The 144,179-nt window shown below is 43.5% G+C and overlaps 4 protein-coding genes and 1 long non-coding RNA gene across 5 annotated transcripts; 2 read left to right on the forward strand and 3 right to left on the reverse strand.

Annotated features, from left to right (window-relative positions):
• Window positions 1-17,214: 17,214 nt before the first annotated feature.
• Window positions 17,215-104,887, forward strand: LOC147616472 (uncharacterized). Its single transcript, XM_086777540.1, has 8 exons — window positions 17,215-17,582; window positions 54,972-55,201; window positions 101,776-101,920; window positions 102,002-102,681; window positions 102,912-103,219; window positions 103,340-103,417; window positions 103,528-104,024; window positions 104,173-104,887. The coding sequence occupies exons 2-8, from the start codon at window positions 55,068-55,070 to the stop codon at window positions 104,545-104,547; spliced, it is 2,217 nt and encodes a 738-aa protein (XP_086633666.1). The 5' UTR covers window positions 17,215-17,582; window positions 54,972-55,067; the 3' UTR covers window positions 104,548-104,887.
• Window positions 63,493-65,817, forward strand: LOC147616473 (uncharacterized). Its single transcript, XM_086777542.1, has one exon. The coding sequence runs from the start codon at window positions 63,509-63,511 to the stop codon at window positions 65,669-65,671; it is 2,163 nt and encodes a 720-aa protein (XP_086633668.1). The 5' UTR covers window positions 63,493-63,508; the 3' UTR covers window positions 65,672-65,817.
• On the reverse strand, window positions 81,914-82,879 carry LOC147616474 (uncharacterized). The gene is made up of 2 exons (XM_086777089.1): window positions 82,272-82,879; window positions 81,914-82,237 (listed from the first exon to the last, which is right to left on the reverse strand). Exon 1 carries the CDS (start codon window positions 82,839-82,841, stop codon window positions 82,422-82,424), a length of 420 nt encoding a protein of 139 aa, XP_086633215.1. The 5' UTR covers window positions 82,842-82,879; the 3' UTR covers window positions 81,914-82,237; window positions 82,272-82,421.
• On the reverse strand, window positions 87,631-88,596 carry LOC147616475 (uncharacterized). Its single transcript, XM_086777090.1, has 2 exons — window positions 87,989-88,596; window positions 87,631-87,954 (listed from the first exon to the last, which is right to left on the reverse strand). The coding sequence occupies exon 1, from the start codon at window positions 88,556-88,558 to the stop codon at window positions 88,139-88,141; it is 420 nt and encodes a 139-aa protein (XP_086633216.1). The 5' UTR covers window positions 88,559-88,596; the 3' UTR covers window positions 87,631-87,954; window positions 87,989-88,138.
• Window positions 104,888-106,578: 1,691 nt separating the features above from the next.
• On the reverse strand, window positions 106,579-107,045 carry LOC147616476 (uncharacterized). Its single transcript, XR_015262501.1, has 2 exons — window positions 106,906-107,045; window positions 106,579-106,798 (listed from the first exon to the last, which is right to left on the reverse strand). It is a non-coding gene; the product is annotated as an uncharacterized LOC147616476 (long non-coding RNA).
• Between the last annotated feature and the right edge of the window lie 37,134 nt (window positions 107,046-144,179).

The following is a 144,179-nucleotide window of genomic DNA, read 5'->3' on the forward strand; positions in this document are numbered from 1 at the left end:
ATTCACCAAATGGAGTAGTTGGTTCCAATTAGGTGATGGCGAGGGTGGGAATTCCTTGGGGAGTTTTGAGGTTGGTGACGAGGGAGTACCTTTCCTGCGACTTGTTCAAGCACGTGCTATGTAAAAGGTAAGGGATAGTGATCCTGTATAGTGGTGGCATTGACCTTTTTGAGGTCCACGCACACTCATTGTTACATTCCCGTAACGCCGCTCTTGTGGTAATGCCCGTAGCGGCGTTACGGGAATGCCACAAGAGGGGACGGCCTCTGGCTCACCACCCAGCCATAGAGGAAGAATGAGGATTGCCCCTCATCCCCCAGGCTATATAGTGTGTGGCCTGCCGTCCACACTAGCCTGGCCGCCCATGACTCCGCATGGGCGTCCTCTCCCACTGAACCCCGGACATGGCCATCCGGTCTGCCGTCGGTCACAGGCATTACAGCCTACGTGACACTCATACCTTCCTATTCTTTTTGGGTACTATCACTATGGGTGATACCCATTCTGTGTGCTCAATTTCATATAGATGAATCTGGCGCGTCAATTAGTCGATCGATTTCTTCTCCGACCATCTTGGAGTACTTTGGATTAATAGGGTAAGCTCTTTGCTTGACCAGTCTTGCTTTATTGACCATAGGAATGGTGTGTTTGACTACTTCGGGAGGTACACCCTTCATATCCATGGTGAAGCAATCATGGAATTCAGTTAGTAGAGTGATGAGTTTGGTCTCTTCCTCGGTCTTGCTTTGCGCCAGCGCCGCTAACTTCTTGTTGCCTACTCTACGTGCAAAGCAGCAAAGCTTTTTGGGGTTCGGGTTGGGGGTCAATGGGTTCTATTGGCTTGGGGGTGGTTGTGTGGACTAGGAGGGAGTTATTTGTGAACTCTTTTTGCTAGATTTGGTTGAAGTGTTCATGTGCTTCAACCGCCCCTACATATTTAAGCTAATGGGTCTCTAAATTGGTAGGGAAGATATAACGTTCTTGGCCAAGGAATCCATCGGGTTTGCGAGTTCTATGTGAGCATGTTCCCTGTGATGGTTTCGCATTATCTACCTTTTCAAGTTCATGAGTGGTGACATTAGGAAATTATGCAGTGCTAAGCATGTAGAGAGATGTAATCTCCTGCCCATTGGCAGTTCGTGAGAACCTAGTTCCCGTGTGGCTTGGAAGTATGTCCAAGGTAGCAAGGATATGCATCCAATTTTCAAAGTCTTCTAGATCCGAAAGAGGTGCACATTTCTCACTATCCTTTTCCTTATCTATTATTTTATGGCACGTTTAACATAGGTGGACTGCTGTGGATCAGGTAGTTATTACTAAGTCCTCTGCGAAGGGTCAACCGCTCATGGGATGAACCTTCCACGTGTAGGTTGATCTTAACTGTTTGATCTTTCCTCCGAATATAGATGTGGTCAGTATCCCAGTCATGGATCATTTTTGTTTCCCTCATGAAGAGTCATCCTAGGATGCAAGCGTATAAAATTGGATGACAGCTGAAGTACATCACCACAAAGGTGTGGCGAAAGGTGGTTCCAAGGATCTTTATTTTTAAATCCTTCAAAAGACAATGGGTCTAGCGGTGGCTCCATTAGCGAGTTTTACCAATAATATCGTGTCATCCATGCGTGGTGCTGCCCATTTTTCCCAACATTTCTCGGTGACAATGCTCACTCCTTCCCCCCCATCCAGGATTGTAGTGACCTAGAGGTCCTTGAAGGTTATTGGCAATGCAACATTGAGTTCATCGCCTTCAAAATATTGTCTGAGTTTATTGACTCAAACTCCAGTGTTCTTGGGGAGTTCCATGAGTTCATCTTCCTCAGTCTCATTAGAGCTATCTAGCTCCACGAATTCTTGCATGCCTACATCGAGGCGTCCCTCTATCCAATCTTTTAAATCCTTCCATAAGCTTGGGCTACCTTGAAGCAAGGTGCCAATGGGGATCTAGATCTGAGAAGAGAGGAAGAGAGACCCACAATGTCTCTAGGAGCAGAGGGTGTTCCTTGTGAAAGGTCACCTTGGCTTGTCCTCAAGATCTTATTCGTATAGGGTATTTGGATTGGGAACTCTGTGTTTGTTCTTCTGTGATGGTCATCCCCCAGGTTTTTGAGATATTCAGCTACCCGATTTCCCTGATGTGGGGGGTAGCTGTCGGTAATGGGTGTTGTTGCTTGTGTTGGCCTATTAGGGGGTGACTGCTCTGGGATCTCTCTATTGTATACCTTAGCCTCTTTAGTAGGTTGCATGTTGGAGACTGAGGGGCATGGCTCTAGGTAGGATGTTGGAGGCTCATCTTCTATCTGAGCTTAGCAGTCCCTAACCAATTCTTGGGCTACCAAGAGCCGTTCCTTTTCCTCCATTGGATTAGGGTATTCAGGTATCTTTTTAGGGAGCTAGTTAGTGTCAATTGGTTTCCTGGAATGGGTAGCTAAAGGTAGCAAATGTTCCTCTTCTAATGAAGAGGTTGATGCATGGGTGGTTGTGCCATCTTCCAAACCACTTTTAATTACTGCCCAGCTATCATCTTTGTTGATTTTCGTGGTTTTCTTTATGGAGCATCTAGTCACTCACGCTTGTTTCGGGACATTCTTTGAAGATAAAACCCTTGTGTGTCCCTGGTTTTATGAGGTCGATGCCTCAGCTGTGCAGCGTGAGCTATGGCCCTCTATATGTTCTACAATCTGGTCACTGCGTTGAGAGGGATCGTATGGATAAATCTGTCTCTTACGCTCAGCAAGTTAATGCTGGTGCTGGGATTAGCTTCACGAGCTTTTCTTGTTGTCCTTGCTCTTAGCGGACAATCCTTATACATGTGGTCTAACCCACACCCAACGCATAAAGGGGTTAATGCAGAAGTGCCTACATAGGTACTTGTCATTCTTTTTTTATTGGACACTCAGCTACTCAATGAGGTCCTACGCAATGGTAACATTGCATGGGTGGTCGTTTAGCCATAGTATTCATGTCCTAGCCCCGTGGAATTGGGCAGCTAACTATACATGGAACATTTGGTTGCCCTCCATCACATAATGGATTAAAATCTGGGAGGGTAGATTGCTTGACTCCAAAGGCTCGTAAGTGGGACCTTTAGCAACTTCCCCCTCATCCCCTTCTTCAAAAAATTTCATCAGGGTTAGCTGACGAGGCAACGAGGGTTGAGGTGGGAGTACTGGGGGTGGTAAGGGCATCTATGGTACCCTAAGGATTCCTCTTTGGGCCACTATCTAGCTTGGTTGAGGTACATTGTGAAGCACATGTGCTGGCAAGGCCAATGGTTGCCTTGGGTTTACTAGAAGGGCTTGAGGTAGGGCTTGGGCTTGAGCAGCCCTCTGTTGATAGTAGTTTGAGATCTCATGATTGCCCCATCTTTGGTAGTATGTGCAATAGAGAGTGGGACACTCCATGCTAGTATGATTAGCTCAACAAATCGAGAACCACACTATCTCCCTCTTAAGGTAGCTGGGGTTGACCACCGACCTTGGCGGTTCCAATGTTGGGTCATCTGCTGCATTAATGCAGCATCTTCGCGACCTGTTATCCCGAGGTGAACTCCTTGCTTTTTCCCTCAGATGTGGTGCTGGTGGTTTTGATGAGGCTTCAGATGTACCCTCGTGGAGTTCTTGGGAATGCATTCCCTTGAAGTTAGCCTCGAAGTCCATCGCACTCCTACAACATTGCTCAGAGGAGGTATGGGCCAAAGCATACAAAGAATTGTGTAGGGGAACATCATCTAGGCCTTTAAGAAATCTCCCAATTAGCCTTTCATTAGAGAACTTGTCTCTAGCACTACAACAGGAGTGGAGATATCTTACCCTGTTGTAACTATTCAACATGACTCCATCTAGTTCCTTGATGAGAATATCCAACCTTGAAGGCCTATTTCAAGGCTTCAAAGGTAGCCTTATCTTCTATTTCCAAAGACATAAACCATTGGCCGGCTTTGCCATCTAGGGTGAGGCCAAAGGCACTCACCTTGACTCAATCATCCACGTGGCTGAAGGCTTCACAAATTTGATTAAATATCTCTAAGTGTGGTATGGGGTCTCCAATCCCATCAAACTTAGTGATTAGTTTAGAGATGTTAGTAGCGGGTTTGTTCTGCTCTTGTCTGGGTCCTTGTACTGGGTGGTTGAGCTAGTGATGTTGGCAACTACCCCCTCCCTATTTCCATGGCTATCATTAATATTTCAAGGGTTATCCCTGCCATGGCTAAAGTAGGTGCTGATTGGAGAACTATAGGTGGAGGAGCTAGGCCAGGTGGATAGTAGACCATAAGGGGTCCTTGTCTCATGGGAGGATTGGGTTGTGCCTCATACGACCTGATATGGTACACTAGATATTCTCTCCAAGGTGGGTAGTGTTGGTATATTGGTGCCCCAGGCTAATATGACGGGGCCAGGTAGGCCCTTTCTCTTTGTTGATAGGATGTCTTAGGTCCTTAGAGAGCATGTTCTGGTCCGGGGTTTAGTATTGTTCTTTAGGCTCGATATGAATTGGTCACCCCTGAGGTGCGCATGGCCCTCCAGAATATTGGATGAGTTTGGGTTTGATTACTTTCACTTTGCCTTATTTCTGCTCTAGGATCTAGAGGCGGTGTCGCCTCTCTTTTCTTATTGGTTTTCCATACCTCTCTCTTTGGGATGTGGCTCATCTTGAATGTACGTTTCCCATGATAAAATTCCAGAGCCTTGAAGCAAGGCTTCTTTGTGCATGGGTAGGGGAGGTAGGGTCTTGCGCTAGGACATTTGGTCTATCCATACACTGAGCCTCTAGTCCTCCTTTATCTAGGTCAAAAGTAACTTGTCCTATGTTGAGATGATCTTCACTCTCACTAGTGTTGTTACAGACTAGCACCGTTTGGCTCCAAGCTGTGTTGACCGATGGTTCTGACCTTATGAGTGAGGGAGTGTTAGGAGAGTTTATATTGTCAAATAGAGGGTTTCTTTACACCAATTTTCCCAATCAGGAGCATGAATGTGTGGAATAGTAGTGTTGGACCCCCCTGTGAACAGTCACTTTTGTGTGTGTGTGTGTGTGTGTGCGTGCGTGTGTGCGTGCGTGCGTGTGTGTGTGTGTGTGTCAGAATGGTATGACTGTAGGCTTTCAAGATGGTACAAGTGTATGCTTTGTTGAGGACACGAGTGTATGCTTTAGAAAGAACGGTTGTGGCAGAGATGACACAAGCATATGCTTCCCATAAGACACAGATGTGGCTATAGGAACAGACGTGCACTTGTGAAAGATGAAGGAACGAGCATATGCTCTAGAAGATACGGGCGTGGCAAAGTTAACACAGGCATGGTAGAGCAGATGGCATGGGCATACGCTTGCTGTGGTAGGGAAGATGAAATGGGTGTGGCAAAACAAAGCGTACAGGCATGGTAAAATTGCCCAAAGAAGGAACGGGAGTGCGCTTCAGATGGTATGGGCATACGCTTCAGATGGTATGGCCGTACGCTTCAAGTTTACCGAGATTTTTAATGGTGCATGTGCTGACAACCACCTACAAAGATTCCCTAGCAGTGCAATTGTACCCCTTATTTAATGCACTTTATGATCAGTTAATGTAGATTATTCCCTTTTAAATGCCCTCTGCCAAATTAAATGCTACATATATCAAAATATTACACTAGAGAAAGGAACGGCATGGCAAAGTTGCATGGCCATGGCATTGAGAAGGGTACAGGTGTACGCTTCTCAGAAACCCTTCTAGAGTGAAAATTTCACCTACTCTCCCCCTTATATTTTAGCAAATTCAGGTGTTTCCCAAATGTTTTTTTGAGTTATTGTTTTTATGGGAGGCTTAAGCTAGTCTCTAGCTACCTAATGATACCTAGAATGCCTAAGGAAACCTAATTAATTGACATTAATTAGATGATTAAACTATTTATGCAAACTTAACAAATGTTGAACAAAAATCAGAAATCACATGAATCTCAAGAGCAAAATCAAGAATCTACTTGTGTCTCCTGCATCCAATGAAGACTTTGACGCTCCAATGCTCCATTGATCTTATAGCTCCGTAAACAAAATCAACAAACAAGCAAAAAGCTTATACAACATGCAACAATCGGTGGATTTGCACTCCAACTTAGCCATGTGAAGACTCTAGCAAATGAAGTGTATGGAGAACCCTAAGCTAAATGCTTATCCTCGACAGCGAACGCCAAAGATGTTAACCTAAACATACTACCTTATACGAGAGAGAGAGAGAGAGAGAGAGAGAGAGAGAGAGAGAGAGAGAGAGAGAGAGGAGAAGAAGAAGAAGAAGAAGAAGAAACCATGCAAGGGTTGATTTAGAGAATAGCATTTAGCAAACCCTAATGAGGGTTAACTTGCCTATGTAAGGACGCTAGAGGCTTACTCCACCACCACTTGTGTCACCCAAGTGGAGATTCACAAGCTAGGTGAAGAGCAAAGAAGAAGGTAGCTATGGAAAGCTCTACCGCCACTCAATGCCAATGTGCATACAAGAGGGATCTTGATAGAAAGACGAGAGAAGGCAGAGGAGAAGAGAAGCTAAATTAACACCATCCCCTCCATGCATACACAACAATCAAGTCAGCGATCATTCCCAACACTAGCATGCAACCATAAGCGAGACAAAGAGAGAGAGAGAGAGAAAGAGAGAGCAAGACTCAATTGAGACAAGTGGGATTGTCCCATTTCATATTCCATAAAATGACTTATATACATGAGTTCACTTTTTACAATGGCCAGCTGCCCATTTACAATTAGGGGCCCAAAATTGGCTTTTTAGCTCTATGTACATCTAGCTCATTCCTACAACCGGCATTACACAAGCTATAAGCTTGGTCATCCCATAAATCTTTTATCAACAAGTGCTTTGCACAATTACAACAGGATAAGTTATAATAAGTGTGACCACGCTTGAAAAATGATGTTAACCAGAGTGGTTAACAATTATATAGGTAAAGCATCATCCTTCTTGTATCGAATAAGAAGTGATTTTATCTTAATAAGAATTCAATTAAGAAAGGGTTTTCTAATATTTTTGTCTCATAAAGAGATCTTGAATAAGGATGTGAGTAAAGCCCTATAAAAAGCCCAACCTAAACCCTTTTTAAGAGATGAAGAGAAGCTCAATGAGTGGTAGAGGATTGGATTGAATCCATGAATGAGTATTTTGATATAACAAGATTCAATGATAGAAGCAAGTATACCCTTGGCTGTCTGAAAATCACAAGAAATGCCCAAGTTAGTTGGAAAAATCACTGTTAGATCAACCACCACTGGAACCAGGATCCATTATCCTAAGATCCATGAAAGGGTACCTTCACCAAAACTCTTGACCTCTAGGATTTCAGGAGAACAAAATGAATGATTTTTTACATTTATCCCAAGAAGGGAAACCCTGCAAGGATAGCACAAAGCTTTTGCTAAACTCCCCCAGTTTACTTATGTTCTCCATGGATTCTTTCCAAAAGCTAAATCCGCCCTTAAATAGCCTAGTTAGAAATGTGAAACAATCTTCCATCTCCAAATCCATGGTTATGCAAGAAAAATTTACAAAGTTGTTTCGATATAGAAGATACTCAAAAGGACACCACCCTCCCAATAAAAGATCCCTTATCTCACTTCCAGTACATCAATGGCTAAAATGGATTGTGAATCGAAGTAAGGACAAAGTCACGAATTGGGGACAATAAACTAGAGAAGAGGATTTTTTCTCAAGCATCCATCACAGAATGTTCCCCTTTAACTCTTAAATAATGCCTTTGTTGGTATTTTTTAGAAAACAAGTATTTTAAATGCCAACGATTCATGCATTGTATAAAGGGAAGATTTAATAAACCAAACTATGCACTTGCCATATAAATGGCTTTCATAGGATACAAAAACTATCGATCAAACCTTATATCCTTTGATTAGACAAGAATACACACATTGAAAGAATGATCCCAAAATGCTATGAAAAAAAGGGAAAAAATTGAAACTTTGGAAGCTCATAACCTTGAATATTCAAATAATGAAGTGGATGTCCAAGTTGTGATTATTTTATCGTACATTGAGAACACACCAAACTGAACATTGGCAATAAGGGAAAACCATCACCGACACAAAGAAACTGGGGAGAAGAAGTAAAGCTTTCAGTAACCACTAAGATTCTAGCAAGCTAAGCTTAACATAATGTTGATTCCTCCCTTCTTCTAGAAAACTATTAAGTGAAGGACCACTTATTATGGCTCCCAAAAGCACTCTCCCCACATTGAGTGGGTAAAGCACTCACCTCCTTTTATTATGGCTCCAAATTGTGTGGGTAGAGCTAGGTTTGCTTGTAGGTACCATTCGGGAAAGTCCAAAATCACATCGGGAAATTCCAAGAGCTTCCACTTGGTTGGCCCAAACCCCATTTTGGACCTAATCAACTCACCATGCCAATTCATGCAAACCAAGCCCTAATTTGGCACTACCCACACAATGACCATGCACTTACTCAATCTAAGGATTAAATATCTTGCATAAGGAACATTCACGCACAACCCATGGCTGAAGGAGCCACATCAGCATCAGCAACCCTATGCAGGGATCGTAGAAAGTGGCCTCTGAATCTCTCAGATCCATTCACTGAAATGTCACTCACCATTAGGACAATTCGTGCTCCCTAGATCCCGACATGCTTTGCGTCATCTGAGGAACCCTCATTCACACTCAAGTCAAAAGCCTCCTCAGAAACATCTTCAGGTACCGACAAAGTGTCATGACATGTTCCACTTACTTGAAGTAGCCCCTTACCTCAATGAGATTGGCCTCACAACCTTTCGCAACCAATCACCATGGGGCCTAGATCTCCCTCTCACACTGCACTACATTCAGCCCTAGCATAATACACACAATTCACGGGAGCTCGAGATGCCGGATGGATCACATCATCGGATCCCTCTCACCGAGAATCTTGTAATAAATTTTCGGCCAACTGATAAATTGGACCAAAGCCTTCACCATAGTGAACTCCAAATCTCTTGCAATAATAACTTACTGGACAAGGTACATTATATCCTTTGTCATGCCATTGGTAAATAGCCTCCACCCTATATGTGCCTCGCCGAGTCCATTCTCGGTTTATGCTACAGCATCTCACCAAAAACCAACAAGCCCTAGCTTCCTCTAAAGAAACATAAAAAATAAGAATCTTGCAACCCATCCATTTCTTTCCTAAGGCTATCCATTGAGGAACCCTCAACCACCCATATGCCATTGGCACCAGCCCAAACCGTAACCTCCACCTTCCCCCTTCCCCAATCCACTCAAGGAGATGAAGCTCCCCTTAACTCTACAAGTGAGAGAGCATAACATAACCTAGCCTCAAGCTAACATCAAGAGACCATAGCCTAAGCCTCAAGATAACATAGCCTTGGCCTCCCTTGAGTGTGCCCCATGCCCCTATTATATAGGAGGGCCCTCAAGTGACTCTTGACTCTCCATTTCCCATGTGTGACCCTTGGATGCCGGACCCTAACCTTAACCCTTAAGGTTAGTCCTAACCCATGCTCTACTAGAGCTTGCTCCCATGCTCCCATGCTCACAAGCCTAATGTGGGTTAGCCTCCTAGTATATGCACACATAACGTGCATATAACATACTTCCCCTCTCTCAAAACATTGCACTCTTGCAATGAAAAGAAGGAGAACTGCGCTGAACAATCTCAACCGACTCCCAAGTCGAATCCTTTATTTCCCTATCTTTTCATCTGTTGGCTTTCCGTGTTCTGGGAAAACCATTGGGATTCCAAAATTTTTTGACTGTTTGTATTCTAAATGCGTTCGGGGTAAATTAAAAATTTCAAAAAATTCATGAAAATTAGTGGAAAATTAGACAAAGGTTATTTTAAATTTTTGAAAAATGTGGGGTTGGTGTTTGGCATGTGGTGTGTCCATTCCGGCGCCCGTCCCCCCGAGAATGCGGAAAGCCAAAAGGTTTCAAGAAGAAATCTTTCAGAAAAATTTCAGAGAATTTTTATCTCAAATTTCATATTTTTGGCTTTTTCCCAAGCTTTTTTGGAAAGCTTTCAAAAGCTTTTGAATAAAAAAACCCCCCTTTTTTAAAAAAAACAAAATATTTAATTAAAGCTTTAAAGGTTAAGCTTTATTAAAAAAAATTATGGGGGGGTTCGAATTTCACCGGGCGGCTGCAGCGTAGCCCCCCCTGGCCTGCGCGAATTACAGTGAGAGTGAGAGGAGGTTGATTCTCCTCTCCATCTTCTCCACTCCATTCTCTCTCCACTCTCTCCTTCTCTGTTAGAGAGGAGGTTGATTAACTTTTTAATTAATCATAATTAAAAGTTAATTATGATTAAAAATTAATCAAATTATGCCAACTAAAAAGCGTTCGCACGAGCGAGAGAAAAATAGAAGAGAAATTCAGATTTGAGAGGCGAAGAGGGTCCCACGCACATGGGAGAGCATTTCATGCATCAACATGCTGCCCCTACTGTATTTCAGCAGAAAATCGATAGAAAAATGGATAGAATATCCGCGACGAAAAACTCACAAAAATGCAACATGTGTCTTCTTCATTGTTGTGAGAGAGTGTGTGTGTGAAGCGCTCAAGCTCTCTCTCCTCTCCCCAATGTGTTCATGGTACTAGGGCCTTTTTCATGCAAAGGAGCTAAGTGGCAAGCAAAGGAAGCAGTACACAGGTAAAAGCATCATCATCTCTTCCGCTTCTTATTTTGATATGACACCCCTTGGGTAGCTCTAAGAGCCACATGTCTGACAGAGACTATGATAAAGCATATATAGGATGCCAATACTCTAGCAATTGCATGGCAAAACATGGTAAAGATGATGTTCTAGACAAATAAAAAAGACAAGGAAGTTGTAGCTAAAACAAGATAGTGGAGAAGAAGAACATGTCCATCAATAAGTATGCATTAAAGATCAAGGGTATTGTTGAAACTCTTAGATATATTAATGTCTAAGTGGAAGATGATGACTAGGTAAAGGGGTAAAGGGTAGAGGTTACAGTCAAGGCCAAGGTGGTGGCCATTTTGGAAATCAGAATTAAGTCAAGAAGTCCAATGATTCGCAATAGCAGTAATTAACACACACAGGTGGAAGAGGCCAATATGAAGACAAGGGGAGGCACAGAGGCCAAGGTAATTAGCAAAGATAACAATTGGGATCGAGTTCAAAGGATTTCTTTTAGTGTGGCAAACTAGGTCACTTTGCAACAAAATGTTACAAGAAGCAGAGTGACATAAAAGGTGGAAAGTTATAGTAAAACAATTATACATCTTCAAGCAAGAAGGTTGAAGATATATGTGAGCATTTGTTTATTATGCAGTACATGTTGAATTCAATGAATGTATCCACAAACCGTGATGATGTATGGTATGTGGATTCAGGAGCCTCTAACCATATGACCTATCATGGTGAGTAGTTTATAGATGTTAGATTTCTAGAAAAACTATGTTATGTAGAGACGAGGGATGACATGACTCATCCTATTACTCACATTAGAATGTGCCATTGGTTGTGCATGATGGCAAGATGAGATGCTTGGTTGATATACTTCATATGCCTAACATAACAAAGATTTTGGTTCTATTTGAAGCAAATTATTAAGCAAGGTTTGTGAGTATGCTTTAACCCTAAGGGTTTCTATGTTGAGGACTTTAACAACAAATGTCGTTTGGTTGCAAAGGGCAAAGAGTGGCCAGAATGTTTACTTTGGATATAAGCATTCCCGAGGTGAAAGCTGCTATGTTTACACAAGGTATAGGTGCTGTGGCCCATATAGATATATGGCACAAGCATATTGGTCATGTGAATGAGCGCAACAACTGACATCTATACAGAATTTAGAAATTGTTGTAGGTTTGCTAAAGTTTAAGGTGGATGAAATGCATAAAGTATGAGCAAACAAAGAATGCATTTCCATATGATATGAATGTAAGTAAGAGGGCACTTGATGTGGTGCACCCATATGTATGGGGGCCAACAAAGATGGTATCAATGGGAGGATGTTGTTACTATATATCTTTCATCAATGACCACACAAGAAATGTGTGGGTCTATTTCATGAAAGAGAAATATGAAGTGTTTACTCACTTTCAAAATTTTAGAATTTTGGCTGAAAAGCAAACAAGTTTGCAAGTTAAGTGTCTAAGGTTAGATGGAGGGGGCGAGTACTTCTCTAATGAGCTCAGTGAGTACTTAAGAAAGCATCGAATTTAGAGGCAATTTACGTGTAGGTATACTCCATAAGCAAAATGATGTTGCTGAGAGGAAGAATAGGCACATCGCAGAGGTTGAGTGTGTAAGGGAAGATGCAAGGGGAGAGTACTTCTCCAATGAGTTCAGTGTGAGTACTTGAGAAAGCATGGACTTTAGAGGCGATTCACATACAAGTACACTATGCAACCAAATGATTTTATTGCTGAGAGGAAGAATATACACATTGTATAGGTTTCTCGAGCATTGATGGCTAAGAGGAGTATGCCTCCCACCACTATTGGGCTGAAGCGATTGCCAACAACAATTTACATTATGAACAAGACTCCACATTGGTAGTGTATGGTGTGACTCCATAGGAGAAGTATATTAGCAAAAATCCAAATTTATCATACTTGAAAGTGTTTAAATACATTGCATATGTACACATTCCTTATGAACTACGTAATAAGTTAAATCCAAAGGCTAAAACATGTGTGTTCATTGGTTAGTCCCTTGAGCAAAAGGAGTACATATGTTATAGCCCTATCATAGTGAGATGAGGGTGAGCAGTGATGTTGTCTTTAATGAGATGAGCAGTTGGTATGTTGTTGTAAAAGACTCGATTGGTACTGATGCATAAGAGCAGGTGGTTGCACAGAATACAAATCAGCTAATCATAGTTATTGAGTGGACCGAGAGAGTCCTCTAGTAGAGGTTCTATTTGATAGACCATGGAGTGGCACGCTATGTTAGAAAATCAGTCATGTAGGTTTAGCAAGTGCACACATAAAGGTAAAGAGAAGGTTAATGAGTCAATTGGTATGCACGACATTTAAGCACGACATTCATATGCTGATGGAGAGTCTAGTGGCTCAAAGCAGAGCCTTAATGAGAAGTTTGGGATTCCAGCTATCAGGACACCTGGTACGAGAAAGGCTAAGGCAACCGCAAGGACAGATCTAGGACCACGTAGGTCAAATAGGGTTAAAAACCCTATTCAGAGATTGACGTATGATGGTTATGTAGCTCACCATTATGCATATATGGCAAAGGCTATGCAGGAGGTTGACCCCTATTATTTTGAGGATGCTGTTGGGCATATACACTGGCAAAAAGCCATGGATGAAGGAATGGTTGCATTGGATACAAATAAGATAAAAGAATTGATGCATTTTCTTGAGGATAAAAAGGCTATTAGATGTAAGTGGGTCTACAAAGTGAAGCACAACTTAAATGGAAGCATTAGCAAGACCAAGGCAAGATTGGTTGTTGCCAAAGGGTTATGCTCATACCTACGACATTGATTATGAGGAGACATTTAGCCCCATTGCCAAGATGGCAATTGTGAGAGCTGTTATTATAGTGGCTGCATCAAAAGTTTGAGTTTTGTATCAGATGGATGTAAAGAATGCATTCTTGCATAGTGAGTTGCAAGAAGAAGTATATTTAGACTAGCCACCTGGTTATAAGAATTTGAGTCACCCAAACTATGTGTCCAGGCTACGTAAGGCATTATATGGCTTGAAGTAGCCATCGAGAGCATATCATGATCAGATTGTATAGTATCTTATCACAATTGGGTTTCATACGGTAGTTACCGATCATTCACTTTATGTGCGAAAGAGTGATAAGGGGATTGTGGTCATCACCATATATGTGGACAACTTGATTGTTGGGGGTGACAATGAAGAGGATGTTGAGAATGTAAAGGGTCTCCTCAAGAAGAAGTTTTACATAAAGTATTTGGACGAGCTGAGATACTTTCTTGGCATTGAGGTCATCAGGATGCCTAAAAGCATATGGCTATCACAACGACAATATGCATTGGACATGTTGTCCAAATATAGTATGGGTTTGGCTGTAAGCCCATTTCTGTACCGTTGGATCAGAATGGCGAGCTGAGTACAAACATAAGTGAAATTATAAAGAATGCCACTATGTACATGAAGATAGTGGATAACTTGATCACCGTGATAATCACCAGGTTTGACATGAACTACATAGTTGGGTTGGAGAATGCCACTATGTACAGGAAGATAGTGGGCAACTTGATCTACATGATAATCACCAAGTTAGACATGAACTGTATAGTTTGGTTGGAGAGCCAATTTATTTAGGTTCCTTGAAAGTTACATTTGGATGGTGTGAGGCACACACTATGGTACGTGAGGTCCACAGTGGATTATGGCCACTTCTATTAGAGTTGCAGTTATATGGATACACTAATGCTGATTGGACTAGTAGCACTTGGACATAAGATCTACTAGCGGGAGTCGCACTTGGATAGCGTGAAACACACACTATGCTATGTGAGGTCCACAATGGATTATGGCCTCTTCTATGAGGTTGGTATACACTTACAGGTGTATGGATACAGTAATGTTGATGATTGGGCTCGTAGCATATGGGATGGAAGATCTATTAGTGGGTTTATGTTTTTATGAGGGAGTGGTGTTGTTACATGGAGCAAGAAGCAGCCCCAACAATACCTTGTCGAGTATAGAGGTAAGAGTACAGGGGTGCTGAGGGATGGTAGCATGTAAGGTAGCTTGGTCACATAAGCTACTTGGAGATTTGGGGGGACTGCATGTGGACATGCAAGTTATCAACTATCGTTTGACAACCTTAGTAGCGTACATCTAGCTAGGAACCCAATGTTTCATGTGTAGAATAATAGAGGTCCATGGTCACTTCATCAGAGAGAAGGTCTTGTGGGGCGGGAGATGTTGATCTCGTGTACATCAACACATAGGAGAAGGTAGCTGATATTTTCACCAAGGCCTTGGGAGCAGAGAAGCTTCATAAATTTTGCACTATGCTTAGAGCCTTAGAGATGGAACTGAACTTGAGGAGGAGTGTTGAGAAGTCGAGCTCAACACGAGTTGATATTCATGACGTGCCTGGGTGATCGTTCCACCTTTACACCACTAGCATGTTCGATAGCTAACATGATGGATCTTTTCCAGTGATTCTACAACTGCACTACCCATACTAGTCCAACTAAGTTATGGCACATTTATCTTGCTAGTTCACCTACTTTTAGTGTTTTCACATTATGGACCGCTTATACATAGTACTCTAGTTATGTTGGTTTTCACTTATCTTTTGTAAACCTCTTTTGAGAGCAACAAGTAAGAAGATTTCAGCCTTCCATCTAGGTGTGTCTTCTCCATTGTTGTGAGAGTGTGTTTGTGGTTGCAAGTGCTTAAGATCTCTCTCCTCCCCCAATCTTCAAAAATTTCGAGTGCCACATCCTCTGGTAACAACAAGAGATCATGAGCAGGATGAATATATCCAAGAAGAGCACCAAAAACTTAGCCACTCCCAATAATTGCTATTTAAGCCCCCCCCAGATAAGAACACCTAGCTCAAAGCTAAGCTTAAGAGAGCAAAATATGAAATCCATCGGCTTTAGAATGAGGGTGTGACCACCAAAGCTACCTAAGAGGAGCTAGTTCAATGAAAATCTTGGCTCTAATAACTTAAAGCACCTTTTAGCCCCAAATCACAAGACTTCTATCGCTATATAAGTAGAGGACACTTTTAACACAATTAGTAGATAGACTTACATAGACTCTTTGACTTCGTCAAATTCCTTGACATAGCTTGAGCATGTTTTAGCTCCAAATCACAAGACATTTATCACTATAAAAGTAGAGGACACTTCTAACACAATTAGTTGATAGACTTACATACACTCTTTGACTTGTTGACTTGGCCAAATTCCTTGACATAACTTGAGCCTCTAAAGAACTTAGCAATGTTGATTAGGAATAGTCAAGTGGAACACCAAATTGGAAGGCTAACTCCATCAATTACGAGAAGGTTCCTTTTCACTCTTGTCAAGGATCCCAAACATGTTGACTAGCAAGTCCATGTACAATTGTGTTAGGCTACAGGCCTTGGAAGACACAAAGTTGCACCTAAAAATGTGTCTTGGCTAATGTGAGTTGAAAAAAGGAAACAAGAAAAACATAGAGAAAGTAAAGGTTATATGGAAGTAGGTGAGGCTTATGTGTAAAAATCTCCTTATCCATAATTTATTTAATGACTTTGTGTTTGTATGCCAATTTCTATGCATACTTATGGACTTTACTTCATTTTGCACCCTATTGTATTAAGTCCACAATCTTCTTCTTCTTTATTTTGTTTCAAGTTTATTTCTCTATTATGTATCCAATTATGTTTTTGCACGTTTTCATGTTTTGTAAGCTGGGAGCTTGCAAAGAAGAAGCTATCCATTATGGTTATGCAACGAAGAAAGGCTAAAAGTGATATATTACATAGATGTGTGGCTTGGATAAAATTTTTAAACATACTGTAAGTTTGGTTCCAAAAGGGTGTAGTTGTTGTGTGGCTTGGATAAAAAATGCATGGTAGAAACCAAGTGGAAAAAGTTATGTTGTATATTGACCATCCTTATGTGTGGGGTGCTCTAGTAGCATGAAAGGACCATGCAACTTGGACACTCTTATTACATATTACACAAATTGAAGCTCTTCTATTGTCAAGCCGCATCTCATGCTCTAGTGGGATTAAATGACAATGAAGAGAATTAACTCTCTAGTAGTGTGCAAAGAGGTGTTGCATGATAAAAAATTCGCACTCTCATCCCAATCTCCTTTGTGTACATATTACTCTCTCTTCTACGGGCATGCCAATCTCATTCATATACATCGAGGCTTTGGACATCAATGGTTCACATGCTATAGAGTAGCTCTCGAGCAAGGGGGTGTGCACGTGCAACAGGGAGGGATGGGATTTTGTTAATGGGAGAATGTGCATACGCATAGATAAAAGCACTTAAGTTACATGGAGGGTGGTTCACAAGGCTACAATTGTGAATCCTCCCTAGCGTGTGAACGTGTACTTAGCAAGGGGGGAGAGAGAGATTCGTTTTATTTGTTTGGAGGTGGGTTCCAACTTTCAAAGAGGGGTGGGGACACAAGTCTCAGCAATTTGGGCCGCCGGACACAAGTGAACTGTATATGGGAATAATGGGTAGCCCTCTTTGCCGCTTCCTCATTAAGTTTCCTCGCTCTGCATTTGGTGAGAGCGTTTCCTCTCCTTTTCTCATCTGCCTCGCCTCCCAAAAAAAAAGAAAAAAAGAAAAACAACAAATCAACGCAACAGGCCAAGTGAGCGTCTGCGAATCGCCGATACTCGCCTTCTTCAACAGAACTGACTCTGTTTCTTGTTCGACTCAAGCTCGGTTGAAGCTGATCGTACCCTAACATTCCACAGGAGGAGATTGCTCCCTCCATCAAAGCTTCGCTTCACTTCTCAGGCAGAAAGAACAGGGAGCATCTTTTACACAGAACCTACTGGCATGATGCGTTGAGCCATGGCGAACTTGCCACCCTTTAGGGTTTCTGCCCTCCTCCGCCAGTCTCTGTTCACCGGGTATGGCCTTCTTTCTCTCACTCCGCTTTCATGTATTTTAGGCATTTTCTTGCTGAGTATTGGAGGTTCTCTGTTGCAAATTTTGCCTGCCTCTTGCCTTTTGATGTGTATTTTAGGCCTTGGCATGCCTCTTTTAGCGAGAAAAAGATTTAACAATCCTTTGTATCAGGATAGGTTGCTGGCCTCCTGCCTCTTGACCATGTAGTTTAGGATGTGCCTTTGTTACGATGCTTCCTTAAGTATTAAAGAATACAAACACAGAGCATTCAATTGAGAGGACAAAGAAATCTGGTGCAGGATTTCTGTCATATCAAAGCTCACATAAACCTAAACACTCCAACATGAAATCACTTTAAACCTGTGCATTAGCAGTCGGCCATGGTCATGCAGAAGGTTATACCAATTGATCATTCTGCTTGGTTACATGTGGGATGAATGTGGCAGGTTGCAATGTGTGCATTATTATTCTACCGATTGTTGCGATGTATGCAATCTTTATTTAGTTGATTCTTGTGATGCTGCAAGGGTTTTCCTCATTTGCTTCTGCCTCAAGAGGCTTCAATAAACAGGAGGAGATATCCAAGTTGCACCAAGAGGCTATGCTTTGTGCAGGCTGGAAAACTTCCCAACTAATGCTGATTTGTCATCATTTTATGCCTAGTGGCTGGCTGGAAGTCAGAACTATTAGGTGGCAGGGATGAGTGATTGACATTTCTCATTCATACTAGAGACATGCAGTCTGCAGTGCTACAATGCCCATAGGATAAGGCGATAGTGTTAGGCTCTACAGACTACGATATAGAAGAGAGGTCTAATCTCAAAGCAAATATACAGTCTACTTGAAGCAAGCATGTAGCACACTTTTGTTATCATATCAAGTACCTTATGTGAGTGCCTCTGTTCTTGTAGATGAGTCTCTCACTCTGGGTCAGGTAGTACAAGCAGGTGCTAGTTCCTTTCTGCACTAGCACTGATCAGCAGCTCTTAAGTTTGTTGTGTGCATGAGGGTAGTGAATCTTTTAACACACTTGTTAGAGGTCACGAGCTAAAACATTCGTGAACATTTGTGAAGTCGTAATGGTCAGCTTAGAAATATTGATGTACAAGGATGCTTACAACTTTTGACAGTTTAACACTCTAGGAGATGTTCAAGCAGGAGTAGTTGTAGACACTGTCTAGCTTGTGTACTGAAGCACCTTGGCTGAACTGCCCAGCCTGGAAACTAGGTAAAAGGTAGAGCAAAGGAGCCATGATTGCTGAATTTTCCGGATTGTGCTGCAAAATGTATGTTGAGAGAGGAGAGCTGGAGTATCGGAGCATGCATGGAAAATGCCCCAGAACTGCCTTTATAATATGGCTGGCAGGCTGCATGGTCTTATAATAGTTTGTAGCAAGCTCTAACCACTTGAGAAAAGGTTCCACCCCCTAAGCGGGAATGGAAAACCTCTATACATGCGCAGAGATGATGAATAATGATCATGTAAATGTGCAATGGATGTCAACCATGAAGGGATGTCGTGGTTGACATGTGTCATGTGCATCCTCTACATTTTTCGGACGCACTGCCACAAGCTCTCTGTGGTTAGCAGGGTGAGTTCTGTAATGTTGTGTGCATTCTCTACTGGGCCGCTCCATGCCATATGTCTAGCATGGTGAGGGCTGTAGGCTACTAGGCATTAAGCTACCAGATCTATCCGAAAGAGGGCAGGGGAAAACTTTAAATAGGCAGACAACTTGCTGCATAACCTATCGTAAGTATATTGGCATTCGGTTGCGTTTGCCTCTTGCTTTGCCATTTGGTCCATGGAGAATTTGCATTATGGAGACGGGAGTTTTTTTACATGCCGTTTCAAGATTCTGTTGCTCCTTTCTCTTCGATATTTTCTTCTTCTCCCATCTCTTCTACCCCTGAGACATTATGATCTGAACTATGCTGTTCTTTACCATGTTGCAAGCACGCAACAGCAATGGGAGGCCTTATTTCAGGAGTAACATTCTCGTCTTGAGGAAGAGGCTCCTCAAAATTTTTAAGGAATGGTGGCTATTTTAAGTATCATGAGATGGAATTAAAAAAACCTGACCTTACATTTATCAGTCAGTTCCAGCCAGTTCACACTGTTGAGGTGAGCAGAAAACTTGTTTTTAATGCTCAGGCGGATGAAGTAGTAGTCAGGTAGATGAAGGGAGGGAGGTCAGACCATGGTTTCGTGGAGATGGTTAAGCTAGAATGTCTGATGAAAGAGGGCTTGTGCTTTGAATGCCATGATATGGGAATTCAAAGCATGCATCTGATGACACATCTCATGACTACCACTCACTTTCAGCTAGGTGATCAGAGGAGTTGTCAACACTTTCCAGAGGTGTAGGTAGGGCGATGTTGGATGGATGAGATGAAGGCAGGTGGTCTGTGCCATAAGCAGGCTACAAATTGTGGCCGGTTTGGGCTGTCCCAAGGACATATCTCATGTGCAGGTTGGGTTGGCCATGCGACATGGATGGACAAAGTGTGGCCTAGGAGGTAGCTTGTGGGTTGTGGCTAGCGGCGGCACCTTGCAACGTATCTAGTAAATCATCTGCACTGGGAAGCAGATACTTATTCTTTATCGTAACTTTGTTCAAACTTTTTATAATTCACGAACATCTGCCAACTCCTGTCTTTCAGGGAGATTTACTTTTGCAAATCTATCCCATCTTGAGATGTTCCAACAATTGCCAGGGAATCTCATATTCTTCTAACTGGCTTACCCTGGAAGGTGCAATACTCACAAGTTGAGGCCTTGGAATCAAGTCAATCTTATGATCTACCGACCGACTGGATGGAAGACCATGAGGCAATTCCGCAGGGAAAACATCAACGAAATCTGCTGGCATGTGCACACACATGGACATTGCGGATCCCTGATTAGCAACAGATAAACAATAGGATTTGGGCAGTAGCAGCCTCTAACAGACACCGGAAGGCAGCTTTGTGGGCCAGGATCAGGTCGGCCAGGCATTGCAGGAGGTTTACCTTAGGTCGGCAGTTTTTATGGGTTTTTGTGTCTTTTGAGCTGGCCGACAGCAGTTGGCCAGATAGCATGGCTGCCAAGGGCCTATAAAAAGGCACAACATTGTTCATTATTAGTCATCTGACTCCTCACTTCAGGGCAGGTCAATAGATAGGACTTTTGGGGTTGCTAAAGGCAATCTGAATATTGTACCTTTTTGTACTGTAGAAATTGTAACATGCGGAAGCTTAAACACAGGATTATTCTTTAGATAATGAATATTCAGCATCTTGGTTCCTGACAATTGCACAATGTAGCGGAAGTAAGAGTGCGAGAGAGAGAGAGAGAGAGAGAGAGAGAGAGAGAGAGAGAGAGAGAATCACAATAAAGACGTACACCCGATCGGGTCCCAAATACCCTCTGTATGGCCCCCACCAAGGATGGTGTATCTGCCTTATTGAATGATGAGAAAAAGACTCAAATCTATACGCACAACCTGGCTGTAAATCTGCAGCGTGAGATACTTGACTCTTGACCTTCAAGTTCACCTTTTCTTGGGGATTCCCTTGGCTGTCTTGGCCCTTGAATACCTTCAGCACTTTGTGAATAATGAGATGAATAAAGCCTTGGGCTAATCCATGCTTATATGCTAATCCGTGATGCTAGTCGGTTTGCTCTAGGAGGGGTCGGCATGCAGGGATAATTCCCACAACTTGTTTACCACACCATATATAATGGGCGCCTTTCACATGTTGGCTGCCCTTGCTCTGCTGGTGCTGGCCATGCTGTGGAGGCTGGCTGACTGGCTTAAAAGGCCTTTTGGGGCTGGCCGTGGCGTCCCAAGAGTGGGATGCATGTGACATTCCCTTCTGCTTAACTTGATGGAAGCCACAAAGCCTCCAAATAGCCTGTCAATAATGCTGGGTTATCTTCAAAGAAGTGCTTGTCAAGCCACACTGCTTCATGTGTCCCTCGGTCTTGAAACTTCGTGAGGAATGTCTGAACATGGCATTTTGTCCTGCCCTTAAAAGGGGATTTATCTGGATTATTTTGGATTTATTAGATTTTATCCATTTTTTGTGTCTTGCTGCTGGCCGACTGCCCTTTCACTGGCTGACCAGCAGCCCCCTTGACTATATATAGCATTTGCCTCACCATTCAGCACATGTACCACTTCATAGACATATCCAATAACACATCATCTATCTGGTGGTGGTGCTGCTGCCACACCAGCACATCTTCGTTGACAGCATATCTACAGCGTTTTTCCTTCAGCAGCATACCTTGGGACAGCAGCCCATTCTTTGCTACATATCATCAGCGTTTTATCTTCAGATCATGGGACAGCAGCCCTCTCTGCTACACTTAAGCACATCAGTGTTTTATCTTCAGGTTACACTTCGGGACAGGAGCCCACTCTCTGCTACACAGTACAACACCTCAACGTTTTATCATCAGTACATATCTTGGGACAGCAGCCCACTCTCTGCTATAGCACACCATCGTATTTCTTCTACTGTTTACCATGGGACAACAGCCCTCTCTGCTCACCATCTCACCTCATCGGGACGGTAGTCCTCTCTGCTTATCTTCACCATCGACACCACTTGGGATGACAACCCTCTCTGCTGCTCACCATCACTCAGGTATTGTAGCACCCTTGTCACCAGAGCTCGCACCACCACCACTTGGGATGGCATCCTTCTCTGCTCCTCACCACCCCTCAGGTATCGCAGCACCCTTGTCACCAAAGCTTGCACCACTCAGGATTGCAGCCCTCTCTGCTCTTCATCACCACGCAGGTACCGCAACACTCTTGTCACTAGAGTCTGCATCCCTTCGGCTGCTCACCACCACCTCGGAGTGCCTCTGCATCCATCGACGTGAGCCTTCGAGACCGACCACCTCACGGAGTGCCTTTGCCTCACATCGACGTCACCGACCATGCTTTAGCCCCGACATCGACTTTGCTTTTGCACTGCTCTTGTACATATGTTCACTCACCATTATATATAGACTCACTCACTTATTTCATGCTGTGTTGTTTTGCTCTGATCTCTCGTACATCTGGTCTTTTCGTCCTTTTGCCTTCACATGCTATCAAAGCTATTGTGAGCAAAGGGATTGAAGACTTGGAGAGCACACAGCATGGATCGTCTATCCGCACTCTTGGAGGACCAATATTTCTCACGAGAAGTTGATTCTCCAAACTCTGATTTGGACCACATAGGGAATGGGACTTCGTACTTAGAGGAGAGCCCCGTTCATGATCTCACATTGGGAGATGATCAATCTATTTACATCAACTCACCTGCACTACCTTTGTTGTCACGATCGCCCTCTGTGACTTTTTCCCCCTTTGCTTCCACAGGGCAATACATTCCTTCTGCCAGTGTGTGTGGGACCTTGGCATCCTCCATCTTCTCTCATGGTCCCCTTTTTGGCCTGGGGGGGGGGGTGTTTGAAAATGGCATTTTGTCCAGCCCTAAAAAGGGGATTTATCTGGATTATTTTGGATTTATTGGATTTTATCCATTTTTTTGTGTCTTGCTGCTGGCCGATTGCCCTTTCATTGGCTAACCAGCAGCCCCCTTGACTATATATAGCATTTGCCTCACCATTCATCACTTGTACCACTTCATAGACATATCTGGTACCACATCATCTATCTGGTGTTGTTGCTACTGCTGGCGCCTACCCTACATCAGCACATCTTCGTTGACAACATATTTGCGGCGTTTTTCCTTCAGCAGGATACCTTGGGACAACAACCCATTCTCTAATACATATCATCAACGTTTTATCTTTAGCTCATGGAACAACAACCCTCTCTGCTACACTTCAACACATCAGTGTTTTATCTTCAGTTTTTTATTCGGGACAGTAGCCCACCCTTTGCTACATAGTACAACACCTCAATGTTTTATCATCAGTATATATCTTGGGACAGCAACTCACTCTCTGCTACAGCACACCATCGTATTTCTTCTACTGTTTACCATGGGACAATAGCCCTCTCTGCTCACCATCTCACCTCATCGGGATGGTGTCATGTGCACGCTAGGGGCAGGCAGATTGGCGAGCTAGAGTGTGATATGTTGTGGGCGGACATGTGCTTTTTAGTCCACTATTGATAGCATGTGCTTTTTGGGCGTTCCTTTCCTATTTATTGGGGGGAGGGGTATAAAATACTCGAATAATATACTTCAATATTGAGAAAGAGGGGGAGGGGGGCAGCCCGTTTGCGACCCTAGTGGTGGTGTACTATGCAGTGCTTCTCTTTTGCAGATTGTCTTGAGCAATGATGTATCTTTCAGTGATTATGTTTATTGTGGCTAGTTCATTTTAGTGTTCATGAGCGTATTGTTCATGAGACGGTGTCCAAGAACGTTCACACTTAGTTGGTGTAGTTTCAAACACCACATGACCATGCCATTTCTTGATATGCGATGGTTGGCTTTTCTACAAAGGTCGACTTTACATGTTGAAACAATTGTAGGCAACTCTTCTCCACAATGTCCATGATGCCATTACTGGTGGTCATAGGGGCATAAACTCGACTTTATTAGCCAAGAATGAGGCAAGACGTGTTCACTCATATGCAACAATGTTTAGTTTGTGAAAAAGTGAAAGCTCCTCGTGGGAAGAAGATAGGGTTGTTACAGCCTTTAGCCATTCCCGAAAGACCTTTTCAGGACATTTCGATGGATTTTGTGGCGAACTTGCCTTACAATTCGGATAAGCGTAATACGCAATGTTTGACAATTGTTGATTGTTTTAGCAAATTTGTTATGCTTATTCCTTGTAGGGCTAACATGATTGCTAAAGATGTTGCTATGTTGTTTATCGGGCATTAGTACCCCATAGGTGGCATACCCAAAACTATTGTGTCAAATCGATATGCCAAGTTTACCAGTCATTTCTTAAGGACATTATTTGATAACTTTGGGACTAAGTTGAATTTTTCTAGTGCATTCCGCTCACCAAATGAAGATTTACAATTGATTGGCATTCGACGTGCTAAAAGTGTTATGTTCACGACCAGTAAGGTAAGTAGGAACAATTTTTGCCTTTCCTTCAAGTTGTGTTGAATGAGTCGTTTTCTTAGGTATTGGCAGGACTCCATACAAGGCCGCATTTGGAAGACAGTTCTAATCTTTTCTGACCAAGACATCATCCTCGGTGCCTGAAGCTAACATGTTGACGAACTCTTACCAAGAGATTTTGGAGTCTCTGAAAGATAAATTGGCTAAAGCACAAGAGGCCTACACTCGACAGGCCAAGAGTGTAGGCCAACAAGAACAAAAGAGATGTGATCTTCTCATAAGAAGATTGGATATATCTCAGGATAATGAAGCAAAGGTTGAAACAGGTGGGCAAGCGTTGCCCAAAGTTGCCATTTCGAAGCTTTGGATCCTTTTCCATTCTAAAGAAGACCAATGAGGTTTCCATGAAGCTGAAGCTGCCTCTCAATTGGGCCAAGGTCAAAAGGAATAGATGTACGAGAGATCAGAGCAAAACAACACAGCATGAAATAGGTGAGTGAGTCTATATATAATGGTGAGTGAACATATGTACAAGAGCCCTCTGATGTGAGATGACTCTGAGTAGAAGAAGACCAGTGCAGAAGCAAAGACAATGTCAGAGCTAAAGCACGGTCGGTGACGAAGGCTCGCGTCGATGTGAGGCAAAGGCACTCCGTGAGGTGGTCGGTCTCGAAGGCTGGCGTCGGTGGATGTAGAGGCACTCTAAGGTGGTAGTGAGCAGCGGAAGGGATGCAGACTCTGGTGACAAGGGTGCTGCGGTACCTGAGTGGTGATGAAGAGCAGAGAGGGATGCTGTCCCGAGTGGTGGTGGTGCAAGCTCTCGTGACAAGGGTGCTGCAATACCTGAGTGATGGTGAGGAGCCGAGAGGGCTACCGTCCCGAGTGGTGTCGATGGTGAAGATAAGCAAAGAGGACTGCCGTCTGTCAAAACCCACAATCTCTTCGAGAGGGGAACCTGCAATACAGCCATGAAATGCAAGACAAAGCAAAAAACCCTAACCCTAGAAAGCAAATCAGAAGAAACATATTTGGGTGCAGGCATACTTGCCACCCAACCATGACAGCCATGAGCAAGGTTCACAATCTTGGCCGTCCCCACTGAGCCACGAGCTAGAGTGTCATGCCCTCGCGAGTGTCCTGCCATCGTGCTCCTCTGGTGTCTCGTACCACCAGGGCTTGTCTCCCCCAAGGACAATGACCGACTGCACGGTGGAGCTCTCCGCTCCACGCGCTTTGCACTCCTGTGCTCCATCTGTCGGCGTGTGCCCAATTGGTACCCCTCCCCCCATTGGATACAAAGTTCCAAGGGCTTGCTAGCCAGCTAATCCATGCAATGCATAATAAGAAGACATATTACCCAAACAAGTATTTGCCGGTGAAGTTTGTCGAAGCCGGACTCATCGAAGGAGTCAATACAACCAGCTCCGACCCCTTGTACACTTGGAGTCGTGTGAACACGAAAGTGTTGTTCCTAGACCACGCACGAACATGCGCTCTCGTACTAGAGCGTGGCTCGCACAACTTGCAGAGGAACGGGCTTGGTCCTCCCAAGTGTAGGCACACAAACTGGTGCTAACACTCTACAAGTACATGAACAGGTAATTGTAGAAGATGTGGTACACAACTTGGTACTCAATGTAGAAGAAGGTACGCAAACAGTACTCACCAATGAGACCGGTACAGTCAGCAGGTACAGTTCGGGTTTCATCAGGTACAACAGTGAGTACAGTTATGATTTCAGCAAGCACAGGTGGTACAGTTCTGATTTCAGCTAGTACAGCTGGTACAGTTAAGATTTCATCAAGTACGGTGGCTGGTACAGCAGGTGCAGCAGGTACTGCAGGTACAGAAGGTACAGTAGGTGCTGCAGGTACAGTAAGTTCTGCAGGTACTGCAGGTACAACAGGTTCTGCAGGTGCAGCAGGTACTGAAGGTACTGCAGGGAGCAGTCGACCAGCAGAAAACGGGAAGAGCACAAGGGAGAGATGGGCGCCAGCTTCTAGGAGAAGAAAAAGTGGAAAGAGGTGGAGAAGAATGGGGGAGAGGAGGTGGAGGGGTCCAAGCCCCTTGTGTCATGTGGCACAGCCCACCATAATTAATGGGGGGCACCTCTTTTAAGTGTCCACACAATTATGAGGCCATGTGTGGGTGCCCATAGTTTGGGTTGGCCACACTTTTATCCTTGGGCCCCAGGCACTAGGCCAGTGGCCGATGCCCAACTTTAATAAGTGTGAACTACTAAGGCTATAAAGCCTTTACAATAATAAACAAGTGTTAAATGAATACTTACCACTTGTTCACATGCCACAAACCATGTCAGAATATAGGGCATTCACACGGCTCACGGGTGGGCGTCCCTTGCCTATGAACTGGACATGTTATAGCAGGCATTCACACGAAAACAAGTCACGCGAAAACAGTTTCAAGCAGGTAGAGATGCATGCATATGCATTATGCAATTGAAATATCTCCCGTTCCTGGAACCTATAAATAGCAGTTCTTCCCGAGCATAGAATTGGCTCAGTGGGAAGCCTAAACTGGGATCCTTGACAGTGGGTTCCATGTCCTGGCCACACTACAGGTGACATGAGGCTTGGCCTTCCGTAGGTGACGTGAGTCGTGGCCTCAATACGGGCGACACGAAGCTCCCCGGCCTCCTGTACCTTGGTACGAAAATAGAGGAAGACCACTTGGGCGGCCAAATGGTGACAACGTCCAATGCTTGTTCCCATTCAGTACCGAATTCCACAAAATTTGTGTACTTGTGCTTCATTTCATCTAGTCTTGTACCAACAAATTCCATCCGTGTGGATTGGACATGGGACGGTTCCTTTCTTGCTCAAGGCATCGGCCACTGGGTGGCCTTGCCCGGAAGATACTCCATCATTCCACCAAATTGTTGGAAAATTTGGCTCCAGTTGTGTCGACGGTCACTCCAATTTGCACTTGGCATTGTCTGAAGCCAACACAAAGCTTGGTGATCTGTGCGAACCTCAAAGTCGTGCTGCCTGATGCCTGACAAATACCCACAAACAACCTAATGTCATATGCTATTTCTGGAATCTCCCAATTAAGGATTTCCACCACCTTTGCCGGGTCTAATCGGATGCCTTTTGCACTAATTATATATCCAAGGTAGTGAACCTCGTATAAATAAAATTTTGATTTCTTCTCGTTGACATAAAGCTCGTTGCTTTCAAGCAATTTCATCACTTTTTTGATGTCAATGTCATGTTGCTCTTCTAGAGCTAAAAAAATCAGTATGTCGTCCAAAAGATGAAGACACACTTTCCTATCAAGTCCATGAAAACCCGCATCATCATGTGGTTAAACGTAGCTGGGGCGTTTTTGACCACGAACTTGTTATGCCCGTTCAGTTCGAAATGTAGTTTTGGGGATGTCCCCGTTCACAATTCTTACTTGATGGTATCCATTTTTGAAAACACCTTTGCTCTATTCAGTCTCTCTAAGACATAATCAATCTGAGGCATAGGGAACTTGCTCTTTATTGTCAGCTTATTGAGCGCTCGATAATCTATGCAAAGCCGAGGGGATCCATTCTTCTTTTTCATGAAAAGAATCGGGGCTGCGAATGGAGACATACTAGTGCGTTTGAAACCAAATTGGAGCAGCTCGGAGTTGACGATCCATTCCGTCTCCATGGCCTTGCTCAGGCAATATGGAAACTTACTAGGGATTCGGAACTTGGGAGGAGCTCAATTTTATGGTCCTCCGGTCTAGATGGGGAAAGTTTGGGAGGCAAGTTGTCTCGAAGAAAGATCTTCTGGAACTGGTTATGTAGGGCTTTGTACTTCTCAGAAGCACTCGTCATTGTCTGGGTTGTTTGAATATAGATCACTGCACATGCATGCCTTTCCGGGCTCGTTATGCTTGTGCTAAATCCCTCGACTTTCTTATCTACTGAGATCAACAAAAAACAGGCTCGCCGAGCAACTTGTTCCGTGACCATGTCCTCTGTACTGCCGTTGTCAAAGAAGACGACGACTCTATGGCTCCCTATGTAGCCAAAAGTCGTGAGCAATTCGTTTCGTTCATACTTCGGGTCACGGTTGCCCTTCTGCTATGTTCGAGCTCTCGACTGACAGTGGTGCTAACCGAAGGTGTGGGGGTTGGAGGACTAGCTACAACCTAGGGGGGTCGGTGTGGGAGGCTGCCTCACTATGGGAGCTGTTGAGGCCGGTGTGGTAGTCTGAGTAGGCCTTAGAAGTGTGTCCTTTTGTACGACAAAAGAAACACTGCCCCTCCTCCTTATATTGTTCCTACTCTTGAGGATTGATCTTATCACTTGTCTTACTGGCCAGAGCCTTCTGGTCTGGAGTAAGGCGAGGTCCATTGTTCGAGTTCTTGTGTTACATGCGGAAGCTCTGGGAGTCTTCTTTCAGTCCTAAACACCATCTGGGAACATGCTGATGCGAAAACGCATGCAGAAGAGAGAGAGAGAGAGAGAGAGAGAGAGAGAGAGATACCTGAGAATTCAGTATAACATATAGTACAAAAAGATACAACAGTCTTGCTGTCATGTGCAGGTTTGCCCATGGACATATCCTGACGCTAGTCCAGAAGGGGCAGCCAAAAAAAGGTAAGAAACCAGAATTTAGGAGCATGCTGTTGTTTTGGCTAGTGTGGGCTTGGAGAAGAACAAGGATCCTGTCGGCTGTATCAGAAGATCTGTCGGCTGCAGGAGGGGCACAGGCCGTGAACTGAAGTTGCATTAAATGCCTAGTCGGCTGGCCGATCAGCAGTCGGCCAGCACTCCTTTTGTCCAAGGGCCTATAAATAGGCGCATGTGCTCATTGATAGATTCATTCACTCCACTAGGGAGTGGGTCCAGCATTAGGACTATTTTGGGGTGTTTCCACCTTTTCATGAAGGCAGCCCATGGCTGTAGATTTAGGGGTACCTTTTTGTACCATATGAATATACTGAATTTCCAGCTCTCTCTCTCTCTCTCTCTCTCTCTCTCTACTCTCCCTTCAGTTTGCGTTTTTGCATCAGCATGTTCTAAGTGGTGTTTAGGGCTGAAAGAAGACTCTCAGAGCTTCCGCGTGTTACATTGGTATTAGAGCATTAGGCTCAGCAAGGCTAAACGCTGATTCAGTCCCATATGATGGTGTACAGGTCCAAGGTACAGGAAAGTGCACAGATACGAAGCCCAAGGCCAGGAACACAAGATCGGGAAGAGCTCCTAGGAGGTTTGTTGGTGGTGTTCCACAAAGCCAGAGGGGACGCCAATCTCTAGAGAGGAGTGAGGTGGTGAGTTGTCCAGTGTAGGTGGCAGGCAGGTGCTTTGTGGAGCAAGCTAGAGTGGACACATGGCTGGTTACTCCCTTTGTACAAAGGGGATAAGGTCTAGGTGGTGGTCACTCCCTTTGTACAAAGGGGATAAGGTCTAGGTGGTGGACATTGGGTTATGTCCACCTAGGGACATCAGGGTGTGAACACCGGGCTGGTCATAATTTATAAGTGAGTTTTAGTCGTCCAAAACTTAATGAAGTGTGTACACACTCACTTATAAATTAGTGCTAACTCTGAAACCGGCCTGTGGTAGAAACCAAAGTGCGGTGGACTAGCAGTCACCCTTCCACTTGTAGTCCAAATAAATAACAAAATTAACTGGAGCTAGAATGCCCCAAAACTGAAATGAAATAGACACCTGCTGGCCCCAAAGCTTGGCGCCCCTTTCGGTATTTCTTTATTCAAATTCAATGAGATGTAAAACTGAGTACAACAAAGCCAGCCAGGAGAATAAACCTGTATGTCCAATCTGGCAGCCCTCAAGACCTCTTAGCACAGAGGATTCACACACACAGATCTGTGTCCCACAAAAGCAACACACTGTGCTTCCCTCTGATCAACCAAGACAATTCAGCAAGGCAGCCTTGAGCATACATCTGGCATATTCCATGAACATGGTTTCACAACTTAGTACAAACATACATCCACTGTCCAGTCTCTGTTTCCACCCTTTCAAATTGCCAGGGGCCAGATGACCCACAACTCTGCAGCAGACATAAGCGAGTGGAAAGAAAGAAAGATGGACAAGTTCAGAGCTTACCAATTCAATGCGTGGTTTTGCACCCGTGGGATTGATCGTACCAGTCTGTACTTGCCAAAGAGTGTCTGTACTTTCCTCCCTGCAACCACCTGAGTGATTCACCAACTATGCTCTGATAAAGCACCGCCTGCAGTTGGAAATGCGCCGCCTGCTACTGTTCAGTACTGAACAGAACTGTACCTGTCCATACAGGTCAGCAATACTCCACTGTACCAGCCCGTACAGCATTGTACGTACAACTGCTGCTTGCGTTAGAAGAATTTGCAGCAACTGTACCCGTCTGTGTCAGATAGCTGCTATTGTACTGTCCTGCACAGTACCCACCTGCACCAGATGGCAGTGACCGTACTGTTCTGTAGAGTACCCGCCTGCAGCCCCTATTCCGTACAGGTCAGCACCTGCCAGCAGCCGCCTGAATCTGCAAAACTGCCTGCCGTCTGCACTCTGGTCGCCAGTGTTGGGGTAAAGGCATTATGCCCACCCTTATAGTGTGTACAAGCCCATAAGTTATAGTACATAGTACACTTAGTACTTTTAATGTACTAAGTGCACTATGTGTACTAGTGCAATATACATGTGTGATAGGGGAGTCACACACTCATGCTATTGATGAGTTGACTTATCCCCACAACTCTCTCTCTCTCTCTCTCTCTCCCTTGCTTCTCTGTGTATGTCTCCCACATGACCTAACCCTAATTCTCCCATCAACTGGTATCAGAGCAGGTTATTTTTTCTAGGGTTTGTCGCTGCAGAGAACAGGCGTGTGCTGCTGTACGGATCTGCGTGCTGCATCAGAATTTGTCTCTGGTCGCCTTTGTGCAGTGCTGGTTACTAGTCAACTGTGTGACCAGTCGCAGGCAGGTGGGTTGAGAGAGCAGCAGCAGCTGTGCCATAGCCCAAGCCAGAGGTACCATTGCGGGTACCATAGTTGCCCTCAGTTCTCCCAGGCGAAGGTGGAGAAGATAGCGTAGAGCTATCAGGCGAAGACGGCTACAGGCGTTTGACGGCGTAAAACAATCAAGCGCGTAGGCAACTGAGCCAGAAATGCCCAGCCATTCAGGCGCCTATAGCCGGCAGGCGTTGAACGTGGGGGTCAGCCAGGTGCAACCACGCTGCCCAGCAGCTGGCGTCAGGATCTCTTTTGCCCAGCAGCACAACCACGCTGCCCTGCAGGCGCAGCCAGCACCCAGCCTCAGCCGTACACACGACACTGCTTAGATGTCCTTTCTGGCTGCCATTGCTTGCAAAGTCACCTGTGTAAAGCCGCCTCTCTTGAGCCCGATGCACAGCAGCTCTTATGCTCACACCTTGGGCATCTATTGAGCAGTAGCCAGCTATGTCATTCGCCTGTCATCCAATGCCCGACTACAAAGGTCTCCACGAACAGCAGCATCAGATTTCCTGCAACAACAAAATTCAGCCTGCAGATCAGAGAAATTCAAAAAATTAAGAGGTATTTGCCTTCAATTTTGGAAATTTCTTATCAATTCAATCAATTGAGCAGGTACAGGTGCCGAATTTCTCAATTTTTGAGCAAAATTGGCAAAATTGGGTGACATTGGTCACAATCAGGATCAATTTGCAGGAAATTGGATGTCGAAATTTGGGACTTTTGATGTAATTGTGCAATTAAGCACTCATACATGCTGTATGATGTGAGAAATCACACATTTGGGCTAAATTGCAGCAAATTGCATTGCAAATCAAGGGGCTTTTGTGCCGATTTGGTTGATTTGCATGCAGGCAATCGTATTTGATGCTGTGGATAATGTGTTGATACCATTACAAGCACTCAATGTGCCTGTAAATCAAGGGGCTTTCATGTATTTGATGTATATGTGGCCAGGGGGAAGCATCGTGAACACTCTGGATGCCTTCATGTGCGTCAATGTACCATGTATGATCAGAAATTGATCTTAAATCAAGGGGCTTTTCAAGTTTTCATGCTTGTTGAGCTTGGCAAAGCAGCAGGCAAGACATTTATGCCTTGAATCCTCAGAAATCAGCTTGCAGTCAAGGGGCTTTTGCCCAATTTCTGTTCGGGACTGTTGTATGTAGTGTACAGGACTGTAAAAGTCTGATTTTCACTCATTTGGACAGCCAGGAGAGCATTTATTGCTATTGTACCTGCTGGTACAGATTTGGCACAGCTTTGTGCATGTTTTGGCATGGCTGTACACTATTTTGAGTGACCAAAAGGTTCAATTTCAGCTGCTGAACTTGCCGGTACACGTTTGGTACATCATTGGTGAGCACTTAGTACTGCTGTACAGTACTTTGGAAGGGCAGAAGAGCACATTTAAAGTGCTGTCCAAAATCTGCAGCAACCAGATTTTGGTGTTTTCATCACATAAAGTGGGAGAAAAGTTGCATTCTTGCTTCCGCAGTGGGAGATAAAGCTTGGGAGAAAAACTGTGAGCACTTTGTGTGCTTTTGGTGCAGTGTTTGCACATTTTGCAGGGAGTCAGGCATTATCAGGTTGCATATTGCTATGGCAACCACAGGTGAGAGCTCTTCATTGCTTCACATCAAGAAGCTTAAAGGCTCGCATAATTATGATATTTGGCAAACCCAGTGCTACAATGTGTTGCTCCAGAAAAAGCAGCACAAGCCTATCAAAGAAAGGGGTGTGATGCCCGCTTCTCTTACTGCTGAAGAGTGGGAAGATATGGATGAGCTTTCAAGATCTACTATCATGTTGTCTGTGTCAGACTCATTACTTTTCAGCATTCGTGAAGAGAAGACAGCTTGGGGAATGTGGCAGAGATTGCAGGACTTGTATACCCAACAAAGTGCCTCAAGCAAAGTGTATTGGTTGAAGAAACTCATAGGCCTTCAGATGAAGGAAGGGGCTTCTATGACAGCCCATCTAAATGAGTTTAATGGTATTGTCAGCCAGGTCATTAATCAAAAGTTGGCAATGGACGATGAGTTCAAAGCCACTTTTTTGTTATGCACTTTGCCAGAGAGTTGGGACACATTCAGGACAGCCACTAGCAATTCGCATGCTATGCTGTCATATGCAGATGTTGAGGGTGCTCTTCTTCAAGAAGAGATGAACAGGAAAAACAACTCTGTTGGAAAGTCCAATGCAATGAATGCACGTGGGAGATCCCAGCAAAGGGGGAAAAGCCAAGAAAGGGGAAGGAGCAAGTCTCGCTCCAAAAAGGATTTGGAATGCCATTATTGTGGCAAGAAGGGACACATTAAAAAGCAATGCTACAAATGGAAAAATGATCAAAAAGAAAAGGGAAAAGGCAAAGACAAAGAGAAGGATGAACCCAAAGATGTAAAGCCAAAGGGCAAAAGTGGAGTCAAGATTGAAGAAATCAATGTGTCACATGCAGGTGGCAGTGAGGATGAGGTCCTATTTACTTCTTCACTTGATGCCCATTCACTTCTTACAGGTGGTCATGGTATGCACTCATGGATCATTGATTCAGGTGCCTCCTTTCATGTCACAGGTTGCAGAGACTTGTTTGTCAGGTATACTGCTGGCAATGAAGGAGTGGTTTATTTGGGTGATAACCATGCATGCAAGATTCTTGGCAGAGGTGATGTGAGGCTTGTATTTTCAGATGGCTCACAGCTTATGCTCCATGATGTCAGGCATGTGCCTGAGATCAAGAAGAATCTACTTTCTACTGGACAGCTTGATGATGCTGATTAAGTGGAAAATTAGTAAGGGCTCACTGGTTGTTGCCAGAGGCCGGACACTCTTTACTTTATGCATGCAGGTGTTTGTCACCATGCTAATGTAAATGCAACCGAGCTGCCGGAAATCTCTATGTGGCATAGCCGGTTGGGACACATGAGTGTCAAAGGAATGGAGCAATTGTCTCGTTTGGGTTACTTGCCTTCTCTAAAGTTTTCAAGTTTTCAGTTTTGTGAGCATTGTATATATGGTAGGCAACTACAGTGCCCCCACAAGAAAGCTCTTGGACAAAAAGATGCTCAGTTAGAGCTTGTGCATACTGATGTATGTGAGATGCCTCAGCTTTCTTTGGGAGGGGCAAAATATTTTGTGTCTTTTATTGATGATGCCACACGCAAGGTGTGGGTTTATCCTCTTCGTTTGAAGAGTGATACATTCTCAGTGTTTCAGAAGTTTGTTGCTCATGTTGAGAATCAAACTGGCAAAACACTGAAGGCTTTGCGTTCCGACAATGGTGGAGAGTATACGTCCAAACAGTTTCAGGACTTTTGTGATGCTAAAGGCATCAAGAGGGAGCTCTCTACTCCTTATGATCCTCCACAAAACGGGACAGCAGAGAGGATGAACAGGACCATACAGGAGAAGGTCCGTTCTATGTTGTCACATGCTGCATTACCTCATGGTTTTTGGGCTGAAGCTGTTATGACAGCCGTTCACCTTATAAACAGGTCACCTAACACGAGGCTTGGTGGGAAAGTGCCAGAAGAAGTATGGACAGGGAAGCCTCCGTCATACAAGCACTTGAGAGTGTTTGGTTGCGTTGCGTACGTGCACATACGCAGGGAAATGCGCACCAAACTTGATCCTAAGTCTCACAAATGCATATTCCTAGGATATGGTGACAGAGGTGAAATGGGGTATAGACTTTGGGATCCCGTGAATAGAAAGATCATACGCAGCAATGATGTCATTTTTGATGAAACATGCATGTATAAGGAGCCTGCAAGGCAACAGGAGCCTGGCAGAGTCATCTTTGATGATGATGGACATCATGGACAACAACAAAGGGCTGTAAATCAGCCATTACAGCAGGAAAACCAGCCCTTAAATGGTGCTGAAAATGGTCCAAATGGACAGCCAGAGATGGCAGAAGATATCCCTATGGATATACCACAGTTAGAGGAGATACCGGGCATTATAGTTCAGCCTTATGGCATGGAACAGGAGCCACCAATAGGTGATATGCAGGCTGGACAGCAACCTGCAAATGATGGTACGGAGGTCTACAAGACCCTCCAAAGCCCCTGACAGGTTTGTTCCAGGGGTTGACTACTTGATGCTCACTGACTGTGGGGAGCCCTCATGTTACAAGGAGGCTTTACAGAGGGCAGACAAAGCTCTATGGGAGCGTGCCATGAAGTCAGAGATGGATTCTCTGCATAAAAATGAAACATGGAAGTTGGTGCATTTGCCTGTAGGCAAGAAGGTTTTGCCATGCAAGTGGGTATACAGGCTCAAAGTTGCACCTGATGCAAAGCCAAGGTACAAAGCCAGGTTAGTGGCTAAGGGCTTCAAGCAGGAATATGGTGTGGACTTTGATGAGATCTTCTCTCCAGTGGTCAAAATGACCACACTTAGAGCTGTGTTAGCTTTGGTTGCGCATGATGATCTGGACTTGATTCAGATGGATGTGAAGACTGCTTTTCTTCACGGTGATCTCCATGAGGAGATACATATGCAGCAGCCAGAGGGTTATGCAGTAAGTGGAAAGGAGAAGCTTGTATGCAAGCTGAAAAAGAGTCTTTATGGGCTCAAACAGGCACCAAGGGAATGGTATCATAAATTTGATACATTCATGAAATCTCAGAAATTCAGGAGAAGTGACATAGATCACTGCTTGTACACCAAGAAAGCTTTGGATGGCAGTCTATTGATCCTCATCTTGTATGTTGATGATATGTTGATTGCCGGGAAATCTCGTAAGGAGATGGATACCTTGAAGCAGAGGCTGCATCAAACCTTTGATATGAAGGATTTGGGTGATGCAAATCACATCTTGGGTATGCGGATACTTCGGGACAGAAATCAGCATGTGTTGTATTTGTCTCAGAAGGAATACATTGGCAAAGTTTTGCAGAGGTTCAATATGGACGGGGGGAAGAAGACTAGTACTCCTTTGCCTCCATATGTGAAACTCAGTGCTATGGACAGCCCACATTCAGATAGAGACAGGGCTGATATGGCCAAGATTCCGTATGCTTCAGCTTGTGGCAGTCTCATGTATGCCATGGTTGCTACTAGGCCGGACATTGCATTTGCAGTGGGAGTGGTTTCTAGATACATGGCCAACCCTGGCAAGAAGCATTGGGAAGCAGTGAAAGGTGTCATGAGATACCTGAAGGGCACACAGGATTTGTGCATTTGCTTTGGCAAACAGGATGCATTAGTGCATGGTTACACGGATTCGGATTATGCCGGTCATCCAGATAACCGGAAGTCTACTACCGGTTATGTATTTACATTCACAGGAGGTGCTGTGTCATGGATATCCAGGATGCAGAAGTGCACTGCCTTATCTACTACAGAGGCCGAGTATATTGCAGCCACAGAGGCTTGCAAGGAGGCATTATGGCTATCTCGCTTAGTGGTTGATTTGGGTTATACAGGGGATATTCCATTGTTGCATTGTGAGAGTCAGAGTGCCATTCAGTTGGCAAAGAACCCTGTTTTTCATGCAAAGACGAAGCATGTGGATGTGAAGTATCACTTCATCAGAGAGGTGATAGAGAACAAGCAAATTCAGCTTGTTAAGATTCACACGGATGACAACCCGGCTGATCTGTTGACGAAGAGTTTGCCTCCGGAGCGGTTTGCTCATTGCAGACACTTGATGGGCATTGGATGAGGCCAGTTTCAGCCTTGATATGGCCTTGTATATTATCATGTACATGCTGATTTTTTCTTTTCCTTTACTTAAGGGCACTTTGCCTTTAAGTGGGAGGTTGTTGGGGTAAAGGCGTTATGCCCACCCTTATAGTGTGTACAAGCCCATAAGTTATAGTACATAGTACACTTAGTACTTTTAATGTACTAAGTGCACTATGTGTACTAGTGCAATATACATGTGTGATAGGGGAGTCACACACTCATGCTATTGATGAGTTGACTTATCCCCACAAGTCTCTCTCTCTCTCTCTCTCCCTTGCTTCTCTGTGTATGTCTCCCACATGACCTAACCCTAATTCTCCCATCAGCCAGCGCCACCTGCAACAGCCGTCAATTGCTCTGTATGGCCTGCAGTCTTTAGGTCTGGCCGACCAGTACTGTACGGCCTGTCTGTACGGGCAGTTCTGTACGCAGCCAAACACCAGCAGCCAGTCGACAGCGTTTTCCTTCTCTTCGCATGTAAGTTGCACGCTTCCCCAAAAGCAAGAGAGAGAGAGAGATGAGTTTGGCGTGTACTAAAAGTCTAGTTTCCTCCCTCCAAAAATATCCTAAGGCCCTTACTTTAATGTTTATTAAAGTTCCTAAGGGCCACTTAGGCCTAGGGGCCACCCATGGTTAGAACATTAAAAACATTAATGTTCTTGGTCCCCCTTCACACGTGAAGATGTCCACACATCATTCCCTTTGTCCGGGCACCCCAAGTATGAATCACTTAATATTTATTTTGCTCAGCAACCACCATGCCCACACTTGTGCTGTTCCATTTTCACAGGGTCATGACAAACTCCTAAGGCTAGGTTTATGACGAATACTTACCACCTGTCACATGCCACATAACCATGTCAGCAGACAGTTTCACATGCACGATTCGCGGGCGGGCGTCCCCTTACCCGGAACTACACATTGGTCAAGCAAGCATGAAAACAGCATGCAATTTCAATTGCAAGCAAGCACATAAAGATGCTATGCAATGCAGCATCGGTATTGACAATCCCCGTTCATGAAACTATACCAAAATAGACGTACTCCAGGCAACTACACGAGGTACCAGACCCAATGGAATACCAATCCACCAAGCATTTCCGGGCATGTACACAAAGGCACAAGTCCCAACGGAAAGCCAAGTCCACAATATCACATGATTGGCATCAATCCCCGGCATAAACAACTGCCATGGACACCAATCCAATCCAATGTACGTACATGATGAGATTTTAACCATTTCATGGTCATGAAGCACTAAGTGTTTCATGGCGTGAAGTGCTTAACGTTTCACGATGTGAAGTTATGAGATTTTTGTGCGTGCAAGATTTGATACCCTATGCTTCCTATATGCTGAAGCACTCAATTCCCCATATCATGCATTCAGAGAAGGGTTCAATACACATGAAACGAATGATCATGTTTCTGTTAGAAGTCATCTCCTGTCTATGTTTATACACCAGGGCCTCTGTTGTGGGTGTGCCCGCCCTGTATAAGGTGTTTTATCATTTTTCCTCACTCCCCGTAAATTTTTCCCTATTTTTTCCCATTTTTTCTAGTGGTGGGGAGGGATGCCAGAGGTTGGCAGGAGCACTCCAGGGCTGGCCGACTGTCCCAACAGTAGTCCTGTGGCTGGCCGACTGCACACAGATGATGCGTAGGCTGCTGGACTGCTGGCCGACTGCATTCACACAGTCGTGGACTTCTTTTGCTGGCCGACTGCATTTATATAGTCGTGGACATCTATAGTGCTGGCCGACTGCTCTCCCAGGGGCATATAAATAGGCCCCTTGCCCCCACCACTTCCTCATTCAGTTTTCTCGGGATCTTGTGTATAGAGAAGAGTTTACACACCTATCTCTCTGCTTTCTTGTGCTGTTCATTTTCTGCAGTCTACCCAAGTTTGGTTATCATTTCCGTTGCATATTCTGACATGGTATCAGAGCCCTAGGCTCGAGATAGATCTTGGGAGTTTTTCTGAGCAAGAGGGGGAGCGTTAGGCTGCTGATTGGTGGACTGTTTTGGGTTGTACGGGAAGAGAAGGTGCAAGAGGAAGGCGGGCTAAGGTGCTGGACAGCCACTTGCAGGTTTACAGATTTTTTTTTCCCACCCACCCACCCTTTCAGGTTACTCTCCGCGATGGCAGATTTACTAGAGATGGCTGAGAAGCACGTGAAGATTCCGACTCTCCCCACGTTCCCAGTGGATCGTCAGTTGGACGGGTCCAATTACGGCATCTGGAAGGTCATGATGGAGTCGGTGCTGGAGTCATATGACCTTGCTGATTTTATCATCATCGGGGTTCCACGGCCGGAAGCTGAGGAAGGGGAGTTACTGTCGACGAGGAAGGACCGAGAGGCACAGGCACACATGTGGGATCGTGTCAACGCCAGGGTCCGGTCGTTTATTTTCCTCAATTGCACACCACAAGTGATCAATCATGTGAAGCACATGACGCTGGCGAGAGGCATATGGGAGCACTTGGCTTCTTTGTATAACAGGGTATCACCCATGAAACGGATCTCCTTGGAAGTGCAGATGCGGGTTATGAACCCTGCAAAGTCCTCGACGATGCGGGAACACATCAACAAGCTGCAGGCCCTTCAGCAGGAAGTCCTACAAGCTGGGAAAGAGATATCATCTGAAGACATGGCCATCACTTTGCTTTCCCACTTGCCTGCTCAGTATTCTGCTTTCTATTCCTCGTTGATTACGAGTGGCAGGCTCAGCACCATTACCTGGGAGGAGCTTGTGCCAATGGTCTTGGACCAAGAGGAACGTTTTATGAACCCTTCTCACAGCGGAGGTTCAGAGGCCTTAACTGGCCAACGGTTGAAAGGCCGGAATAACAACAAGGGCAAAGGGAAGGCTTCACCAGAGAAGTCTTCTGAGAAGAAGCCTGATTCAGAACGAGAGAAGCTGAAGGCCGAAAGATCTTGTAATGATTGTGGCGAGAAAGGCCACTACTGGAGGAAGTGCCCTAAGCAGACAGGGAAGAGTGCTGATTCCTCAGCCTTAGCTGCAAAGACTCCGGCATTTGTGCACTTAGAGATGGTGGACTCCGATGCTTCATCATCTTCGAGCGAGGAGGCAGTTGGCTTCACTGCGAAGGATACCCGAGAATGGATTCTCGACAGTGGTGCTTCGAGGCACATGACTTCATCCCGTGACTTCTTTCTGGATCTGAAACGGCAGTCAGGTCGCATCTTTATTGGCAATAACTCCACTATTCCGATACATAGTGAGGGCCGGATGGAGATTATTCCCGACGGCAAGGGGGGCAAGCATGCTTCCCGTGTTCTTTATGTCCCTGCTCTGGGTTTTCATCTTCTGTCAGTGCATGAGGTATGCAAGACTGGCTTTCGGGTGGAATTTGAGGAGCATTCAGTTGCTCTAAGGGACCGTGAGACTGGCCAGGTTGTTTGGGAAGGCGGTGTGGAGAATGGCATCTACAAGCTCTTTGCACTCTCCTCATTGACAGGTTCTCAGGTCAGAGATTTGTGGCACTTTCGTTTTGGCCACTTAAATGTGGATGCTTTGCGGCGAGCTTTCCGGGACCAGATGGTGGTTGTCTTCCCAGATGTTGGTAGTAGGCAAGGGCGTTGCAGTTCTTGCATACGTGGTAAGCAGCACAGGGAATCCTTTCCGATGCAGGCTTCCAGGCGGGCTTCGAAACGTACCAGATTCACATGGGTCTACTTTCTTTCCGAGAAGGACCAAGCTTTTGCACGGTTCAAGGATTGGCACGTGATGGTGGAGAAAGAGTCTGGATTTCAGGTTAAGACTCTCAGGGCTGATAAAGGAGGTGAATTCTCCTCGATTGTTTTTTTTCAGATTTTGTGCAGATCATGGCATCAAAAGGGAATTGGCCAATACTGGATCGCCTTCGGAGAATGGAGTTGTTGAACGCAAGAACACGACTGTGGTGGAAATGGCGAGGACCATGCTGGAGCATCGTGATCTTCCTCGTCCACTTTGGGGTGAGGCTGTGGCAACGGCTGTCCATACCATCAACCGATCTCCGACGACTTCAGTACCCCATATGACTCCGTTTGAGGCATACTTTGGCAGGAAACCTGATGTCTCGCACTTCCGTGTCTTTGGGAGTGACGCGTATGTACATATTCCGAAGAAGCAGAGGGGGAAGCTTGACTCCAAGTCTCGCAAGCTGGTATTTGTGGGGTATAACTCTCTTTCCAAGGGATACATGTTGTATGATCCAGATAGGAACGAGATTGTTGTCAGCCGGGATGTGGTCTTTGACGAGCATGTTCCAACATCCACTGTCGAGGAGCCGCCACTTCTTGGAGATCCAGAGGAGTCTGATGATGATTCCCAGACTATCATTCCAGTTGATCCACCTTAGTCATCACAGGAGGTTGAGCCCGCAGCTGGAGTAGAGCCCTCGCGACCACAGGAGGCTCCACGATCTGTTCGAGTACCTAGGTGGTTGTTAGACACCCTTCGGGAGTCAGGTGTCACGGAGCTACCCTCCGAGTGGACCACAGAGGACGGCCCTCGAAGATCACATAGAGTCCGAGATAAAAGCAACACAGCGGAGCTTCTTCAGGTGAACTATGCTTTGATGTCTCGTATCATGCGGGATAAAGAGCCCACTTCCGTAAAGGAAGCCCTTTCACAGGATATGTGAGGATTATGTTGTTAATCCTGCATATTGTGTACTAATTACTACTTAAGTAATTAACTTAGAACAAGAACCTTCAGGAGAACACTTGAGAGAAGATTGAATTGACTACTTGTGTTAAACTGAGTACAATAGGTCTCTTATATAGGAGATGAAGGGACACATTTGAAGAGGCATGTCCTTTGATGAAAGGACATGACCTTAGACGAAAGGGTACAACTTTAGGCTAAGGGATGTGTCTATTCGATGTAGAGGCACAACCATTCATCAAGGGATACAACCATTCGTCGAAGGGATGTGGCTATTCGATGAAGAGGTACATCCTTTGACGAAGAGTCGCAACCAGTCGAGGGTAGGGGTTCCCTTTGGCTGGTTACTCTTTGCATCTGCAACATGAATCAGCAATGAAGAGAGAATCTGATACATAAATACGTCACAATCGTGACATTCCCTCCCATTTAAAATAAAACCCAGGGGTAGTTCTTGAGACTCTGGAAGAAGGGAAATGATTGAATTGCTTCTGCATCCAAAGCTCTAGCTGCTAGATCCCATGTCATGGCATTATTGTTGACCATAACAATCTTGCATATACCAAACTGAATATTAACTGCATCTGCAACTTGTCTCATCTTTACCGAAAGCATGAGAATCATATCTGTAACTTGAGTAGAACTTTTGTTAACATCATTGGTAACTTCGAGCTTTGTCCAAGAAAAGACTGAATCTTCATTTGCCTTTAGAGAAACCATAAGCAAACTGTCTTGAATCTCCAATATCAAGGGTTGTGTCACCAAACTTTGCATTTGGTTAGTGATCCTGAAAGGAATTCCATTGGCTTGTCTGGAACACGGATGTTTCAAGGGTTGTCGTAGATGAAGAAGAGGTATTGTTTAAAGGCTCTTCCATCTGCAAAGATAGTGCATCGAGACTAGGACAAGTATTGTCCAAAGAGTCATGTGCAGTGACTGAAGCCATACTGCAAGAGTCTATATGAGAATTATCCTTTGTACCATTCAAGGTAGGAACTGGAGCCTTCAGACTTGAAGAATCTTCATTCACCATTGCAACTGCATCGGTTATTGTGTAAAAGACAAAGACTTCATTCTGCAGGGGCGGTGACAAGGCTTTTGTTTTTGCCTGGACCACAGCCAAAGAAGTTGTGTGCATTTGGGATGCTACACATGAACTAGAACCTCTTGAATCTTCAGCTTTATGAGCGGGTATTAAGGCTTCCAGAGTAGGAGGAGCATGGCATGGCTCGCAAGGGGGAACTTGTCCAGCGTTGCGGCATTCACGACCGAGTACTCGACTAGGGTCGGAAATATGTGCCACTATGTGAGCCCACTTCGAAGAGATTGATGACTCTTCAAGGGGAGATCTTCGGAAAGCTTCATATTGCTGCTTTGGCTTCTGCTGATAGTGATTCAAAGATGGATCTTTCTCATAACTGTTGTAATGCTGAGAATGTTTGCGATGAGCATGCAGAGGCTCGAACGAAGGTATTTCATGTTTGGTGGTCTCTACAGAACTGTGCTGAGGACAAGAAACCTGTTGTGGGTGTTGTAGGCCGAGAAGTTGCTTGCCGAGAGCTTGAGGAGGCTTTGGCCCACCATGGATCAAGTGTGACGAAAAGGTAGCCAGAGAAGGCTTCAAGAGTAGTTGAAATGCCTTCATTTTGATTGCGCTAGTAAGAACCATTCAATGGAACTTGTGCTACCACGAGCATACGCGCCAAAGAAACCTTGGAAATAGACAAGGTAGCCGGAGAAGTGTGAAAGGTAGTCAACATGCATGCCAAGAAAGCCAGGAAAACCCATGAACAGCCAGGAGGAAGGGCGCCTAATCGCTGGGGAGAAGGAGGCGAGCAAGAACAAGGCGGCATCCTGACAGCCGCCGGGGGGGGAGGGGGGGGGGGTGCGCGGGGGCGGGGGGGGGGGGGGTTCCGAATCGCCCAAGGCGGCAGTTCACACCAGCGAATCCCAAACGGACGCCCAGCGCAAGCCCGGTGGGTTACGCACGCCTGTTGGGTTTGTTTGGTGTCAACATGCATGCCAAGAAAGCCAGGAAAACCCACGAACAGCCAGGAGGAAGGGCGCCTAATTGCTTGGGAGAAGGAGGCGAGCAAGAACAACGCGGCATCCTGACAGCCGCGGGGGGGGGGGGGGGGGGGGGGGGGGGGGTGGTTTCCGAATCGCCCAAGGCTGCAGTTCACACCAGCGAATCCCAAACGGACGCCCAGCGCAAGCCCGGTGGGTTACGCACGCGTGTTGGGTTTGTTTGGTTTTTTTTTTTTTGTTAAAGATGCACGTGGCAATAGTGCGTATGATTAATTTTTTTGTTGTTGTTTTCTTGGTGGTGTAAAGGTGACAGGCACGTCGCCGAGTGAATCGATGCGCCGCTTCGAAGAGCCCCGCCGACTGGATTGCGCCGCGTTGAAGGGCACCGGCAGCGACTAAGCGAAGAGAAGGTGCTGATCGGCGGTGAGGGCTCCGGGCCGACAACTGGCAGTGAACGAGGCGAAGAGGGGGGGGGGGCTCCATATTCAGCAGCAGCAAAGGGGCAATTCCCGCCATTTGTGAACGCTTATCACCACCAGGTAGCAGGGAGGGAGGGTAGTCCGGAAATACAGCAAGGGTCCCTCTCTGCTATACACACAATGCGTGTGTATGGGTGTGAGACCTTGTGTTCTTGTTTACATTACTTTGAGCAAGGATTCACACCAAGTCCACCATCGCTCTGCTTCTTCCATACAACACCGAGAGGAGAGGTGGATGAGGGAGTACCGCGGAGAGGGTGAGGGCTTTACAACCCACGGGTAGGAAAGAATTTGCTCTGATACCACTGTGAGGATTATGTTGTTAATCCTGCATATTGTGTACTAATTACTACTTAAGTAATTAACTTAGAACAAGAACCTTCAGGAGAACACTTGAGAGAAGATTGAATTGACTACTTGTGTTAAACTGAGTACAATAGGTCTCTTATATAGGAGATGAAGAGACATTTGAAGAGGCATGTCCTTTGATGAAAGGACATGACCTTAGACGAAAGGGTACAACTTTAGGCTAAGGGATGTGTCTATTCGATGTAGAGGCACAACCATTCATCAAGGGATACAACCATTCGTCGAAGGGATGTGGCTATTCAATGAAGAGGTACATCCTTTGACGAAGAGTCGCAACCAGTCGAGGGTAGGGGTTCCCTTTGGCTGGTTACTCTTTGCATCTGCAACAGGAATCAGCAATGAAGAGAGAATCTAATACATAAATACGTCACAATCGTGACAGGATACTTGGTCAAAGCGGTCTGTCATTGGTGTCAAATGGGTCTTTAAGACCAAATATGCGTCTGATGGGTCGGTGGACAAACACAAAGCCAGGCTTGTGGCTAAAGGTTATGCTCAGCGGCCAGGCATCGACTACGAGGATACCTTTGCACCGACAGCGCGGATGTCCACGATTCGAACCGTTCTTGCCCTTGCTTCTTCTCAGAGGTGGCCCGTGTATCAAATGGATGTAAAATCTGCGTTCCTTAATGGTGACCTGCAGGAGGAGGTGTACGTTGAGCAACCTCCAGGCTTTATTGTTCCAGGATCTGAAGGGATGGTTTACAGGTTACGTAAGGCCTTGTATGGTCTTAAGCAGGCTCCCAGGGCGTGGAATCAGAAGATTGATTCCTTCTTTATTCGGACTGGATTTCAGAGATCGGTTGCAGATCCGAACCTGTATCTCTTTCGGGAACGCGGCATGGTCACACTTATCATCCTTTATGTGGATGATCTCATTCTCACCGGCGGTCATGTGGATCACATTGGAGTGACGAAGGCAGCCTTGTCAAAGGAGTTTGAGATGACCGATTTAGGCTTACTCCACTTCTTCTTGGGACTGGAGATCTGGCAGACCCAGAGGGGGTTTTTCGTCTCTCAGCAGCGGTATGTTCATGAGTTGCTTGAGGCCTTTGGGATGGAGAACTGCAAGCCTATTACCTCGCCGATGGACCCGAACACAAAGTTAACCGTTACTGATCCTTGTGAGCCAGTTGATGCCTCGCAGTACGGGAAGTTGGTTGGTTCATTGATCTGGTTGCTGAACACTAGATTGGACTTGAGCTTCTCTGTGGGGCTGTTGAGCTCTTTTATGCAGACGCCATTGAAGTCTCATTGGGATGCAGGATTGCGGATCTTGCGGTATTTGCAGAGTACGAAGGATCTGGGACTCTTTTACACAGGAGGGAATGGAGTCAGGCTCCAAGGTTGGAGTGACTCAGATTGGGGAGGAGATCCAAACACGAGGAGATCTACTTCAGGATACAGTTTTACCCTCGGCTCAGGAGCAGTTTCTTGGAGTAGCAAGAGGCAGCCAACTATTGCCCTTTCTTCGACAGAGGCAGAGTACCGGGCTGCTTGTGGTGCTGCTTGTGAGGTTGTATGGCTGCGGAGGCTGCTAGGCGAGATTGGGTTTCCATCGAGGGAGCCCACAGTCATCGAGTGCGATAACCAGAGTTGTATAGCTATTGCTTGGAACCCGGTTTTCCATGCCCGGACCAAGCATAACTTTGTACGTGAGAAGATCTTGGCTGGTGACATCTTGCTGCTTTATTGTTCGACGGAGGACAATGCGGCGGACCTCTTCACGAAGTCTCTACCTCAGGCTACGCTCAGGCGGCACTCCGGCTCCCTTGGGTTGGTTTCACAGCCAGGAGCTAAGAGGGGGTGTTAGAAGTCATCTCCTATCTATATTTATACACCAGGGCCTCTGTTGTGGGTGTGCCCGCCCTGTATAAGGTGTTTTATCATTTTTCCTCACTCTCCGTATTTTTTCCCTATTTTTTTCCATTTTTTCTAGTGGTGGGGAGGGATGCCAGAGGTTGGCAGGAGCACTCCAGGGCTGGCCGACTGTCCCAACAGCAGTTCTGTGGCTGGCCGACTGCACACAGATGATGCGTAGGCTGTTGGACTGCTGGCTGACTGCATTCACACAGTCGTGGACTTCTTTTGCTGGCCGACTGCATTTATGCAGTCGTGGACATCTACAGTGCTGGCCGACTGCTCTCCCAGGGGCATATAAATAGGCCCCTTGCCCCCACCACTTCCTCATTCAGTTTTCTCGGGATCTTGTGTATAGAGAAGAGTTTACACACCTCTCTCTCTGTGTTTCTTGTGCTGTTTATTTTCTGCAGTCTACTTGCTCTTGTCTACCCAAGTTTGGTTATCATTTCCGTTGCATATTTTGACAGTTTCATGGTATGAAAATCAAACGCTTTTACCTTGTACCCATTGTTGAGGAATGGATACCTTTTGTACTTCTTATCTGCTTATTTCCACGGAAACTAATTTGGTACGTGGTGGACCAATTGGGTGGCCAAATGGTGACACTGAGCCGGACCAAAAAGCTAAAAGGCGCTTTTTCAAAAGTAGCTCTAAGGCCAAAAAGCAAGGCCTTAAAGCCAAAAAAGCAAAGCACCAAAAGTTGAGTAATATTTTATCAGTAAAAGTAAAAAGAGCAAAAGCAAAGGCAAAAAGAGAAAAGCAAAGCATAAAAAGACAAAGAAAAAGCATGAAGGCTTTTTGGCAAAAAGCAGGGTCTCTTACAAGTATAAAAAGGCGTGAAACTCTCTTGTAGCATCATGAAGGAGATCGTGGAGTGTGTGTGGGTATCATTATGAGTATGGAGAGCTTTTTCTTTCGCCATCGACACCTTCTCCAACTTGCTTTTTAGATGTACGGTCAGTCCTAGACTTGTATGTGGCATATGCATGGGCGATACGGACGCATGTACGGATGTGTATGGACTGAACTTTCAAAAACCCTTAAAATTTCAAAAATCCTAAAAATTTCAGAAACCCTACAGCTGCTCAAAAACCTTAAAAACTGCTTTTTGGATGTTTTTATCACCCAAAAACCATTAAAACAGGTTTTATATCAGTTTTCTTGCTAGAAAGAGCTTTTCCATGGTTTTCTTCATTGACAAGGTTGTAGGAGTTGTGGAGATTACTCATGGGAACTTGGACATAGAGCTTGGATATGGAACGTAGAGCTTGGACATGGAGCATAGACATGAGGAACTTGGACATAGAGCTTGGGAATGGAACTTGGACATGAACATGGAACTTAGACATATAGCTTGGACAAGGAACTGGACTTGAACTTGATCTGGACTTGGTTTTGGATTTGATTTGGACTTGGATTCATTGGATTTGGATATTGGATATTGGATTTGGTACTAGCTCGGTGAGAGATACTTGTGGGTCATCCCCGTGGTGTTCACGACATCAAAGATCTCGTGCCTTGACATCGACATCGACTCGGATATCCTACATCGGCATATCTGTTTGTTTTGTATTCATTGATTGTATTGATCCTGGCCAGCATTCCCGTGGGTTGTTCCTGAATAAATTCCTTAAAGGGGGTGGGGCCTGTTCCCTGCTCAATGTGGTGTACTGTGCAAGATCCCTATTCCCTTCTATCTCGCCCCTCTTTCTATATCTTTATCTCTTGGACACATGGTTGAGTCTGTCACACGGCACGCCCCGTTGGGCTTACAGTGGTATCAGAGCAGGATTTCTCTTGAAGAAACTTTCTTGGGGTGACAGAGCCATGTCGAGAGCAGAGGGAAACCAAGGGCCTAATTAAGGGAAAAACTATAAGGCCAATACAAGACTTCAAAATGGGACCCAAGACCATCAATCTATTTATCATGAAACTGCGGCAATGACATTAGAAGAGTACCATGACTCTCAGCAGTTCAGACGACCTCTCAGAGACGAAGAATTTCTTTCTTGGAGATTCAAGAGAGAACAAGACCAAAGAAGGGCTCAATTGTTTGCAGATTTCATCAAGGATTGAGCCACTAAAGCCGAAGGAGTTGAAGTTGTTAAAGCCTATCTTCGAGTCACCATTGCAAAAGGATCTAGAGCTACCCGTTCTATTTCTTATGGAGGAGACAGGGAAGCTACTCCTAGGCCTGCTCTCTCACATGCAGCTTCCTCAGGACAAGTAAGGGAAAGGAAGGAAAAGACGCCAGAGAGATCTGAAGATCATCAGATTGACATCATGCCAAGAAGTTCAACGAGTGGTTTGCAGTGGTGCTTAGCCCATTGCATGTTTCGACATATAAAGCCGTGGAATCTTTGTGGACCAAAGCTGAAACAGAACTCTTTTGAAGCATTGAGACTTTATGCTAGCAAAGGATCAGTGTTGGTTATTTTAGATCTTTTTGTGGTTGACTATGATGGGATTGCATTGGAGCAGTCTTGAACCAAGAAGGCCATGCTATGGCCTATGAATGTCAAAGACAACAAGGAAGCATATGCATTATCTTGGAGACCCTTGAGCCATGTGGTTTCTTTGGGTTACCATATGGATTTCACTTTGATGAAGGATCTTTATGGTACCAAAGAGGATTTCAAACATGTGTTGGAATAGATTGCAGAATAGAGATTTGGTGACTTCTTATGTTATCGAGAAGGGTTTTCTTATGATGCAAACATAGGATATGTACGACACAAGGAATTGAGGCCAAAGTAATGGAAGAGTTCCATGCTCCTCCCTACATGGGGCATAGAGACACGTTGACTACACTTCAAGCTTTGGAGAGCTACCTTTTATTGGCCTAGTATGAGAAAGACATTGAGCTTTACGATTCGAGAATGTTTGGTTTGTCAGAAGGTCGCGTTTGATCGACAAACACCAGCAGGACTATTGCACCCATTGAATTTTCTATGGGAGAGTATTGTTATGGATTGGATTGCCAAAGTCAGGGAATGATAGTAAATGGATCTTTTTCACGATACCAAGAAAATCAACCATGTATTTCATTGGTTGGACCTTTTAGATCATTGGAGGATATATAATGCCTTTCATGACAGTTTATGGAAACCATGTACAGGGTTACCTCCTAAGGAGCTTGTATTGAAGGATCCATCAGGGATGGAAAAGCCATAATAGATTGTGTTTCATTCTGTGAGAAAAAGAGGAAAGACAGAGGTCAGAAAGTTTCTCTTGGACTTCGAGTATTATTCGCTATTGGATGCAAAATGGATGCTAGGGAAGTACTTCAAGGACTACCCAGGTATACTTCAAGTTTATGAGGAAGTGGTTGGTCCATATGTATTTGAAGTACAGAAAAGCCATAATAGATTGTGTTTCATTCTGTGAGAAAAAGAGGAAAGACAGAGGTCAGAACGTTTCTCTTGGACTTCGAGAATTATTCACTATTGGATGTGAAATGGATGCCAGGGAAGTACTTTAAGGACTATCCAGGTATACTTCAAGCTTATGAGGAAGTGGTTGGTCCATATGTATTTGAAGTACAGATATGGACGTCTTGCGCTCAAGATAGATTCAAGAGGGAGGGATTGTGCCTCTAGTCCTCTTCATTGTATATATATTGGACTAGAATTGATCATTATTCTGCTTATAATGGTTACTTGGACATGCTCTAGTTGGGTGGCAACGATGCTGGATAGCCCAAGGAGCAAGATTTGTATATGGGTGGCAATGATGCCAGATGACTCATTGGACGACAACGATGCCAGAACGAGATTTGTATATGGGAGGCAACGATGCTAGATGACCCATTGGATGGCAACAATGCCAGATATCTTGGACTTCGTAGTCGGGCGGTCATTGCGACCAGATGGCCGAGATGATTGTATTGGATTTCGCAGTCGGGCGGTCATTGTGACCAGACGGCCTAGATGATTGTATTGGATTTCGCAGTACTTCCATATGTTTTAAGGTACTAGCCCCATCTAGTGAGCTTGTGCATTTGGTCTTTTCCCTATCTGTGGTGTCATTTACTCATTTGGCAATATCTCAATGTCCTTGTTCTTTGACCGATGTCCTTGTTCTTGATGGTACATCTTCATGGCCTGTCACATGTGTTAGATAAAATAAATGTATACTTACCTCCTGCAAAAACTAGACACAAGCTAGTCAACAAACCAGTATGCATCATTCGCGTCTATTGGGTATTCCAAGTATTGGCCAGGTAGTCTAGAGCGCAATGGACTATCACATGCCATAAATCCAAGCATTGTCCATACATCAAAAGCAGCACACAAAGTCAAAGAAATTCAAACATACATCAATATGCAGTGCACAAGAAATGATCCTCCTGTTCATGGATTGTCCTGTCTAGTTTCATCGAAACCGTGCTGAGCCATCTGGCCACTAGAACCGCTCAGACTATTCTCAAGGCCATCTGGTCACTAGGACCGCCCGAGAGTTCATCAATAGTCATCTGGGCCATCTGGTCACATTAACCGCTCGACTATGAAATCCAAGTCATCTAGGCCATCTGGTCGCAATGACCGCCCGACTATGAAATCCAATACCGTCATCTAGGCCGTCTGGTCGCAATGACCGTACTTGGATCACATGGATATACATGGAACATATGGATGTGTTTGGAACGCTTGCAGTTTGCAGTTGAGGACAACTGGGATATAAGAGGGAGGGAATGTAACTATTTGGCCCTCCTAGCTCTATTTCACATGATGAAAACCATGCTCAGACATTAGATAGGTGGAAGAAGACATGGGGACAGGGTCCATAAGATTTGATTAAGAAAAAGCACCATTCTTGGTCAATAAAGCAAGAAAAAGCAAAAAGTCAAACAAAGTTGACCGTAAGCCAAGGACACCATTGGAAAGAGGAGATTGAGCCGGACCAAAAAGGTGCTTTTTTCAAAAAGCAGCTCTAAGGCCAAAAAGCAAGTTCTTAAAGCCAGAAAAGCAAAGAACCAAAAGTTGAGTAATATTTTATTAATAAAAGTAAAAAGAGCAAAAGCAAAGGCAAAAAGAGAAAAGCAAAGCAAAAGCATAAAGGCTTTTTGGTAAAAAGCAGGGTCTCTTACAAGTATAAAAAGGCTTGAACCTCTCTTTGTAGCATCATGAAGGAGATCGTGGAGTGTGTGTGGGCATCATTATGATCATGGAGAGCTTCTTCTTCTCCATCAACACCTTCTCCAACTTGCTTTTCAGATGTACGGTCAGTCCTAGACTTGTATGGGCATATGCATGGGCAATACGGACGCATGTACGGAGCTGTACGGACATGCACGGATTTGTACGGATTGAAATTTCAAAAAACGTAAAAATTTTAGAAACCCTAAAACTGCTCAAAAAACCCTAAAACTTATTTTTTGGATGTTTTTATCACCCAAAAATCATTAAAACAGGTTTTATATTAATTTTATTGCCAGAAAGAGCTTTTCCATGGTTTTCTTCATCGACAAGGTTGTAGGAGTTGTGGAGATTACTCATGGGAACTTGGACTACTTGAACTTGGATATGAACTTGGACATAAAGCTTGGCTTTGGAACATAGAGCTTGGACATGAAGCATTTTATCACCCAAAAATCAATAAAATAGGTTTTATATCAGTTTTATTGCCAGAAAGAGCTTTTCCATGGTTTTCTTCATCGACAAGGTCGTAGGAGTTGTGGAGATTACTCATGGGAACTTGGACTACTTGAACTTGGATATAAACTAGGACATAAAGCTTGGATATGGAACATAGAGCTTGGACATGGAGCATACATAGACATGGAGAACTTGGACATAGAGCTTGGGAATGGAACTTGGACATGAACATGGAACTTAGACATATAGCTTAGACATGGTTCTAGACTCGGACTTGATCTGGACTTGGTTTTAGATTTGATTTGGACTTAGATTCATTGGATTTGGATTTGGTACTAGCCTGGTGAGAGATACTTGTGGGTCATCCCCGTGGTGTGCACGGCATCAGAGATCTCGTGCCTATTCATCGACATCAACTTGGATATCCTACATCGGCATATCTGTTTGTTTTGTATTCATTGATTGTATTGATCTTGGCCAGCGTGCTCGTGGATTGTTTCTGAATAAATTCTTGAAAGGGGGCAGGGCTTGTTCCCCGCTCAATGTGGTGTACTGTGCAAGATCCCTATTCCCTTTTATGTCTCCCCTCTCTCTATATATCTTTATCTCTTGGACAGATGGTTGAGTTTGTCACGGCACGCCCCGTTGGGCTTACAAATGGCCCTAAACGGTTGTTTTTGAGGGCCGAAATGCGTTTCGGGTTAGGTAGGGGACTAAAACGCGTTTCAATTAGCAAAACGTTTTGGTAACGCCGAAACAGCCGCCCGAAACGTTTCAGCTAATAGGGGAAACGTTTCAGCTTGCCGTTTCCCACAACACCACACGTTTCGGAGATCTTTCCACCCAAATCAACATGAACTAGTAAGAAAATGTCACACTACAACAATTGATATCCATTTTATTCCCCTTTTATTCTTATAAACCATAAAATTCACGTCATAATGGGATCACATGTGCGTACAAATAATGATGAAATTGCAACCCCTCCCCCTTGTTGACGTGGCGTTTCCGTTTCCGTTTCCATTTCGGCTCTCTTCGAAATTTTCGTTTCCGTTTCCAGTCCCAATCCTTTTCCTTTTCCGTTTCCCCCTTTCCCTCAACTATGGATGCAACTGCCGGAATACAGCAAGAACAAGATGTGTATTTGAATGAGCTAAACTCAAGGTGAACAAAAGATGTTCTGGGATGCCTGTGGTGATGTTCCCACTTCACTTACTTTCCCCTTAAGAACAAGAATCCCCAAATACATAGCAGGATTTTCCCAAAAATGATGTATGCAAGTCAAAGAAACCTCAGATCAGATAGCTCTGTGAACATGATGCTAGCTCTGTGAACATGATGCTGATATGAATGTAGCTGACTGGTGTATTGAGCTGCCCCTTCTCTTCTTTATGCTCCCCAAAAAAATCAGAAAAATACTGGAGCTGTTCGATGACGAACACTTCGTAGCTGTGTGTAGGCGGCACAGGACCACATGCTGGAGAGGTGGATAAGATGAAGCCACTGGATGGTTGCGAGGTGAGCAAGTGGCTGTGATGGGCGAGCAGGTGCAAGGTGCAGAGGGCAATTCAAAACAGAGCTGGCAAAAACAGGTGGTGCCCAGCCGGTTTCTTTGCCCTAGGCTGGTGGGTGGGCGGCTTTGAACTGGTGGCAGTGGTGGCAATTGGCTCTGTGGCTGCGGGAGCGATGCGCAAAGGTGGCAGAGCGTGCTGATGGGGGACTTACAGGCTGTGATACCACTGTTGGTCCCATACAAAGGTGTCAGGAGTGATCAGCCAAGAGATAATCACCAAGAATACAAGGGGATTAGGCTCAAGAGGAGGGCAGTGCACAGGAGGAGAGGAAGGCGATGGCGGGCGGGTGCGCTTAGGAAGCGCGAAGGAGGATGGGGAAGAGAGGGAGCAGTCGCACAGACGGGGAGGCTCCAGCTTGTGGACAGTGCTTGAGTACTTAGTAGTCTTACCGTTGGTATGCTTGGTCTTGCCCTTGACTGGAGTGTTGATGAAGGCTGAGGATCTGCAGAGAACAGCCAGCGATTGAAGGACATCAGCATATGCCATCAACTTGGGCGTGTCTGTTTGTTGATCACTTTGTATTTACCAGAATCACCTTCTTCTACTCTTGGCTTTCTTTACGCCCTCTATTTACCCGCCTACCGCTCTCAAGGGGAAGAGCCTATGCTGAGATTTCCTTATGTTACGGTGGGTGGGTTCATCCAAATGCTAGTAGGATACTTGGGAAGAGAAGCATATGCTGGCAGTCGCCATGTCCACCCCGTCTAATTGTTCAACCTCACATTCTATAAATTTGATGATTTTAACAACTGTGAAAGTGGCTTTCAATAAAACACATACATTTAATGCTTTAGGATTGATTTTTTAAAGAGGTTTCTTTTTATGCTACTTGCATGCTTGTGGATAATGAACGTGTTGCTGAGAGGTGTTTCTTGGATTATTTTTGTTGGGGCCAGGGGGGTCAAGCTTTTTTTCCTAGGTTTCAATGAAGCACGAATTTGCTTGAGTTTTTCTTCTTACTCTCATAGATGCATGATTGCTTTCTCATTATGTTCGCATGGTATTCATACAGGAAGTGTGATAGAGCTTTGGACTTACTGTGATAGCCTTGGAGGGAGCTAAATGAAGAACTATTGATATCTTTCTCATTATGTTCATATGGTATTTTTACAGGAAGTGATAAATCTTTGGACTTACTGGGATAGCCTTGGAGGGAGCTCAATAGAGGACTATGGATCGCTTGTAAATTGTCGACATCAAGGAGCCAGTATGTGTAGTGATGCTGCAAATGGGGAGTATGAAGACTTCGAAGTTAAGAATGAGATTGGATGCTCAAGGGATGGAGAAGCTATAACATCAGAGTGTAGACTCCACTTGAGTGACATCTTGGAAATGCTTATAAGGTACAAGAGTGCTTTACTATGTATATGTATGCAGTGAAGCTCTGACAGCTTTCTTTTTTTTTTTTTCCAAATTTAGGGGGATAATCATGTCAAATATTGAGTAATAGTTATTTTGATGCAAGGTATCTATCTTCTCTTTTATGCTATGCACAGGGCTAGTCACCTTTTCATGCTGATGTGTTAATATTTGGTCCTTGCAAAAAAGTTTCGGTCTAGCACACTATGAAAATGCTTGACTAGTCATAGAAAGAGCAACTCTGCATAGGAGATGGGAGAAAACACATACCTTTGAAGAATTTGAAACATAAGGTGGCTGCTTACTTCATAATGGGCTAGGAACTGCCGAAGAGAAATGGAAGGGTTTGTGGGAGAGACTAGAGCGCTCTTTAATGGCGGGGATGTAGAAGATATACACATTTTGTAGTGGACATGTATGTTGGAGTTAGGAGTTTATTAGTGCTAGGCACTAGGCACTTGGTGTATTTGGGGTTTTTTATACCTTAGTGTCACATGTATACTTTATGGTGACACACGTCACTTTTTACTTGGACCCCTTGGGAGAATTCAGCCAACCTTGTGGAAAATGATTGGGTGTTTTTGACTTTGGAAGAGGTCAGTGATGAGATGTCTCTTAGTGCATGTGATAAGAGCCAATCAATTTGGTACATTGACAGCGGAGCTACTAGACATATCACGTCTAGACCGGATGTATTCAGTTCTTTGCAGGATGCGGATGATGGGAGGAGTGTCTCATGTGCAGACCACTCCTCTACGAGTTACATTGGTATCAGAGCAAATGGAAATTCCATTCGCGTCATTACGTCCATAAGCTAAGGAAATGGGAGGACTTGCTGAAGCACCTTTGACGGAAGGTCTATGAGTTGAGATATTTTTAGAGATTAAGTTTACGGGTCGGAACCATCTCTTAAATTGGGACATGTGGCACAACAATGGTGAAAGTGAGACACACACTTGTCATTATAGCTTTTACTTGCCATTCTAGCTCATGATCTATAAAGTGGAGCCCTCTCTTTTCATTTGGGAAGGCTCTATTGCTACAAACTAGCCTCTATCATATTGACAACTCTTCTCTATTCTTGGTGGTTCTCTACTCCAAGGTTATGGCTCTCTACCATTGTTGGCATATGCTGGTCTCTCTCTCTCTCTCTCTCTCTCTCTCTCTCTCTCTCTCTCTACCATTGTTGTAACCTTTTTGGTCTCATAGGTCATTTTGGCCTTCTGAAGACGTTAATATATCATTTCATTTCATTTCATTTCATTTCTCTCTCTCAGGCTGCCCATGAAGTATACCAGCTGTTGGGGATTGTTTTGAAGGCTTCCATTGCGAAGAAATATCGAAGGCAAGGGTATTCAATCATTGTATTATGATTTCCAGCCATTGTACTTGTCAATGTACTTGTTGTATTGCCACTATATCTATTGCACTAGCTCTTGTACTTCTTGTACTAGTAATTGTACTTGCTCTATCGGCCACTGTACTTGTTGTACTAGTCAATATACTACTTGTAGCAGCCACTGTACCTGCTCTACTTGCTCTATTGGTGCTGTCCCAACAAGTTTTGGATGCCTGTGGTGCTGCTGCCCAACTTGTGGCCATCATGTTTATAGTGCCTAGGATGGTGCCTAAAGCTGTTTGGATTGTTCTACAAGGTTTTTTAGCTACCCGAGTTTGTATTTCTTGGTGTTTTGTACTTACGGAATATGTGGAAGTATTATTGCTGTTGCTGAGTTTTTCTATCACATATGGCACCCTGAAGACCCATGGTGATGGGGAAGATTAGTACCCTCACGGGAAGAGGTGGTTTACACACATTCATGGTATTTTGGGGCTTCTTTTGATGAGTCCGTGTGCTTGGTTGAATGATGGTTGTATATGGATAATCCGGCAACCCCTGTGGGGGAGAGTAAGGCCCTCAAAGCTTGTACATGATATTTTTTCTCCTTGGGTAATAAAATACTCCAAGTGGGGGGGGGGTGTTCAGGCCATACTGGCCTCTATGTGGTGTTAGATGTGCACATCTCTCTTTTATAGTTTTGTGGAATTAAGTGGTTGTTTAAGGTTGTGGCCGAGAAATCCCTTCTGTCCCAACACGGAGTTGAGTTACATTGGGCACTTGCTACAACAAATTTGGCACATATGGACAGCCATTGGGCACTTGCTATAGCAATTGGGCATGTATTTGTATAGTTGTATAGTCTTGTGGGTTGACTACCATGAGTATATAACATGCACGTTCCTAAAAGGTGAATTTGGGCATGTTCTTGGATTCATCTAGGTATATAATTCAACAGTATTAGCGGACATGCAAATTTCACATTGTGAAGTTTTCGTCCGAGTTGCGGCTAGTTGATATTGTGCTTATTCTTTCTATCTTTAGCGGTGCATTTGTCCTATCAACTACTTATTTGCTGTACTAATTCTTTTTATTTGCTATTTCCCTTAGTGCTAGGCTCCATTATGGTCGAGTCTGCCCTGCATCTCCGAAGGTTTGACAGAAACTCAGTACAAAGGGCTTTGTGTGAATATATGCTCTTATGTGTGTGGTGTGTGTGTGTGTGTGGAGTGCGTGTGTGAGAGCATATCTTGATACAGAGTTCTACACCCACTATTGGGCACTGATGACGTTAGTGGGGATGTTGTAGTATCTAGTCCATACTATGCATAATGGAGTTGATAGTTGTATAGTCTTGTGGGCTGACTACCATGAGTATATAACATGCACGTTCCTAAAAGGTGAATTTGGGCATGTTCTTGGATTCATCTAGGTATATAATTCAGCCGTATTAGCGGACATGCAAATTTCACATTGTGAAGTTTTTGTCCGAGTTGCGGCCAGTTAATATTGTGCTTATTCTTTCTATCTTTAGCGGTGCATTTGCCCTATCAACAACTTATTTGTTGTACTAATTCTTTCTATTTGCTATTTCCCTTAGTGCTAGGCTTCATTATGGCTGAGTCTGCCCTGCATCTCCGGAGGTTTGACAAAAACTCAGTACGAAGGGCTTTGTGTGAATATATGCTCTTATGTGTGTGTGCGTGTGAGAGAGCATATCTTGATACAGAGTTCTACACCCACTATTGGGCACTGATGACATTAGTGGGGATGTTGTAGTATCTAGTCCATACTATGCATAATGGAGTTGATAGTTATATAGTCTTGTGGGTTGACTACCATGAGTATATAACATGCACGTTTCTAAAAGGTGAATTTGGGCATGTTCTTGGATTCATCTAGGTATATATATATGTATTTGAGCCATTGGGCACTTGCTATTGTTGCCATGGGGAATTGTATCTCAGCCATATTGGTTTATGGACAGCTTTATGGGCTTATGATTCAATCATATGGGTTCATGAACAGCTTTATGGGCTCATGAGATTATAAATTCACATTCTTAAAAGGTGAATTTGGGCATGTTCCTGGATTCATCTAGGTATATCTTTATGCTGTATTAGCGGACGTGCAAATTTCACATTGTGAAGTTTTCGTCCAAGTTGCAGCTAGTTGATATTGTGTTAATTCTTTCTATCTTTAGTGGTGCATATGCCCTATCAACAACCTTTTTGTTGTAATAATTCTTTCAATTTGTTATGATCCTTAGTGCTAGGCTTCATTATGGTTGAGTCTGCCTTGTATCTCTGGAGCTCTGACAGAAACTCAGTACACAGACCTTTGTATGAATGTATGCTCTTACGTGTGTGTGCATGGGGGGGGTGTGTGGGGGAGCATATATTGATACCAAGTTCTACACCCACTATTGGGCACTGATGACATTAGTGGGGATGTCGTAGTATCCAGTCCATACTATGCATGATGGAGTTGATGGTTTATTGTCTTGTGGATGACTACCATGAGGTTATAAATTGCACATTCTTAAAAGGTGAATTTGGGCATGTCTGATTCATCTAGGTGTATATATATATATTATGATTCAGCCATATGGGTTTATGGGCGGCTATGTGGGCTATTGGATAAGCTATATTGGCTGGTATCCACACGGAATATACATATTCTTGGCATTTTCATAGGGCTTTTTGATGATAGCCCGTGGATATGAATTATTCATGATTGTATGTGGATAAATTTGGAGCGTGTGCTCCCCCAATGATATTATTCTCCTTGGGTAATAAAATACTCCAAGGGCTCCTTGGTCCATTCCGGCCTCTATGTGGTGTCCGATGTGGACATCTCTCTTCTATAGTTATGTAGAATTAAGTGGCATATGTTTTAAGTCTGTGGCTAATTTAAGTGTGTAATTGCATTAATGGTCAAGTGTTTTGAGAAACCGCTTTCATGTCCACCAACTCGGAGTTACTTAAGCATTAGAGCTTTAGTTGTGAAGACAACTCTGCACAGCACACCACACTAGAGGCCAAAAGATGGGCTGCCCCCCCCCCCCCCCCCCCCCCCCCCCTTCTCTTTATGGTTAGATTACCAAAAAGGAGTCTGCTTCAGATACAACTTGCGGGGGGTGCCCGGGGATTCTCCACCGGCTAGCACCTGATTCTTCCAATACAAGATGAAAACAGTAACAAAACATAAGTTGAATTCGGTGTTCCTTCAGAGAATGAGAGAGCTTTCCCGGCTTAGAGCACATGTAGGACAGCCATGGACAGCCCACAACATTCTCACATTAGCCCAGGATAGCCTTGTAAGGTTATATCCAACCCTTCCAAGCCCATAGAGCAAATCGACCAGCCTCAAGGGGCTGTACCAATAGTCGACCAGCCTTCAGGGCTTCCAGCAGGAGTCGGTCAGCAGTCTCTTCATGCAAAAAGAGTCGGCCAGCACATAGGGAACAATCCTCTAGTTGACCAGCCCTCTGGCTCCACTGGAAGAAGTCGACCAGCAGCTTTTTGCTGCCTGAAAGCAGCCGGCCAGCACCAGAGAAAGCTCAGATTCAGTCGAGCAACACCCAACAGGCTTTTGATAGCAGCCAGAAGTTTTAGCTCTCCAGAACAGGTCAACCAGCTCACACCAGCCACTTGGAAAGCATGCGACTGCTTCACCTCCAGTTTTAGAGCTTCCCCCGCCAAAAATAACCAGGCATGTGCTTTTTAGGTCTAGAAAGGGGCGCCTACAAGCAATCAGGGACTAAAGTGTCCAGTGCCCGTCCTTTGGCCGCTACGTGTATTAAAGTAGTCGTGCCCAGTGTGTACAGCTTATAAGTTTGCTTGGTCACTTATAAATGAATGTGGACCTACATCAATAAATATTAGCATGTGGAAACATAAAGCTATAAATTGAGTTTTCAAGGACACTTACCACCTGTAAAACACATGTAGACCATCTATCAGTCCAAAATAGCTGTGCACATACAAGGGTGCGCAGGTGTCCCCGGTCCCATGGACAACACAGGCAGTAATCTCGGGTTTTGTCCAGGCAAACAAAACAAGTCATCCAAATATAAAATTAAGGTCATGCACACACATGAGTGCAACTAGACTGGAAGAAACACCCATATGCTTTGTATCAATCAGGTAAAATGTTCAAGGATCCAAAATCCTTCCGGACTCTTTCCAAAACATAAGTACAGGTAATCACTAGAAAAGCTAGTCCCGGGAAAAACACACCATGTCAGGCTCCGCAAGCCCTACATGTATTGTCATGTGAAGCTCCATATGCCACACATGTACAATATGGAACAGAAGCAATGAGGAATTTTGTGACATTCCCTCTTGATTCTAAGTAGTGGACCGCAACTGAAAAGCTTCTAGATAGGCCGTCAAAAGTTCCGGATAATCTTGAAAATAATCCTCATCCATCCATTTTGCATCCATAGCCGAATAGTTTTTAAATTTCACAAGATACCTGCGTACCAACTTGCCTGCCGCATACTTACGCTCCTTGTGAAAAACTATCTGCTCGGGTTGCAATACCTCCTCAAGCTCATCCACCTCTGGTGTCATCATTTGGTCCGTTCACCAGTCTTGACTAGTGTTTCACTCACTGAGCAAAACCAAGGTGTGAATGGGGATTTTCCATAGAAGAAAGCTAGAGCAATTTACTGGCATGGTTTGGCCTGAAAGATGGCCATACAACATGAGCAACATGGGATTTTATTCATCAAAGTGACTTATAATATTTATAAGTCAGTGTGTTCACATATCATTAATGATGGGCTGGACATATTATTATTTTGGGCATGGACAGGTGGACAAAAGAAGGCGCCTAGCTGGAACTTGGGTAGCAAGCCAAAAAAAAGCAAAAAGTTGATATTTTTGGGCCAAAACTTGGAGGAGTACAAGCCAAGGAAAGCATAAAGTGGATATTTTAGGCTAGTTCAGCCACTTTTAGCCAAAAAGGGAAAGCACTTCAATAATAGAGCTACTCAACTTCATTAAAAGCAAGGATTTGGGTTGTTTTGAGTAGGGCGCATCCCTCTTGGAGTTCCTTCTCTCTCTCTCCTGCTGAGTCTTCTCTCTCCTCCCATGCACAGAAGCTGGCCGGCTACAATATATTCTCTCTTGTTTTGTGCTGGCCGTACAGCAGCTATTGATGTTCTCTCTCTCTTGCGCTGGCCGTATAGGGCACAGCAGGCTGTACAGCTCTCTCTCTCTCTCTCTCTCTCTCTCTCTCTCTCTCTCTCTCTCTGCACAGGCTGTACAGTGGCTCTACAGGTTTCATACACGTGAGAAAACCCTAGGGCTGGTTTGAGGCTTGTTTTGGGACTGTTTTGGAGCTGTTTTTCAGGACTGATTTGAGAGCTCTTCTGGGACTGTTTATGGCTCGGTTTTGGGGCTGTTTTGGCAGGAGATTCGGGGCTGTTTTGGGCTCCGTACCGGAGTGTTTTGGCTGATTTATGAACTGTTTATGGAGCTGTTTTTTGGGGCTGATTTGAGGCTCTATTTTGGGACTGTTTTTGGGACAGCTTCTGGAGATGTTTGTATCTTGGCACTGGATAGTTATCTAGGCAAGATTTGTGCTGATGCTTTGTGGAAAATCCGGTGTTGTATGCACCTGCACCTTGGTATCTTGTAAAAAATTCTATGTGAACAAAGAAGTTCCTATGGGGGGTCGGCCGTTCTGGCTCAGTGCGGTGTTAATGTATTGTTTATGGTTCTTTTGATGTGTTATCATGCTCTGTCTCTGGTATCTGAAGTGTTGGTTTATTCTATTGTTGTTCCAGGTCCCCGCCCTACTTGTGACATGTCATGGCCCTGTGAAAATGGAACAGTACAAGTGTGGGCATGGTGGTTGCTGAGACAAAATATTGAATGATTCACATGGGGGGTGCCCGGACAGAGTTAATGATGTGTGGACATCCCTAGGTGTGAAGGGGGGAACTAGAACATTAAAATTTTAATGTTTTATTGAAGGTTGCCCCTAGGCCTTAGTGGCCCCTAGGAAACTTTAATCTTTATTAAAGTTGGGGCCCTAGGATTATTATGGGGAGGGGGCAACTCCACTTTTGGAGTGTATGCCTCTCTCTCTTCTCTCTCTCTCTTCTTTTTGGGAAACGTGGAGCAAACGTGTTGTGGGGAAGCGTGGAAAAGCAAGGAGAAGAAGTCGACTGCTGAATAGGGTGTGCTGCTGCTGTTTTTCTGAGCAGATCCAGTCGTACAGTCCACGTGTGCAGTCCGTACAGCCCTGTACGACTGCAAGTACAGTACGGCTGCTGTACTCATAGTTGCATTCAAACGCGTTTGATACGCGAAGCAAACGTTTACAAACGTTTGAAAAAAAAAACGTTTGAAAAAAATTTCAAACGTGGACTTTTTTGGGGGTTTTTTTTAACGCTTCGTCGCCCATCGCATCTCTTGCGCCCCCGCCCACCGTCTCTCTCTATTTCGCCCCGCCCATCGTGTCAAGGGAGTCGAGCGTATCTCTCTTGCAAGTTGCGCCCACTCTCTCTCGAGTGACGAATCTGCCCGCCCATCGTGTCTTGAGTCTAGACTCTCTCGAGTCTCTCTCTTGCTCGACTGTGCAGGCACAGCAGGTTGAGGCAGCCCTGCACAGTGCACACAGCCGGGCAGCCCATCTCTCTCTCTTGCGTGATTGTGCAGGCACAGCAGGCTGAGGCAGCCCTGCACAGTGCACACAGCCCATCTCTCTCTCTTGCGTGACTGTGCAGGCACAGCAGGCTGAGTCAGCCCTGCACACAGTGCACACAGCCCATCGATTCTCGAGCAGCAGTCTTTCTCTACTGAAATTTGAAGGCCCAGCACTGCCACTCGCCAGCAAGCAGCAGCAAGCACCTTCCACTGGTGGGACTCAGCAGGTGGGAGTCGGGACCCGGGACGAATATATAGGTAAGTTGGTAACAGGGTTTTAACTTGTGCAAATGGGACGAAAGCGCAAAGCTGAATGGGAGCATGTGTCCATTTTGAAAACAACTGAAAAAGGCCAGACTACATGTAGATGCAAATATTGTGGGCACACTTGGGATGGTGGTCCATCGCGAATAAGGGCACATATTCTTGGTTTATCAGGTCATGGTGTGGGAAAATGTAATGCTGCACCCCAAAATGTAAAAGATGTATGTCGCAGATTGCATGTGGGTGGAGTGCAAGACTCCATGGCAAACATTGATGCATGCGTATCTGATTTGGGAGAGGCTTCTCATGGTAGTGTCGATGTACATGCATCAAATGTTGCAAGTGGTATTGGGCCTTCTAGCTCTCAACAGCACGTGAGCAGAAAGAAGGTGTCAAAGACACAGGGTGCTCTAGCTAAAGCTTGGGATGTACAAGCACGAAAAGAGGCAAACATTGCTCTTCGTCGCTTCTTCTATGCGGAAGATGTTCCTTTTTGGAAAGTTAGAAGCCCATATTTTCTTGACATGGTGAAGGCAATTGGGCAAGTTGGGCCAAGCTATAAGCCTCCCTCATATAACAGCTTGCGTACAAAAGAGCTTGTGGATGAAGTCAAATGCGTTGATCGTGACTTGCTAGACATTAGAGAAAAGTGGAAGAGATATGGATGCAGCATTGTTTGTGATGGATGGTCAGATGCAAGGCGCAGGCCAATTATCAATGTAATGGCTACATCCATATATGGGTCTGTTTTCATAAAAGCAGTTGATACAAGTGGGGAGTTCAAATCTGGCGAGTATATTTTTGGCATCTTGAAAGATGTAATCCTTGATATTGGCCCCGATTATGTAGTGCAGGTGTGTATGGATAATGCCTCAAATTGTTTGCGGGCTGGTGATTTGATCGAGCAAGAGTGGCCTAACATCTTCTTCACTAGATGCACTTGTCATTGTTTGGATCTATTGTTGGAAGATATTGGCAAGCTTCAATGGATTGCTCCTATTTTGGCTCAAGCAAATCTAATTGTGACATTTGCTACACGGAAGCACACAATCTTGGCTTTGTATCGTCAATTTAGTAAAAAGGAATTATTGAAGCCATCGATGACGCGCTTTGCTTACTCTTTTATAATGCTGGTGAATTTATTGGATGACAGATGCTACAATGGGTTGCGTCGTATGGTTGTTAGTGAAGCTTGGACAAGGAAAAAGGTCTCACGTACCGTGAAAGGCTTGGATGTGGCTAACATTATATTGGGTGCAAGCTTTTGGCAGGAGGCTAAAGTGATTGTGAAAATTTGTGCACCTATTTTAAAGATCCTTCGTCTTGCAGATAGAGAAGGCGCCACCATGGGTCTCATGTATGAGATGACAGATCGCATGGTTGAGAAGCTGCAGGTTGTAGGAGGAGTGGATGCAAATAAACTGCAAGACATTAAGAATCTTAGTGTGGATAGGTGGGATATGATGCATTCACCTTTACATGCTGCAGCCTATGTTTTGCATCCTATTTGGAGAGCTAAGAATCCTGGTGGTGACAGAGAGGTGCATGAAGGTTGGATGACTGTCATGGAGAGATATACAAAATATGATGTGGATATGCAAGGTGTTCTATGTGATGAACTTGACACTTATAAGTCCGAAGCAGGTGCATTTGCTCGTGCTGTGGCTAGAGATGAGAAAAGAATGCATCAAGCTGTCAAATGGTGGGAAACATTTGGGGCCCAGACACCCAAATTGCAACAGCTGGCTATAAGGGTGCTCTCACAAGGGACTTGTGCCTCCCCATGTGAGAGAAATTGGAGCACATTCTCTCTTATCCAAACAAAGAGAAGGAACAAGTTGCTTCCAAAAAGAACAGAGCATCTTGTATACATTCACACCAACCTTCGCCTTATCAACAAGATCAAGCAAGGAGGCTACGAAAAGATGGAGGTCACATTGGAAATGATTAACAAGGAGAATGATGATGATAGATTTCTTGCATTGCAAGAGACACAAGAAGAGGAGCAAGAGGATGTTGTAGCCTCATTATCGCATACGGGGGCAAGCAGAAGTGATATCGTTGGCACCAGTTCCCTTGGTGAGCATGATGATGATGATGATGATGATGATGACGATGATGATGATGATGAGGAGGAGGAGGAGGAAGAAGGGGAGGATGACTCTATTTCAGAGAATGATCTATCATGATTCATTTAGGTGAAGACTCGCGTAGAGTCTAGTTTGTATGAGTCATGACCATCTCCCCTTCCTTCCTTGTTGTTTAGTTCTGTAGTTGCCAGGGCACTTTTTACCTTCTTTAGGAGGGGTTTTTTCCCCTGGCTTTATCATTTTGTATCAGCTGGCTTTTGTTCTCTAGAGTCTAGACTCTACACTAGTCACTCTAGAGTCTACACTGCAGTTTGAACTTTGCGCAGTGCACAATGCGCATTTCAATTTTCAATTTTCATTTGCTTCAATTCAATTGCTAGTTTTGAGGTGCTTCATGTTATGATGTTTTAATGTTCAAGTAAATATGGATTTGTTTAAAAAATGCTAAAAAATTAGGGTTGCGTTTGATTCAGGTCAAGGGTTTGAATCAAACTCGTATCATACTTTCATACTCGTTCGCGTTTGACGTTTGATTGACGTTTGAAAAAACTATGGCTGTACTTTGCTGCAGATTTCTCTGTTGGTGCAGGCGGCATTGAATTGCTGAGCAGGCACAGGAGCTGCAGGTTCTGACAGAAGCCGTACAGCTAGTACAGCCGTACGACTGCTGTCTGGTGGCTGTATTGCAGGTACAGAGCTGTACAGCAGGTACAGTCGGGTACAGCAGAGGTAGGCGCACCAAATCAGGCGACTGCAGAACTGGCCGTACAGTTCTGTACGGACAGATTCTGACACGTGTGCAGAGGCTGTACGGATTGATGCCGTACAGATTTTCAGGTCTGCACAGTTGGGTACAACACTGAAGTGGATGCTGAGAGGAAGGTGCAAACAGGTACTCCCACACGTGTGATGCAGAGCTGTTGAAACAAGTGTGCGAGTACAGACTGGTACAACTACTTCCTCAGGTGCAGATCCACGAGCTGATTTTGGTAAGCTCTGAGTTTTGTTCATCTATCTCTCTCTCTATTGCTTTATGTTTGTTGCAGATTTGAACTATCTGGCCCCTTGTGAGAGGAGGGGTATGGCAGATTGAAAAGGGTGAAGACAGAGGTTGAAGAGTGAATGTATGTATGAGCTGAGATGTTGAATCATGTGCTTGAGATATGCCAGATGTATGCTCATGGCTGCCCTGCTTAGTGGTCTTGGCTGATCAGAGGGAGGCACAGTGTGTTGCTTTGACACACAGATCTGTGTGCGTGAATCCTCTGTGCTAAGAGGGATTGTGGGCTGTCAGATTGGACATACAGGTGTAATCTCTTGGCTGATTTTGTTGTACTCAGCCTTTCATACTTTTGAAATTGAATAAAGAAATACTGCAAGGGGCGCCAAGCTTTGGGGCCAACAGGTGTCGCTTTGTTTTCAGATTTGGGCACTCTAGCTCCAATCTGTTTTGTTTTCATATCTAGACTACAAGTGGAAGGGTGACTGCTAGTCCACCGCACTTTGGTTTCTACCAGAGGCCGGTTTCAAGGTTCCGTTGCTGGGACCTATCATCAACTTTCTGAAGGGGGTGAGCTCGTGGTTGCCTCGAAGAAAGCCATCGCTGAAAAATTCAGCAAACATGTCTGATACAGAGGATGAGTACTTCTATCATGAAGAGGAAGAGCAAGAGACTTCTCCTGAGAGAGATGTATCTGAGGATATTTATGCAGGAGAACAGGCTGCAGATGCTGAGCCTTATGAGGATGTAACACAGCCAGAGGATGTACATGGTAAAGAGGAAGATGATGCTCGGTTCAAAGATCGTTTGGCTAGTGTTATGGATGTATTTATGCAGCTCACTCAGAGTGAGAGATTTGCTGAATTTATGAGATCTCGCACAGAGCCCGAGAAAAAGAAGAAGAAGGTTCGTTCTAAGAATCTTCCACAGGGTCATAGTGGTGCCATCCCACAGGAACCATCTCTTGGCCAGTTTCCGAACATGCAGCATGCTTATGGAGCAAACTCACAGAGTTCCTTCTTTGGACAGCCATCAATTCCTCAGCAGAACATGCATCCAGGTTATTTTGGTGGTGGCTCGGTGTTTCAATCTATGACTGGGGGTTATCCTCAGGGAGGCATGGGTATGCACGGGCCTTTTGGAGCTAATTTTCAGTCTGGTATGCAGGGGAATATGTATGGTGGTATGCAGTCCGGAATGCAAGGAAATATGTTTGGGGGCATGCAACCTGGAATGCAAGGCAATATGTTTGGTGGTATGCAGCCAGGTATGCATAATGGAATGTTTGGAAACATGGCTGGAATGTATGGTATGCCTGGTGTGGGAATGGGAAATGTTGACCCAATGATTGGCATGAATGGGGCAGCAATCTTGCGAAACCACTTCCATATGATAATCTAACGCCTATGGGAAAGGCAAAGGATTACAAGGAAGGGGGAGCTGCAGTGAAGTTTGATACATTCAGTGGGGCCAAAGATAAATTGAAAGCACTTACCTTTTTACAGCAGTTTGATGCTGCTTTTTCTGGTGGGAATTACACAGAGTCCTCTAAGGTGAGGAAAGCGGCCACTTTTCTCAAGGGCAATGCTTTGCAGTGGTGGTCTACTCTTCTTTTGCAGGGCATAGCACCCACCACTTGGGTACAATTTAAACAAGTTTTCTCTTCCGTATGGCTCACATCTACATTTGAGGTGGATGTTATGACCGCATGGCACAAATTGGATGCTTCAAAATGTGAAAATTTGGAAGATTACAATAAGAAGTTTTGGGAAGCTTTACTCCCAGTGACTTCTTACCGTGCAGTGCCATTGTCGGAGCAGGTAGAGAAGTATTGTTGTGGGCTGCCCAAAGAGGTGCGAGATTATTGTATCAAGACAAGAGTAACGAACATGTCACAGATGATTGAAAATGCTATGACAGCTAATGGGTTACTCACTGGAGGATCATCTGGGTTTAAAGGCAGTAAGAACTTGAGCAAGAAAGCTGAAAAATCTGGGCATGCTTCTCGTGATGCTAAAGGGTCTTCAGAGACGAAGTATAAGAAGTTGCCAATGCCCAAGAGGACTTCTGAGGAAAGACAGGCTTTGAGAGATGCTCGGAAATGTTTTTACTGTACTGAAGAGGGGCATATGTCATTCAATTGTCCCAAGAGAAAGTCCCAAAAGGACTCTGACAATAAAGGAGAGCCCAAGCCAAAGGGTTAGTTCCTGATCTTGTGGGGGAACAGCCAGGTGGTGAAGAGACAGAGTTGTGCAGGGCATGGGGCAAAGTGAGAGATCAGAATGCCTTGATATTCTTTGATACAGGTGCTAGAGCCAACTTCATTTCACCAGATTTGGCTGGCCGATTGGGGATTCGCGCAGAGGAGATGGGGCCGTTACATGAGGCTAATATGGCTTGTCCAGGGTATGCAGAACCCGTTACTCCTATCATTGGGAAGCTCCGGCTTCATTTGCAGGGTTATGTGGACAGCGAAGAGTTCTTCATCATGCCACTTGATGGCTGTGATGTTTTGTTGGGGATGCCATGGTGCCATAGAGTACATGCGGTGGTGGATACTTACAATAGGAAAATCACTCTGACTCATAGACGGAAAGAACATGTATTGGATGTAAAACTCAAAAGGGGAATCTGTTCCTATTGTATTCGCTTCGGCGATTTCATCAGTAATGAAAAAGCATCTTTCCGTGTACTTGATTTATGTAAAGGATGCACAAGATGATGAGTCTAAGTCTAATTTGTCTCTGTTAGATAAGGACAGGACTGATTTCTTATGTGGGTTTCAAGATTGTTTTTCCGAGTCATTGCCAGGAGAACTTCCTCCTGAGAGGCCAGAAGATCATGCCATTGATCTAATTCCTGGTAGTACTCCACCGAATAGACCGCCGTACCGTGTTAGTGCAGCCCAACAGGAAGAGATTATGAGTCAGGTGCAGGAGCTTTTGAATAAGGGGTTGATATAGCCTAGCTCATCACCCTTTTGCTCACCTGTACTCTTGGTGCAAAAGAAGGATGGTTCTTGGCGCATGTGTATTGATTATAGGGCGCTGAACAAGAATACCATCAAGAATCAATTCCCCATACCGAGGATCGATGACATTTTGGATCGCTTACAGGGCTCCACAGTCTTTAGTCGCATTGACTTGAAAAGCGGGTATCATCAGATACGTATTAGACCCGAGGATGTGCATAAGACAGCATTCCGAACCACGTTTGGGTTATATGAGTTTTTGGTTATGCCCTTTGGTTTGATAAATGCACTTGCCACATTTAACAGAATGATGGACAGGATTTTCAGCCCTCATAGAGAGTTTGTGGGCATATTCTTTGATGATATGATTGTGCATTCACAAACTGAGGAAGAGCATAGAATGATTTAGCCATTGTGTTTGCAGAACTCAGGAACCATAAGCTGGTTGTTAATGGCAAAAAGAGTGAGTTCTTTTTGCAAGAGATACATTTCTTGGGGCATACTGTGTCTAAGCATGGAGTCCGTATGGATCCAGCAAAGGTGGAAGCAATTCTTAATTGACCAGCTTTGAGGACCGTGCATGATGTACGCAGCTTTCTAGGATTGTGTTCCTATTACAGGCGATACATACGGTACTTTGCTGAAATTGCTTCGTCTCTTCATGCCTTGACGAAGAAGGCAACTCCGTTTAGATGGGCTGATCGGGAAATTACAGCATTCAAAAAGCTCAAAGAAAAGCTTACTTCGGACCCAGTATTGGTGTTACCGGACCTCCGAAAGGCTTTTGTTGTCCAGTGTGATGCATGTGGAAGTAGCATTGGTGCAGTTCTCATGCAAGAGGGACATGTCATAGCCTATGAGAGTAGAATATTGCAAGATGCTGAGAAGCATTTACAGGTTTATTAGAAAGAGATGTTGGCTGTAATTCACGCTCTTTCTACATGGAAACACTACTTGCTTGGGGCTGATTTCACTGTGCAGACAGATCATCAGACCTTGCGCTATTTCCTCACGCAGACTAAGCTTTCAGAGAAGCATATGCGTTGGGCAAACTTTTTGTCTACGTTTCACTTCCAGATTGTGCATGTGGAAGGCAAAAAGAATGTAGTGGCAGATGCTTTGTCACGCAAGCCACAGGTCTCTGCCGTTTCACTTGCTTATCATCATGAGCTTGATGAAATGAAAGAGCAGTATGCCCATGATGAGGACTTTGAAAGGTTGTATGATCAGATGTCTGAGGGTCAGCGGCATGAGCATTACACTCTCAGAGATGGGTTTTTATTGATGCATGGCAGACTGTGTGTTACCAGGCCATTGCGACTCAAGGTTATGATTGAAAGTCATGCTCCACCGTATGCAAGTCATAGAGGTATTGACGCCACGGTCAAAGCTTCTTTTATTGGCCAACCTTGAGAAGAGATGTTGATGCCTTTGTGAGGCAATGCATCGTATGTCAGAAGGTAAAGTTTGACCGTCAAAAGACACCAGGGTTATTACAGCCTTTACCTATTCCAGATAGACCTTGGGAGAGCATTGCCATGGATTTTATATTTGATCTTCCACGGACACAAACGGGCAATGATGGCATTTGGACTATCATATGCAGGTTTAGTAAGCAGGCTCATTTCATTCCCGTGCGTAAGACAATCAAAGTGGATCATATGGTGAAGTTGTTCATGGCGAACATCTTCAAGTATCATGGCTTGCCTACGTCTATCATTAGTGACCGTGATCCACGGATGACGAGTTTGTTCTGGAGAGGGTTGTTTGACAACATGGGTACAACTCTCAAGTTTTCATCCTCATTTCATCCACAAACAGATGGTCAGTCAGAAGAGGCTAACTCTACAGTGTTGGATCTTCTCAAGTGTTATGTGTTAGAGCACAAACAGATGGTCAGTCAGAAGAGGCTAACTCTACAGTGTTGGATCTTCTCAAGTGTTATGTGTTAGAGCACAAACAACAATGGGAAAAGTATCTTCCTTTGGTGGAGTTTGCATATAACAACACTGTACATACCTCGACAGGCAAGGCGTCTTTTGAGATTGTAGAAGGAGGGAAGAAGGTACCGCATACAAAGGATAAGATCTTTGAGGCTGATCAGTATGTGGAAAGTTTGGATGAAGCTTATCGGAGGGTTAAGTTGGCACTCCAGAAAACTCAGCAGAAGCAAAAGAAAGCCGCAGACCGTCACAGACGTGATTTAGAGTTTGCATTGGGTGATTGGGTTCTTTTGCGCTTTGAAAAGGCTAGACTCAAGAAGATGAAGGGTAAAGAGCGCTTATTCCCTAAATTGAGCATGCGTTATTATGGGCCTTTTTCAGGTTTTGGAAAAGATTGGTGAGGTAGCCTATCGTTTGAAGCTACCAGATCACTGGAGGATTCACAATGCTTTTCACGTGAGTCTCCTTAGACCTTTTCGTGGGGATATGCCTGAGGATGTATCAGATGAGGCTCAGCCGGAAGTTGAGGAACTTAATGAGGTTCTGATTCCAGAGCAGATACTGGCACATAAGGAAAGGAAGGTACGAGGTAAAGTTTCCCGTCGCTATCTTGTGAAGTTCAAGAACTATTCACCGATGGATGCGAAGTGGATGGAGGAAGGTGACTTAACAGATTCACCTCAGGTTTTGCAGCTTTATCTCGATGCCTTTGAGTTAGAGCTGACTCTTGTTGTGGCTCATTCAGGTTCAGCAGAGCATGGGTCTGGAGCATTACCTGATGCTCAAGAGGGGGGTAGCACCTCCACTCCCTTGATACAGACAGGCTCAGATGACATCTAGAGGTCGCTTGGTGCAGTTTTTATCTCACCCGAAGGTACTGAGGCTGACAGTACATCTGTTTATGGGATTTTGTGGATATGTATGGTTCACAGTGGTATACAACTTGGACTATTACTATGCCATTGTTTTGCAGTGAATGATGTTGATACATGTGCATGGCTTAGAGAGATTGGGATGCTGATCTTGCCATATTGTATATTTCACTTTGGATATTTTGCTGTATCACCAGAATGCAATCGAGGACGCTTGCCATTTTTCAAGAGGGGGGTATGTCATGGCCCTGTGAAAATGGAACAGTACAAGTGTGGGCATGGTGGTTGCTGAGACAAAATATTGAATGATTCACATGGGGGGTGCCCGGACAGAGTTAATGATGTGTGGACATCCCTAGGTGTGAAGGGGGGAACTAGAACATTAAAATTTTAATGTTTTATTGAAGGTTGCCCCTAGGCCTTAGTGGCCCCTAGGGAACTTTAATATTTATTAAAGTTGGGGCCCTAGGATTATTATGGGGAGGGGGCAACTCCACTTTTGGAGTGTATGCCTCTCTCTCTTCTCTCTCTCTCTCTTCTTTTTGGGAAACGTGAAGCAAACGTGTTGTGGGGAAGCGTGGAAAAGCAAGGAGAAGAAGTCGACTGCTGAATAGGGTGTGCTGCTGCTATTTTTCTGAGCAGATCCAGTCGTACACTCCACGTGTGCAGTCCGTACAGCCCTGTACGACTGCAAGTACAGTACGGCTGCTGTACTTTGCTGCAGATTTTTCTGTTGGTGCAGGCGGCGTTGAATTGCTGAGCAGGCAAAGGAGCTGCAGGTTCTGACAGAAGCCGTACAGCTGGTACAGCCGTACGACTGTTGTCTGGTGGCTGTATTGCAGGTACAGAGCTGTACAGCAGGTACAGTCGGGTACAGCAGAGGTAGGCGCACCAAATCAGGCGACTGCAGAACTGGCCGTACAGTTCTGTACGGACAGATTCTGACATGTGTGCAGAGGCTGTACGAATTGATGCCGTACAGATTTTCAAGTCTGCACAGTTGGGTACAACACTGAAGTGGATGCTGAGAGGAAGGTGCAAACAGGTACTCCCACACGTGTGATGCAGAGCTGTTGAAACAAGTGTGCGAGTACAGACTGGTACAACTACTTCCTCAGGTGCAGATCCACGAGCTGATTTTGGTAAGCTCTGAGTTTTGTTCATCTATCTCTCTCTCTATTGCTTTATGTTTGTTGCAGATTTGAACTATCTGGCCCCTTGTGAGAGGAGGGGTATGGCAGATTGAAAAGGGTGAAGACAGAGGTTGAACAGTGAATGTATGTATGAGCTGAGATGTTGAATCATGTGCTTGAGATATGCCAGATGTATGCTCATGGCTGCCCTGCTTAGTGGTCTTGGCTGATCAGAGGGAGGCACAGTGTGTTGCTTTGAGACACAGATCTGTGTGCATGAATCCTCTGTGCTAAGAGGGATTGTGGGCTGTCAGATTGGACATACAGGTGTAATCTCTTGGCTGATTTTGTTGTACTCAGCCTTTCATACTTTTGAAATTGAATAAAGAAATACCGCAAGGGGCGCCAAGCTTTGGGGCCAACAGGTGTCGCTTTGTTTTCAGATTTGGGCACTCTAGCTCCAATCTGTTTTGTTTTCATATCTAGACTACAAGTGGAAGGGTGACTGCTAGTCCACCGCACTTTGGTTTCTACCAGAGGCCGGTTTCAAGACATCTGGTGGATTTTCCAAAACTGGTTCCACAGGAGGTAGTCCCACATAAGGCCTCAACGAGCTAACATGAAATGCATTATGTATTTTCTAGTGATCGGGTAATACCAATCTATAAGCCACTTCATTTATCTTCTGTAAAATTTGGAATGGCCCATAATATCTATTCGAAAGCTTAGGACATCGGCCTTCTTTACTTGGCTGCTTCCAAAGACGTGCTTTCTCGAAATTAAGTAACACCCAATCACCTTCCTTGAAAATAACCTTTGCTTGTGCTTGTTAGCTGTCTTTTCATGCTTAGTTTGAGATCTTTCTATGGCTGTCCGATCTTGTGCAAATGTAGAATCCAAATCTCTGACATACTCATTTGCTGCAAAGATTTCATCTTTAGTTCGTAAGATAGCTGGTAGCACCACCTTGTCATAAACTATCTCAAACGGAGCCTTGTTAGTTGAAGAATGCACAATACTGTTGTAAGCAAACTCAATCAAAGGTAGCTTTGCCATGTGCTCTAGCTTAATTGTTTTCCTCACAGGAATAAAATGTGTCTGCTCTTGCTAAAGCGATCGATGATAGTCGAAATAGCATCATTACTATGAACAGATTTCGGTAGATCCATAATGAAATCCATGGCAATGCTTTCCCATGGTTCATGTGGAATGGGTAAAGGTTGAAGCAAGCCAGGTGTTTTGGGCCTGTCAAATTTGACTTTCTGACACACTAGGCACTCATGAACATAAGTTTCGATATCCATGCGTAAATTTGGCCAAAAGAATAATCGTTCCAAAGTCTGTGTAGTACCCAAAATGCCACGATGCCGTGCATACGAAGGAGCATGACACCCTTCCATAACCTTTTGATGCAAATCTTGGACCACACAAATGCGTGTTTGCATCATTAGAAAACCACCTCGTACCGAATAAGATGGGACAACTATACCCCCATTCAAATCAGCCCATCTAAGCTGAAAATCTGTGTCCAAAGAGTACATGTCGCGCATCCCTGACAAGTCCTAATGGTAGGCGGTAGTGATTGCATGCACTTGAGGCTTGCGTGACAAAGCATCCGTTCCAAGTTGTTCTTGCCTAGAGAGTGCAAAATCTGAAAATGAAACATGGACAAGAAACTCGGCCATCTCAAATGCTTTTCTGAGAGTTTGGGTTTTTTTCCTTGAAAAAGATCCTTATATTAGTTCCTGAAAAAAAACAGCCTTGACGGGCTAAAAACAGCCATGAAGGGCTAGATACAAACTCGCCTCATGTATAGGGCGGGAATCAAGTGATCAAGAGAGGGGAAAGAGACGCTTCTCCTCCGGCTGTGGCCGCTCTCTGAGGAGAAGATCATCTCATAAGGAGGGGGGGGAGGGGGGAAACAACCACAGATGTGGTTTGTAATGCCAAATGGGGTCACCACCTCTATCAGTGAGAAAAGGGCATGGCGGCCAGAGCCTCAAGAAAGCTTCGCGCCACTTCCGCATCATGCGGTCAAATCCGCCCTGCAACTTCCTCCACTGGCCTCGGAGGATATGTATGATATCGAGCCAAATGCTCCTGATAGACTCAGCTGGCGGAGTATGTGTAATATGCGGAAGCTTCGGAGAAGGATCGGTACTTCAAAACTCAGAAAACAGCACTCTTTTCGCGACGGAATTAACGCACAAACTGAAAGACGATGTGCAGAAAAATAGAGAGAGAAGGGGGAGATGGAGAAGGACACAGTATTGGGTCCCAATTACCCTCTGTAGGGCCCCCACCACGGATGGTGTATTTGCTTTATTAGAATGATGTAAATCTGAAAACAAATACAAAGTACTTGACCTTTTCTTGGCTGGAAAACCTGCCCTTGACCTTCAGTCCTTCACCCCTTTGCTTTAGCAATGTTCTTGGCTGTCCTGGCCCTTGGTTGCTTGGAGCACTTGGTGAGTTATGACATGAGTGAAATGATTTATGTCTTGGGTATTTATACCCTCTACTATATGCAGTCGGCTGGCTTCAGGGAGCTCCACGACTGTGTCTTGTTAATAAAGTGCTTGCACACTTATAATTAATACTGTCCAGCCTGCGCATATGTTCTGGGACAGCATCCTGACTGCTGGGCATCATGCGCATGGGTGTGGGACTGCCCCCCACACCTGGCCGACTGGCTGGGTAGGGTTTCTAACCCTGTCGGCTGCCTGTCCAGCAGCCCTAGGGCTGGCCGACAGCCCTTCCAGCCCAAGCCATGGCTGGTGGGCACAATGTGGGCCCTCCTGGCCCCTTGGGGGTGGTTCTACACCTCCCCCATGCCCATTCTACAAGTGCAAGTGCAAATCCTCACACTGGGGTAGCCCTATGGCTGGCCCCATCTCTACATGCAAACCTACATGCCTACAGAGGCCTGGCATCCAGTTGCAAACCAGATACACAGAACATCTGACATCATTCCAGAGGGAGACTCACAGCGCGGACTGGCACTGCTTCATGTGCAGGACAGTGCACACCTGACCTTGGACTCATGTGCAGGACAATGCACACCTGACCTCGGACGACTGAGATGGATCCCTGGCTGACTCGTCCCGGACTGGGCTCACATGGGACCAGTTCACCATCCCAAGTCCTGCACCTTCTGTACAGAAATGTCTACGTGGCATCCAAGTGCGGGATGCACGTGACATCCCCTTCTGCTTAACTTGACGGAAGCTGCATAGCCTCCAAATAATCCGTCAATAATGCCGGATAGTCTTCGAAAAATTCCTTGTCGAGCCATACCGCTTCATGAGTTCCTCGGTCCTGAAACTTCGTGAGAAACTGTCGTAGTCTTCGGCCTGAGCCATGCTTGAAACGGTGCAGAAGGATCTGTTCTGGAACCATTACTTCTGCTTCATCAATAATGTCTGGTTCCGCTTCGTCTTTGACCTCTGAAGGGGGTGGACCTGCATATGGCTTTAACCAACTGACATGAAATACATCGTGCATAGTCCGACTCGGAGGTAGCTTTAACTGCATAGACACCTCATTAATCTTTTTCCGGATGGGAAATGGTCCGAAGCTCCTGAAAGACAACTTTGGGCATCGCTTGTCCACCTGCTTCAATCTTTGCTTCATTATCCGAAGATACACCCAATCTCCTTCCGAAAACTTCATGTCCCTTCGGTCTTTATTGGCCTGTCGAGTGTAGGCCTCTTGCGCTTTAGCCAACCTGTCTTTAACGGATTCTAGGATCTCCTGGTAAGACTCCGTCACTCTGTTCGCCTCCGGTACTGAAGACGACGTCCTGGTTAACAACGACTGAAAAGGCCTTCCAAACGCTGCCTCATATGGAGTCCTGCCAATAGCTGAAGAAAAAGAGTCATTCAAAACAGCTTGAACTAAAGGCAAAAACGATTCCCACTTACCTTGCTGATCGTGGACATAACACTTCAGCACATCAAAGGCCAACTGGTTGTATATCTCTGTCTGGCCATCTGTCTGTGGGTGGAATGCACTGGAAAAATTCAACTTAGTACCAAAATTATCAAACAATGCCCTCCAAAAATGACTAGTAAACTTGGCATCTCGGTCTGACACTATGGTCCTAGGAATCCCACCAATCGGGTACCAATGCCGAATGAATAGCTGGGCAACATCCTCGGCGGTCACATTGGCCCTGCAAGGAATAAGCATAACAAATTTGCTGAACGTGTCAACAATAGTCAAACACTGTGTATTACGCTTACTCGGACTGGGAGGCAGATTTGTGACAAAGTCCATCGAAATGTCTTGGAAAGGACCCTCAGGAATTGGCAAAGGCTGTAACAACCCTATCTTCTTTCCACGAGGAGCTTTCACCTTTTGACAAATGTCACAGCGTTGTACATATGTAAACACATCACGCCTCATCTTTGGCCAATAGTATTGCCGTTCTAATTTCTCCAGAGTCGAATTCATGCCACTATGACCACCTGTAATGGCGTCATGGGCATCATGGAGAAGAGCTGCCCGGAATGATTTCATGACACACAGTCGGCCTTTGTAGTAAAGCCAACCATCGCGTATCAGAAAATGGCATGGTCCTGTGGCATCCAATGCCTGTTCCCACTGAGTACCGAATTCCTCGGAATCCGCGTACGTGTGCTTCATGTCTTCCAGTCCAGTACCAACGAGGTCAAGTCTAGTGGTCTGAATCGCAGATACTTGTCCCTTCCTGCTCAAAGCATCGGCCACTGGATTGGCCTTTCGTGGAAGGTACTCAATCATGCCACCAAACTGCTGGAATATCTGACTCCAGCGGTGTTGTCGATCACTCCACTGTGCACTTGGCATCGTCTGAATCCAGCGCAATGCCTGATGGTCAGTGCGGACCTCGAAGTCACGGCCATACAGGAAATGTTTCCAATGTTTCAAGGCCTGTATGACTGCTAGGAGTTCACGATCATAGACTGAGTAGTTCTTTTCGGCGGGCAGTAACTTACGAGACATGTAAGCTACTGGATGACCATTCTGTTGCAATACACCTCCAATTGCGATGTTACTCACATCGGTGATCACCTGAAATGGTTCGTCCCACGAGGCAAGTGCTAAACAAGGCGCTTCTGACAAAGCCACCTTGAGGTTCTGGAATGCCTCCAACGCTCGTGGAGTCATTCGAATCTTTTGCCTCCTTGTTTTCACTCCCTTTAGCAGATCGGTGAGGTCTGCCGAGAGATCAGAAAACTTGTCAATGTGGGTGGAATATGCCTGGCATATACCCACAAATGATCTAATGTCATAAGCAGTCTGAGGTACTTCCCAGTTAACAATCTCGGCCACTTTAGCCGGATCAAGTCGAATGCCTTCGGCACTGATTATATATCCCAAGTAATGTACCTGGAACAGATAAAATTCTGACTTCTTTTCATTGACATAGAGCTCGTTGCTTTCCAGCAACTTAAGGACTTTCTCCACATCAATGTCATGCTGCTCAACTGTAGCTGAAAATATGAGTATGTCGTCCAAAAATATGAACACACACACTCCAATCAACTCCCGGAAAATACGCATCATCATGCGGTTAAATGTAGCTGGGGCGTTCGTCAAACCAAATGGCATGACCACAAATTCATAGTGGGCCCGTTCTGTACGGAAAGCTGTCTTGGGGATGTCCCCCTCAACAATCCGAACCTGGTGGTACCCACTCTTTTAATCCAATTTAGAGAACACCTTAGCTCCATTCAGCCTCTCGAGAATATAGTCAATTCGAGGCATCGGGAATCTGCTCTTGATAGTCAGCTTGTTGAGTGCACGATAATCGACACACAACCGAGAAGACCCATCTTTCTTCTTGACAAATAAGATCGGTGCTGCAAATGGCGACACGCTGGGGCGGATGAAGCCAGCTTGCAACAATTCTTGGAGTTGGCGGTCCAACTCCGATTCCATTGCCTTAGAAAGGCGATACGGAAACTTGCTCGGGGGTTCCGAGCCTGGGAAGAGGTCAATCTTGTGATCCTCCGGTCTGGACGGGGGAAGCTGGGGAGGGAGACTGTCCCGAAGAAAAATCTTCTGGAACTTTTCATGGAGAACCGAGTACTTCTCGGAAGCACTGGCCACCGTCTGGGCTGTCTGGACGTAAATCATCGCACACTGTGCGCCTTTCCTGACTGCTCGCTTAGCCTGCAAGTGGCTTATGAGCGGAAAGTTTGGAATACCTGGCTCACACTTAATGGTCACCGGGGTGTTTGACACATTCCGATCAATCTGGAATGTGTGCTTGTCCCACTTGACATCAGGAAGAAACTTGTGAAACCACTGGATACCCAAAATTATGTCTGCTCCTACAAGAGGGGCAACCATAAAGTCACGCACAAACTCTATGCCCTGAATGACTAACTTAGCACCTAGAGCTTCATACTTGACGCTCGTTGTCATACCTGTGCTAAAACCCTCAACCTGTTTGTCCACCGGAGTCAGCTCGAAACGGGCACGCCTAGCGGCCTCTTCCGTGATCACATCCTCCGTGCTGCCGTTGTCAAACAAGACAACGATTCTCTGGCCACCAATGTAGCCAAAGGACTTGAGCAATTCGTTGCGCTCATACTCCTGGTCATGGGCGCCCTTCTGCTTATCTTCGAGCTCCCGGCTAATAATTGCTCCAACTGAAGCACCGGGGGTTGAAGAATTAGGGGTAGCCGCTGGGGTCTGTGTGGGAGCTGTGCTCACCACGGAAGCTGTGGAGGCGGCGGCGGCCTTTGGAGGCTTCTTCGGACAATCCCGAGAAGTATGTCCTTTTGTGTGACAAAAGTAACATCTACCCTCCTTCCTGTACTGAGCAAGCTCCTCAGCACTCAACTTGCCACCTGTCTTGCCTGCCTCCGCTTTCTGGTCTGGAGTAAGCTTAGACGCATTGTTCGAGTTCTTGGAGCCAGAGGCTCCCGGGCTCTGTCCTGGGGAAGACCCCGTCTGGTTCTGGCTTTTGCCCCCCGAGGTGTTAGCCTTGGGAGAAGCCGGCTGGGAAGTCTTGGACTTGCCACCATTGTGTTTCATTTCTGCACTCTGCGCAAGCGAGAGTGCGTCCTCAAAGGTGGCTGGCCTAAACATACGCACCTCCCATTGGATTTGCGTGTCCAAGCCATACAAAAACTGCCCTTTCTTGTCCGCATCAGATAAGCCTAATTGTAGACACAAGGTCGAAATTCTATTGGCAAACTGAAGGACTGGTTGCGCATTCTGACGCGCACCCCTGAACTCGTCTTCGAGTCGCTCAAGGTAGTGGGGCGGTAAAAACCGTTGCTTAAGGTCACGGACGAATCTCCAATGCACGCATCTGCATCTCAAGCAAGGAGCTTGGCTGCGGCTGTGACCCTGCGAGAGGGTCCCTGTGAGACGAGGATCTGGTATCTGGGATACGGAAGGAGAGGGAGGAGGAGATGGAAAACGCGACGCTGGCGAGCGAGAACGCTCCTCCAGAGCCAAAATCCGCGCCTTCTGCTCATCCAACTTGGTTGTCTGGTCTGCGATTGCTCGCATCATCTGCTGGAACATGTCTTGTACACTCAAGCCAGGTGCCCTAGCTGGGCTGCCTGGTGCACTCTGGTCCCATGGTTCTGGTTCTCTCTCGTCGCCAAAGCTCGCCATAGCGGGAAAATGCAATTCCTTTCCGGAACGCAATTTTACCATCCACTATCTGTGTGGGAGACTTCCGGAGGCTTCCGGAGGCTAAAAACCAACCGTCCTTCGAGGGACAGGAGTCACTCCGAAAGGGGTAGTCCACCGGCGTCTAAAAACCAACCACACGAGCGAAAAAATTTTCTGGTTTTCTTTGCTGAATCTTTGTCCTTGAAGTGAGCTCTGATACCACTGTAATATGCGGAAGCTTCGGAGAAGGATCGGTACTTCAAAACTCAGAAAACAGCACTCTTTTCGCGACGGAATTAACGCACAAACTGAAAGACGATGTGCAGAAAAATAGAGAGAGAAGGGGGAGATGGAGAAGGACACAGTATTGGGTCCCAATTACCCTCTGTAGGGCCCCCACCACGGATGGTGTATTTGCTTTATTAGAATGATGTAAATCTGAAAACAAATACAAAGTACTTGACCTTTTCTTGGCTGGAAAACCTTCCCTTGACCTTCAGTCCTTCACCCCTTTGCTTTAGCAATGTTCTTGGCTGTCCTGGCCCTTGGTTGCTTGGAGCACTTGGTGAGTTATGACATGAGTGAAATGATTTATGTCTTGGGTATTTATACCCTCTACTATATGCAGTCGGCTGGCTTCAGGGAGCTCCACGACTGTGTCTTGTTAATAAAGTGCTTGCACACTTATAATTAATACTGTCCAGCCTGCGCATATGTTCTGGGACAGCATCCTGACTGCTGGGCATCATGCGCATGGGTGTGGGACTGCCCCCCACACCTGGCCGACTGGCTAGGTAGGGTTTCTAACCCTGTCGGCTGCCTGTCCAGCAGCCCTAGGGCTGGCCGACAGCCCTTCCAGCCCAAGCCATGGCTGGTGGGCACAATGTGGGCCCTCCTGGCCCCTTGGGGGTGGTTCTACACCTCCCCCATGCCCATTCTACAAGTGCAAGTGCAAATCCTCACACTGGGGTAGCCCTATGGCTGGCCCCATCTCTACATGCAAACCTACATGCCTACAGAGGCCTGGCATCCAGTTGCAAACCAGATACACAGAACATCTGACATCATTCCAGAGGGAGACTCACAGCGCGGACTGGCACTGCTTCATGTGCAGGACAGTGCACACCTGACCTTGGACTCATGTGCAGGACAATGCACACCTGACCTCGGACGACTGAGATGGATCCCTGGCTGACTCGTCCCGGACTGGGCTCACATGGGACCAGTTCACCATCCCAAGTCCTGCACCTTCTGTACAGAAATGTCTACGTGGCATCCAAGTGCGGGATGCACGTGACATCCCCTTCTGCTTAACTTGACGGAAGCTGCATAGCCTCCAAATAATCCGTCAATAATGCCGGATAGTCTTCGAAAAATTCCTTGTCGAGCCATACCGCTTCATGAGTTCCTCGGTCCTGAAACTTCGTGAGAAACTGTCGTAGTCTTCGGCCTGAGCCATGCTTGAAACGGTGCAGAAGGATCTGTTCTGGAACCATTACTTCTGCTTCATCAATAATGTCTGGTTCCGCTTCGTCTTTGACCTCTGAAGGGGGTGGACCTGCATATGGCTTTAACCAACTGACATGAAATACATCGTGCATAGTCCGACTCGGAGGTAGCTTTAACTGCATAGACACCTCATTAATCTTTTTCCGGATGGGAAATGGTCCGAAGCTCCTGAAAGACAACTTTGGGCATCGCTTGTCCACCTGCTTCAATCTTTGCTTCATTATCCGAAGATACACCCAATCTCCTTCCGAAAACTTCATGTCCCTTCGGTCTTTATTGGCCTGTCGAGTGTAGGCCTCTTGCGCTTTAGCCAACCTGTCTTTAACGGATTCTAGGATCTCCTGGTAAGACTCCGTCACTCTGTTCGCCTCCGGTACTGAAGACGACGTCCTGGTTAACAACGACTGAAAAGGCCTTCCAAACGCTGCCTCATATGGAGTCCTGCCAATAGCTGAAGAAAAAGAGTCATTCAAAACAGCTTGAACTAAAGGCAAAAACGATTCCCACTTACCTTGCTGATCGTGGACATAACACTTCAGCACATCAAAGGCCAACTGGTTGTATATCTCTGTCTGGCCATCTGTCTGTGGGTGGAATGCACTGGAAAAATTCAACTTAGTACCAAAATTATCAAACAATGCCCTCCAAAAATGACTAGTAAACTTGGCATCTCGGTCTGACACTATGGTCCTAGGAATCCCACCAATCGGGTACCAATGCCGAATGAATAGCTGGGCAACATCCTCGGCGGTCACATTGGCCCTGCAAGGAATAAGCATAACAAATTTGCTGAACGTGTCAACAATAGTCAAACACTGTGTATTACGCTTACTCGGACTGGGAGGCAGATTTGTGACAAAGTCCATCGAAATGTCTTGGAAAGGACCCTCAGGAATTGGCAAAGGCTGTAACAACCCTATCTTCTTTCCACGAGGAGCTTTCACCTTTTGACAAATGTCACAGCGTTGTACATATGTAAACACATCACGCCTCATCTTTGGCCAATAGTATTGCCGTTCTAATTTCTCCAGAGTCGAATTCATGCCACTATGACCACCTGTAATGGCGTCATGGGCATCATGGAGAAGAGCTGCCCGGAATGATTTCATGACACACAGTCGGCCTTTGTAGTAAAGCCAACCATCGCGTATCAGAAAATGGCATGGTCCTGTGGCATCCAATGCCTGTTCCCACTGAGTACCGAATTCCTCGGAATCCGCGTACGTGTGCTTCATGTCTTCCAGTCCAGTACCAACGAGGTCAAGTCTAGTGGTCTGAATCGCAGATACTTGTCCCTTCCTGCTCAAAGCATCGGCCACTGGATTGGCCTTTCGTGGAAGGTACTCAATCATGCCACCAAACTGCTGGAATATCTGACTCCAGCGGTGTTGTCGATCACTCCACTGTGCACTTGGCATCGTCTGAATCCAGCGCAATGCCTGATGGTCAGTGCGGACCTCGAAGTCACGGCCATACAGGAAATGTTTCCAATGTTTCAAGGCCTGTATGACTGCTAGGAGTTCACGATCATAGACTGAGTAGTTCTTTTCGGCGGGCAGTAACTTACGAGACATGTAAGCTACTGGATGACCATTCTGTTGCAATACACCTCCAATTGCGATGTTACTCACATCGGTGATCACCTGAAATGGTTCGTCCCACGAGGCAAGTGCTAAACAAGGCGCTTCTGACAAAGCCACCTTGAGGTTCTGGAATGCCTCCAACGCTCGTGGAGTCATTCGAATCTTTTGTCTCCTTGTTTTCACTCCCTTTAGCAGATCGGTGAGGTCTGCTGAGAGATCAGAAAACTTGTCAATGTGGGTGGAATATGCCTGGCATATACCCACAAATGATCTAATGTCATAAGCAGTCTGAGGTACTTCCCAGTTAACAATCTCGGCCACTTTAGCCGGATCAAGTCGAATGCCTTCGGCACTGATTATATATCCCAAGTAATGTACCTGGAACAGATAAAATTCTGACTTCTTTTCATTGACATAGAGCTCGTTGCTTTCCAGCAACTTAAGGACTTTCTCCACATCAATGTCATGCTGCTCAACTGTAGCTGAAAATATGAGTATGTCGTCCAAAAATATGAACACACACACTCCAATCAACTCCCGGAAAATACGCATCATCATGCGGTTAAATGTAGCTGGGGCGTTCGTCAAACCAAATGGCATGACCACAAATTCATAGTGGGCCCGTTCTGTACGGAAAGCTGTCTTGGGGATGTCCCCCTCAACAATCCGAACCTGGTGGTACCCACTCTTTTAATCCAATTTAGAGAACACCTTAGCTCCATTCAGCCTCTCGAGAATATAGTCAATTCGAGGCATCGGGAATCTGCTCTTGATAGTCAGCTTGTTGAGTGCACGATAATCGACACACAACCGAGAAGACCCATCTTTCTTCTTGACAAATAAGATCGGTGCTGCAAATGGCGACACGCTGGGGCGGATGAAGCCAGCTTGCAACAATTCTTGGAGTTGGCGGTCCAACTCCGATTCCATTGCCTTAGAAAGGCGATACGGAAACTTGCTCGGGGGTTCCGAGCCTGGGAAGAGGTCAATCTTGTGATCCTCCGGTCTGGACGGGGGAAGCTGGGGAGGGAGACTGTCCCGAAGAAAAATCTTCTGGAACTTTTCATGGAGAACCGAGTACTTCTCGGAAGCACTGGCCACCGTCTGGGCTGTCTGGACGTAAATCATCGCACACTGTGCGCCTTTCCTGACTGCTCGCTTAGCCTGCAAGTGGCTTATGAGCGGAAAGTTTGGAATACCTGGCTCACACTTAATGGTCACCGGGGTGTTTGACACATTCCGATCAATCTGGAATGTGTGCTTGTCCCACTTGACATCAGGAAGAAACTTGTGAAACCACTGGATACCCAAAATTATGTCTGCTCCTACAAGAGGGGCAACCATAAAGTCACGCACAAACTCTATGCCCTGAATGACTAACTTAGCACCTAGAGCTTCATACTTGACGCTCGTTGTCATACCTGTGCTAAAACCCTCAACCTGTTTGTCCACCGGAGTCAGCTCGAAACGGGCACGCCTAGCGGCCTCTTCCGTGATCACATCCTCCGTGCTGCCGCTGTCAAACAAGACAACGATTCTCTGGCCACCAATGTAGCCAAAGGACTTGAGCAATTCGTTGCGCTCATACTCCTGGTCATGGGCGCCCTTCTGCTTATCTTCGAGCTCCCGGCTAATAATTGCTCCAACTGAAGCACCGGGGGTTGAAGAATTAGGGGTAGCCGCTGGGGTCTGTGTGGGAGCTGTGCTCACCACGGAAGCTGTGGAGGCGGCGGCGGCCTTTGGAGGCTTCTTCGGACAATCCCGAGAAGTATGTCCTTTTGTGTGACAAAAGTAACATCTACCCTCCTTCCTGTACTGAGCAAGCTCCTCAGCACTCAACTTGCCACCTGTCTTGCCTGCCTCCGCTTTCTGGTCTGGAGTAAGCTTAGACGCATTGTTCGAGTTCTTGGAGCCAGAGGCTCCCGGGCTCTGTCCTGGGGAAGACCCCGTCTGGTTCTGGCTTTTGCCCCCCGAGGTGTTAGCCTTGGGAGAAGCCGGCTGGGAAGTCTTGGACTTGCCACCATTGTGTTTCATTTCTGCACTCTGCGCAAGCGAGAGTGCGTCCTCAAAGGTGGCTGGCCTAAACATACGCACCTCCCATTGGATTTGCGTGTCCAAGCCATACAAAAACTGCCCTTTCTTGTCCGCATCAGATAAGCCTAATTGTAGACACAAGGTCGAAATTCTATTGGCAAACTGAAGGACTGGTTGCGCATTCTGACGCGCACCCCTGAACTCGTCTTCGAGTCGCTCAAGGTAGTGGGGCGGTAAAAACCGTTGCTTAAGGTCACGGACGAATCTCCAATGCACGCATCTGCATCTCAAGCAAGGAGCTTGGCTGCGGCTGTGACCCTGCGAGAGGGTCCCTGTGAGACGAGGATCTGGTATCTGGGATACGGAAGGAGAGGGAGGAGGAGATGGAAAACGCGACGCTGGCGAGCGAGAACGCTCCTCCAGAGCCAAAATCCGCGCCTTCTGCTCATCCAACTTGGTTGTCTGGTCTGCGATTGCTCGCATCATCTGCTGGAACATGTCTTGTACACTCAAGCCAGGTGCCCTAGCTGGGCTGCCTGGTGCACTCTGGTCCCATGGTTCTGGTTCTCTCTCGTCGCCAAAGCTCGCCATAGCGGGAAAATGCAATTCCTTTCCGGAACGCAATTTTACCATCCACTATCTGTGTGGGAGACTTCCGGAGGCTTCCGGAGGCTAAAAACCAACCGTCCTTCGAGGGACAGGAGTCACTCCGAAAGGGGTAGTCCACCGGCGTCTAAAAACCAACCACACGAGCGAAAAAATTTTCTGGTTTTCTTTGCTGAATCTTTGTCCTTGAAGTGAGCTCTGATACCACTGTAATATGCGGAAGCTTCGGAGAAGGATCGGTACTTCAAAACTCAGAAAACAGCACTCTTTTCGCGACGGAATTAACGCACAAACTGAAAGACGATGTGCAGAAAAATAGAGAGAGAAGGGGGAGATGGAGAAGGACACAGTATTGGGTCCCAATTACCCTCTGTAGGGCCCCCACCACGGATGGTGTATTTGCTTTATTAGAATGATGTAAATCTGAAAACAAATACAAAGTACTTGACCTTTTCTTGGCTGGAAAACCTGCCCTTGACCTTCAGTCCTTCACCCCTTTGCTTTAGCAATGTTCTTGGCTGTCCTGGCCCTTGGTTGCTTGGAGCACTTGGTGAGTTATGACATGAGTGAAATGATTTATGTCTTGGGTATTTATACCCTCTACTATATGCAGTCGGCTGGCTTCAGGGAGCTCCACGACTGTGTCTTGTTAATAAAGTGCTTGCACACTTATAATTAATACTGTCCAGCCTGCGCATATGTTCTGGGACAGCATCCTGACTGCTGGGCATCATGCGCATGGGTGTGGGACTGCCCCCCACACCTGGCCGACTGGCTAGGTAGGGTTTCTAACCCTGTCGGCTGCCTGTCCAGCAGCCCTAGGGCTGGCCGACAGCCCTTCCAGCCCAAGCCATGGCTGGTGGGCACAATGTGGGCCCTCCTGGCCCCTTGGGGGTGGTTCTACACCTCCCCCATGCCCATTCTACAAGTGCAAGTGCAAATCCTCACACTGGGGTAGCCCTATGGCTGGCCCCATCTCTACATGCAAACCTACATGCCTACAGAGGCCTGGCATCCAGTTGCAAACCAGATACACAGAACATCTGACATCATTCCAGAGGGAGACTCACAGCGCGGACTGGCACTGCTTCATGTGCAGGACAGTGCACACCTGACCTTGGACTCATGTGCAGGACAATGCACACCTGACCTCGGACGACTGAGATGGATCCCTGGCTGACTCGTCCCGGACTGGGCTCACATGGGACCAGTTCACCATCCCAAGTCCTGCACCTTCTGTACAGAAATGTCTACGTGGCATCCAAGTGCGGGATGCACGTGACATCCCCTTCTGCTTAACTTGACGGAAGCTGCATAGCCTCCAAATAATCCGTCAATAATGCCGGATAGTCTTCGAAAAATTCCTTGTCGAGCCATACCGCTTCATGAGTTCCTCGGTCCTGAAACTTCGTGAGAAACTGTCGTAGTCTTCGGCCTGAGCCATGCTTGAAACGGTGCAGAAGGATCTGTTCTGGAACCATTACTTCTGCTTCATCAATAATGTCTGGTTCCGCTTCGTCTTTGACCTCTGAAGGGGGTGGACCTGCATATGGCTTTAACCAACTGACATGAAATACATCGTGCATAGTCCGACTCGGAGGTAGCTTTAACTGCATAGACACCTCATTAATCTTTTTCCGGATGGGAAATGGTCCGAAGCTCCTGAAAGACAACTTTGGGCATCGCTTGTCCACCTGCTTCAATCTTTGCTTCATTATCCGAAGATACACCCAATCTCCTTCCGAAAACTTCATGTCCCTTCGGTCTTTATTGGCCTGTCGAGTGTAGGCCTCTTGCGCTTTAGCCAACCTGTCTTTAACGGATTCTAGGATCTCCTGGTAAGACTCCGTCACTCTGTTCGCCTCCGGTACTGAAGACGACGTCCTGGTTAACAACGACTGAAAAGGCCTTCCAAACGCTGCCTCATATGGAGTCCTGCCAATAGCTGAAGAAAAAGAGTCATTCAAAACAGCTTGAACTAAAGGCAAAAACGATTCCCACTTACCTTGCTGATCGTGGACATAACACTTCAGCACATCAAAGGCCAACTGGTTGTATATCTCTGTCTGGCCATCTGTCTGTGGGTGGAATGCACTGGAAAAATTCAACTTAGTACCAAAATTATCAAACAATGCCCTCCAAAAATGACTAGTAAACTTGGCATCTCGGTCTGACACTATGGTCCTAGGAATCCCACCAATCGGGTACCAATGCCGAATGAATAGCTGGGCAACATCCTCGGCGGTCACATTGGCCCTGCAAGGAATAAGCATAACAAATTTGCTGAACGTGTCAACAATAGTCAAACACTGTGTATTACGCTTACTCGGACTGGGAGGCAGATTTGTGACAAAGTCCATCGAAATGTCTTGGAAAGGACCCTCAGGAATTGGCAAAGGCTGTAACAACCCTATCTTCTTTCCACGAGGAGCTTTCACCTTTTGACAAATGTCACAGCGTTGTACATATGTAAACACATCACGCCTCATCTTTGGCCAATAGTATTGCCGTTCTAATTTCTCCAGAGTCGAATTCATGCCACTATGACCACCTGTAATGGCGTCATGGGCATCATGGAGAAGAGCTGCCCGGAATGATTTCATGACACACAGTCGGCCTTTGTAGTAAAGCCAACCATCGCGTATCAGAAAATGGCATGGTCCTGTGGCATCCAATGCCTGTTCCCACTGAGTACCGAATTCCTCGGAATCCGCGTACGTGTGCTTCATGTCTTCCAGTCCAGTACCAACGAGGTCAAGTCTAGTGGTCTGAATCGCAGATACTTGTCCCTTCCTGCTCAAAGCATCGGCCACTGGATTGGCCTTTCGTGGAAGGTACTCAATCATGCCACCAAACTGCTGGAATATCTGACTCCAGCGGTGTTGTCGATCACTCCACTGTGCACTTGGCATCGTCTGAATCCAGCGCAATGCCTGATGGTCAGTGCGGACCTCGAAGTCACGGCCATACAGGAAATGTTTCCAATGTTTCAAGGCCTGTATGACTGCTAGGAGTTCACGATCATAGACTGAGTAGTTCTTTTCGGCGGGCAGTAACTTACGAGACATGTAAGCTACTGGATGACCATTCTGTTGCAATACACCTCCAATTGCGATGTTACTCACATCGGTGATCACCTGAAATGGTTCGTCCCACGAGGCAAGTGCTAAACAAGGCGCTTCTGACAAAGCCACCTTGAGGTTCTGGAATGCCTCCAACGCTCGTGGAGTCATTCGAATCTTTTGTCTCCTTGTTTTCACTCCCTTTAGCAGATCGGTGAGGTCTGCCGAGAGATCAAAAAACTTGTCAATGTGGGTGGAATATGCCTGGCATATACCCACAAATGATCTAATGTCATAAGCAGTCTGAGGTACTTCCCAGTTAACAATCTCGGCCACTTTAGCCGGATCAAGTCGAATGCCTTCGGCACTGATTATATATCCCAAGTAATGTACCTGGAACAGATAAAATTCTGACTTCTTTTCATTGACATAGAGCTCGTTGCTTTCCAGCAACTTAAGGACTTTCTCCACATCAATGTCATGCTGCTCAACTGTAGCTGAAAATATGAGTATGTCGTCCAAAAATATGAACACACACACTCCAATCAACTCCCGGAAAATACGCATCATCATGCGGTTAAATGTAGCTGGGGCGTTCGTCAAACCAAATGGCATGACCACAAATTCATAGTGGGCCCGTTCTGTACGGAAAGCTGTCTTGGGGATGTCCCCCTCAACAATCCGAACCTGGTGGTACCCACTCTTTTAATCCAATTTAGAGAACACCTTAGCTCCATTCAGCCTCTCGAGAATATAGTCAATTCGAGGCATCGGGAATCTGCTCTTGATAGTCAGCTTGTTGAGTGCACGATAATCGACACACAACCGAGAAGACCCATCTTTCTTCTTGACAAATAAGATCGGTGCTGCAAATGGCGACACGCTGGGGCGGATGAAGCCAGCTTGCAACAATTCTTGGAGTTGGCGGTCCAACTCCGATTCCATTGCCTTAGAAAGGCGATACGGAAACTTGCTCGGGGGTTCCGAGCCTGGGAAGAGGTCAATCTTGTGATCCTCCGGTCTGGACGGGGGAAGCTGGGGAGGGAGACTGTCCCGAAGAAAAATCTTCTGGAACTTTTCATGGAGAACCGAGTACTTCTCGGAAGCACTGGCCACCGTCTGGGCTGTCTGGACGTAAATCATCGCACACTGTGCGCCTTTCCTGACTGCTCGCTTAGCCTGCAAGTGGCTTATGAGCGGAAAGTTTGGAATACCTGGCTCACACTTAATGGTCACCGGGGTGTTTGACACATTCCGATCAATCTGGAATGTGTGCTTGTCCCACTTGACATCAGGAAGAAACTTGTGAAACCACTGGATACCCAAAATTATGTCTGCTCCTACAAGAGGGGCAACCATAAAGTCACGCACAAACTCTATGCCCTGAATGACTAACTTAGCACCTAGAGCTTCATACTTGACGCTCGTTGTCATACCTGTGCTAAAACCCTCAACCTGTTTGTCCACCGGAGTCAGCTCGAAACGGGCACGCCTAGCGGCCTCTTCCGTGATCACATCCTCCGTGCTGCCGCTGTCAAACAAGACAACGATTCTCTGGCCACCAATGTAGCCAAAGGACTTGAGCAATTCGTTGCGCTCATACTCCTGGTCATGGGCGCCCTTCTGCTTATCTTCGAGCTCCCGGCTAATAATTGCTCCAACTGAAGCACCGGGGGTTGAAGAATTAGGGGTAGCCGCTGGGGTCTGTGTGGGAGCTGTGCTCACCACGGAAGCTGTGGAGGCGGCGGCGGCCTTTGGAGGCTTCTTCGGACAATCCCGAGAAGTATGTCCTTTTGTGTGACAAAAGTAACATCTACCCTCCTTCCTGTACTGAGCAAGCTCCTCAGCACTCAACTTGCCACCTGTCTTGCCTGCCTCCGCTTTCTGGTCTGGAGTAAGCTTAGACGCATTGTTCGAGTTCTTGGAGCCAGAGGCTCCCGGGCTCTGTCCTGGGGAAGACCCCGTCTGGTTCTGGCTTTTGCCCCCCGAGGTGTTAGCCTTGGGAGAAGCCGGCTGGGAAGTCTTGGACTTGCCACCATTGTGTTTCATTTCTGCACTCTGCGCAAGCGAGAGTGCGTCCTCAAAGGTGGCTGGCCTAAACATACGCACCTCCCATTGGATTTGCGTGTCCAAGCCATACAAAAACTGCCCTTTCTTGTCCGCATCAGATAAGCCTAATTGTAGACACAAGGTCGAAATTCTATTGGCAAACTGAAGGACTGGTTGCGCATTCTGACGCGCACCCCTGAACTCGTCTTCGAGTCGCTCAAGGTAGTGGGGCGGTAAAAACCGTTGCTTAAGGTCACGGACGAATCTCCAATGCACGCATCTGCATCTCAAGCAAGGAGCTTGGCTGCGGCTGTGACCCTGCGAGAGGGTCCCTGTGAGACGAGGATCTGGTATCTGGGATACGGAAGGAGAGGGAGGAGGAGATGGAAAACGCGACGCTGGCGAGCGAGAACGCTCCTCCAGAGCCAAAATCCGCGCCTTCTGCTCATCCAACTTGGTTGTCTGGTCTGCGATTGCTCGCATCATTTGCTGGAACATGTCTTGTACACTCAAGCCAGGTGCCCTAGCTGGGCTGCCTGGTGCACTCTGGTCCCATGGTTCTGGTTCTCTCTCGTCGCCAAAGCTCGCCATAGCGGGAAAATGCAATTCCTTTCCGGAACGCAATTTTACCATCCACTATCTGTGTGGGAGACTTCCGGAGGCTTCCGGAGGCTAAAAACCAACCGTCCTTCGAGGGACAGGAGTCACTCCGAAAGGGGTAGTCCACCGGCGTCTAAAAACCAACCACACGAGCGAAAAAATTTTCTGGTTTTCTTTGCTGAATCTTTGTCCTTGAAGTGAGCTCTGATACCACTGTAATATGCGGAAGCTTCGGAGAAGGATCGGTACTTCAAAACTCAGAAAACAGCACTCTTTTCGCGACGGAATTAACGCACAAACTGAAAGACGATGTGCAGAAAAATAGAGAGAGAAGGGGGAGATGGAGAAGGACACAGTATTGGGTCCCAATTACCCTCTGTAGGGCCCCCACCACGGATGGTGTATTTGCTTTATTAGAATGATGTAAATCTGAAAACAAATACAAAGTACTTGACCTTTTCTTGGCTGGAAAACCTGCCCTTGACCTTCAGTCCTTCACCCCTTTGCTTTAGCAATGTTCTTGGCTGTCCTGGCCCTTGGTTGCTTGGAGCACTTGGTGAGTTATGACATGAGTGAAATGATTTATGTCTTGGGTATTTATACCCTCTACTATATGCAGTCGGCTGGCTTCAGGGAGCTCCACGACTGTGTCTTGTTAATAAAGTGCTTGCACACTTATAATTAATACTGTCCAGCCTGCGCATATGTTCTGGGACAGCATCCTGACTGCTGGGCATCATGCGCATGGGTGTGGGACTGCCCCCCACACCTGGCCGACTGGCTAGGTAGGGTTTCTAACCCTGTCGGCTGCCTGTCCAGCAGCCCTAGGGCTGGCCGACAGCCCTTCCAGCCCAAGCCATGGCTGGTGGGCACAATGTGGGCCCTCCTGGCCCCTTGGGGGTGGTTCTACACCTCCCCCATGCCCATTCTACAAGTGCAAGTGCAAATCCTCACACTGGGGTAGCCCTATGGCTGGCCCCATCTCTACATGCAAACCTACATGCCTACAGAGGCCTGGCATCCAGTTGCAAACCAGATACACAGAACATCTGACATCATTCCAGAGGGAGACTCACAGCGCGGACTGGCACTGCTTCATGTGCAGGACAGTGCACACCTGACCTTGGACTCATGTGCAGGACAATGCACACCTGACCTCGGACGACTGAGATGGATCCCTGGCTGACTCGTCCCGGACTGGGCTCACATGGGACCAGTTCACCATCCCAAGTCCTGCACCTTCTGTACAGAAATGTCTACGTGGCATCCAAGTGCGGGATGCACGTGACAGTATGGGTACCCTCAATGGCTTCGCTGCACCGAGCTTGCCATATGTGCCAGGCTACAATGCTACTGCAAATCTCCCATCTCTGGCAAGATGTCAAGTCCCCATCGATCTCCTCGTAGAGCAATCTTGAAATAAGACTCAAAACTTTCAAAACAAAGCCATAAAACGTGAAGGGGGTGCAGGCCTGACTCACCACCCAACCATGATAGCCGTGGGCAAAATCCACAAGACCTGGCTGTCCCCACCGAGCCACGAGCTGAGCTAACTAGCAAGATGCACCGACCAGTCTCTACTCCATGACCTCCCTTACTGCCACGGAGCTACCCTCGTGGGCCTCGAGACTGCTACCGGCCTTGATTGCATGAAGCAGGTGCATGTTTGCACTAGATCTAGGCTCTTGACCACAGAGCTCTCGCAAAGACCCGCGAGAATCTGACCAACTGACTGACCTTGGCCACCCTTTTGTAGGCTCTTGGCGGGTCACCGAGCGTCCACACTTTGGCACCCGTCCGTCAGTCCATCCCTAGCTCGGCTCGCCAATCAGCATGCCTAGCTCCAAGCTATCCCAAGCCTGGAAGCTAGTCTTGTGTGCGTGCTGCACACGGTAGATACACTCTGTGCACATGACATACTCCTCTTCCTCTAAGAGCTCACTGCTAAGCTTAATAAAAACCTTGGGTAATCCCTCTGAAGGTAGTCAATGTCTCCCATGTAGCGTCCTCCTCCACACGATCCTTCCACTTGATCTTGTATTCCGTGAGTAGCGTATGCCGCAATCGTCTTTCACGAAATCCAAGAATCTTTTTTGGTTCGTGTGGCACAAATGTCGTATCCTTGACATCTATGATTTCTTGAGGAGTAACTAATTGGTCTGTTCCACCCAGTACTTTCTTAAGTCTACTCACATGAAATACGGGATGAACTTTCACATGCGAAGGCAAGTCCGATTCATATGCAACTGAACCAATCCGGCGTTTAACTCGAAATGGTCCGCAATATCTAGGGGATAGTTTCGGAGATCGACGTGTCCGTAAAGTCTTGGAATCTTTTGGAACTCGCAAACACACCATCGTTCCTCCAGAGAACTCTCTCGATGAACGATGTCTATTAGAATAAAATCTGTCTCTGTCTTGAGCACTTCTAATAGATTCCTTCGCAACTTGTAACATTTCTTGCATGTCTTGCAAAAAGGTATACGCTGCATCTGAAGTCGTGAAAATCCCACGGTAACAAGTGATCTAGGTTGAAATCCGGACATAAGCATAAAAGGACTAAAAACGGTACTTGTATGCTTAGTACTGTTGTATGCAAATTCTAACATAGGAAGATAATCCTCCCATGAACCCGGTCTTTTGGAGACATGCACGAAGCATGTCTTCCAAAGTCTGCTTCACTCTTTCAGTCTGGCCATCAGATCGAGGATGATCCGAGGAACTTAGATTCAAAGCTGTTTCCAACTTCTCAAAAACAAGCCTCCAAAAGTCACTTGTAATCTTGGAGTCCCTATCACTGACTATGTCCTGCGGTAAACCGTACAATCTAAACAATTGCTCGATAAATTGCCTTGCTAATTGCGTAGCTATAACAGTCTTCCGTGTAGGTAAAAATCTAGCCATCTTTGTCAAGCGGTCCACCACAACTCAAATAGAATCGTGGCCTTGACATGTTCTTGGCAATCCGGTAATAAAATCCATGGAAATACTTTCCCACTCATTACTTGGGATTTGCAAAGGATGCAACATCCCAGCCTGCCTAAAGCGTTCAACTTTATAAATTTGACACTTGAGGACATAATCTTCTACATACCCTTTCATCTTTGGCCAATAGAAAGTGTGTCGCACTAAAGCTAATGTCCTGTGTACCCCGAGGTGTCCAGCAGAAGGGGCATCGTGACACTCCTTAAGAATCTTGGACCTAATGTTCGGGACGTGTGGTACACAAATTTTGTCATTACGGAACAGTAAACCATTCCGAATCATCCACTGGACTCCTGCAGCCTAAATGGTAGGTTGCTCAGTCATTGAGTCTTGGTCAATCAATGAGCTCTGTCCTGGATTCTCTGCCAATATGGACTAAAATAACTATCAATCTTGCAAAGCCTTCTCAATGACTGAAATAAGTCGGTGGAAATCTCGGTGAACGACAAAGTATTCACCGTTTTGATCCGACTAAGCGCATCTGCTACACTATTCATGGACCCCTTTCGATAGCGTATCTCAAAATCAAAATCTTGCATTAACTCTACACATCTAGCTTTTTGTCCTCTCAAATCATCCGCATCAGACACATACTTAATTGACTGATGATCAGTCAATACCACAAACTTGGAGCCATATAAATAATGTCTCCAAACCTTGAGAGCATAAATGATAGCATAAAGCTCTTTCTCAAGGTCTGGCCAACGAGATTGACTGTCGTCCAGCTTTCGACTCTCGAAAGCAATAGGTCTACCATCTTGGAATAGAGTAGCCACGATCGCATAGTCACTCGCATCGGTCTCAAAAACATAAGGCCGACTAGGAGCAGGTAGTGCTAAGGTAGGTGCTTCCTTGACTTTATCTTTCAAAAGTTGAAGGCCGTATCCAAATCGTTATTCCAAGGGATAGGCTGGATCGACTTACGTCCATGACCTTTCAACAAGTCTAATGAGCTAAGAGTATTCCTACACAGATTTCCGAAGAAAAACAACAAAATCGAGAAAAGAACGAAGTTGTCTCACCGTCTAAGGTATTGGCCAAGCTAAAAACTTCTGCACTCGGTCATAGTCAATGCTCAACTCGTCTCGTGTGATCTTGTGTTCCAAGTAAATGATTTCTGTTATAAAAAACTCACATTTACTAAATTTAGCATACAGTCGATTCTGTCTTAAAATAGTTAAGACAATCATGAGGTGGCTAACACGATCCTCAAGAGTACGTCTGTATACTAAAATATTGTCCAGGAACACAACCACAAACTTCCCCAAATGTTCACGAGAAAGATCGTTCATCATTTGTTGGAAAGTGGCTAGAGTATCAGTCAACCCAAAAGGTAATACGAGAAACTCGTAATGGCCATACCTAGTCCGAAAGGGGGTTCTTTCGACGTGCCTTTCACGAATATGTATCTAGTGGTAGCTAGTACGTAAATCTATCTTTGTGAAATACTTCGCTCCCACTAAATAGGCAGCCCTGACTCGAATTTCCTTTTCTTCTCGTCCTCACTGATTGTCATGAATGGTGTGACCTTGAGAAGAATCTGCCAAAACTTTGAAACATACGAAGAAACGGATTCGCCTTCATCTTGTGTCAACCAATCCCATTCCTTCCGTACATTTTCTCAAAGTGAGGAGGAAGAAATTGATCATAAAATTGCTCCTTAAAAGTACTCCAAGTATGAGCAATTGTTCTGTCTAAGAGCTTTGCCATCCACCAATCACTTGCAGTCTCTTTTAGATGCATTCCCACATGCCTGAGCAATGAGCATGGATTTCTAAATGGGATCCTTAGTGCAGAAGGCTATTTCAAATTGTCTTATGAATGCAAGTGCCTTAGTGGTGTCTAGTTTTCCATTATAGCTCTCAAACTTTTATGTCCTTGTCCCCCAACTTGAATTCTTTGACCTTCTTGTCGTGTTGAGCATCCCGCTCTTGTTCATCATCTCCTTTGACATATCTATGATGACGGGGATGCCCAGATCTAGGGTTTGTTTTCCTGTGCATAACCGTCCACTCGGGATAGAACTCTTGGAGGAACATACCTAGAGGGTAGAGATGTCACCGACAATACATTTAGATCTTCCTCATCTCTCATGTGGGCTGAAAACCTTTCGCCATCTGCTTGGGCTGCATGCCGATGTACATCATTCCGTCGGGTTGCATGCCCTCTCATATCACTTGGTCGGATTGCATGCCCACTCACATCACTTGGTCGGGCTGCATGCCCTCGCACATAACTTGTTCGGGCTACATGCCCTCTCACAACATCATTAGAAGTCCCTTCACGGGATTGCCTGCGAGGTTGCCGTGTGAAAACCCACTTGCTCTCATCATCTGAAACAACATCGCCACGGCTTTTCAAATAGGCAACATCCAACTCTCGAGGTTTCTCAATCCCCATCTGTTGTACAATTGCAGCAAAAGTGACCACATCTGCTTTAGCCTAAGACTTGGACTCAATAACCCTTTGTACATTTGCGTCCCTTTGTAAAGCACGGAGCTCTTCATGCTCGTTCATCAAAGCATCAAGATCTGTTGACCTTCAGCCCTAGCAGCTAACTGTGAATCGTTATCGTTACTTGCCAAAACCCCAACTCGGCCTCTATCTCTATCCTCTTCCCGCATGTGGCGAACACGAGTGATAGAATCCTCCAATCTAAATGGTTGGCAATGATGTATTTACCAGTCTTCAAATAGAAAAAGAATTTCCGTGCCTCGGAATCACTCCCTACCAGCTTTCCAAGAATGATATTGAACAGATTGTAAGGGTGCAACAGTGCCCCTACACAGACAGGAGGGCCACGAAGTCTTTCCATACCCTCACTGCCGCTTAAACTAAAGGTAAGACGAGGGCCACCTCAAAATCCCAACCTTCTTTCATGGATAACGACTCCTTATAGCCATATCCAACATCATGTATGGCATAAGCTTTGCAGAAAGCCAGGCTCTGATACCAATGTAATGGAAGGGCAGTTGTAACACAGAAATCTTATCAATCATGAATACTAATCAAACACATGAACATGCCAGAGAAGAGAGAAGAGAAGACGACTCTCCACAGTACACAGAGGCCAGAAGATGGGCTGAACCCCCCCTCCCCCCCCCCTTTGTGGTTAGATTACCAAAAAGGAGTCTGCTTCAGATACAACCTTGCGGGTGCACAGGGATTCTCCATTGGCTAGCACTTGATTCTTCCAGGACAAGATGAAAACAGTAGCAAAACATAAGCTAAATTCGGTGTTCCTTCACAGAACGAGAGAGCTTTCCCAACTTAGAGCACATGTAGGACCGCCATGGATAGCCCACAACATTCCCACTCAGCCTGGGACAGCCCTGTAAGGTTATCTCCAACCCTGCCAAGTCCATAGAGCCATAGTTCATATCATACTCGTATTGTTGTTGAAGCAAACGTCTACTAAAGTATGGTAAAATGGTGTATAAAACTAGCCTATCATTCTTGCTCTTCCTAATTCTAATTAGTGGTGTTTATGCTAGTGATTGTATGTTTTTTTAACTGATTTTGGTTAATTTGTTTTTAGAATAAAAAATTTGAGAATTTTTTTTTGCGGAAAGTGTCACCATTGCTGGTCTACACCTTGTAGGTACTAGGCTTAGGCTGTAAAGAACCTGGGCCTCAAGTTGGGCAGTGGGCACTAACTAGGCTCGGGCTCTAAAAAACTTGGGCCTCAGGTTGGGCACTGGGCTCTATACTATGAAAAAGCCCTATACTGTACCAATGTACTGCACATACTTATTAGTACATAAAGTACATAGTATGTACTATGTACATTCAAGTTTTCAGCCGTCAACTTTCAAGATTCAGTCTTCAAGTTTCAACTTCCAAGTGTCAGATTGTCAATATTTTTAAGTCCCAACTCCCACATGCATATATAGCCCCAAATTTAAGGCCACATGTGAAACTCTACCAGGAGCTGAATCGTACTTCATCATACCTATCATTCTCCCTAACGTATGTCAGTATGAAACGTATGATATGAACTATGCACAAAGCAAATTGACCAGCCTCAAGGGGCTGTACCAGCAGCCGACCAGCCTTCAGAGCTTCTAGCAGGAGTCGGCCAGCAGTCTCTTCATGCCAGAAAGAGTCGGCCAGCACATAGGGAACAGTCCTCCAGTCAACCAGCCCTCTTGCTCCACCAGAAGAAGTCGACCAGCAGCTTTTTGATGCCTCAAAGCAGCCGGCCAGCACCAGAGGAAACTCAGATTCAATTGAGCAACACCCAGCAGGCTTTTGATCTGGACAACCAGTAGTTTTAGCTCTCCAGAACAGGTCGACCAGCTCCCACCAGCCACTTGGAAAGCATGCGACTGCTTCACCTCCAGCTTTAGAGCTTCCCCCCGCCAAAAACAACCAGGCGTGTGCTTTTTAGGTCAAGAAAGGGGCACCTACAAGAAATCAGCCCATAAACTGTCCAATGCCCGTCCTTTGGCCGCCACGTGTATTAAAAATAGTCCTGCCCAGTGTGTACAGCTTATAAGTTTGCCCGGTCACTTATAAATGAATGTGGACCTACATCAATAAATATTAGCATGTGAAAACATAAAGCTGTAAATTGAGTTTTCAGGGACACTTACCACCTGTAAAACGCATGTAGACCACGTGTCAGTCCAAAACAGGTGTGCACATACACGTTCAGAGGGTGCCTAGGCGTCCCCGGCCCCGTGGGCAACACAGGCAGTGATCTCAGGCATTGTCCATGCAAACAGAATAAGTCATCCAAAAATAAAATTAAGGTCATGCACACACATGAGTGCAACTAGACTGGAAGAAACACCCATCTGCTGAGTTGTATCAATCAGGTAAAATGTTTAGGGATCCAGAATCCCTTCGGACTCTTCCCAAAACATAAGTACATGTAATCATCAGGATAGCTAGTCCCAAAACATAAGTACATGTAATCACCAGGATAGCTAGTCCCAGGAAAAACACACCATGTCAGGGTCTACAAGCCATACATGTATTGTCATGTGAAGCTCAATATGCCACACATGTATTGTGCATCCATTGAGGATTAGGTGTCAGCTTACACCTGTGGCGATAATGCCCATGAAAATTCAGGAGGAGGCCTATAGAGAGCCCAATATGAACTTGCCTTTAATAGGTAAAAGATTAATTTTGAAATTAGAAGCTTGCTACCTTTGATTTGTGAAGTGAGAACCAAAAACGCAGAGGTTGGGGGCGTGCTGCAGGCTGATGCGATTGGTGTGGATGTGGCCGATGCTGAAGGCGGCCAGCAGCAGGTGTAGCCACCATTGAGGAGAGCGCCAACAAGCTGCTATGCATGCGTTGCAGCAACACAGCAACACACTGTTAGCAGCGTTATTGGGGGCACGACTGAAAGGGCCAGACCGTGCACATTGGCTGGTCAGTACCTGGAGCAGTGCAGGGCTTAACAGAAACTTGCCAGAGAAGGATGAGAAGCTGTGCTGGCAGACAAGGCTGATGCTTGCTGCTCAGAAAAACGCGCTATGATGTTGGTGATGATGGCGGCAGCAGCATCAAAATATGATGATGATGATGATGCTGATGGTTCACTCTAGCTCTGATGCCATGTTGGTATCCAATCTGGAGCTCAAGTTATGGAGGGTGGAAGATTTCCATGATGTGAGTGTGGGAGAGAGACGAGGGTTCAAGGAGAGATGAAGTTTAATCGATGACAATGGTGGAGAGAGAGAGAGAGAGAGAGAGAGAGAGAGATGTCGCACAACTCAAATGATATTCATATTCTGGAACCACCCAAGTACATATTTTTATAGGCATCAAGCCTCACCTTTTGACCTAGACCTTAATAAGGGCCCTTTACACCCTAAGAGGGTGTTCACACCAACTTCCAAGAGTGTTCACATCAACTAACTCCGAAATATTGAACAGTTAAGCAACTCATAAACTTGTGATTTGAAGCTTGAAACCCCCAAAAACTCGAAATGATTAGTGCTAATCACTTGCATAATGACAGTAGGCTGAAACTGATGAAACGCTTGGTTTGGTCTGCACTTTCTGAGGTTTCACGCTTAGGAGGAGCTTCATGTGGAGCTCCTCAAATGATACATTTTTAAGCTACAAAAGTTCATCAGATGCATTTGGGTGTGCATGTGCATGCAGCAATGCTGTAATTCTAGCTGGCTTCTCAACATTAAAGGGAAATTTATCAAAGTTGGATTCTTTGATGGGGGAGAGTTTTGATCCTAACAGAGTGCACGTTTGGACTGGAACAGGCTTGACCAACAGGGTAATTTTATGAACCCTGTAGATGACTCGTTTGCTCCAGATTATTCCAAGGTCATTAAGAACCCCATGTGCTTCCTGAAAATGCGGGAGAAGGTCTATGCTGAACAGTACACATCATGGACTGACTTTGTGGTGAGTTACGTTGAACTTTTCAGCTGTCTTTTGAAGTTAGGTTCTTGGTTTCAAACTTATGTGGGATGCATACTTTTTCAGAAAGATTTTGAGTGCATTTGCACCAATGCAATGAACTATAATCAAAAGCGCTCAGAAATTTGGAATGCCGCAAATTCAATGCTGCGCCAAGGCAAGAGGTGTTTGGAACAACAATCATCTAGACATAAAGCATTTTTGGGCATTTGCAAGAAGGTACAAGATGGCATGAATATCCAAGAAGATGGATTATCAGCAAGAGTGAAAGTGGAGCAAGCTTGTGAAGCACCTCAGTCAGATGCTTTAGTTGAAAAGCTCAGCGAAACTCACCCAGATGAGCCTACCAACGTCTCTTCAAACGTAGACCTGGTTTTTGATTCTGCCGAGAAACAAGCTCCTATCTCCACACCGATAAAATCTGCAGTCAGTGAAATGGGCATGGTGGAGGCACAAAATACAGTCTCTGACAGGGCCATTTCTCCCACTAGCTCTCCCACTAGCCAACGGCCCTTTGAAAAGAGCTTGAAAGAAGATGTGATGGTTGAAATACTCGAACTTTTACCTGGAGAGGATAAGAGGTTGAATTTTGAGGATCAAGCAACAGACTGTTCTAGTTCTTTTGGTGATACTCAAAATGACCTTATCGATGAGATGGAAGGCCAGAGCTGTGAAGTGGAGTCAGAGCTTCGTGATGGGAATGGTGCCAAGGTACTTACAGAAGAGAATGCTCCACCTTCAAGAAGGTAATTTCTCAACTGTATTGTGGGATTGTTTTTTATTTGTTTGGTGCAGAAGCTTCTAGAACAGTTTTATTCACTTCCAATGGTCACTGGATGCATAGTTGCTGACGACAGGCTATGTTTTTGTAGTCCATGACTTTGAAGCCTTTGTATTGTGCTAATTTTTTAATCTAGTTAAGCTTTGAGGTGAAGATAGAGGCTGTAAAGTTTTTCTTGCTTGTTAATGTGCTCAGGAAAAAAAGGGCTTTGAATTCCGAGTGGAAGACATACAGACAAGGTATTGAATGGCGGTGTCGCTGGCTTGAGCTGCGGGTTAAGGAGCTTCAGGCTGAGTCCAGGAAGTATGGCCAAATACTTGCAACCGCTAGTAGCCGGAAGAAGCAACAGCTAGAGCAGAAGCAGGATGGTTCAGTAACAAGGACAAGTACTATGGTTGGCTACACTCAAAACCGTGTTCTTCGGCGCAGACGAAGACGAAAGGCAGAAGAGAGTGTTGATTCGAAGTCCTACATGTCAAGGCATCCTGTATTTTCAAGATATGGTAAAACTGGGGAACTTCCAATGACCTGCACTAACATTGATGTAGTTTTAGATTTGGTTTAGTTACTTCTGCTCTTGTTGTATCTAATTGCCATGTTTTATACCTCTCTTTTTTTTACAGGAAAAAAACAGCAGCGCAGTCAAGAGGAGTTGTCAACTGAGGAGATGATCAGGGATGAGAACCAGCAAATACTTGAGCGTATGATTCTATCTTAAACTTGTGTCATGCATGGTATGGTGTAATGATCTGATGTTAATGTGAGCTTTCTTTCCGTTCTCTTTGATGAACTCTTTTGCTTATGATTGCAGTTGATGACTTGAACCCTGACTTTGAGTACGAGTTTGGAGATGACTTTCTGGTGGAGGAAGATTCTATGGAACAATACCTATGGCACATCGAGGCATTGCAAATGCATGTTTCAAAGTTAAAGAACCAGCTGACCAGAGGTATCTCAGCTCATAGAAATGCAACGAAAGCCCAGTTCAGAGATGTTGCCTCGTCTTCTCCACAAGCTTTGGCCCAGTTTTCTCTGTTAGGGTCTCCGCGGAATTTGAATGGGCCACCAACACAATTGCATAGTCCCAGCCGTTTGGGAGCTCGTTGCATGTTAAGTGGGTCTAAAGCTCATGGAGGAACTTCTACAGCTCGTAGGCGAAATAGTGACTTTGATATCAACAATGTGATTATGCCTGTCAATGTGATGGCCAATTATGTTGAGCCTGCAAGGCATGCATTCATTGAAACTCCCCATTGGCGACTGCTAGATTATGTTTCTGCTCCAGATGAAGGTTGTTCTTCTGAGGAGGTATAACACTTCAATCCAAAAGTTTGCAATGGTAATATTGATCATGTGTACATGAATCTATGATTTGCAGTTAAAGTTTACAATTAAGTTTTCAATGGTATCTGCAATGATGATGTCATAACACAGTTTTTGATTTGATTACCCTCAGGATACGGATGATGAGGTTTACAGAAGACGTCATATAGAGATGCAGGTGAAAGAACGGCAGCAACAGTATGCCCCTTTGACCAAGAGCAGAAATGTGACTTTTGGCAAAGGGAATTCCAAGAGTAATGCTGCTGGGAAGGGTTTTGCTGTAGGTACAACTGATGGGGAGCTTGTAGAGGATGAACCAGATTTCCCAACTAGTTTTGGGTTTGTTCCCAAGCGAAAAAGGAGGAGGAGGGAATCAAGAGACATTGCATCAATAACCAAAAACATTGAACCGTTACTGAATGCTTCACACAGGGAGGCATTTGAGGGATGTAAGCAAAGTGAAACATTGGACGATGGAAATTATTATGAGAAAATGAACATAGACTAAGTATATACACAGCATATTGTGATTTCAAGTAGTGTGTACAATTGCTAAACCCTTTACATCTCTTTGAATTATCGCACACATGCAATCTGTTACTTCAATTCAGAAATGTTACTGGATGAAGGTGGCATTCATAGCACATTTTGCACTTCATATTTTAAGAGTGGACGTGTTAAGAGTTGTACATTACGTAGAAAAGTGTTCCATGATATGAGCATAGAAGCACTTTACTAAAACATTTTTCCATTTTTGCTTCAAATGGATTCATTTGAAATATTAGTTACAAATGGCATTTTAACATTGATTTTGTTCATAATATATATACACCGACATCTTTGCGAAATGTTAGTGTATCATTTTATTTTAGTAGTTTTCCAAGCTGGTAATTGGAGTAGGATTTTTTTTCAAATGCGAGAGGTTACTACTAAATAACACATGCCAGTGAGGTAGATATGAACCTTGTGTGCTCTCGTTGAGATAAACTTAGCAAAAAGGCAAAAAGAGGGGTTTGTTTTGCTATTTTACCAGATTATTGTGGATTCTACCGACAATCCATTGTTGCTAAAATTCAAATTTAAATCATAATTGTCAAAACTTAGTGCTATTAAATCAACAATACAGATCTCTGCTGTTTCTCGCTAATATCATTAACAAGCAAGACAGATCAGCCGTTTCATCAACTCAAAACAGATATGACTTGTATAGATGAGGATTACAGCACAGCAACAGCATAAAAATATCACAACATAACTTTCAAAATTCTACTTCATATTACATTACAATCTTTTCTTGAAAAAACTACACTGTAGTGTTAAGAATTAAATTCTCTTGTTTAATGATTTCTCTTTTAAAAAATAGAAACAGAAGCATGCTTTTTAGCAAGGTTTAACATGAAAATGTAAGTCTTGAAAGATTCCTTAACCAGCTAGAGTTACAGATGAACTCGCTCTTTCTCCCTTAGATTCAAGAAGATATTCGCCCTATGCAAAAACACATGTACACACCCTCTTGCGAACTTGAAAGATCAAAATTATCTGTAATACATGGCCCCAACCCCCTCATTTGATTACACACGTGCAAAATAACACCTGCTTAGAGCTTGACTTGGTAATTCTAAGTTCCTGCATGACTACTATAATTACAAAAAAAGATTATGAAGGGATTTTACTTGTTAGATGAGTTACTTCACTCTGTCTGAAAACATCAAAAAGTTACCCCTGTGAAATTATCAAAAAGTTCAAAACTACCAAGGCAAAACAGGCTGGTAGTGCACCTGCAACCTTGTACTACTACATGAAAAGCTGCTGGGATTCATAACTCCAAAGACACTTACTAATGCCTAGGTATTTTTGAGAGGCAAAAAGTTAACCCTCTAGAGATAAACCCGATGGATCTATAAGACATAAATTAAGTGCATGTGATCCATGATAACCGGAAGTCCAAGGAGAGATATATATATTTAACATCAGCCAAGCCAGTGGATGATCACATATGGGACACCAAAGTGCAAGGAAAGGGACTATCCATATGTTTTCATGATCCATATGAAAGAATGGGAAACCAACCCAGGATCTCTAGACTAGGAAGGCCAGATGCAATAAACTGTTACACCAACGAAACAGAGAGAGAGAAAGAAGCAAATTTTCCTATACTTGACAAGATCATAAATAGACAAACCCATCTACTAGACAAACAGGTCCAATAACAAGGAGTGTAAGGCATCTTCAAACAAACATAACTAGCTCGGACCCATCTAGAGCAATTTGCCAATAATATAGCAATGATAAATTTTCCCAATTGAACATATAGTGTTTAATGGTGGGCAATTCAGCCCGGGGCCAGAAACAACTGTGTAATATATATCAATGTGATAAAAACCAGACGGCTTTTATCTTAAAAAATATACTAAAATCAAACAAATCCAACCATATATCTAAAACTACATCAAAAGTTAAGATCTAAACTTCTTCTTTGCATTTAGAGAGAAAAGATCACCCGATTCTTTGGCAAAGTCCTGATAACCCAAGTGCTAAATTGACATAAAAAAGCTAATTAACGAGAAATCAAGCAGACAAAATGTGCCATAAGCTCGGCTTGGACCATCAAAACGAAGCCAAACGTCCTGCCATTTGTGTCCATACATTAAGCACATAATAATCGAAGGGCGCGATTGACTAATTTCGTTGTATCATAGGATAGAGGATCAAATCATAATGTAATTTCTACAAGAATATGGAGAAATGGCGCATCATTTCTGCAAAATCGGACGAGAATTTCTAAGGCTACATACCATGACAATCCCTTCAACGACAGCCCAATACCAAAGAAAAGAAGAACAGAGCGAGGAAGGTTTGAGAATACCCAGAATTGTTGAGGAAAGCAGGGCGATAGTGGACTGCTTATGTCGTCGATAGGTGCTGAGATGAACGCTCCTCTCCTTTGTTGGGCCTCACCTGGAGAATGTTGTTTCATCTAGGGCAAAGAAAGGTCTAATAACAATCCATACAATATATTCTACCTAGCTAAATGATATACAGGTGGCATGTTCCAAACAAAAAACCCTAGCCATCCCTACCCTAGGGCCCTTCCTTTATTACAATAAAGAAATAATTGGTATTCCAATAAATAAAAACTACTTTACCCCTAAAATTCCCTTATTCGACTCCTCTCCTTTATTACAATAAAGAAATAAGGCATTCCAATAAATAAAAACTAACTTCAGTCCTAAAATTCCCTTATCCCCCAACATAAAAAGCACTTTTCTCCTTGAATTTCTCAAAAGGGTGCTTGTAGAATGGTCATTAAAACTACATCACTCCTAAAATTCACTTTTCCCCCCAACTTAAAAGAGCCTTTCTTCTTGATTTTTTCAAACCGATGTTGTTATAATGGTCATCGTTTAAAACTCTGAATTTTTTATGAGTCTTGTATATGAAGCACACTTCCACCAGTGCAAAAAGATTTTTCGAATTTATACCTAGATATTGAGGACCCTTTCTCCCCTTGGATTTGTCACATCCTCCCTAACATCTCATAAAACTAAACCAATTATTAAAAAATCAATGGGTTTTTCTGCCCTGGGAATTCACTTTCCATAGAAAGGGGACGTCACTTGTGTGGATGAAACTCATTAAAACCCCCTATTTAAGTTTCTCTTAAAAAAAACTATACCCCTTTCTAAGCATACGAGTCCTAATTATGAAATTCGAGTATCCCTATTTAAGGTTTAAAAATCAAATAGCAGATATTGATGTTATACACATGACAAGTTGCAACCTATGTAAGTAGCATGGATGTAAGTGCTAGAAGCACAAAGACCTACATGTACTCTATAAAAATTGTTTCATCTGTGGTGGTTAGGTTAAAAGAGTAGTAAACTAATCAAGTTTTCAAACTACACCACTAGATCACATGTTGTAAATTACAAGAAGAAAAGAAACCCCTACTTTCATTCTCCCTTGCTCCCTTGCTGCCCCTCCCCTTACCAAAATCCCCCCTCTCTTACACTCACGTGATACCATAAGATCTGGCTTGTGAATACCCCAGGTTTTCTACTAGGATGTCTTTGACATGTTCTTAAATAGTTTTTTCACTAAGACGTCTTTGACATGTGTTTAAATGGATAAATTCACATACATATTTTCAATCTTACAAATGAGTATTGCTTGAACAAAAGTGTGTGAATTTTGAACTACATGACAACATTCTTTTGATCTCTTTAAACCAAACAATCTTTTGTGTTTTTAAGGATTAATTGAACTTCTTTGACTTAAGAGGATGGTTGTTACATGAGGTATCATGTTTAAATAATTATCTTGCAAGTATGTATGTACATAGGAGTTGATTTGTATAATCACACAAACATGCTAAATTTTATTGTTATCTAAAACATAGGTGACATGGGGGGTTTTATAAGACATGAAGCCCCTTGAGTTTATAATCATATCCCTATATTCTTACATGCCAAAAGGGCCTTGCAAGCACACCTCTATGTGTGCACATGCACGTGTGCATGTGCGTGTGCGTGTGCGTGTGCGTGCGTGCTCGCGCGCGCGCGTGTGTGTGTGTGTGTGTGTGTGTGTGTGTGTGTGTGTGTGTGTGTGAGAGAGAGAGAGAGAGAGAGAGAGAGAGAGAGAGAGAGAAACCACAATATAGAGTCATGGTGTACAACTAAAGGTCAAAGTCAAAAAGGGGCTACTACATATTCTAAGATGGTTGATACAACTCTCTAGGAAGTCATCTCATTAAACTTTTACACTTGAAATGTCATCCAAGACCCACAAAATCAAATGTAGTGATACACAATACTAGTACTGAACATCATCATTCTCTACAATATTACTCAACATGTGTGAAAGAAAAGTTAAATCCATAAAGTTATATAAAAAAAGAGGCATACCAAAAGCTAATGGAGAATTATGTTATACTGCATGATATTTAACTAGAGCATTATCTAACAAAAGAAAAATTTACTCGGTGGTTATAGCATTCGTGATTAATTTTAGATTTTACTTGGTGTTATTTGTTACATAATATTTAACTAGGGCATTATCTAATTCTTAACAAAAGAAAAATTTACTCGGTTATTATAGCATTCTTGATTAATTTTAAATTTTAGTTGGTATTATTGACCTAGGGGGCAAAGAAAAATTTACTCGGTTATTATAGCATTCTTGATTAATTTTAAATTTTAGTTGGTATTATTGACCTAGGGGGCAAAGAAAAATTGGCTAATAAAAATCAACAACAATATGCTACCTAAAAGATATAAATGTATCTTACATCACATGTTGCAACAAAAACCCTAACAACCCTAGCCTAGGGCATTTAATAAAGACTAAAGGTTATTCCATTAAAAAAGAACTTATTGAGTCCTAAGACTTCCTTTTCCCTCAACCTAAAAAGGATTTCTCGCCTTGAATTTCTTTGAAGTGTGGCTTCAAAATTTGAACTTTTAAAGGTTATTTCAATAATTAAAACTACATCAGTGCTGCTAAGGTTCACTTTTCCCCCAATTAAAAAGAGGCCTTTCTTCTTAAATTTATAAAAAAGGTGGTATATGATGGACATCACTTTAAACTCTAATTTTTTTACGAGTCTTTTATAAAGCACACAATATCCCACGAGTGCAAAAAGATTTGCAAAAAGATTTTCAAAGCATACCTAAAGATTGATGACTCTTCTCCCCTTCGATCTACCACATTCTCCTAAACATCTCATAAAACTAAATCGATCACTTTTAAAAACAATGGTTTTCTGTTTAGGATGTCCTTGACATGTTCTTAAATGAATGATTAACATCCATTTTGCCAAGAAACATTTCACACACTTATGAGTGGGGAGCAACATGATGTCAATTTTGAACTACATTACAATATTCTTTTGATCATATTAAAACAAACAAACCTCCATGTTCCTCAAGATTGAATGAATGTAAGTGTTACAAGTCGAGGGTGCCACTTTAAAAAATGTATGACATAGCTTGTTGAGTGTACACACACAATGATTTTGCATTGGGTGCACTTACAAGTTTTACATTTACATAAGGTATCACATTTATTAGCTTTTAGTGTATTTGACTTAAGAGTAGGGGTGTTAAAACATTTATAGGTGTTGATTTGTATATTCACACAAACATGTTAAGTTTTATTACAAACATTTGGTGACAAGAGGGTTTTCTTAGAAGTGAAGTGTCACTATATTCTTATATGCTGAAAAAGGGTCATGCAAGCACGCACATGTGTATACGCAAGTGTGTGTTTGTCCATAATACGAGCATGTATGTGTGTATATCTGTGTGTTAAAAAAATGGAGTGATAATAAATCTATGATGCTAATATTGAACATCATCAATCTCCATATCCATGATTCTAATATTGAACAACTTGTGAGAAATGAAAAATCCATGAAGTTTTTAAGGAAAAGAGACATACCAAAAGTTGAGAATCATGTTATGTCCACATGCTATCATATATTATTTAGATATCTGAGTTTTCACACATGATATTGAAACTAGGGAATTATTGATTCTTAACAAATGAAAGGTCACTTGTTGATTTTAGCATTGATGATTAGTTTTAGGTTCATAAAAAAGCAAGACATAATAAGAAAACTTGCAGCATTACTTCATTGCTTTTATATCCCCTAAAAGTTTCTTTAAAAAGTAGGGTAAGCATGCATATTCAACAATACTATCTAAAATCCCCAAAAATTCTTGATACCTTCATGAATGCCTTCCTTTCTTGATATTTTTACAACAGAGCATACCTGCTTGTATCTTTTGGGTAGTGGTTCTCATGGCATGAGAACACCACCTACTTGCAGTGATGCCAGTATAAAGGGGAACTTCAAAAAAGAAGATTCTTGTGGAGCTAAGTACAGAGCAAATCAAGCATGAAGATGAAGCCGATGCTAGACATCCATCCTTTGTATAGATGACTCATTTTTAGTAGTGGACAAAGCTTTAAGGGCAAGAGCACCCATGAGTAGATTTCAAGGCTTTCTGGCAAGTCTTAGACTTCCAATCATTTGGGGCATTCCAGGTCTTCTAGCATTTGCTTCTGCAGCAAAGGTGTTTTGAAGCTCTCATCACCGGGGGGGGGGTCTTTTTATAGACACTAAGAAGTTACAATAAGGAAAATCTAGTATGCATGATAGTGTAGCATTCAAGGCCCATAAGAACCAATTTCCATCATCATACCATTGGCCACCTATAGAGCATACCTTCTTTTATCTTTTGGGTACGAGTTCTCATGGCATGAGAGCACCACATGCTTGCAGTGGTGCTGGTATAAAAGGGAACTTCAGAAAAGAAGATTCTTGTGGAGCTAAGTACATAGCAAATCAAGCATGAAGATGAAGCCGATGCGAAACATCCATTCTTGTAGATGACTCATTAGTAGTGGGCCAAGCTTGAAGGGCAAGAGCACCCACGAGTAAAGTTCAAGGCTTTCAAGTCTTGGACTTGCAATCACCTGGGGCATAACTTTATACATACACACACACATTACCACATTTCCACAATAGGGGGGATTGTTGGGAATATTCATGGTAGTGAAAATGTGTAATGGGTTATTAAATAAACCAACACTATAGGTGGCTATATAGACTAGCACTATAGTGTGTGTGTGAACTAGGGCTTAAGTAAAGCAGTTCCAATGTGTGTGTGTGAATAACCGCTAGTGTGCTATTTATGTGGGAACGACCTCTTAAAGGAACTTATATAAGACATGATGTGTGGCAAAGTGACACCTACATGGACACTTGGCATCATGTTTGATATGTGCTATATGTGGTGGCAACCTACGACCATTTCTTGTAAATGGGTTCTAACCTATATAAAGACCTCATGTGTTAATCCCTTAGTCATAAATCAACCCTATGTTAATTATGCTCATTATCTACTAATAATCTCAATGTGTTAATCGTCACCATCTTCGTCCATTCTCTATGCGAAATCTTATCTCTCCCCTCCTCTACATGCAGGACCTACATTTCCTCACGCCACTAGGCTCTACATAAATAATGTGAGAGAGAGAGAGAGAGAGAGAGAGAGAGAGAGAGAGAGAGAGAGAGAGAGAGAGAGGTTATACATAAATAATTTACATTAAATAACTATTTGTTTAATTCCCTCTTGGATTTATATGGCATGTAAGTCCCATAAATAATTATAAAACCCTCCTCCATGCACTTAGCTACAATGTTACATATGTGTATAAAGTGACCCCCCGAGAGAGAGAGAGAGAGAGAGAGAGAGAGAGAGAGAGAGAGAGAGAGAGAGAGAGAGAGGTTAAAATAATGGAGACTCTAAAATTGTGAGATGATTTTTGAAGTTAAAAAAATAGACAAAGGTTCAAATAATATAAGAAATATAGAGGTGAGTTTAAAAGAGAGAGGAGAAACTCCGAAAAGAGTGAAGGGGAAACATATGAATGAGAGAGACAATAAAGGAGGGAGACTAAGGATAAATAAAGAAGAGGTGTGTAGCACCCATGAGAGAATAAAGGTGAAAACAAAGAATATAAAAAGAAAAGAGAGGATAAAGGAGCTAGATATGTTAATAAAGTGATACACACTTAGAGACAAAGAGGTCTAACACATGCATCATAGAATTAAGGTCAAGCATTAGCACGAGACAAAGACTAAAGGAAGGAGATGAGACAATAAAGATGAAGCACATGCATGCACATACACTTATACAACCACATGATCGTTTCTCTCTCTCTCTCTCTCTCTCTTCACACACACACACACACACACACACACACATATGCTTTTCATGTTTTTTTGAAAAAAACTCACTTAAAAATACTTCTCTATCTCCATCCCCCACAAACACACACACACACACTCTCACTTGCACATCTTATTTTGCATGCATCCCTTAGTGATAAGTTGATTCACACATACGACCCTGTAATTCAGGACCATTCGCATACGACTCTTTAATGATTAACCACACCTAATCTCATGCATACGAGGATTAACTCACCAAACAAGGTGTTCATCTCCACTGAGCCAACTCTGGCCACATGACAATGCTTTCTTTCTGGTGAGCCGGCTCTAGCTGGCTATTGTTTATGACCCTTCACATAATATGGTGGGAGACGACGAAGGCACGTCATGGTTCTGCAGATGCGCTGGCGAGGTGCGGTTATTAGCATTTTGGAAGCTTCCTTTAAGCTCTACCTATATAATGAAAAGATGCAGGAGAGAAGAGAGCTTGAGCTCTTGCAAGCACACACACACTCACAAAACCCTAATAGAGAACACACAAGGTGAGAGGCTGAAAATCTTCTTCTTCTTCACTCAACACTCAACACTCCTTATACAAAGATAAGAGTACTCACATATGAAAGGTACTCAAACAAATACATAATAGGGTTCTCTATAGTGTGAACCCAACTAAATGAGCTGGCGCTATAACTATACCAGTCTCTAGAATGGCTGTCACACAGCCTATCATCCCACTGGTCGCATATCACCCATGATCTCACCAACCATGCCAGTGGTGTAATTGTGGGGCCTATCCCCCGGGTCATCAGTGTCCACCGCCTCACTAGATGAGCTCGATATCTCAACACTCCCCCTCGAGCTCAACTCCATCTCATGTACACCAAGCGAAGCCCCGAATCTGCAGAGCTTCTCTGTACCCAATGCTTTGGTGAAGATGTCAACTACCTGATCCTGTGTGCTAACATAAACAAGGTCAAGATCTCCTGCCAAGACCTTCTCTATGACAAAATGGTAGTGGACCTCTATATGCTTCGTATGAGCATGAAAAACTAGGTTCCTGGCCAACTGTATACTGCTAATGTTGTCACAGAAAATGACTACTTGTCTATCCACACTGATAGACCCAAATCTGCAAGTAGCTTTGTCAACCAAGCTACCTCACATGCTGCCATAGCAGCACCTATGTACTCGGGCTATGTACTAGATAGAGCAACCGTAGGCTGCTTCTTGCTGCTCCAAGTCACAGCAGCACTCCCCAAAGAAAACATGAAGCCACTAGTAGATCTTCTATCTGAGATACTACCAGCCCAATCAGCATCTGTGTACCCATGTACACATATCTCTGTCCCAGTTTCATAAAACAGTCCACAATGCAAAGTAGACCTCACATACCTCAGTATGCGTCTCAATGTATCCAAGTGCGGCTTCCGAGGAACCTGCATAAACTAACTCACCAACCCAACAGCATAGCTTAAATCTGGCTTGGTGATCGTCATATAGATCAAGCTTCCTACTATGCGCCTATACATAGTAGGGTCCTCCAAAATCTCACCAACCCAACAGCATAGCTTAAATCTGGCTTGGTGATCGTCATATAGATCAAGCTTCCTACTATGCGCCTATACATAGTAGGGTCCTCCAAAATCTCTCCTGTATTTGTACTCAACTTGCCATTCTGATCTAATGGCACTGAGATAGGCTTACAGCCTGTCATACCATACTTGGACAACATGTCCAAGCCATACTGTCTCTGCAGTAATCCAATACCATGTGGTGACCTAATCACCTCAATGCCCAAGAAATATCTGACCTTCCCCAGATCCTTCATCTCAAACTTCTGTCTCTGCAATAATCCAATACCATGTGGTGACCTAATCACCTCAATGCCCAAGAAATATCTGAGCTCCCCCAGATCCTTCATCTCAAACTTCTGTCTAAGCAAGATCTTTACATCAAAGATCTCTGCATCATGGTCCCCCGTAAAATGATCAAGTCATCTACATAGATGACAACAAGTACAACCCCTCTATCACCGTGTCTCACATACAGCGAGAAATCTGCATCGGCTACATGAAAGCCAATAGTGACAAGATATTCAAAAATCTTGTCAGACCATGCTCTTGGTGCTTGTTTTAAGCCATACAAGGCTTTCTTCAACCTGCAAACATGCTCGGGGTGACTCACATCCTCATAACCAGGTGGCTGCAACATATATACTTCTTCCTGCAAATCCCCATGCAAGAATGCATTCTTTATATCCATTTGATGTAAAGACCATTGTTTTGATGCAGCCACTGCGATCACAACTCTCACTGTTTTGCCATCTTGGCAACTGGGTTGAAAGTTTCCTCATAATCAATGCCATATGTCTGCGCATATCCTTTGGCTACCAATCTAGCCTTGTACCTGCTTATGCTTCCATCACTGTTATGTTTTACTTTGTACACCCACTTGCATCCAATGGCTTTCTTGCCTTCAGGCTATTGCACTAAATCCCAAGTTGCAGACATAGACATTTGGCATAAAAGAATTGGACATGTGAATGTGCAGAGAATGAAGTCTATGCAGACTAAAGGAATTGTGACATGGTTGCCAAAGTTTAAAGTTGAAGGTATGCAGAGAATATGTGAAGCATGCCAATTTGGAAAGCAAACAAAGCATGTATTTCCACATAACAGAAATGTGAGCAGAAATGCACTAGATGTTGTGCATTCAGATGTATGGGGTCCTACGAAGACCATGTCTATGGGAGGCTGTAGGTATTATGTGACATTTATTAATGAGACCACACAAGGAAAGTGTGGGTATACTTCATGAAGGAGAAGGGTGAGGTGTTCACTCACTTTCAGAATTTTAGAGTTATGGTTGAGGAAATATGTAAAGTGCCTAAGATCAGATGGAGGGGGAGAGTACTTCTCCAATGAGTTCTCTGAATTTTTGAAGAAAAATGGTATTCGGAGACAGTTTACATGCAGATACACTCTGCAGCAAAATGGAGTTGCTGAGCGGAAAAACAGGCACATTGCTGAGATTACGCAAGCATTGATGGAAGAGAAGAATATGCCGCATAGCTATTGGGTTGAGGCTGTTTCTATATCAGTTTACATCATGAACAGGACTCCAACTACAGCCATGATGTAGCTCCAGAGGAGAGGTTTACTGGCAGAAAACCTGATTTGTCTCATCTGAAAGTTTTTGGATGCATTGCATATGTGCATGTGCCAGATGAGCTGAGAACTAAGCTGGATCCAAAAGCTGAAAAATGTGTGTTTATTGGATATTCCCTCGAGCAAAAGGGATACATTTGTTATAACCCTGCTACACACGAGTTGAGGGTAAGCAGGGATGTTGTCTTTGATGAGATGAGCAGCTGGTATGCTGCTGAAAAAGCAGCTGTTGGGGCTGATGTGAGTGAAAATGTGGTTGCACAAAATGCAAGTCAGCAATCACAGTCTTTGAGTGGACGAGGAGAGTCCTCATCTAGTGGTTTAGTTGATAGATCATGGAGTGGCAGGCTACGTCATAATACCAGTCCTGCAAATGTGATTAGTACATCATGTAAAGGAAAAGAGAAAGTGGTTGAGCCCCTTAGTATGCCTGACATTTCTGCAGGGCATTCTCATGTTGATGGAGAGTCTAGTGGCTCAGAGATGAGCCTTGATGAGGAGCTTGGGATCCCAGCTATGAGAACACCTGGTGTAAAGAAGGCTATGGAAGCCATGAATGAAAAGCTGCGAAGATCTGGGAGAGTGAAGAACCCTGTGCAGAGGTTTACCTATGATGGTTATGTGGCACATCACTATGCATACATGGCAAAAGTTGTACAGGTTGTAGAGCCCACATGCATTGATGAGGCTGTTGGAAATGTGTGTTGGGAGAAAGCTATGGATGAGGAGATGGATGCACTATATGGAAATGAGACTTTTCCTGAACCATTTGCAAACATCGCAGCACTCACTTCAGGCATGTTTACATCCAACGTAAACATTCTGCCCACTCTGTTGTTTTGCAACCAACTTGCACTTGTCTTTAAAGTCTTCAACATAACAACCATCAGGGTTAAACTGAACCTGCAAACCCTGCTCAATCATCTAGCCAACTGAAACCAGATTCTTTGTTATGTTCGGAACATGAAGTACATCTACAAGGTACTTCACTTTGCCATCCTGCATAGACAATGGCACATCTACAAGGTACTTCACTTTGCCATCCTGCATAGACAATGGCACATCTCCAACATGGGCAATTGGATGAGCAATGTCATCCCCTGTTTCCACAAAACCTGGTCTTTCAAGGTTTTTCATCTCCTTGAACCACTCCCCACCATGACTTGTCCTGTGGTTCGAAGCACCTGAATCAATGTACCATACATCATCTTTATGTGCTGCTTCTACATTTTCAGACATGGCATTAACGACATGCTACATAACAAACAACCTTTCATTATCCTCATTGTTTCTGCTCGAGAATGCATAGTTGTTTTGCTGCAATTTCCCATTTTGCATGTCAGCCTGCTTCTTATAACAATCTGCCTGCACATGTCTAGGCTTGCCACAATAAAAGCATCCACGTGTATCATTATACTACCTTTGCCAATTTCCACGACCTCTTTGACTCCCCCACCTGCCTCTGAATTGGCCTCTTCCACCTGCGTGTTGTTGTTGCTGTTGTGAATTTTGGGACTGTTGTTGTTGTTGTTGCTAGCCATAATTCTGATTACCTGTTCGGCCACCTCCTTGACCGCGTCCATGGCCTCCTCTACCTCGTCCTCTTCCTGATGAACTTGTGTAGAAGGCCTGTTGCTCGGAACTATTTTTATTTTGTGAAGACCAACACTATTGGTCTTCACCCAAGCTCTTCTCTTCTATTATCAACATAGACACCAAATCTGTAAAATTGGGAATGTTTTCCCGAGTCTAAATAGACGTCTTGAACGCCTTGTATTGTGGCCCGAGACCACGTAGACAGACTTTCACCTTGTCATCATCATCTACTGAAACACCAATAGATGCAAGGGATTCCACGATACCCTTTATCTTCAATGCATAGTCATTCATAGACATACTCTTTTTCTCCACAGTATGAAGTTCATTCTTCAACTGTATCTTTCGCACCTTGGTATTCGTTTCATAGAGTTTTACCAAGGTGTCCCACGCCTCCTTGGGAGACTTGGCATCCTATATGTTCCCAATCTCGGTGTCCTGTATACTGATAGAGAGCCAATACATAACTTATCTGGCTCCTTGGTTCTAATCCTTGAACTCTTTCACATCATCTACAGCAGTCGGATTGATGTCCGGTATGTCCGGTGCCTCTTCATACTCACCTTCTATATAGTCCCAATAGCCCTTTCCCATCAGGAAATTTGTCAGCCTGAACCTCCAAGCATGGAAGTTGTTCTTATCAATCTTCTCAGCAACAATCTGGGTTATGCCATCATTTGACATCTTGCCAGACACACAAATTTACCAGAAACAGCACTCTGGTTTGTCTTGCACAAACTGCTGTATTTTCTGCAGCGGTACTGTAGTACACTCAAATGTCACACAACAACCCAGTGACCTCAATGTGCAGACATACACCCAATGGCAACTATTGACCTCCTTGCAGCACACACAATATCTGCACAGCCAATTTGTCTTCCTGCAGTTCTTAAAACAGAGTTCTGCATAGAATTACACGCAGTGCTCGAAATCGCCTACTTTTTGAAAAACGGAGGCCGAGACGCGTTTTTGGTCCAAAAAACCAAGTCCGATAGGACATTATAGTTGCCCTGTAGCTTTACTCCCGCGAAGAAAACTCCTCAATCAGAGATCGTTTGCCGGTGCCTCCTGTAGAGCTCCTGACAGGGTGTAGTCGCCAACACAAATAGGGAAGAGTAGTTGAAGCTCTTACCCTCGTACCGCTTCCTGTGCTTCTCTTGCTTGCAGCTCAGCCCTTAGCATGAACCAGGCTCTGATACCATGAAAATATGTAGGGGAGAAGGGAGCTTGAGCTCTTGCAAGCACACACACACACTCACAAAACCCTATAGAGAACAAACGCACAAGGTGAGAGGCTGAAAATCTTCTTCTTCTTCACTCAACACTCCATATTCAAAGATAAGAGTACTCACATATGAAAGGTACTCAAACAAATACATAATAGGGTTTTTTATAGTCTGAACCCAACTAAATGAGCTGGCACTATAACTATGCCAATCTCTAGAATGGCTGTCACACAGCCTGTCATCCCACTGGCCGCATATCACCCATGATCTCACCAACCATGCCAGTGGTGTAAGTGTGGGGCCCATCCCCCAGGCGGGTCATCAGTGTCCAGCGCCTCACTAGATGAGCTCGATATCTCAACATATAAATGGAGCAAGGTGAGTGCTTAGACACTCACTTAGCCTGTGTATTGTGTCTTGTGGTTGTTTGCCATGTCTCTTGTACTAGCATCAGCCAGGAGTTCCTGTTGATCTACCTCACATGATGATTGAATCCCTTTATAATTAGAGATGGTAACTCTATGCTTAGTATAGACTTATGGGTTAATGACTGTATGGAAACCTTTGGGGAATCCTACATGGGATATACATCCGATTTTGTATAATATACATGTTGGTTTTTATAGATGTTTCTCAATTCTTATGCCACAATCAAGTCTGAATTGTTTTTCAGAAAAGATTCTTAGTCTTTATGCAAGCATCAAGTATTAAAATAATCAAATTTAACTAATGATACTTGGCTGTGCATATCTTATGAATAAAACAGACTACGTTGGTATATGAGTCTTGTTATGCACTCTTTTTTAAAAATAAAAAAATAAATTTGTGCACGGCTCATTAATTTAATATCATATCTCTGGTTTTTTGTGCATGATGATCGTGTATTACTAAGGTATGAGCAGGGCTATTGAGACGAGGATTCTTTATTTATGATATATTTTTTGGTTTTTTTGGTTGTATTAACTAGGGATTCAGTATCATTTATGATATTTTCTGGGTTTTTTTGTTGGATTAATACAAACTGTTTAGTAGTAGATAAGGATTGATACTGGCATACGGAGATTTATCCTCAAAAGCTAAATTAGCCCCAAATGGATGGCACATCGAAGAATATGGATGTGTATTACTTTTTCTATGATAACCATATAGTTAATTGGCGTGTGGTTGGTCATGCACGGTTGATGGTACCCAATGCTGATACACTAGGCGAACTCTGTAAATCAATATAGGCCAAAGAATTAATTAAAATAACTATAATTTGAGAATTTAACCCTCATGTTAGTTAGATAAAGAGAGGTCATGTGCATATAAGAATGAACATAGCTTCTTTTGTTTAAAAAAAAAATAGGGTTTCCTGGAAGCCGCCATTAGAATGTATTTCATAATACTACTGATATGTAGTGATAATTATGATTTTTTATATATAGGTAGTTTTCTGAATTCTCCTAAGACAAGTTTAACATGATGAACAATAAGAGGATTATTGTGATATTTTCCAGAGACTATCCTTTGAGATACCTGAGTACCTATACCTTGATAAGTTGTTCTATTGATATGATTAGAGATATCTATTGATTCTTTTTAGGACTACTAAGATGCTACTTATTTTTTCATAGGAAACAATATTGGATCTCTCTAATTGAGATCACTTAGGTAGCCAATTATTTTCTGATTGGTGAATTACCCCTTTACTTTGGATGATATTATATTCAAGATGTATCAAGGGGATTGATCCCATCACTACATAAACCATAAGCTATTTTGGGTGACATCTATGACACACGAGACAGGTCGTCCTTTGACATTATATTCAAGATGTATCAAGGGGATTGATCCCATCACTGCATAAACCATAAGCTATTTTGGATGATATTATATTCAAGATGTATCAAGGGGATTGATCCCATCACTGCAGAAACCATAAGCTATTTTGGGTGACATCTATAACACACGATAGGTCGTCCTTTGACACCTGCAAGATAGGCACAGGCTAACTCTTTGTTTGTCTATTTGGATGGATGCAGGTAATAAGATTTATTCTCTCAAAATATTTTCGTGGTTTATGCTCTACAACAAAAAGTTCTTTTTCACCTAATACAGTCACTGGCTCCTCGTACTTGTAACATGATTATTGTACACAAATCTATTATTATATAATCATGTTTAACGTTTTAACTAGTCAAATCTATTATTATATAATCATGTTTAACGTTTTTACTAGTCAAGTTAGATAAGGTTCTTGGAGGTTCTCTGACTGCTAATGTAGAAGATTGAAAACACACACACACAAATGTATGTACATCCCTCCACATACCCACAAGATCTCTCTCTCTCTCTCTCTCTCTCTCTCTCTCTCTCTCTTCCTCTCTTCCCCCCCTTCAAAGGTGGCTACATGAGTTCACATGACAAAAATAAAAGATCCAACTTCCAAATTTACTATTGTGTGTAAAATTTATTGATCCTATTAAAATTATAACATTATTAAATCTAATTAGCACCCATAATGCTAATTAATTAGGGTAGAAATATTTTTAATAATTGTGAATAATGTAGCTTAATATCCCTAATTCGCATTAATGTAGTCATGAACTTTAATGCTAGAATTTTAGTTTAGTTTTATTACTATAAGATGTTATAAAAATAAAAAATTTATAATTCATATTTTCTCATGATAATGCTATATAGGGTCGGATATTTTAGAGGATCTTTAAGGGAAGTCATTCGTAAAGTTAAACATTAGTAATCATGAGATAAAGATAAACACACTTACTCTAATATTATCCTTTTTAGTTTAGTGACTTTTTAATATCAGGGGGGACAAGATCTTACTAAAAAGTAAATGCAACTTATGCTGCTTTGATTCTCTCCCAAATTTAAAATTAAACTTTTTTGCTTCTCCCCTCTCATTCAGCCCTCCTTGTCTCCCCCTACCCTCATCCATCCTTCCCTCTTCCCTTCTCCTCCAACCCTTGGGGTCACTGTTTTAGCTCCCACTCCTTCTGCTTGTCCTCTACTCCCACTCCTTTTGCTACTCCTCTACTCCTCCTCCCGCTCCTTTTGCTACTTTACTCCTACTCCCACTCCTTCTGCCACTCCTGTACTCCTTCTCTCTCCTTCTTCCCTCCATCCCTCTACCCTCTTTGATCTTTCTGACACTTCACTAACTCTTCACTAAGTTCTACAACACTCCAACAACCCTTGGGGCCTTTTTTTAAGCTCCTATTCTTTTTGCTACTCCTCTACTTTCTCCTCCTCTCTCCTTTTTCCCTCTACCCTCTTTGATTTTCCAACATCTCTATGAGGTTTGCATCACTCCTCTATCCTATGCAGCACTCTTCTAACCTCTACAACACCTCTTTGAGGTCTGTAACACACCTCTAATCTGTATAGCACTCCTGCAACCTCTACATCACCCCTATACCCTTTGCATCACCCCTTTAATGCACTGTCTCTCTAGCATCTATAGTGTTCCTCTAAGAATTACCTTTTCCACCTCACACCTCTCTGTAGTGTGCAACACCTCTTATTAGTATATGCAACACCTCTTATGGGATGTAATGCCTCTCTGAGGTATATAATACATCTCTGAGTTTTGCAACACCCCTCTAGGTTCTACCTCTTCCCTCTCACACCTCATAGTAATTTACAACACCTCTTTGATCAAAACAAATCCTCTCATTGGTCTCTGTACCACCTACCACCTCATTGGTTCAACATCAATGAAAAATTGCTCCACAAAATAATACAAGGATGTATCTCAAATTTAAGCCTTGATCATGAGTATGCAAACATTAGGAGTATTATGAGTAGCAAGGCTATGAGAGATACTGCTTTAGTAAGTTTGCATACAAGAAATTAGAGAAACATTGATCTTTGGACATATGGTAGGATTCACCCAATAAACTCTCTCACAAGTTCCAAACAAGTTTCACAATGTTACTACATTTCCATGTTTTTTAGGAGATGGGCATGATGGTCTTCATGGATAGTATAGTAGGCTTCAGTCCCTTGCCGATCTGAGGCTCAAAGAAGGTTGTAAGTATAAAATTTGATTAAACTTACTCATTAGCATAAAATTCGAAGGATACATCAAAGATATGGTGAAGAATTGTGGCCATGGAGAGATTCAAGGTAGCATAATGAGATGGATGTTTTTTCTCCAAGAGTTTGGGTTTGACTATATCTCTAGGTCTGAAGAAACCTTTGGTATTGCAGCAACTCCAATCCTTGACCAATTTCTGTCAACTCCAATCGTGCTAAAGTAATGGAGATTCATGATGATTGGAGAGGAGCTATATTAAGCTAATGTAGATATGTTCTTTAACGATGTGTCACACACGCGAGAATATCGAGAGGAAATTATGAGTGAAGCTCATGTGGGAGAAGTTGTGGTAGACACTTCACAATAGATATCATGGCAAGGAACATTTTCCAATGGTACACTAGGATGCTTGGGAATTTTGTTTTTGGTGTGATTAATGCCAACAAACTAGTCAACCATAGAGATATGATGCCCTTAAACTGAATCCTAGATCTCAAACCTTTCATGAAATGGGGGTTAAATTTTGTAGGTCCATTGAAAAAGATCACGGCTAGAAAGAGGCACATAGTAGTATCAACTAACTATTTGACCAAGTGGGTAAAGAAGGGTAAGGTAGCTTGCATAGTATCCATTCATCTATAAGTGTACAATTACCCATTTTGTCTATCCTATTTTGAATTATATCTAATGAGGGACACACTTTCTCAACAAAGTTATAGAGAAGCTAGTAGCAGAGTTTTTGATTTTCTTTAGAAAGACAACGATTATTACCCCTTGTGCAATGGGAAAGCACCAACAAAGCACTACGGTTTTAACCAAAATTGTTCAAGAAGAGCACAATTGGGATCAGAGATTCTTAGTGGATTATGCGCATACCATATATCTTTCATAGTAATAACCTATCATACTCCATTCTAGCTAGCTTCTTTTGGCCTAGAAGTGGTAATACCCTTAGAGTTCCAAGCTTCTAGTGTGAAAATAATGATTAATCATGATCTCAGAAAGGTGCAAATCATCTAAGAAATATTAGAACAATTGAACCGCTTAGATGAGGATAGGCATCGAGGAAGCCCTTGGGCAATTCGACCTCAAGAGGTCATTCAGAATTGATGGCATAAATATTCCCATGATAGTCAGCATCGAGGAAGCCCTTGGGCAATTCGACCTCAAGAGGTCATTCAGAATTGATGGCATAAATATTCCCATGATAGTCATATCAAGCTCAAAGATTTTCACACCAATGATTTGATTTTGGTAAGCTAAAATGGGTCCAAGAAATTGTGGTCTCACTAGTCATCTCACCGTTACATGGATGAGACCTTTCAAAATTGCCAAGCTATATATTGTTAGGTTATCCAATCTTTTGGGATTCCAGTTACTGAGGATCTATATTTTCTCTAAACTAAGTCCATATTAATTGGATATTCCAACTGTCCACATAATGTTCAAGTATAACATCATATACATGAGCCTATTCATAAGTGCCACCTAGAAAGATATTGGTGGTTTTATTGCTAGCCAAATCAATTCCCTAAAACTTCTAGAGGATCCTATCATCACTAACATCTAAATCATTCATAACTTTAGGAACGTGTACAATACGTAGTACTGTTTGATGATTGCTAGATTTTGATTAACTATTTTAGGACCTCTTAAATCAAGTTGTTAGTTTGTTTCTACATGCATAAACATTCACTCTATCCCCCCTCACTATTTGTATCCATGTGTGCACTTTTCTACACTATATTTTTTTCTTCGCATATTGCTCATTCTAGCACTTTGCACTTTGGTGCTCTCTTTGCCACTCTGTGCATTGCTTGATTATTGTGGTGGGGTTTGGTGCCTAGTTGGAACCTAGTTGAGGGTGACTCCTTTTCTTTTTATTTTATATTAAGATGAAGCCATATATTGCTCATTGATTTGCATCTTCCTTGATTAGATGTCTTGCCTCGTCCTATGTTCATCAATGTATAGCGTGGATTGCAAACCCACAAAGATTGGCAAATTCCTTTTGGACCATGTTGATCTTCTCTCTTAGACCATACAACATAATTTAGACAATTTGGACCAACTCTTCACCCTTCAATGGATAAAGTTGATTCTTAAGATCCTTGATGCTTAGTGCATATGAATAAGAAAACTTTGATGGTAGAAAATGGCTAGGGTTCATTTGGTTTCTTAGCTTTATCAATTTAGCTGTACTCCTTCTTATGTAGATATTATATTGAGAGTATCCCATTCTTGTATACATTTAGTAGAGAGAAATATGAGTAGTTTCTATAAGATTACTACGTCAAGCATGAGTAATTTCTATGAGTAGTTTCAATGAGAAGCATGAGTATTTTCTATAAGATTAATAAGTCAAGCATCACTTACATTTGCTTTGATTATATGCAAGGCTTTTCTATTGTGCATATCCCATGTGGCTTGTTGCCCCCCAGGCCCATGTGGCAGTCTACCTTCAACAATGTTAATGCATTCTCATATAACAACTATACAAAAGAACACTCTTAAGAAGTAGGATCTTTCATGGCACAAAACTCTAAAACTCAAATTGTATAATAACACAGATAGATAAGAATACTATATTATTGAAGTGATACAATAGATGTCAAAGCCCCACACCCGTGTGCTCCTGTGAAAGGAGCTGTGGTGGCTGATCTGGAACTATTAAGATGGAGGTTGTATGCTAGTAGAAGTTAGGCAGTAAATTGATAGTGATGCCTAATGAACTGTGTAGAATAAGGTTAGCTATGTATCTTTATAGGCCTAAATACATGTGGCCATGACATGACTGCATAGGTCCGTAGTCATAGTCGGTGCCACTATTTGTGTTGTAGACTCATCCCATAAAGATGTTCCCATCTCAAGCTTCACATACATTTAGATTGCCAAAAAATTGGTGGCAAATGATTAACTAGCTCACATTTCTACATCTCTAAAAGAGTCTACATACTGAGATACCCATATCTCTCATGCTAAAGTTTGCTGCCTACTATAAACATTGAAAGCTCATACAAGTTGTTCCTCCGAATGTCCTTTATAATGACGTTATCATGTCCATCAAGAATGACTACACCATTCCTATCAATGTAAACTTGCAAGTCATGATCCGACAGAAAGGCGAAGATAGATCTACAATGATCTTATCATTTCCATAAAGAATGACTGCATCATTTGTCACGAGACCCTTTTGTACTTCTTGAACATATAATTTTAAAAATCACAAATTACATCAAAATTGAAATAAAGACTTGAATTAAATTGAAAACTAAATAATATAGCATAACACAAGGCAAGAGAAATAGAATAACATCACCATCAAGACAAGATTGGGTGCAATCTCCCCTTCCATGCCGTGTAGCTCCACTTCCATGACATGTGTATTTAGAGAATTGTATTCATAAAAATAGCCCGAGGAGCTAATAATAGATGTGCGTAGTACGACATAAAAAAATATTATAATGGAGCTCTGGATTCCAAAGTGATAATGCACCAAAATATTTACAACAATTTCATAGAGTGTAGAGATCAGAGATATCAAAATGAATGTGGCACAACCTATTTATAGGTCCCTTGATGCCATGTGTTACAGGAGGTTTGGATCTCCATCAAGATGCTAGAAGCGTAAGGCTTCTATATGAAGGGAACCCTTCAATTTTGTTCTTAAAAATTCCACTACTCCCTAGGCCAAAATAGAGTCAAGAGAGTCAAGGGACAACCTCAAATCTCAATTCCTTTCCACTAGATAAACACCCTATTGGATCCCGAAAAAAGCTCTGCTAAAGATCACGGCTTCTAGAAATAAGGGGAATCCATATATACCTAGATTTCAAGGTCAAAGCCTTTTCAACCATGCCATAAAATGCTAAATCAAAGATAGAGTGGACCAAATCCATGCCTCTACTGACACCACCCCCAAAGCTTACACAAGAACAGAGAGTAGTGGGCCTCTACTTCCTCTACTCAAGAGCCGACACCACCATCAATGAAATCAAAAGATTCCTTGGTGGATACCAAGAAGTAGGCAATACCAAGTCCATGTGTGGTGACCCTACCCATTTCCATCCCCATTATAGAAGAGTAATCCACAGTGCCAAACCCCTACGAGAACATAGCACCAACACCTTTGGCAATGCCAAGCAATCTCAAGGTTTGAAAAGATCATCAAGGTCCCACAACACTTGTGCAATATTGAAACACTAAGTTGCCAACTAGAAGACTAAATCTCAGTCAAGTTCACCAACAAAGATGAGTAAGAAACAGTGGCATCTAAGCTTTTGTCATGGATGGACAAGAAAATTTCCACCTTTTCTCACTAAGTTCATAAGGTAAGCTCGGAAGTCTTAGCCTCATTTATACATATGGAATGTAAAAAACCCTTTCAACTGTGTAGATATATATAATTGGGAATGAATGTATTAAAAAAAGAATACACACATCTCCCCTAATGTATGTCTTCACACACACACACACACACACCTTTCCTTATGTATGTCTTCACACACACACACACACACACATGAAATAGCACCCCCTAGATATCCTATCACACCTCACAACACCTCCCGTAATATATGTCTTCACACACACCCACCTTTCCTAATGTATGTCTTCACACACACATGAAATAGCACCCCCTAGCAATCCTTTCACACCTCCCCCCTTAAAATGTTCCCCTCTAGAGGTCCTTTCACACACCTCCTCCTTTAAAAAGTTTCACCTCCCATTTTATTTTTACCCCTTTAGCCTTATCCATTCTTTTTAAAACCCCCATCTTCCCTTTTTTTAATTACCCCCTCTCTTAACCACCATATTATTTTAACCCTCCTCCTGGTTCAATGTCCTTTGCATGAAATTTATGGCACAATTATTCACAGAGTCTATTAGTGAATCCGAGGCTCAAAGGCATGGTGCCTCCTATTTCTAGGTTTCTTCTATCCACATCTACTTTATTTGGCTCATTTCTTCCCAAAGCCCTTTGCTTGAGGTGGATTTGAAGGAGTCTCGCCTTCTCAATAGGGAAGCACTCTATTGAGTTATTGAGTGCTAGTCACGTTTAATGGGGCTGAAGGATGGGTAGATTTGAGGAAGGATTATTTAATGTAATATAGTCGATTGGATTATTGTTTCCAATAATTAGCCCAACAATTATCCTAGTCCGAGTTTGCATCAAAGGGTTTCTCTCATGAAATCGGTCTTTTGAGCACTCTCAATGAGTGGTAGTTGGGTGGCTAGCTAGATGAGAAGCTTTAATAATAACTTTATTTAGAAAGAATGTATATAAGGAGATGTTATGGCTCAATGATTAGCCATTCAAGCAGGTTTGAGTATAGAATCAGACAACACTGGGTACTACATAAATTTATAAAAACTAAATGTGTTTTTATTATATTCTAGTTTCTTGAGGATTTTGAATGTTTTTTTAAAAACTCATGTCATGTATGATATCTCATGTCTCATGTCTTATGGGCTCACATCTAATGCCTCACGATGGCTCACAGCTCATGCTTTGTGGGATCATGTCTTTTTTTAATGAAATAGGTTTGCATGGGTCTAGTGAGCTATAGACTCACACCATTCTTTGGTAGGCTCACATCTAGTTGGCTCACACCTTTTTTTGTATGAAATAGGTTTACATGGGTCTATTGAGCTATAGACTCACACCATTCCTTGTGGTAGGCTCACATTTGGTGGTGGACTCATGTCGTGTGGCTCACGTCTTATGGCCTCGTGTCTTGTCGCCTCACATCTTGTGGGAACATGTTATGGCTAGCTGGGCTGAAGTCTTTTGGGCACATGGCATGGCTAGCTGGGCTGAAGTCTTTTGGGCACATGTCAGGCTAGCTAGGCTCAAGTCTTGTGGCTCATATCTTATAGCTATCTGGACTTATGGTTTTCTATAAAATAGGTTCATAGATTTTGGTCTTTATGAAGTAGACACACTTGGGCACATTGATTCCAAGTGGTGTATGGGGCTTCATGCCAATGATAAGATTGGTGAGTAGTAATTATTAAGAAATAAGCCCAAAACAGAAGTTTAAAAAGAAATTCCTAAGGTGCATTAGAAATAAATTATAATGTGCACAAAATACCTTAGCCTAAGGATCAAGATTTTTTGAAAATTTTGGATTAAGGTTCCTATGGACCAATTAGATTAATTCAAATGTAGGGAGGAGATAAATTGAAGAATAAAAGAACCCCCCCCCCCCCCCCCCAAAAAAAAAGAGTAAATGCTCACATAAGATGAAGAGTGGACTAAGGACCAAAGAAAAGAATAAAAAAACTGAATTTTGACACCTCATAGTGGGGATCTCCCCTCATGAAGTAGACGCCCTTTTCTCATCATTACCTCCAATTGTTAATCAATAAAATGAGATATTTTCATCTCTCCTCTCTCCTATTTCAAAACTAGATCCAAAAAGTAAGCTGAACTGACCAAAAAATTGTCAAAAATTGACCAAACTGATTTGGAAAATTCTAGAATCAGTTTGCTTGGTTAGAGGCTCAATTTTTCCTATAAATAGAAGCCTCCCCCTTTGTAAAAGCTTAATGGTGTTTATGCACTGTTACTCTACTCCTCCTGCCCTGAGCCATCTACATTGAATTTTTTAATAATTCAATTGTTTTTTGCCTAATCCTCTCCAAAGTGAATTGGTGGCCACTCTTGCTTCAAACAAGAGTAGAACCCTCAATCCCTCAAGCCAAAGGAGAGCTTACAAGCTCCATGTAAGCTAATTTTCTTACTTTATTTATAAATTTTAATAAAAAGTCTATGTTTTCTTGATTTTTATGTTTTGATAATGTTGAATTAAATTCAAATGCTATGCCTTTGATAAAAAGGCCACCCCCTTCTCTTCTTTACATTCCAACCTTTCTCAATCCTAGAAAGATTAACTAAGGAATTAATTAAACTCTTCTTATTGTTTACTCTCTTGAATTTAGAAAATTATGTAGATTAAAGTTCTATAAATCTAATTTGGGTTAATTTAAGTTAAATAAAGAATGATAAAAATGAGAAATGGTCAGCCATACAAAGGAGGTTATGGTAAAATTTTCCAAAATTTTATGGAAAAGAAAGTTTATTTTTATGTTATTCCAAAAGAGTAATTCCCACCATTTTTGCATCTAAAAGAAATATTCTAATTACTCCATGTACATATTCACCTATGAATATGCATGGATATCATTGATATTAATTATTAAAATTGATTTCTATGCATAGAAAGATGCATAATGAATTTTTTTATAAAAGTGTTATTCTCATTAAAATTGATTTTTATGCATAGAAAGATGCATAATGGAAAATTTTTATTATAAAAGTGTTATTCTCATTAAATTTGATTTTTATGCATAGAAAGATGCATAAAGGATTTTTTTAATAAAAGTGTTATCTTATTAAAATTAATTTTTATGCATAGAAAGATGCATAAAGAAATTCTCTTTATTTTAAAAAGTGTTATTCTTATTAAAATTGATTTTATGCATAAAAGGATTTTTTTATAAAAGTGTTATTCCCATTGAAGTTGATTTTTATGCATAAACAGATGCATAAAGAATTTTTATATCAAAATTAGAATTCTCATAAATTCTATGTTTAAATTCTATGTGTAATTGATAAATAAATAATTAAATACTCTAAGAGAGAAATTTCTATCGTTTTATATTCACTCGGTTTGTAAAAAGAAAATTCAAAAAATCTATCGAGATCAAAATATTCAGATAAATGATTAATTTATTCCTCATTGGAATTCGTAACTAATTTAGAAATCAGTTAAGTGTATATTCAAAGAAAGAAATTCGGTAAAATAGTAACTGAATTATCAAACATTTTCGAGAAAGATAGTTCAGGAAAAATCTTATCCGACTCGAACCTTGAATCAGACTATGACCAAGACCAAACTCTTTTGTCAGTTTCGAGGAAAGAAGGTGTGACCAGTTTAGAAAAATACACTCAAAACTCCTGCCAAATCTGAAACTAAGTTTGAGACCCTTCGAATTGATCTGTGGATCAAGGTTATAGAATTCAAGGAATTCTGGTATGAAATTTAGAATTCCGATCAAGAAGTTTTGGGGATACTGATTCGAGCAAGGGAAATTTTCTCGGTTTCGGTTTCAGAATGACCACCAGATTAGTCTCGTGTCCGGACATTCGAGGGCGAGGCCCCGAGTGGGAAACCCTGCCCCCCGTGCAAGAGGAAGCTACTTCCGCTGCTAGCAACTGAGAATCCGGTGCGCGGAGGGGGCATAGGGGTCTCACAATGAGCCTTAACTTGCTAAGTGTGTAAGGAGTACTTGTGTGGTCCCCCTCTTAATGTTGTAAAACAAGGCTCCAAAAGGCAAGACAAGGATATCACGCAAGGAAGCATCTAAGGTTGCATATAAGTTAAAAGCTCAAAGCTTCGAGTAGTTCAAAAGCTAGAGGCACAAGTATCAAAGGCTGATCCCCAAAGAATACAAAAAGACCAAAACCAAAGGTCCAAAAGAAGAATACAAAAAGACCAAAACCAAAGGTCCAAAAGAAGAAACTGTCAAAGAGCATGCAAAAATTCAATGTGGATGAGAGTTCTAGTTGCCTCTAATGTTGTGACCATTAAAAGGCTATACGGATGAGAGTTCCAATTGCCTCCAATGTTGTGACCATTAAAAGGTTATATGGATGAGATTTTTAGTTGCCTCCCTTGATGAGGCAATAGAAGACTCTTTATTGATTAATCTCTTGATAAGGGGAAGTATTCCAACCTCCCAAAAAAACTAAAAATAATACCCAACCCAGTGTTGGAGAAAGCACGCGAACACTAATTAGGTAGAATACTGAAAGATATGTTGACCCCACTATCATTATGTCTATCTTCCATGTTAATGTATATCTCTTTGACCACTATGTACTCTTAATCCCTTCATAATATTATGCTCAACTCCTAATCATGGTGCATAATTCTATAAAACTCCACCGTACTTGACAGTAGTGAAGAAAGGCTACTAGAATTTACCATCCCATCCACTCAAGCCTCTCTTGATGATAAGATCCAAAATAGTTTTGAATGGTTTAAAATTTAGGGATAGATAGAGGCTTATGATGAGTAGTAACAATTAGTCTTACATATATTGACATATCTATACCCATTCAAAAGCTTTCAATATCTCTTGTATAAGATTTAAGATGTTACTATCATTTCTCAGGAGGAAGATAAGGAGGTTAGTACATTATTTGAAGCTACAAATCCCCCACCTCCTTCTAATCCTAATGTGATAAGGGTGAAGAGCACAAAGAGGAGGATAACCTCATTATCTACCATGTTCACTATCCACTATTTTCTAAACTCCTACCATCTCATCCACCTAATGAATCACCACACAATGTTGATGTTAATGAAGACAATATCCCTAAATAGTCTTTCTCCTCATCTTCATGATGATTCACCTACTAGCCCTTGGGGATTCAATGAAAATAGATGAAGATTTCAAAGTTTTGAAAAACATACTTTAAGAAAATGTCACACATGCAACAATTGGCGAGATCAACTGATTGAGGCATGAGGAAGTAATGCTAATTGCATTGCTCACAACATTGAATATGAAAGCATGGTCCAAATTAGTAATCCTTTGCTAAAGCCCAAGTTGATGCTAAAAACTTTATTGGTGATACGTCTTTTAATCCCATGATAAGGATTATGCCAAGTGCGCACATGATTATTTTGCAAGTGCCATGGATGCTAGATATAATGGAACTAGCACCAATGAGCGAAGATGCTAAGGGTAGCCACCTTTTCCCTAGAATCAAGGAGATGATTGAGGAGAGAATGGGGGAGATTAAGTTGATTCCAAGCTCCAAAAACTCAAGTTTCTTGAGCTCATATGTATGTACGTGAAATCCTATTTAATGGCTTTCAAGCTACGAATCAATCGAGATTACACTCTTGCTTATGCTTAATTCCTTATATCATTAGCTTAATCCATTTATTATTAACTTAATCTTTTTGTGTACCATACTTACATGCTAGAAATGAAGGAGAGAAATGCATGAGTGGATAGAAATGAAGGAAATGCCTCACATTTATAGATAGAAGTATAATAAACTATTGACACTTACTTATTGCCATTGAATGGTTATCAACACTTACTTATTGCCATTGAATGGTTATCAAAACTTTCAAAAAGTTATCAATGCGACTATGTCAACTTTTCTTTTGGATTGCTCTCTTAATCAACACTTTCAAAAAGTTATGAATGCTAACTATGCCAACTTTTCTTAGGACCAATATTATTAGATTGCTCTCTTAATCACATTATCAAAATAACTATACTATTACTTCTAAAATTATAACTCTAAAACACTTCCATCACCACATTGCTCTCAATTTTTCCATTTTCTACAACTCTTTCTTGAAATCTCAACAAATTTGCATGGCGTTCTCTAGCTGTCCGAATCTTATACCTTGCTTTCCTCCAGCTAGACATATTGCCCTATGAGCTACTTATGTCTCATTGGACGTGGACTTCACCATCTTCTCCTTGTACCTTATCTTTTTCTCCAATAACACCATTGGAGTAATTATATTATGGGATTGGCTACTTGCTCAGTTTTCCATGAAATTTTAACTTGTTCTTGATAATGATGTTCTTTTCCCCTATTAGCTACCCTTAATATAAGTAGGTACATTCTTTTATGAAGTGTAGATCTTAGCCACAAACTCTATGAACCTAGTCGATGTGTAAATGCACACTTACTTTGACTAATTTGGTGTAACCTTGAGGAGATTAGCTAAACCCCTAGTCAATAAACCTGAAGATTACCTACTGGTTTTCTCTTGTTAATTTAACTACTCTACAAGTGTAATTTTTTCCTCGTCTAGGTCTTCCTACCTAGAAATATGATGATTTCCATGGGTAATACTGGAAATACTCCATGTCTTTCTTGTTGATTTTTCTTAACTTCTCTTTCAGGTTGATGTTTCAAGAGTTACCAAATGTAGTTCTTTCTTGCAAATAAAATATTCCTATTGATCATCATCCATAATTGCCTCATCAAAATCAATCGATCCATGGGCTGAAATCTGAGTTGATTCTCAGCCGGCATGGGTTGATTTGTAGCACCTTGTTGAGCATTCATTTGCTCTACATACAGTTGTTCAACATTGTAGGAGTGCATAAGTGAGACCCTAGCCCTCTATCTACATAATAATTTGGTGTAGCAAAAACTACATTAAGGGTAGAGTGACTCACTTGGGGCCTCATATCACAATGTCCCAATGCTTAGATATCACAACAACTCTCCAGGGTTTGACTAGAATGATACTTATGTAAGGAAATGTGTATGAGTCCACTAGTTGTTTCCCTTCATAATTCTCACTAGCATGTCACATCAAGTGGCTCAACAAGATGTCACCAAGGCTCAACAAGATGTCACGACTCCTCGATTATGAAGGAAACTTTTCTATCCTTTCCATAACTTCTAACCTTATTTATTCTCCCCAAGTTAACTTGGTCTAAGATACAATTTGGTTTCATTTTCAAAAGTACCCGCAAGCTCAGGTCCACCCTACCACCCACTTTCCTAGTGTTTGATCCTTTTCTAGTTAGATAGCTCCATAGACTCAGGCCTAGCCCCATTCAATCCTATGGGTCTAGCCTTCTCACTGACCATCAACCTATGGAGCCAGTGTGAGCTCACACACCCATAATCGAAATTATTGAATCATTATAGAAAAACTTTCATATAACAACTATAAGTTTCACGTGTCTAGACAATAATCACAATCAAATCTATAAGTTTCATGTGTCCAGGTAATAATCACAATCACATATCATTGAATAACACATCATAGTGTCACAACATCATCATAATATATCTTCGTGCACCATGATCATCATCTTCAAATAGGATGGCACATACCACTGACCCTGATGATTACTCCTAGAACTTTGTGTGGACCAATGCATAGAGAAACCCACATGTCTCACATCCACCATAATCTACAAGTCCACTATCCTAGGAGCTTCTTTTGCTACACCTATCCTAGAAGCTAGCACACTCTAGTACCAATGTTAGGGGACACATATATGTCTAGACCTATACTTAGCCACCTGGCATCATCACAATTATGAATCAGTCAAATGGGAGAATGTGGCGATGCATCCAAAGCTATCATATCTAGCCATGGATGCCAGATATAATGGAACTAGAACCAATAAGTGGAGAAGGAATTTTGTGGGAGAATGTGGCAAGGCATTCAAAGATATTCAATCCTCAATGGCAAGGCTATCATATCTAGTTGTGGATATGCTAGATATGATGGAACTAGAACCAATGATTGGAGAAGGCACTTTATGGGAGAATGTGGCAAGGTATTCAAAGCTATTCAAACCTCAACAGTTTGGACGATCTACTAGAAATCATGTTGGGTACTTATATAATTATCATAGATGGAAAGAAAAGCACCACAATACACACAAGGGGAGGGTATACACTCATTGAATTAGATGAGGTAAGCCCCATACTAAAGATGATTTTAGAATTCGGCTAGGATGATGTTAAGATGTCCTCAGGATTGAAGATCCTTCACAAGTGTATAGACGAGCTCTTATGGGTAGACCCATGTTACATGCCATTCCAAAGGAAGTATACACCTCTAGAATTTGATTTAGAGAAGCAAAAGGATTCACTTCTGCTATAATTTTCCATTCTTTCAATGATTAAGAACATCCAACTTCAACTCAAGTTGAAGCAACTAAACATCCATGTGAGAAAACATTCAAAGTTTATTTGAAAAACATCATGGGTTTATCCTAGTTACATTCACCATAAAGAAGATGCTAAGGGTAGTTGTCTTTTCCCCATCAACGAGATGATTGAGGAGAGAATGAGGGAGATTTGAATCAATTCCAAGCTACTCCAAAAACTCAAGTTTGTTGAGCTCATATGTATGTAAGTGAAATCCTATTTAATGGATTTCAAGCTACAAATCAATGGAGATTACACTCTTCCTTATTCTTAATTCCTTGTTTCATTAGCTTAATCCATTTATCATTAACTTAACCTTTATTGCTTAGTGTATTACCATGTTTAATCGCAATGACAACCGTCATTTCTATCCACCATAGCATATCAATACCATAATTCCAACATGGCATCAGAGCATAGTTCATGTTAATTAATTAAAGCCCACCATTAGCACCCATTTCTCTTAAGTAAGAAATACCCCTTTCCACTAATCAACTAAGATCTCCCTCTTCGTGGCATTCTACTGAAATCTAAAAATATAGCCATTGAGCTAACATCCTAAGGTTACTCCACATCCAAGGGTTTCACCCAATTTGAAGCACAACACCATCAAGAAATTGACGAAGAGAACATGCACAACTCGACTGGAGGAAAAACACGAAATCACTGCCTATTGAAGGAGAGAAGCAAAACCCCTTTTGGGATCATCAATTAGGTATAAGAGAAGCCCTTTTGGGATCATCCACCATTAGGTCCAAGAGAAGCCCTTGCACCAAATCTTGAAGCATTATATCCACTAGTTGTTGAGATCAAAGCTTTTTCTTAGTTTTTTGTTAACAATCATTAACAAAGGATTAGTGCTAACTATCTTAGGCTTTTTAGATTAGTGCTAACAAAGTTAGATCCATAAGGGTTAGTGCTAACTATCTTAGGTTTTTTAGATTAGTGCTAATAAAGCTTTGTCTTAGTTTTTTATTAACAAAGAATTAGTGCTAACTATCTTAGGTTTTTTAGATCTATAAGGGTTCAAACCAAGAATTATGGAGTTTCTATTTCATATTTTGTTCCAATTTCATCCTCCAACTTGCTCTATTTTTATCCTATCTCATTAAGGGGACCTATTGGCTATAATAATGGTAAAGGAGTGTCATTAAGTCTTAAATCTCTGTTATAAGAGATTAGGCACTGCCCATTTAAGTAAATCTTAGCTAGTAAGACCTTTCCATGTCAAAATAATAGCATCTCACACTATACATTTGGATAGGTTTGATAGCAAGGGTTCCACACTTGGTAAATGAGGGTCAAGTATTATTTAATGAAAGAGAGTATTTAGAGTGTAGTTAATGGGAAGGAACAAAAACTTACCCACTAGATATGGAGAGTTTGCATGGGTCGTGAAGGATGATAAAGCATTAGCACTTAGTGATAAGTATATACATCACATCTCTAACCTAGAGACATCTTTACGAGCATGGGGAAAAACTAGGGGATTTGTTTGGGGCAAACTATAGGATTAGCACTTAGTGATAACTACATACATCACATCTCTAACCTAGAGACATCTCTAGAAGCATGGGGCAAACTAGAGAAATTTATTTGGGGCCCTGTTTTTTTTTAATTGCTCCTTCCACACGTGAGCCTTCATTAGGGCTCCCTACTCTATGCAGATGAAGTCTTCGACGAGAGGTAGTACTCCGCAGATCTATGCAGCTGTCCATTTTCAACTCAGTCTATTTAGGTTCTCATTTTTTGGAAAAGTTTATGATTATTTGTAATAAATTAGGGATAATTAAAAATAAAGTGTTACTTGCTAGTTGTTGCATCATTTTAGGCTATAAATTTCAACTTGGCCTCGTTTCTCCTCATCTCATATCATCTTCAAGAGCATGGATCGAACCAACCAAGCATGTAAGAGAGTATGGCCCACAAAAGAGAGGCCAAACCCCCCAAGAGCACAACCATGACATCACAAGCGTAGATGGAAGCTAGGCATTATAGCACTACGATGCAGTAAATCAAACAATATCAAAAGATGCTCATCCCAAGGGTAGCCTTCTCTCATCCCATGTGAGAGATCATGGATGACCTACATAATAGGGGCAACATGAGATTTTAGGGTGATTGTGTGGACACCCCTTTATTTAAATGGTGGTCACAGGCAATGAAAACTATGGAGGAGGCTAATGAGACATACATCGTAGACATGTTTGGTGACATGGTGCTAGTGGCTATCTATGAAAAAAGAAGGTAACCATCACCAAGAAAGGCATGTAGCTAGTTTGTTGCACATGCGAGGATGGAGAGATCCTCCGATCTTAGTTTTTTTTTTCAAAAACGGGCAAATATATTAATGAGAGAGAGAGAATCCAATGTTACATTGAGGGCCACGTGTCTGTCTTAAAATCAGACAAGGCGCATGCATTACACCTGGCACGATGCACGTGTCTGCATGTGCTTACGCATGGGAGGGGAAGAGACTGTTGGTCGTCTGTCTAGTCCGACACCAAACTGCATGGGTTCTTCCTCCTCTTTCGGCTTGCATCTAGCTAATCAGCCTCACCTTGTTCAAAGGCGACCGGAAAGCTAGCTGGCTTCCATGGTAGCTAGCAAGTGCCTCCCCTTTGAAAACAGACGCCGCAGCCAGCATGATAAATTTCTGCAGGTGCATGGCCTGCCTTGCCGTGGAGGATGGTGAAACCTGAGAGGCCTCCGATGAGCAGGATCGCTTCTCGACTTCCTTCCTATTGGCTATCGATCTCCTCCACATTTCCTTTTCTCGAGATCATCCGATCTTGCGGGTAACTCCTTATTGCTCGTCTCCCTGAGCGATGGCGGGGGGAGGGTGAGGAGTACCTTCTTGCAATTTGGCGAATATCCTCTTCTTGCATCTCTTCCGGTGGCGGGTAGCCTTCATCACGGTCTTCCTGCCGCTTCATGGCGTCGTCCCCGGTCAAGAGGTGGAGACTATCTCTGAGGTACTTGTATTTTTCGTCTGATTCTGACTGAGGGTCTTTACCTGGTTGATCGAATTCGATCCTTCTGCAGACGCCCTCAATAGGGCCCTGGAGGGTTCTCCCTCGGTGTGGAGCCTTCTTCTATCTTGGTCCACCAGAACGGCAAGAGGCGGATCAACATCCCCTCTAAGGTACTGGTTGAGCTTAATCAGGGTTTCTCTGATCTGATACTTTCCACCGTCCTTGCAGGAGAATCTGATGTAGAAGCAGTGGCGGATATCGGACTCTTCTTGTTGTTGTGTACCTGCATTCGAGTTTGGAGAGGGTCGTAGATCATGGCATGTCTGCGGCCATGAGATTCTTTGGTCAAGACTGTGTTTCTCTGTCGAGCTTGCTGGGGGCTCCCCCGATTTATTGGCGGTCTGGCGATAGGTGCCTCTCTGAAGAAATGGAGCCCGCCAGGTCACTTTGCCTTAGCTGCTTTTTCTGCTTCTCTGGGTTGGGTCCTGATACCTGTATGCATGTTGTTACTCTTCTTCTCCTGTAGGGGGGAGAGATAGGTTTGCTTACTGAATCCTGCAGATCGCTTCTATTAATGCTCTGTCCTTAGAAAGGATTAGGAGAATCTTATCTCTGGTTTTTTCAAGTAATTCCCTGGTGTAATCTGAGGCTCTCTTTTGTAGTTTAATTAGTAACCTCTTCTCCAGATTGAATAGGACTTGTGTTTGTTTGTTCCAATACCTGATGCATGTTTTAATTAAACAAACAGAGAGTGGAGGGCCCTTGATTTCAGGGTTGTCAAAAGTGACTGCTATCCTCTGTAACCAGGCATGCCATAGATAGTCGCATCTTATTACATTCCAAAGAGTTGTTGAGCATCCTATGTTTTCTCCTAATATTGTATTCTTCCAATTTAAATCTTTCCTCCGATCTTAGTTTGTTTGTACATCTCTTCTAAACAATGATTATACATGTACTACTTTGTTGCATGCGAAGTTAGAGAGATCCTCCTGCTGCCTACTGCTTGTACTAAACGCTAGTATCAGACGTTAGTTTTTTTGTACGTCTCTTCTAAACCATGATCATACTTATGTAAATCTCAACGGCTATGTAATTTTCTGTATAAATACTGATGAATACAAAAATGTTTTTCCAATACATTACATTCAATTTGTACACTTTGAGTCTAATTTAATTTGTTTTTAAAAATTGTGTTAAATTTAATTTCACTATCTCGATTAGACAATTAAAACATTTGAGTATGCATGAATACATTTAGTTATTTCAAACATGGAAAAAAAAAACATCTGGGTTTTGAAAATGACTTTCATAGCATAAAAAGTTATATAAGCATCAAAAGATATACAATAAAGATGGTATATTCTACACCTCAAAAGAGCTATCCTACTTGTCTCATCTGACTCCCTCAGTGGCTTTGATATCTCAAAATAGAATTCCCTTAAAGTTCAAGAAAGATTACATGACGATCATCTATACTTGCAACATGGCTAAGACCCACTAGAGCATGCAAAGTTCCCCTGCTACTACTGAGGAGACAAAGTAGCTTGAATCATCACACAAGCATGACCTTCTCCAAGCCCGACATGGTGGGTATACTCTTGAAGGTAGCACCCTTTGTAAGTTCTTCACTCCTTCAGGGCCAAGTCTTGAACTCTTCCTGGTGGGCTTCCAAACTCTATCGGCCTACTTTGATACAAACTCATCCATAAACAAAATATCCTGAAAAGAAAAATATCACATATAGGTACATGCAAGTACTTTTACATGCACAATATTATATGGTGCCTACTTCAAATTTCTCCCAAAAAAAATAAATAAATCCAATGAAATAATTTGATATATGAGGTCTCTAGGGCATTGTATGGAAGCTCATCCTTGAAAGGAATCCCCATTGGATGCCTGCACATCCCCCTAAGCTGTTTCAGGCTCATGTGAAGGACTCTATTCAAAAATAGAGCCCTTCATGCGGGTCTTCGGCTGGGGGAGATTTGGAAGCATCGGATGGGAAGAATTAAGCCCCCCACACAAGCCTTCGGTTGGGGGATGTGCAGGCATCAGATGGGGATGCCTTTCAAGGATGGGTTTTAACAAAGCCCCCTCTGTGAGCCTTTGGTTGGGGTTGGGGATTCCTTTCAAGGATGGACCTCTACACGCCCTGGAGGCTACTGCCATCATATCTCCTAATCTCTGCACAACATGTGGCCTACTGCACCTCAAGGCTTGCCTTCCACCTTGACGCGTTCCTCTTTCTTTCATCCTTCCAACCTCTGCTAAAGCACCGGCCTCTCCTCCTTCCATGGGCAGGGCAGCTTGTTGCACAATGTGGCCTCCCCTTTCATGCTGCACTCGGTGCCCGCCTGCTATGACCTCTTATTTCATGGTGTGCGCCCATGGCCTGCCTGCTCTATAGCATGTCGTGTCTTTCATGGTCCACGCATGGCCCACCTACTGCAACCCTGGAGACTGTGCGCTCGTGGATGTTGGTTGGCTTGCCGTTGTGAATCTTGATGGATATGGGGCTGAGATGGTCCTTCCTCATGAGGGAACTGTAGTTCCAACCCTTCAAAAATTTGCTCGAGCATGGCCAAAGGTCCAACGTGTAGGTTTTGATGGTGTCATCTTGTATTTTCATTGTTTTGGGTGGTTGTAGGAGGACATTGCATCAATGTTGTAGCTTATTGCGTGAAGGTTATTATGGGATTTGTTTTGGTATTGTTATTTTTCTTTTTTCATGGTTGTATCCGGTTGTGTGAACATTTTAATGTGTGGTTTTAGGACATTGCATGAAGGCTTTAGCGAACATTGTAATGTGTGCTTTTAGGACATTGCATGAAGGCTATAGCTTATTGCATAAAGGCTACTATGGGCTTTATTTTGTCAGTGGCATTATTCTTTGCTATAAGGCTATGGTCTCACCATGAGCAAACATGTTCCCTCTTTATTAGGCTTTGATGATGGCATCTTCTATTTTCAGCATTCTTGATGTATCTAGTTGCATGAAAGCTATTGTGTGTGTTTGTGGGGGGACATTGCGTGAAGGTTGTAGCTTATTGCATAAAGGCTATTATAAGCTTTATTTTGTCTATTTTTATTCTTTGATGTTATGTTATGGTGTAGGACTATGATGTGAAAAAGGCCATGAGCAAACACGGTCCTTGTTTATGAGGGGATCTGTAGCTCATATCCTTACATGTGTTCATTATCATTCAGGGGTCAACTCTTACCCAAGAGCATACATGCGTTCATGTTTGTTCCCAGGCTAATACGATCCTTGCTCATAAGGGAAACATTGCCCAAAGCCCTAGATAAATGTTTGTTATAAGGATCGTATGTTTGTTTTAACTCTATTGCAAAGGGATTAGAGTCTTCTCTTGTTGCCTTTTTGTATGGTTATAATCTTGAACCTTCAAAGCTAGTTAGCTTTGGAACAAATGGTGCAAGTGTTATGACAAGTGTTACAAATAGGCTTGCAACATTACTGCGTAAAAGAAGTCCTTTCATGATTGACTGATATACATTGTGTTGCACATAGGACATATTTGTGCGTGTATGATGTCTTTCAAGATATGCAAATGCCAAGTTTATTGACTCCCCATTAAATGAGATTGCTAACATGTTCAGGAAAAGCACTAAGAGGACTACAAGGTTAGTGCAACTACAAGAAGAGTTAGATTGTCCACATCTTAGAATGGAGAAAATTCATAAGCTAAGATGACTCAATAGACACAAAGTTGTAGTAAAGGTATGTGAGGTTCTTGGAGCCTCTTCTCTTGTGCATTAAAGAAGAGAATGAAAGGCTATACAAGATGGTTCCAAATTTCAGGTTTCTATACATGTTGCACTTTTTTGCTAATATGATATCACTTAGTTACTCTATCTCCTGTTTTTCAAAAAAGCTTTGTTGCTGTGAGAAACATCCCCAGTTTGATAGGCTCCACAATTGCAATGTTGGATGTGAAGTTTGTTGGACATCGATGTGAATATTTACAGACATGATGGATTTGGATTTCCATCTATACTAGAGTTTGGTGGACAACATGGTTGGTTGTGGACATTGTGAAAGGCAACGAAGGGAGATATATCTTATGATGTTCACATAGAAAGGTGTGCTATTGGTATAGTGATTTAGCACAAGCTCTTAACTTTCAAACAAAGTTATGCTTGGAAGTTAAATCATAGTTACAAATCAGGTTTGCTAATTCATCCATTTTTAAGAATTTTAATATCCTCGCTCCTGTTGGGTTTCCTTCTTCCAGTTTGAAGAACTTTAATATCCTCGTTCTTTCAAAGAGTCAAAGAGCTATGGGACACTTGAATTAGATGCATTGGCTAAATATTATGAAAATATTATCATTTTACAAGATGGCACTCAAATTGATGCAATGATAGATGAAAGATCTTTAAGAAAGAAGTTCCATGTCTTTAAGGTACAAGGTGTATCTGATTGGAAAGGGAATCTCTCAAAAGACACATGGAGTTTGATTGGTAGAAATGAAGTGTCGCATCTAAAGTATCCTACCTTACTTGCTTTGGCACAAGTTGCAATGTTGCAATGCTATAGCACTGCAGTATGTGAAAGAGGTTTCAGTGTCTAGAATATCATTAAAAACATGTTGAGAAAAATGTTTGGAGACTTGTGTGGATGTTCTCATGCGAATATCTATTGAAGGTTCTCCACTCATGTCTTTTGATTTTACAAATGCCATTGGATTGTGGAGAGGTGAAGCAAAGACATGAAGACATGTTTATACACATGTATGATATTTTGGACTTAGAAGTTTTGAAGTATGCAAGACATAATTTTTTATAACTCAAGTCTCGAATATATCTCATCATAACTACCCAAGATTTTTAGACTTGTATCTTGAAAAGTTTTATATTTGGTAAATTTAAGTTTTTGTAACATCTTATGAATTTTTAATTTTAAAAGTGACTTTTTGTTGTATCAAATCTCAAAAAGCTTTTTTAATTTCATTTTTGGTATGAAAAAAAAAATTCATATGTTGTATTCAAAAAATTACAATTTACTTCTCTAAGCCCGAAATATTAGAAAATTTTTCTTTGTTAACTTGTACATATAATCCTCAACTTTCAAGTTAACAATTTTTGTAAAGCTTGATTTATTTTAGATTTTCCATGAACACTAGATTTGAGATTAGCACCACAACAAACACCTATGAGCTTCGTTCACATGGAAAGCCATACATCTCTAATCCTAATATTCAATGACTCTCCATAGAGAACCAAGCCCTTATCTATGACGCATAGTTACTCTCGTACGTCATACAACACTCGTACGGTGCGGTGCAATATCGTGGGGTTTCGTACGAACCAATCCCCCCCCCCTTCTCCCTCTTTTGTTTTTCATTGTTGTTGTTTTGACCCTTTTATTTAAAAAAAGGGAGGTTGTTTATGGCTGTTTTTTACTATTATGGGGCTTGCTTGCTTTTGGTGTCCTTTTCGGCTCAACAGACAAGGATCTGTGGATGTTGACTTTTGGTGTGGATGCAGAGGATTTGCTCTCTCTATCCTTATGATCACTACTCCGTATTTGGAGGATTGAGGAGAAGCACCTTCCTTTAGTCAGGTCAACAAGGAGCAAAGGCTTCTCCTCCCTCTCCCTCTATCTTCGCAAACCATCTTCCTTGGCCTTGGATGGGTGCCTTGGAC

Source organism: Cibotium barometz, chromosome 38 (genome assembly GCF_041138505.1).
Source record: "Cibotium barometz isolate CiBa-2024 chromosome 38, ASM4113850v1, whole genome shotgun sequence".
Classification (NCBI taxonomy): Eukaryota; Viridiplantae; Streptophyta; class Polypodiopsida; order Cyatheales; family Cibotiaceae; genus Cibotium; species Cibotium barometz.

What these genes read in the sequence shown, in the direction of transcription:
- LOC147616472 (XM_086777540.1), top strand. Translation starts at nt 55,068, where the DNA reads ATGTGTAGTGATGCTGCAAATGGGGAGTATGAAGACTTCGAAGTTAAG. An exon ending in ATCTTGGAAATGCTTATAAG is followed by an intron (nt 55,202 to 101,775) that starts GTACAAGAGTGC and finishes GGACTGGAACAG; the next exon opens with GCTTGACCAACAGGGTAATT. An exon ending in GAACCAGCAAATACTTGAGC is followed by an intron (nt 103,418 to 103,527) that starts GTATGATTCTAT and finishes TTATGATTGCAG; the next exon opens with TTGATGACTTGAACCCTGAC.
- LOC147616473 (XM_086777542.1), top strand. Translation starts at nt 63,509, where the DNA reads ATGGGACGAAAGCGCAAAGCTGAATGGGAGCATGTGTCCATTTTGAAA.
- LOC147616474 (XM_086777089.1), bottom strand. Translation starts at nt 82,841, where the DNA reads ATGAAGCAAAGATTGAAGCAGGTGGACAAGCGATGCCCAAAGTTGTCT.
- LOC147616475 (XM_086777090.1), bottom strand. Translation starts at nt 88,558, where the DNA reads ATGAAGCAAAGATTGAAGCAGGTGGACAAGCGATGCCCAAAGTTGTCT.